Genomic DNA, 140,096 nt, shown 5'->3' with positions numbered 1-140,096 from the left:
GGATCAAGCCCCGCATCGCATCGGGCTCTCTGCTCAGCGGGGAGCCTGTTTTCCTTCCTCTCCCTCTGCCTGCCTCTCTGCCTACTTGTGATATCTGTCTATCAAATAAATAAATAAAATCTTTTAAAAAATAATAGTAATAATAATAATAATAATAAACTGAGGCACTCGGGTGGCTCTTGTAAAACACAGTACCTCAGTCTTCCCCATCACAAAAGAGCACACACAAGCAGGCCCCAAACCACTCTCCTTGGAAAGGCCTGCTTGCAAGGTCGACCTGTGGCTGGTTCTGGGGACTTGACATCGGGGACAGCTCCACCAGCCCCTCAAGGGGTTGAGGGGCTCTTGGCTCATTCTGTCACGTACCTCCCTCCAGATACCTTCAATTAAGTCCATGTGATTCTTTTTGTGATTGGCCTGGAGAAATTAAAAAAAAAAAAAAATGCTGAATAATCCTTTCTAGGATGGCAGGCAGACCGATAGCAGGTAGTGTCCTAGGGCCAGGGACCGAGGGACGGCAGCTGTTCCCGCCACACCGGACCCTCAGAGGAAGGCAGCCCTTGGAGGGTGGGCAAGAGGCACCTCCTGGTTTAAGGGACTAAAATGAGAACCTGGGCCGCCGGGAATAGGAGAAGGAGGACCAGGAATGCGGCGAGAAAACGGCCGGATGCGGTGCCCGTCTCACTGGGAACAGAAAACCCTGCACTTGTTCTAAACCCAAACCTAGAAGATCATGGTAGATTCTAGATTATCTGTCTTAACTCCTTCCTTCCTTTATAGGAGCTGAGGCCAGACAGCGGCCAGGCCTTGCTCAGGGCCCTCTGAAGAACCCCGGGGCTTGTATCAGATGTTCTAAAACCTCCCCAAGGATCCCAGGCTTCTGGGGAAAAAGGCTTTTGTTTTTTCTTGATCAAAACGCAGGAGTTTGAACCCACTGACATTTCAGCAGGGAAGAAAGACCCATAATGATTTCACCAGGAACCACCGAGAAGAGCCGCCAGGACGCCTGGTCCGGGGATCACAGGTCGCCCCGTGCCCCCCCCCCCCCCCCGCCGGCCCCGGCACCCCCAGGAGGGCCAGGGCTGTGAGAGTACCTTGAAGCGATGGAGTGTGTTTCTCTGCCTCTTGCGGAAGCCAGCCCTGGTGCTGGCGGAGCTGAAGGCCACCCTGATGCAGGTGGGGCGGCCGGACCTCAGACCGGCCATGGCTTGGGGGCCAGCTATGATGGACTTTTCACTGCACTGGAAAACATCTCACTTGACATTACTTGTCCTCACGAGGACAAAGCCCAGGTCACTGGTGGCTGGGGTGGGGGAGGGGCAGCCTCCCCAAGGGCAGGCACCCAGCAGGAGGGCGCCCCCCCCCCCCCGCCCCCGGGAGCTATCTGGCAGTTTGTCCAAGTCAGATCTACCTGCCCCAGAGGTGAACTGTACTGGGTTCCACCTTGCCAAGACAAATCTAGGGGTGTCTTCAAAAAATTTTGTCGTTAACCCTCTGGGGCCAGCTGGTGGTGGCGATGTCTAGCCCGTGAGCATTCCGTCCGTGTGGGGAAAGCCCTGGGCCCCCAGAAGCTCGATCCACCCGAGCTTAGTGGAAAGGTCAGATTCATTGACCCTGAAAATTCCAGAATGGAACCCACCACCCAGCTCAAATGTCTTCTCCCTTTATTTTAACAGATGAAGCATGTGAACCCAGGTTGGGGACTGACTGACTCACTCACCCAAGTGGACAGAAACCATTCCCCCACCAACCCAGAAGTGTGAGGTTGTTAAAAACAATTAAAAAGGAAAAAAACAACAACAACACAGGGGCTCCTGGGTGGCTCAGTGAGTTAAGCCTCTGCCTTTGGCTCAAGTCATGATCCCAGGTCCAAGGATGAGCCGCGCATGGGGCTCTCTGCTCAGCGGGGAGCCTGCTTCCCCCCCACCCCGCCGCCTGCCTCTCTGCCTACTTGTGATCTTTCTCTCTCTCTGTCAAATAAATAAAACCTTTAAAAATATATATATATGCACCCAAAGGAAAGAGAGAGAGAGAGAGACACCAACCACTCTTAAAAAAACAAAAGAAAAACGTACCCAGAGCACGAGACTGTGAAGCGACGTTGGATTTTCATGTCACTTGCTTCCCTCAGGAATCCTCGTGGGAAGGCACGTGCCAGGCCCTGGGGGAAGCGTCGGTCACAGCGCTGCCCACCTCCCCACCCTGCACCGTTCTGCTTTCCCAAACTAGGCTCCACAGAACACCAGCTCCGGGCAAAGGCAGAGAAACAGGAAAGGCTATAAACCATAGCCCAAAGCACAATACACATTAGCATTTTATTTTTTTTTTTTTTTTTTTTAAAGATTTTATTTATTTATTTGACAGACAGAGATCACAAGTAGGCAGAGAGGCAGGCAGAGAGAGAGGAGGAAGCAGGCTCCCTGCTGAGCAGAGAGCCCGATGCGGGGCTCGATCTCAGGACCCTGAGATCATGACCTGAGCCGAAGGCAGAGGCCTTAACCCTCTGAGCCACCCAGGCGCCCCCACATTAGCATTTTAAAGGCTGGGAAGGCTCCCTACAGTGGGGGGGGGGGGGAAGAGAATAAAATAAATTAGTCCAGTCAGCCCCTCACCCCCAGGCTTTCCCAACTTTCGATGACCTTGACAGTCTCGAGGCCCACGGGGATTGGTCTGCCAGTTTTCTTAGGAGCACAGGAGGGTGGTGGATTTGGGGAGCGCGTCCACACAGATGCCCTTCCCATCTCGAGGGGATCACCGTGCAAGATCACAGGTGACCGGGCGCCTGGGTGGCTCAGTGGGTTGGGCCGCTGCCTTCGGCTCAGGTCATGATCTCAGGGTGCTGGGATCGAGTCCCGCATCGGGCTCTCTGCTCAGCAAGGAGCCTGCTTCCCTCTCTCTCTCTTCACCTGCCTCTCTGTCTACTTGTGATTTCTCTCTGTCAAATAAATAAATAAAAAATCTTTAAAAAAAAAAAAAAAATCACAGGTGACCTTCTCCCCGCCAGGCTACCCCGCTCATCCTCGGGAAGTCGTCTCGCAAGGCGGCCCACGGTCAAGGACGGGGGTTCGCTCTGCGGCCGGACTGGGGCGCTTGGAAACCCTCAGCGTGGGGAGCATGGTCTCCCTGCTCGCTGATGTAGCCGGTCCTTCGGCCGCGACAGGTGGGCTCAGTCGTGTCATACTTGAGTTATAATAAATACTACGGGACTGGGAGGGCTCCTGGCTGACGTGAGACTCTCCATCTCGGGGCTGTGAGTTCAAGCCCCACGCTGGGTGTACAGAGTAGTTTAAAAAATAAGATATTAATAAATAAACCCATTACTTTGTTCCACTTTTGCCTGGAACTTGTTCGGCTGACTCCTTTGTCCCCATGACATGTCCAAACCAACTTAGTTTTGATCTCCCAAGGAATACATCCCGCGAGTTTGTTAGGCCAAGTTCAGATAAAAGTCCCCCCAAAGTGAAATTACAACAAGGAGAGGAATCTGAACCCCATATTCTCCTCACTTCCCTGCTGGACGTAGGGGCCAGGGTCATGGCCGGGGGGAGGGCCAACCTCAGATTTTCTAGAGCAGCTGGTTGGCACCAGGTTAAAAGATTATTTTCTTTTAAGTTAGTTATTTGACAGAGAGAGAGAGAGCATGACACTCAAGCACACAAGCAGGGGAAGGGGCAGAGGGAGACAGAGAAGCAGGCTCCCCGCTGAGCAAGGAGCCAGAGGCGGGGCTCGATCCCAGGACCCTGGGATCATGAGCTGAGCTGAAGGCAGACGCTTAATGACTGAGCCACCCAGACACCCCCATACTGCCCTTTCTCACGCAGGTGCACAGTACCTCACCCGCTGCATCTCCCCCTACTCCCGCCCCTGGGTCCTCCTGCTCTATTCTCTGGGTTCCACAGCCCCTTTTGACAGACTTACTCCATCGCCTGCATTTTTGGCTTCTCTGCCCACAGCTGTGTCCCTGTGTCCCCAAAGCCCGGCCCAGCACCGAGCACGAAGCTGATGCTCAGCAGATATTTCCGGGGTGCACACGTCCGTGCATATCCCACAGACCCCGCACCCCCAGATGCGCCCCTGCCTTCACAGCCTCCAGCACAGCATGCATTCTGCCAAAAGCCAGATTCCTTGCACACCCTGCCAGGGGGCGAAGGGTCCATGCAGCAATCTGATGTTTGTTACAAGCTGAACTTCTGACCAACTTCCCTAACAAAGGGCTAACGTTTTCCCTTTGTAAACAGAATGTTTGGGCACCTTCAGGAAATGCTGAATAAATAGAAAAAAAAATTTTTTATCATGAAGTGAAATGCGTGCCAGCAAGGAAGGAAGAGGAAAGGATGATGGGCCGGTTCCTTCCCCCGCAACCCAGAGCCCCAGAGACCGGGTGACTCCTCTCCTCTCGGGGAGGCGGGACAAGGAGCCGCCCAAGCCCTCACCTTAGTTTCCAGCTCCCTGGGACCCGCCCCAGTCCCCGGTCCTTCCATCCCTGGTCCTTCCAGCCCTGGAACGGCGCCCAGGAGGAGTGGCCCTGGGAGGGGCTGGGGGACAAGTCAGCTCCCCAGCTGAAGGCTCCCACCTGGAAGCCGGGGGCATCTAGGAGTGCGGAGCGGCAAACGGAAGGTGGCGGGCGGTGAAGTCCAGAAAGCTTCCAAGACGGGGGCCGTGGGGGGAGACGCTATTCTGCAGGGAGGAAGGAACAGAGCACAAGCACAATGATTTTGTTTTTTTTAAGATTTTATTTATTTATTTGACAGAGATCACAAGTAGGCAGGGAGGCAGGCAGAGAGAGAGGAGGAAGCAGGCTCCCCGCTGAGCAGAGAGCCGGATGCGGGGCTCCATCCCAGGACCCTGAGATCATGACCTGAGCCAAAGGCAGAGACTTAACCCACTGAGACACCCAGGTGCCCTGGCACAGTGATCTTTTAACAGAGGATCTTAGCAAGTCTGTGTTCAAGATCTAGAAAAAAATAAAAAATATGGTGACCTGCTTCTCCGGCCCCCACCCCCACCCTCAACCCGAAGGTCAGAATTCAGAACAGGTTTGCCCTAAGTTAACCACTAACTGACCTTGGTACTTAAGTCAATTTTGCATTTCTGCTTTAAAGGAAACATGTGTTTAAAAAGTTCTCTCTTGGGGCGCCTGGGTGGCCCAGTCGTTAAGCATCTGCCTTCAGCCCAGGTCATGATCCCAGGGTCCTGGGATGGAGCCCCGTGTCGGGCTCCCTGCTCAGCGGGGCGTCTGCTTCTCCCTCTCCCTCTGCTCTTCTGTGTGTCCTCTCTCAAATAAAATCCTTTAAAAAAGTTCCCCCAAAAAGATATTTTAAAAGTTCTTTAACATTCATCAACCTCAACTGTTCTAGTTCAAGAACAGACCCCCTCTCCTTGCAATAAGATTTGCTCTGAAAGAGTTCTCAAACTTCTCTTCCCCAAAAGCGGATTTTAAGAGGATTGGCTTTATTGAGGGCAGGTTAACCAAAGCAATGTGGGCTGGCATCTCACAGGGTGCTTTTTTATTTTTTTTTTTTATTTATTTGACAGAGAGAGAGAGACACAGCAAGAGTGGGGGGAACACAAGCAGCCGGAATGGGAGAGGGAGAAGCAGGCTTCCCGCTGAGCAGGAAGCCTGATGCAGAGCTTGATCCCAGGACCCTGAGATCATGACCTGAGCCGAAGGCAGACACAGACACATAGTGACTGACCCCCCAGGCGCCCCTCACAGGATGCTCTTACCTTTATTTTTCTACCCGCTTGAAAGAAACTAAGATCTGGTCCAGACTCCACATGTCTGAGCTCCTTTCCTGGCCCAGGAGCCCGGGAGAGCAGGAAACCCTGGAGGGTCAGGGTCGAACCACCCACGGCCCCAACGCGCACACACACTGGGTCCTTCAGACGCATTCCTTTTCGGGACAACTTCAAGTCATTCCCGAGTCCCTGGGCCAGGGTCGGTGCCCAGGAAATATCCCTAAACGTGTAATAGTGTAAAGTGAAGTCAGAGACTGAACATGATCCCCGTTCCTACCCACACACAGAACAGCGCACGGCTCCAAGCACACCGGCCCCACCTTCACCTGATGAGGCTCTTGGCAGGCTGGGGGGTAAGAGGGTCTGTACTTCAATGTACAAACCAGAGGTGTTTCTCTTTCTTTTTTTTTTTTTTAACCGATTTTATTCATTTTAGAGAAAGAGTGTGTGAGCAAGGGAAGCAGTGGGAGAGGGAAGGAGGAAGAATCGTGAGCAGGCTCCCCGCTCTGAGTGTGAAGCCCAACGGAGGACAGGGTCCATCCACAGCAGGACCCATGCCGAAACCAAGAGTCAGACGCTCAACCCGCTGAGCCACCCAGGCGCCCCCACCAGTGTTGACTATTAAGGTGGACACCTTCATTCCATACTTGATATTATTTTGACTACTTTTTTAGTGTAATTATGCTGAGATACAATAAAAAGGAAAGATAGTGGCTTTTTTCATTTTGCAATCTCTTGTCCCTTATGCCACCTGGAAAGAAGTCATAACTTACAAATCCAGGGACACCCGGCTGGCCCAGTCAGTAAAGAATGCGACTCTTGATGTCCGGGGTCGTGAGTCTGAACCCCACGTTGGGCAAAGAGATTACTTAAAACAAAACTCAAGGACTCTTGAAGACAATGTTGACCAAGCTCTAAAGGGAAAACAATTTAGATGAAGCCAGTTCTCATCTTACCTTGGATCCGTGAGTCAGCCTTTCCAAAGCCCCTGTGCTTGCATCAGAATCCATCAGATCACAAAGTTCTACAACCAAAATAAGAACAGCCATTCACACAGAAGGAATTCACAGAGAAGCCAGAGCACAGGACCTCTGGGATTTCTTATTTCTTATTTTAAATCAGTTTGCTCTAAAGGAAATGACAGGTTAAAATAATATTTTGGAGAAATACTGTGTAGCTTTGCAGACAGGACCCCAGGGTAATTCCCAGGTGTCCTACAATTTTCCCGTGGGTTTGCCGGGAGGGAGGGGAAGGTATCCACACTTCTCAAGCACAAGATGTTTACTGTCTGAGGGCAAAGCAACGGGTCAACCCAGGGCCAGGCTCCCACCCAGACCCTGGACTGGACCCTGGGCAGAGCTGGCGCAGCCCCACCTCCCCACGACCCCATCCAGGTCACGGGAGGGAGGCCGGGGCGCCCCTTCTTAGGCGCTTGCACTTCCCGCCTGGGGGAAACGGAGGACCCCCCCCCCCAGGCCTCCCCTCACATCAGGGACTCACTGCCCTGCAGGTCTGACTCCCGAAGATGGGACGTTCCTCCATAACGGGAAGCAAAGGGCGGTCTCCAAGGTAAGGGGTCCAGACCCAGGGGGCGGGACACCACCCCCGCCCGACGAGGAAGACCCGCCTCACTTCCACGGGGCAAGGGCCCCCCACGCAGGATCTAGCCCCGGTGCCGGCCCCTTCCCGCCCGAGGAAGCCCAGCCGCGCCCCACCCCTGCCCTGCGGCTTCGGCGGCGCCGGCCCGGCCAGGTGCTGCGGGGAGAGGGGCCGCGGGTGGCGGCGGCTTGGATGGCCGCGCGCACCTGCCCGACGCACCTGCGCCCACCTGCCCGGGACCCGGACTGGGGCTGGGGCTGGGCCGGGATAGCAGCCCCCGAAGTGGGAAGGAACTGGCTCCTCGGGGCGACTCCGGTAGGGCGTGCTGTCACTCAGGTCGGGGACACCGGGAAGGGGCTCGGGCGGGTGGGCCCGGATGGCGCTTCGCGGGCGCAGCCGAGGCCGGGCGCGCAGGGCACCGCCGGCCGCTGCAGACTCACCTTCTGAATAGCATGTCCATGTTGTCCCCGGAGTGATCGTCGCCGAGCCCCGAAGGGGGTCTGCGGGCCGGACCTGTGTGACGTCACGGCCATCTCCGCGGCGACCCGCGAGCCGCCCCTCCCGCCTGACCCAGGCCCGCAGGCGCCCGCGCCCCTGCGCCCCGCGGCTCGGATCCGCCCTCCCGCGCTGGCTCGCGGCCGGGGACGCCCGTCTAAGCACATGATTTTGTCACAAAACCTTGAGTGACTCTCCTGTGCCCCGGGATGACGTCCGAACCTTTTAACGCGCCCACCCGGCCACCCCCTCCGGCTGTACCTGAGACCACTCCCACCTCTCCTTCCAGATTCCGGATGAAGCCCAGCCCCTCGCTTCCCAACCACCCACAGCTGGGACCTCTCTGGGGAAATTCTCTCTTCACCCTGCCCCACCCCTGGCTTAAGCTTTGGAGCGGAGTTTGGCACCTCCTCCAGGAAGCCTTCCTGGATGTCCTCTGCATTCCCATAGCAGGCCAGATCAGCCTGTGCCGAAGTTTCCTGCGGATTTCTACGGACTCACAAGACTCGTGGATGAGCGTACCGGTTCGGAACCCAAGGCCCCTCCCCCCTCCAACTCACCCCTACACAACTACCATATGACCCCCCACCATGCCCAGCACAGTAGCTGCTCAAAAATGTATTTTGAGGGACACCTGGGTGGCTCAGTCCCTTAAGCATCTGCCTTCAGCTCAGGTCATGATCCCAGGGTCCTGACATTGAGTTGAGTCCCACATGGGGCTCCATGCTCAGTGGGGAGTCTGCTTCTTCCTCTACCCTCTCCCAGTGCCTGCTCTCTCTCAAATAAAATCTTTAAAAAATAAAGATGTATGGTGTACCTGGGGGGCTCAGTGGGTTAAAGCCTCTGCCTTTGGCTCAGATCATAATCCCAGGGCCCTGGGATCCAGCCCCACATCAGGCTCCCTGCCGAGCAGAGAGCCTGATTTCTCCTTTCTCTCTGCCTGCCTCTCAGCCTACTTGTGATCTCTGTCAAATAAATAAATAAATCTTAAAAAAAAAAAAAAGACGCGAAAAAAAAATAAGGATGTATGTGTGTGTGTGTATATATATCTATACATATGTGTATGTGTATAAATATATATATACACACACACACATACACAATAATTATTACTTTGCCATAAAAATGAATGAGATCTGGCCATTTATGATAATATGGATGGACCCTGATGGCAGTATGTTAAGTGAAATAAGTCAGACAGAAAAACACAACTACCATATGACTTCACTTATATGTGGAATCTAAAAACAAAACAAAACAAATGAAAACAAAAAAATAGATCCCTAAAGGGGCGCTTGGGTGGCTCAGTGGGTTAATCCTCTGCCTTCAGGTCAGGTCATGATCTCAGGGTCCTGGGATCGAGCCCCGCATCGGGCTCTCTGCTCATCGGGGAGCCTGCTTCCTCCTCTCTCTCTGCCTGGCTCTCTGCCTACTTGTGATCTCTCTTTGTCAAATAAATAAAGTATTTTTAGAAAGAAAAAAAAATAGGGGCGCCTGGGTGGCTCAGTGGGTTGAAGCCTCTACCTTCAGCTCAGGTCATGATCCCAGGGTTCTGGGATCAAGCCCTGCATCGGGCTCTCTGCTCAACAGGGAGCCTGCTTCCTCCTCTCTCTCTGCCTGCTTCTCTGCCTACTTGTGATCTCTGTCTGTCAAATAAATAAATAAAATCTTTTTAAAAAAAGAAGAAAGAAAAAAGAAAAAAAATAGATCCATAAATACAGAAAACAAACCGGTGTTTGCCAGAGAGAAGAGGTGGGGGATGGGCAAAACAGGTGGAGGAGGGTGGGAGACATAGGCTCCCTATTATGGGATGAATAGGTCAAGGGGACGAAAAGTACCACATAGGGAACATAGTGGTATTGTAATAGCGTTGCAAGGTGACAGATGGGAGCTACACTTGTGGTGCGCACAGTGTGAAATGTAGAATCATCAAATCACTATATGGTACAGCTGAAACTAATATAACATTGTGCATCCACTACACTTCAATAAAACGCATACACACAATACTGAGTCTTCCAATCCATGAACATAGGATGTCTTTTCATTTATTAGGTCTTTAATTTCTTTCAACAGTCTTAAGTTCTCAATGTGCAAGTCTTGTGTCTCTTAAATTTATTGCTAAGTATTTTCTTATTTTTGAAGCTATTGTAAGTAGAGCTGTGTCTTAAATTTATTTTTGGATTGTTCATTGTTAGTGTGTAGAAATACAATAGAATTTTGGGGTGACTGGGTGGCTCAGTGAGTTAAGCACCTGCCTTCAGCTGAGGTTATAGTCCCACGGTCCTGGGGTTAAGCCACACGTCAGGCTCCCTGCTCAGCGAGGAGCCTGCTTCTTTCTCTCCCTGCCACCCCTCACCCTACTCTTTCTATCTCTCTCTCAAATAAATAAATAAAATCTCTTTAAAAGCACAATAGATTTTTGTAGATTGATGTATACTAAAACCTTGCTGAACTGGTTCTTCTAATAAGGGTGTGTGTGTGCATCTATTCTCATTAGTGTTTTCTATATACAAGATTATGCCATCTGCAAATAGAGATAATTTGTACTCCTTCCTGTCCAATCAGGATGCCTTTTATTTATTTACCTTGACCAAGTACTCTGGCTCAAATCTCCAGTACAGTGTTGAACAGAAGTGGTGGGAGTGAGCATCTGGTCTTGTTTTTAATTTTTGCATTTAACTGTAGTACCAAGTACCTTGATTATGTGTGAGTTACAAAGGTAAGTTAAAGATTAAAGACACCTGAGTGGCTCAGTTAGTTAAGCATCCAACTCTTGATTTCAGCTCAGATCATGATCTCAGAGTCATGACTGACCCACCAAGGCCCTTCATAAATAAATAAATTAAAAAAAAAAAAAAGATTCCCAGGAGCCCAGGTGGTTCAGTGGGTTAAGCCTCTCCCTTCGGCTCAGGTCATGATCTCAGGGTCCTGGGATGGAGCCCCCAATTGGGATCCCTGCGCAGCTGAGAGCCTGCTTCTCCCTCTCCCTCTGCCACTCCCCCTGCTTGTGATCTCTCGCGTGCTCTCTCTCTCTCTGTGTCAAATAAATAGATAAAATCTTAAAGAAAAAAAAAAGATTCTTTCTCTCCCTCTGCCCCACCCTCCCTGCTTGCACACACTTTCTCTTTAAAAAAAAAAAGAAAAAAGAAAGAAAGAAAATATGAATTACAGATTAAATGGTGGGGGGCGGGGCTTGTGGCCATGACCAGTTGACAGGACAATGAGAGGCACATGAGGTTCCATATTCTTCTATCTACTTTGTACCTTTGAAAGTCATGTAATAGAAAATGAGAGGGACGCCTGGGTGGCTCAGTTGGTTAAGCAGCTGCCTTCGGCTCAGGTCATGATCCCAGCATCCTGGGATCGAGTCCCACATCGGGCTCCTTGCTCAGCGGGGAGCCTGCTTCTCCCTCTGCCTCTGCTGCCATTCCGTCTGCCTGTGCTCGCTCTCTCCCTCTCTCTCTCTCTGACAAATAAATAAAATCTTAAAAATAAATAAATAAATAAAATTAAAAAAAAAAAAAAGAAAAGAAAATGAGAAAAAGTAAAATAAGGAATACATCGAGCCAGAAAGAAAGAACTAAGGAAATAAAGACAGTAGTAAGGGAAATAGAAGGCCCCCTGAGGAACTGGAGCCCCAGCAGGAATGCTGGAACATTTCTGCTGCTACCATCCAGTTCAAAATACTTTCCTCACCTGGGCCCTACCCCTGCCTGGTCACTCTGCCCCACGGTGCCAGCAGGCCAATAGGCTAAGACTTATCCCTTAGGTCTCTTTTAACCTAGAGCTGTTTTGTTTTAATGGCACTGATTTGTGGAAGAGGCCAGGCCAAATATCCTGCAGAATGTTCTGAATTTGTTGGGCCTCTTCCTCCAAGTGTTGTTTAGCTTGTCCCTCTATCCCCCACCCCTGTATTTCCTATTAACTAGATTTACCAGGACAGTCTCCTGTTATTGGCCACTTAGACTATATTCAAATTTTCCATACTACAGTCTTGCAAAGAACATTCTTGTATGTTTCTCCCATTTTTTTTCTTTCGACAGAGTGCGTGCGCAAGAGAGCGTGTGCGTGCCCCAGACTGGGGGAGTGGGGTGGAGGAGGGACTCTCAGAATCTTAATAAGATTTTTTTTTTTAAGATTTTATTTATTTGACAGAGAGATTACAAATAGGCAGAGAGGCAGGCAGAGAGAGAGAGGAGGAAGCAGACTTCCTATGGAGAAGAGAGAGCCTGATGTGGGGCTCGATCCCAGGACCCTGGGATCGTGACCCGAGTCGAAGACAGAGGCTTTAACCCACTGAGCCACCCAGGCGCCCCAGACTCTCAGAATCTCAAGCAGGCTCCATGCCCCAGCGTGGAGCCCTTATACAGGGCTCAATCCCACAACCCTGAGATCATGACCTGAGCCCAAACCGAGTTGGACACTTAACCGACTGAGGTCCCCCAGGGGCCGAAGGGGACATTCTTCATCAGACTCATCAGACTGCTCTCTGCAGGGACTGTACAGGTTCACACTCCCACCCGGGGCACACGAGAGTCAAGTACCCACTTGTCAGACTCTGGCCAAAATGTGGTCATGTCAGACTTAAATTTCTGCCATCCTGATGGATATAAAACGTCCCTCCTTGTGCTTGGTTCTCTTCTTTGTGATCACCAGGCATCGTCTCACCGTCTGCTGAACTTTCAGGCTAAGGGAGGACACTGAGCCAGAAGAATCCACAGGACCCACAGGACTTGCCCAACAGTGTGATTTTCTATACCCACAGCAAAGGCAACTCATATACTATGTATTTTATTGGTTTCATCGATTCAACTATTTTTACTAAATTTTTTGAAAGATTTTTATTAATTTGACACAGAGAGAGAGAGAGAAAGAACACAAGGAGGGGGAGCAGCAGGCAGAGGGAGAGGGAGAAGCAGGCTTCCTGCCGAGCAGGGAGCCCGACACGGAGCTTGATTCCAGGACCGTGGGATCATGACCTGAGCCGAAGGCAGACCCTTAACTGACTGAGCCACCCAGAGCCCCCTCAACTATTTTTTTTTTAAAAGATTTTATTTATTTATTTGACAGAGAGAGATCACAAGTAGGCAGAGAGGCAGGCAGAGAGAGAGAGAGGGAAGCAGGCTCCCTGCTGAGCAGAGAGCCCGATGTGGGACTCGATCCCAGGACCCCGAGATCATGACCTGAGCCGAAGGCAGCGGCTTAACCCACTGAGCCACCCAGGCGCCCCCCCCCTCAACTATTTTTAAAAGCAGACAGCTGAGATGCATGTACAGTTTGCTTCCAATCATGAATGACCCCCGGAGCCACACCACAGGCCCCTGGACAGGACCCTCTGCGTCGCCGCATTCCCTAACACCCCATTACTACTCCAGGGGAAGGAGGAGGAAGGGACAGGTGGGGCTAGGTAGGGAGAGAGAGACACGGGACCATGAGATGAGGCTCCCAGAAATCCCAAAAATGTAGAGGTGTGGGGAAACCAGAGATAAGGGACAAAGTGGACCACCCTGCCCTAGGCGTGGGGGGCTGGATCATGGGGGGTGTGTTTTTATGTGACCACAAAGAATAACCAGACCCCAAGAAGGCAGTAAGCCTTGGAAGGTGTTACCAGTAGAGGCATCAAAGGATTTAAGTTCCCTGCTTAGCTTTTTATGAAAGACTGACCCTAAAGGCCCTCGTTGACAACTCGGTCAAGACCCCTCTCGCTCCTGAGAGCTTTTTCTGTATCCCTGTTTAATAAACTATCGCTTTACTCAAAAAGAAAAAAAGCAGACAGCCAAGAGGCACCTGGCTGGCTCCGTCCGTGGCGCGTACAACTCTTGACCTTGGGGTTGGAAGTTCGAGCCCACACTGCGTGCAGAGATTACTTGAAAAAAAGTGAAACGGGGGGCACCTGGGTGGCTCAGTGGGTTAAGCCTCTGCATTCGGCTGAGGCCATGATCTTAGGGTCCTGGGATCCAGCCCCACATCGAGCTCTGCTCAGCAGGGAGCCTGCTTCCCACCTCCCCTCTGCCTGCCTCTCTGCCTACTTGTGACCTCTCTCTGTCAAATAAGTAAATATATAAATCTTAAAAATAAATAAATAAATAAATAGAAAGGGGCACCTGAGGGGCCCAGTCAATTAAGCACCTGACTCATGATCTCAGTGTTGTGAGTTCAAGCCCCACACTAAATTACTTAAGTCTACCGAAAAAAAAAAAAGAAAAAAACTTAAAAAAAAAGATGGGTAGATGATTTATCCTTTTTTTTTTTTTTTAAATTCTGATTTTGAGGGTGTCTGGGTAGCTCAGCTGAGTAACTGCCTTCAGCTCGGGTCATGATCCTGGAGTCTCAAGTCTTGCATCGGGCTCCCTGCTCAGCTCAGGGCGGGGGAGGGGGTGTGCCGTCAGCTCCTCCTGCCGTCCCCTGCTCCCTCCCCGGCTCACTCTCTCTCAAATAAATAAATAAAATCTTTTTTAAAAATAAGAATAGGGGTGCCTGGGTGGCTCAGTGGGTTAAGGCCTTGGCCTTCAGCTCAGGTCGTGATCTCCGGGTCCTGGGGTGGAGCCCCGCATCAGGCTCTGTGCTCAGCAGGGGGCCTGCTTCTCTGCCTATTTGTGATCTCTCTGTCAAATAAACAAAATCTTAAGAAAAAATAAGAATAAATAAAAAATAAATTGATTTTTTTAAAAGATTTTGTTTATTTGACACAGAGAGAGAGATCACAAGTAGGCAGAGAGAGAGAGAGGAAGGGAAGCAGGCTCCCCGCTGAGCAGAGAGCCCGATGCGGGGCTCGATCCTAGGACCCTGAGATCATCATGACCTGAGCCGAAGGCAGAGGCTTTAACCCACTGAGCCACCCAAGTACCCCTTGCTAATTTTTTTAAATCTGGAATTTAAAAAAAGGAAGAGTGTTGCTTTGGGGACTACGTGTGAAGTGCTAGGACGCCCCTGGTCAAGCAGAGAGAGGCCTTGAAGACCCTCCCTCAAAAGCTAACTCGAGGCCAGCAGACAGATGCGCTTGGCCGACCATATGCTCAGCTGCTGCGGCTCTGCCACGACGGCCTGGAATCTTCGCTGGGAGTCGGATGTGCTATTAATACATGGTGACTCACTAAAAGCTCGGCTTCCTGGAACGTTCTCCCCAGGGAGGAGGAGCCCTGTTCCTGCCTATAGAAGAATCCTCTGAAATCCCACTTTCAAAGGTTCCAGTAGATCATGAAGGCTAAGCAAAGAGAAGGAGAGCTTCCGAAATTATACAAAATTATGTAAATGCTGGTGCATCTGCCAGTAATTCAATCCCCAAACAGCGGCAGGTGCGTGGGGCCGGCGCGGGCGCGCGGGCGCGCACCTGCCGGGAGTTAACGGTTGGGGCAATGGGGCCCGAGGCGGGGGAGAGCGGGGGAGGAGCCGGGACGGTGCCCCCGGGCGCCTGTGGAGGCTGGACAGTGGGATTGGCCTGGTGCAGTGGGGCATGAAGACCATTTGGGGGCAAGTTATTGCTTCATACAGACGGGGTCCCTGCTGGGGACATGGAAAAGTTTACCCAGTAGGTGCTGGGGATGGTCGGGTAAGATTTTGATGTAGGTAACGCCACTGAGCTCGGCACTTAAAATGGTCAGTTGTTTGTGACATACATTTTACCACAATTGAAAAACCAGACGAGGGGCACCTGGGTGGCTCTGTGCAGTGGGTGTGTGCCTGCAGCTCGAGTCATGATCCCAGGGTCCTCACGGGAAGCTGCTTCTCCCTCTGCCGTGCCCCTGCTTGTGCTCTCTCTCCCTCCCTCTCTCTGACAGATAAATAAATAAAATCTTTTTTTTTTAAAGATTATTTATTTATTTATTTATTTGGCAGAAAGAGACACAGTGAGAGAGGGAACACAAGCAGGGGGAGTGGGAGAGCTCGAAGCAAGCTTCCCACCGAGCGGGAAGCCTGATACTCGGATTGATCCCAGAACCCTGGGATCATGACTGAGCCCCCCAGGTGCCCAATAAATAAAATCTGTTTTTTAAAAGATTTTATTTATTTATTTGACAGACAGAGATCACAAGTAGGCAGAGAGGCAGGCAGAGAGAGGGGGAAGCAGGCTCCCCGCTGAGCAGAGAGCTCGATGTGGGGCTCGATCCCAGGACCCTGAGATCATGACCTGAGCCAAGGCAGAGACTTTAAACCACTGAGCCATCCAGGCGCCCCCCAATAAATAAAATCTTAAAATAAATACATGGCACCTTGGTGGCTCAGTGGGTTAAAGCCTCTCTGCCTTTGGCTCTGGTCATGATCTCAGGGTCTTGGGATCAAGCCTTGCATCGGGCTCTCTGCTCAGCGGGGAGCCTGCTTCCCCCTCTCTACCTGCCTCTCTGTCTGCTTGCGATCTTTCTCTCTGTCAAATAAATAAATAAATAAATAATCTTTTAAAGAAGTAAATAAATACATAAAAATAAAAAATAAGCTTTATGGGGGTGCCTGAGTGGCTCAGTCGTTCCGCCTCTGACTTTTGGTTTTGGCTCAGGTCCTGATCTCAGGGTCTTGGGATCAAGCCCCGCGTTGGGCTCTGTGTTCAGTGGGGAGCCTACTTCTCTGCCTCTCTCTCCCTCTGACACTCCAACCACATGCACTCATACTCTTTCTCTAAAATAAATAAAATCTTAAAAACAAAAATAACAGCTTTATTGAAATATGGTTCATATACTATACAAATCATTCATTTAAAGTGTACAGATCAATGATTTTTTAAATTGTTCTTGGTTTTCTAAATTTTTTTAAAGATTTATTTGAGAGAGAGCGAGAGAGCAGTGCAATACCATCACCACAATCAATTCTAGAACACTGTGACTACCTCGAAAAGAAACTCTGCACTCATTAGCAGTCACTCCTTAATGCCGCCCTGCAGCCCCTGGGAACCAGGCCTCTTCCTCTGTCTCCATGAATTTGCCTGCTCTGGGAACTTCATATAAATGGGATCATACTGGGGCATCTGGGTGTCTCATTCGGTTAAGCATTTGCCTTCAGCTCAGGTCATGATCTCAGGGTCCTGGGATCGAGTCGTGCATCAGGTTCCTTGCTCCCTGGGGAGCCTGCTTCTCCCTTTCTGTCTGCCTGCTGCTCCCGCTGCTTGTGCTCTCTCTCTGTCAAATAAATAAATACAATCTTTTTAAAAAAAAATGGAATCATACAGTCCACTGGTGGCGTTTCGTGACCGGGTTCTTTCACTTGCGTGCTGCCGCGTTCATCCCCATGAACAAGTGTGGCACGAGTCAGTACTTCTTACGCACCTCTCAGTGACAAGAGGATAGTATTTGGAAGAAGAGCCCATTGTATGCACCGCTACATTTGGTTTATCTGCACCTCTGTCGATGGACATGTGGTTTGCTCCCACCTTTTGGCTTTTGTGAATAATGCTATGAAAATGTGTGCATTTTTTAAAAGATCTTATTTATCTGATAGAGATCACAAGTAGAGAGGAGAGGAAGCAGGCTCCCCGCTGAGCAGAGAGCCCAATTCGGGGCTCAATCCCAAAACCCCGAGATCATGACCCTAGTCTAAGGCAGAGGCTTAACCCACTGAGCCACCCAGGCGCCCCTGTGTGTGTATTTTTGAAAGCGTTTTCATCGGTCCTAGACAGACGCCTAGCAGTGGAGTTGTTGCACCCAATGGAAAGTCTCTGTTTCATTTTTGGAGGAACTGCAAGACTGTTTTCTAGAACAGTTCCACTCCACACTCCCAGCAGCCGGGTAGGAAGTCCCAATTCCTCCACGTCCTCACCAATACTTCTTAGTCTCTCTCCTTCTACTTCTGTTTGTGTTTAGAATATTCCAGAATAACACTTAGGAAAAAAAAAAAAGAGAGAGAGAGAGAGAGAAGAAATGTAGAAATTAGACTGGCCAAACCAAAATGTTTTGGCCAGTCTTGGTTTACCTGTCACATGCCAGACGCTGTCCTATGTATTTGGGATAGACAAAACAGAGAAACGTCTGATATTTGAACTCAGGACTGGCCGGATCAGTTCTTCCTCACCCGCCATCTTGGGAGGTAGAGCCCAGCCTGGAATTCCCACCCCTGCCCTTGGTCCCCAGCCTGGGAGGGACAGGGGGGATGACTGAGGGGAAGGTGTCGTGCTCTCACCCTCCATCAGGCCTCCCTCAGCCCTGGAGGCCCCGGGTGCCGCCCTCTACAGGCGGGACAGGGTGGGCGAGCGTGGAGGAAGGGGCCACCTGGCACCAAGATGAGACAAAACCAAGATGGTGGAACCGCCTTAGCAGTTCCTGGTGGGACAGACACGCCTCAGGAAGTGGGCACAGGCCCCGCTATCTTGATGAGGCTGCCTATGGGCTGCCGCCTCCAGAGTCTCCGTCTGATCCGGGTCTGCGTCCAGGTCACACGGTCACCCACGGTCACCCCCCAGCTCTCTCGTCACTCAGCCTGTGTGCAGGTCCCTTCCTCAGGCCATGTCCAGGCTTTCAAGCCTGGTGAGCCACCTGCTGCCTCGTCCCCTTTCCTCTTTGTTGCGATCAGGCCAGCTTTCTGTCAGCAGTCAGCCCCTTCCAGAAGCTTCCCCAGACTCTGCCTGTCCTTGCTGCGCTTGTACCTCAGCCGGAGCCCTTGTGGCCTCCACATGAGCTGCCGTGGCTCGGTCGGCCTTCTGCAAGGCCGTTTCATCCGCGGGGCCCGCGGGCCCGGCCTGGCCTAGCGCTCGGTGGCTGTTGGCGGATGTATATGCCTGAGAGGAATCACTAGAGACCGAGAAGGCTGTCGGACCAGGAGGCAGGAGTGGGGGACCTTTCCGGAGGACAGGAGGCTCAGGCTGGGCCTCGGTGGCAGCTCAGAACGGTGTGTGGTAAAAGCGAGCCTGCGTGAGGGAGGCTCGGAGGACAGGTGGGGAAGGTCCCCAGAAACGGCATGTCCTTGCAAGGGAAAGCTGTGTCACAGCACCTGCTCGACGCCGGGCACGGGGAAGCCCGCTACCTAGCGAGGCCAGGAAGCTCTTCCTGGCGTCACCATTTCTCATTTACAATCGAGGTCAGAGGTGTGGAGTCCAGTGACTTGCTTCAGGTCACTTTGAACGCCGAGAGACTGCTTTCCCTAGTTTTTCTTTTTTTAGTTGACAGGCAGAGTCACAAGTAGGCAGAGAGAGAGGGGGAAGCAGGTTCCCCGCTGAGCAGAGAGCCCGATGCGGGGCTCGATCCCAGGACCCTGGGATCATGACCTGAACCAAAGGCAGGGGCCTTAGCCCAATGAGCCACCCAGGTGCCCCTTCCCTCATTTTTTAAAGCTTATTTTCTTTCGTAATTTCTCTATCCAACATGAGGTTTCAACTCCTGATTCTGAGAGCCAGTCACTTGCTCTTCCTACGGAGCCAGCCAAGCGCCCCTCATGCTTGTTTTCATTTGCTATTTAAGTAAAACCATTAAAACCCACCCATTCTGGCGTGCCTGGGTGCTCAGGTCGTGGTCCCCGACCATGGGAGCCTGCTTCTCCCTCCACCTCTGCCCCTCCCCCACTTGTGTGTGCTCCCTAATATTTAAGAAACTTTCGGGGCGTCTGGGTGGCTCAGTGGGTTAAAGCCTCTGCCTTTGGCGCAGGTCATGGTCCCATGGTCCTGGGATCGAGCCCCGCATCGGGCTCTCTGCTCGGCGGGGAGCCTGCTTCCTCCTCTCTCTCTCTGCCTGTTTGTGATCTCTCTGTCAAATGAATAAATAAAATCTTTAAAAAAAAAAAAAAAAGAAAAAGAAACTTTCCAAGATTTTTTATTTGTAGGAGAGAGCACAAGCAGGGGGAGCAGCAAGCAGAGGGAGAAGCAGGCCTCCTGCTGAGCAAATGTGGGGCTCCGAGGACCCTGAGATTTGAGAGGGAGCGAGCTTGGGTGGCAGGCAGAAAAGGGGACAATCTCAGGCAGACTTCCCTGATCCCAACGCGGGGAGACGGGGGCAGTCACAACCCTGCCCCAAGATCATGACCTAAACCCAATCAAGATTCGGCCCTTCAACAACAGAACCACCCAGGTGCCCCTGAACTGATTTTTGAAGACTTAACAACCGTTTTTTGTTTTTAAGATTTTATTTGACCACCAGAGATCACAAGTAGGCAGAGAGGGGGAAGCAGGTTCCCCGCCAAGCAGAGAGCCCGATGTGGGGCTCCATCCCAGCAGCCCAGGATCATGATTGGAGCCGAAAGCAAAGGCCCCAACCGACTGAGCCACCCAGGCGCCCTGAAGATTTAACAACCGTTTGATGTTAAGCTAAATTCAGTTGGTTTTTGCAGGTTGATCTTAGGACCTCCTTCATGTCTTGCCTCCAACTCGAACCTGTGACCTGCCCTCCTCCACAGGATGGGACTATTCTGGAAGGTGTTAAGCAACCCTGGGTTTTGAGGCCCCCCGTGTACTTTTGGAGCTCCTCACCCAGCGCGCTGAGCATCCATCTTCTTGGTGGTCCCGGCTCCAAAAGGGGTCAGTGGGGGATGCTTCCAGATACACAGCCTGCCTCAAGCGCTCAGCAACTCTCGGAGAAATCACGGAGGTCCTCTGCAGATCCTCTCGCGTGTCCAACAACCTCCAGTGTTCACCGGACCCAGGAAACAGAAGGAACACCCCCACCCCCGACATTCCTTTTAGTGCAAAAACCTCACACTTCTTCCCAGCTGGTCCCCTCTTTCCCGGAGCAGCAGAACACCAGAGAGCCGGTTTGGGAGGTAAATTTGGAACCAGCACAAGACAGCCGTTGCGGAGAGGATTTTGAAGATCAGATGGGCTTACCACTCACCAGGGACTCAGTGGTTCTAGGGAGCCAGGGGCCCACCCTGCCCCAGGACACACAACTTGGGGGTTCTGTCCTGGCCCAGCGACCTAGGCTGGTCATGATCATGGTTTGTATGTGATCTTAGCCTCCAAATCCTGCATGGACCCGCTACCACCCGTTTTCAAACCCAATTTTAGGATTGGCCATTGCTGCCCCAGCTCCCAGAGGGGAAGCCTCTGGCTCGGCTGGTTGGTGGAGACAGGAGCTCCCCTTCTCCCCGTGGCGCTCACAGGGGTCAGCAACCGCTCGCCGCCAAGTGTCTTGCCTGAGGCTCAATAAAGAGCCGGACTAAGAGGCTTTCGGGTGGGGGGTGGGGCGGCCTAAGCAGATTTGAAGAACTCATACCTGGAAGGCTGAGGTATTAAGGAGCTATATTTAGGACAAAAAGGTTTTACAAATACAGAAAAGCAGTTTGGACATGAAAATCCTGCGCAAGGAACGGTGTGTGAGGGAATGGGACCCAGCACAGGGGAGACGCCGTGTTGCGTCACGCTCCCATTCTCTGCCACGCACTCTAGAATGTGCCCCCCCACCCCCAGGGCCCCCACATCAGTGTGCACGGGCAGGGCGGTTGAGGACCTCAGGCCCCCACGGGAACCACGTCCCTCTTAGTCTCCTCATAAGCAACACGTGTTTTATCTCAGGTTCTTCCATCTGGGGTGCCTGATCCCCTACAACTCCCATGATGTCCCCCCCGGCAAGACACACACTTTCACAGAACTTTAACTTGTATTTGTTACAACCTTTTATTGTAGAATGTGACGAGCACTACATTTCCACTCACGGAACTTGTGGAGTTACTCCTCCAACAGCTTTACAACACGCCTAAGTAGGCTGAGAATGTCGCTACTCTAAACAACGCTCCTCTTTGGAAAACAAGCCCTATACACAGTTACTCCCTTCAGCTTGGTTTAACTACTAGTTTCTAGAGGCCTGGTACATGCATCTGGTAACTACAGGGGACAGAAGATTTAAAAAGTAGATCCTAGAGGGTGAGAGCTGTTTTAACCAACACTTCTCTTTAAAACATCAAGGTATAACTCGGAACACTTCAGTGACAGACAAATTTGGTCTTACTAAGGAATCCGCTTGTAGCTAAACACTTTAGACCACAGTTAACGTTAGGTTACGCACACCTCACAACAAAGGTCACCTTGTCCAGTTACAACGAGCCGGCGTGGCACTAGGGAAGAAAAACTAGCTGGGCTTTAGCTCCTACACGTCACAGTATCACACTCGAACAGAAAGAAATCTTATCTTCCCCTTAAGTAGTTATTATCATGCCATACAGATTCTTAAAATGTTAACAAAAATAAAGAAAAACATCCTTGAAAATATATTATCAGAGGGAATGAAGATAAAGTATCGAATACATGTACAAGTCATTCTCGCGGCACCTAGTCAACCTCCTCCATGCGCGACGTGTCGTCGTCACCTTCCAGGGGGGGCATCTCCTCACTCACGGCCGCACTGCTGTCGTCAGCGGTGGGGTCATCTTCATCAATACCTGTTGGGAAAGAAACCCCTCCTGCTGTTAGGTTTCTCGAAGCCAGCTGATCACCAGCCGATCACCAGTCCACTACGCTGGTCTGTACCCACTGTAAAGGCTGAACCGTTAGTTGGTGCTGAAAGCGCTTTCATTTTTCAGACCTTCTGATCAGAAGGTCTGTTCTCTGGGTTGTTTTTTAAAATTTTTATTTATTTATTTGACAGAGATCACAAGTAGGCAGAGAGGCAGGGAGGGGGAAGCAGGCTCTCTGCTCAGGAGAGAGCCCAATGCAGGGCTTGATCCCAGGACCCTGGGATCATGACCTGAGCTGAAGGCAGAGGCTTTAACCCACTGAGTCACCCAGGCGCCCCTCTGTTCTTTGAAAGAGGAGCCATTACGGTGACCACCCCTAACATGAATGGGGCTGAAGGGCCCGCCCGGCCCACGGCTCGCGGGGAGCTTACCGAGACCGAGCTTGATCATCCTGTAGATCCTGTTGGCATGCGTCTGCGGGTCTTCCAGACTGAAGCCGGAGGACAGGAGCGCCGTCTCGTAGAGCAGGATGACCAGGTCTTTCACAGACTTGTCGTTCTTGTCGGCCTCGGCCTTCTGCCGTAAGGTCTCGATGATGGAGTGGTCGGGGTTGATCTCCAGGTGCTTCTTCGCGGCCATGTAGCCCATGGTGGAGTTATCTCTCAAGGCCTGGGCCTTCATGATCCTCTCCATGTTTGCCGTCCAGCCGTACGTGCTTGTCACGATGCAGCACGGGGAGGTCACCAGCCGGTTTGACACGACCACCTACAAGCAGAGCATGAAGAAATTAGTGAATGCACGTACAAGACGCCACTATGGCTAATTTTTCGGTAGCACCACCAGCTGCATGGGTACATGGAACCCAAGGACTCCAAGGACTGAGTAGTCACGAGTCAGAAACACCGCCGGCCAATTCAACTATTCAGAGCTTTCTTCCAGCACACTCTAACTCTCCCCGGGTCTTCAGCCACCTTAAGAGTGTTCTCTATGTAGGAAATGCTAATTTTCTATTCGGGAAGTTCAGAAAACACAGGGGGAGAAAGGGCCTGCGGAGGACAAACCTGGCCAACCCCTCTGGGCCCTCTAGAAAGCAGCCCATGACCAGGAGACCGCGGCAGCCCGGGGCTCTGCTCTCACAAACCTTTTCTACTTTTTTCTCTAAGATGTCCTTCATGATCTTGCACAGGTTTTCAAACTTTGTCTTTTTCTCTTCCTGTTTCTTTTTCTCTTCTTCATCTTCTGGAAGTTCCAAGCCCTCTTTGGTCACAGACACCAACGTCTTCCCCTCAAACTCCTTGAGCTGCTGGACGCAGTACTCGTCAATGGGCTCGATCATGTAGATCACTTCCAGGCCATGCTTCCGAAGACGCTCCACGAAGGCCGAGTTCGCTACCTGGTCCTTGGTCTCACCTGAAGGGTGGGAGAAGTTACAGACCTTTAACAGGCAAGGACTTCATCTTGCTTTTACCTTTTGCTAAATCTAGTCAGATCTAACCACAGATACCGCCCAGCCCACGTGGCCTTGCCTGGCTTCGTCCCTGGGCGCAGACCTGCAGAGCCCGGTGCCCGCGCACCCTCCGACCTTACCTGTGATGTAATAGATGTGTTTCTGGTTCTCCTTCATTCTGGTGCAATAGTCCTTGAGAGACACCATCTCGTCACCGGAGGCGGACGTGTAATAGCGCAACAGCTCTGAGAGCTTCTTCCGATTCTGAGAGTCCTCGTGGATGCCAAGCTGAAAGAGAACGTAAACTCTGAACTTTCTCTGCATTTAAAGAAAGTCAAAAAATTTGACAAACTATGACCCCTACTACTGAGGATCCAATGTGTTCACCCCAACCTTGATGTTTTTGGAGAACTGTTCGTAAAACTTCTTGTAGTTCTCTTTGTCTTCGGCCAGTTCGGTGAAGAGTTCTAAGCACTTTTTGACCAAGTTCTTTCTGATAACCTTTAAAATTTTGCTTTGCTGCAGCATCTCACGGGAAATATTTAGAGGAAGATCCTCAGAGTCCACCACACCTCTGATGAAATCTGAAAAAATACAAACAAATGCACTCAAAGTCATTCCCAAAGACGCGGATAATCACAATCCACAAACAGGTAAACCCAAAGATCATCTCCTGCCCCACATGGGTTCTTTTTTAAAAAAATATTTTATTTGACAGAGAGAGAGAGATATCACAAGTATGCAGAGAGGCAGGCAGAAAGAAAAAGAGGAGCCTGAACCAAGGGCTTGATCCGAGGACTCTGGGATCATGACCTGAGCCGAAGGCAGAGGCTCAACCCACTGAGCCACCCAGGTCCGCCCCCCCCCACCCTCAACATGCATTCTTGAATCCACTGTGCAGAGCCGCCGAGGCACTGGCTGGGCTCGAGCCTCCCACTGCCCACACTTACTCAGATACTCTGGGATGAGCTCCTCACAGTTATCCATGATGAAGACTCTGCGAACATACAACTTGATGTTGTTCTTTTTCTTTCTGTTCTCGAATAGGTCAAAGGGAGCACGTCTTGGCACAAAGAGAAGAGCTCGGAACTCCAACTGTCCTTCCACTGAAAAATGCTGTTTAAGCAAGCACACAGCGAACCATCATCAAGGGACAACACAGGTAGGAGCCACTGAAGACGCGCTCCGCGGGGGCGAGTAGGAGGGCTGGGACAGAGGCCTGCGCCGCAACCCACACCCCTACCACAAGACAAGCTGCAGGGACTCGGGGCACTCACCTTCACTGCCAGGTGATCTTCCCAGTCATTGGTCAAACTCTTGTAGAATTCTCCATACTCTTCGTTGGTGATATCGTCGGGGTTTCGGGTCCAAATGGGCTTGGTCTTGTTCAGTTCTTCCTGGTCGATGTACTTCTCCTTGATCTTCTTCTTCTTCTTCTTGTCCCCGTCCTTCTTCTCCTCCTCCTCCTCGTCCGAGCCGACGTCTTCTATCTCGGGTTTGTCATCTGACTCCTTCTCTTCCTTTTCTTTTTCCTCCTCTTTCTCTTCCTTTTCTTCAGCCTCATCATCGCTCACCTCTTTATCACGTTCCTTCTCCACCTTCAAAATGAGATGCAAGACCACGTCACCTCTGCATTCTGGAACTAAAGAACACCCTGCACTGAACACAGTTAACACCCAAATGTAAGACTCAAAGAAAGAAACGTTTATCAGCCAAAACACTCTGGTCGGCATCTCACGTTATCTACCTAAGTAACCAGCCTGGGTACGTGGACAGGGAGACGGAACTTCACAAAGTCCCGCCAGTGCAAGTTTGGCTCATTCCCTCATCAACAGACCCAAACACTAGGAACTTCCGGTCACCAGCTCCGGGTGGCGAAACTCACGAACAGCGTGATGGGGTAGCCGATGAACTGGGAGTGCTTCTTCACGATCTCCTTTATCCTCCTCTCCTCCAGGTACTCCGTCTGGTCTTCCTTCAGGTGCAGGATAACCTTCGTTCCCCGACCCATAGGTTCGCCTGCGCAGAGAGAGAAAATTCTATTTCAATCTGAATGGGCAAATTAAGCAATTGGGAAAACAGAAAACCCTCAATTGTTCTCCACGCCACCCCCAACGGTTTTGAGCAACTTAACCGCCTGAGGTTTACTCCTACTATGCAAGGAGAACCCTGGGCAGTTAACCGCCTGCCCAGGGTCAGAACTCAAGGACCCCACTCCTCTATCACGTGCTTCCCGGGCCTCCACAGCATCTTCCGGGCCCCCAGCCTACAGCACCAGGCCCTCCCCAACGACGCAAGGGCCAGGTCGGCAGCCCACCGGATGCCCACCTGTGTCGGTGCGGACCGTGAATGAGCCCCCCGCGGAGGACTCCCAGGCGTACTGCTCGTCGTCGTTGTGCTTGGTGATCACCGTCACCTTCTCGGCCACCAAGTAGGCCGAATAGAACCCCACCCCGAACTGGCCAATCATAGAAATATCTGCGCCCGCCTGCAGCGCTTCCATGAACGCTTTGGTCCCCGACTTGGCGATGGTGCCCAGGTTGTTGATCAGGTCGGCCTTGGTCATGCCGATGCCGGTATCCACGATGGTGAGGGTCCGGTCCTGCTTGTTCGGGATGAGGTTAATGTGCAGCTCCTTCCCCGAGTCGAGCTTGCTGGGGTCGGTCAGGCTCTCGTACCGGATTTTGTCCAGAGCCTGTGGACAGAGCCGGGGCCGGTGAGGGCCGAGCGCCCGGGGAGGGGGTGCCCGCCCGCCCAGCCGGCCCGGCGCGCCGCGCACTCACGTCGGACGAGTTGGAGATCAGCTCCCGCAAGAAGATCTCCTTGTTCGAGTAGAAGGTGTTGATGATCAGCGACATCAACTGCGCGATCTCCGCCTGGAAGGCGAACGTCTCCACCTCCTCCTCCTCCATCGGCTGGTCTTGGGTCTGGGTTTCCTCAGGCATCTGCAGGGCCGCGGAGCCGGTTACGGGCCGCCCCCGCGCCCCGCGCCCCGCGCCCGCTCCTCCGGGAGGCCCGCGCCCGCCGGCCGAGCCGGGGCCGCCGACAAAGGATGACCTCATTTCCAGCTGCGACAGCGAGGGCCGTGCGCACGCCGCCGCCGCCACCGGGCGCCACACGCCCTCGGGGACCCCGCCCGGAGCCGGAGCCCCCTGCCCCCTTCTCCCCTCCGCCCGAGACCCCGGAGCCCAAGCCCGGCGGCCGGGGAACCCCCACCGACCCGGGCGCACCCCCTTACCCGCGAGTGGGGGGTCGGGGGCGCAGCAGGCCCGAGGCCTCTGCCTGCGAGAGCAGAGCCGCGCCGCCCCACAGGCCCGGGGCCTCCGGGGGGCCCGCCCCGAGCCCGCCGCCCTGGACCCCCGCCGCCCCCCCAGGCCCCCCCAAGCGCCCCCTCACCTTGGCTAAAGGACCGCACGGGCTCCGAGAGGACGCAGCACCAGGACGCAGGAGCAACTGGCGCGCCGCCCCCGCGCTTCCCTTATATAGACGCGGGCCCGCCCGGCGCGCGGCGCCTTTTCCAGAAGCCTCCCGAACCTTCCGGAAGAACCCTCCCCAACCGCCGCCGCGGCCACGCGCTTGCGCCTGCGCCGTGGCCGCGGCCCCGCCCCTCTCCCGGGCGCGCGCGGGCCCGCCCCGAGCGCCCCACCCCCAACGGCCGCCGCGCGCGTCCCCGCACCGGTCTCAGTGCGCCGGCGCGGCCCGGAACTCTCGCGAAGGTCTCGCGCCTTCCGGAGCCACCACCCCCAGCGCGGCAGGCGCCGGCGCCCCACCCCCACCCGGTGCCTGCAGCGCCCGCAGGGTCCCCTCCGGCCGGCGCGAGCGCGTGCGCTCCTGCTCGGCCAAGTCCGCCGCAGTAGCGTAGTAGCTCCTACGGCCTCCCGGGCTGTATGGGCTTCGGCCCGCGGCCGTGGGGTGCCGCCGCAGCGCTGGGGTCGGCCCCCGGTACTGGCCCGGACTCGGTGTCGGCAGGGATCAGGGGTTCCAGGAAGGGAGAGGGCGCGTCTCTACGCCCGGGCCAGTGATCAGAGGCTCTGGGCTGCGACTGGGGGTTCAGGGCCCTGGAATTCGGGCAACAGGTGCGGTGAGGGGCGACCCGCGCATGCGCAGGCAGACCCGAGCCCTGGTTTGTCTTGACCAGAGAGAGCCCCTAGCCACGTGGGGGTTTTGGTAATGGGGTCTTGGGATATGGCTGAGGTTTGGTGGGGTGAGGGTTCCATCCCACACCCAAGAAAGACTCCTCAGACATCTTTGATGCAAAATGGTGGTTTGTTAAAAAGAGCTTTGGTGTTGGGGGAGGTAAGGCAAAGGGAGGTTTTCAGAGCACGTTGACATGCTAAAGACGGCCTACAGAGCACCAGAGGCTTTGCTACCGTCAAGTGGTTTTTCCTTCTAGCAAGGCATTAACCTGAAGATAATTGGGAGCTTCCTGGAGGGACATTACACTCTGCCCGCTTCAAGGGTCTGTCAATGGGCTGCGTTGTACCTACACATCTTTCTGGAAGCTAGGTTATTAACAGAAATGCCTTGTTCTGGGGCGCCTGGGTGGCTCAGGGGGTTGAGTCTCTGCCTTCAGCTCAAGTCATGATCTCGGGGTCTGGGATCGAGCCCTGCATCTGCTTGGCTATCTGCTTGGAGGGGAGTCGGCTTCCCCTACTGGGCCTGCCTCTCTGCCTACCTGTGATCTCTCTGTCAAATAAAATCTTTAAAAAAAAGAAAAATGCTTTGTTCTTAGAGCTTGCTGAGACATCTGTAAGCTGAGGGAGACTCAGATCTTGCAGGATTATGATCTCTGGAAGTTGACTATTCTTTCTGTCTTTAGCTTTAGGGCAGCCACAGCGTGCCTGAGGAATGTGAGGGATATCCCATGGGTGGGGGCAGCTGGGGGGTATCAGCTTTTGCTTTGTCCTCAGCTTGCCTTCTTTTCTGTCATCATTGGATAAGGGAGCCTCAGGGGCCTGGTTGCACTCCAGGGGTTCAGTTCTGAGGGTGGAACTAGGAGCGCCAGGACTGGGTCATCCATGCCTCTCCGCATTGCCAGCCAATTTCCAAACATTCATGCCCTGCTCAGGGGCTGGTTCTTTCCTTAGGCTGCGCTTGCACAAGGGGAGGTGTTGAAACGGACCCTTACAAAGGCCTGAATCCTCCAAACCCAAGCTTCATCCTTTGGGGAATTTCTACCTGCTGTGCATGTGCATATGGTTTAGGGGAATTTATGCTTCGTTACATGTAACACCCAGGGCTCATCACAAGTGCCCTCCTTAATGCCCATCACCTCTACCTGCCCTTGGTTTGCCTTAAACCGTGTCCTTCACAGTAGCCTGCGATTCCAGGATTAACTAATGTGTGCTCGCCCAGGACACCCACCAGGATTTTGTAAAGCCCATCTTCTTTATTGCCTAGTTTACCTCATTTGAGGTGTCCATGGGAAGTATCTAGTTCACCCTTTGAGGGGTTAACTCGCTCCAAAAACCAATTTCTAGGTGGGAACTCCAAAAGTATTTTGAACAATGGCCTATGAGAGTCCGGAGAAGCTTGGAGGGAAGGGGCCCTTAGCCACCGCCCAGGTCAGCCACGAGGTCTGAGGACCCCCCAGCTGGACCCCCTCAGGTCACTGTGAACCTAGCCCTGCCCCAGGCTCCTTTGTCATTAGCTCCTCCCAACACACCAGGCCCCCCCCCCAACAATCTGGAAGCTCCTTATGGTGTAAACAAACCTGTCTGAACCCCTCCTCCACCCTCGTCTCTGGGGAAGCCCCCCTTTTCCAGGAAGAGGGTTTTCACACTGGGGCTTGGGTCCCATTTAGGCCTGTGTGAAATTAACTCGGGGCTTCTTAACTGGCTTGAAAAATAGGAAAAATAGAGTGGAAACTTCCAGCCACACGGTCAGGGGAAGTGGGCGTTGTGCCTTTGCCCGGCGCCTCCTAAAATGTAATTTTGACCCCAGCTGTACCTGGGAATTCTCCCCGGGTTTTCCCTGCAGCCTGGGCTGGGGGAGGGGCTTGGGGGAAGGGGACGAGGTTGGGAGGAGCGGAGTGGAGGGAAGGAGGAGCGGCCACCGGCTGCCCCCCCCCCCCCCTGTCCCACGGTGCCGGCTCCCAGTCCCATGGTGCGCTGTGAGATCTGGTCCACGTGCGCCCCATGGCGGCCCTCCTGCTCTCCTGACCTGGAGACCTGACCACTTCTTCCTTTCTACCCAACTCCTGTCAGGACCCTGGAAGTTTAGGATGTCTTGCAGGTGGGCCGTTCAAAGCCCCAGCGGAGATCTGCTCTGCAGAACTTGCCCCACCGCCCCTCCTGGAATCCCCGCTTCCCAGCTGGTCTGGACATTAACAACCCTCCCTCCCGCCACAGTCTCCTGGCCTTCAGGTCTCTCCTACCTGCCTTAGTTACTAAATACCAGAACTTTCTCGTCCTGCTCCCCTCTGACCTCTGGAGAACGTTCCCCACCAACCACCGAGGCCTGTGTCCCGTCACCAGCGTGCCGGGTCTCTCCCACCTGCCGGCGGCTCCTCTGTCTCAGCAGACTTGCCCCTCTCAGGCCTTCCTGTGGAGCTCCTGGAGAGATACCTCCGTGTATCTGTGTGTATCTTGTGCTTTGTGCCCAGAAAAGCCAGGGCCAGGACTCTCCTAGCGCCACACCTGGACACTGAGCTCACGGCCCCACCTCCTGGTCTCCTCCCAGGACTCCGTACTCAGCGGACTAGAGCACCGCCTTCTAGAAACCCCAAGCATCCCCACAGGGGACCTGGCGTGACCTTGCCATTTCTGCCTCCTAAATGCCTCTTGAAGCCATCTTCTTCTTGCCACCTCATGCTCCTCTTCCTGCCCAGGTCCCTCATCCCTGTCACCAGCCCCAGTGGCTCACCTAGACCTCTGTAGCCCCAACTGCACCTGTCTTCACCCTGTGGCCAGGGTGGGCTCTGTTAACACGGATCAGACCCTGGCAGTGCCCTCTTCACACATGCCCCAAACACTCTGGACACCCCAGCATTCCTAGAACAAAAACGACTGCCTTAACCAGGCTTACGGGCCCTGCAGGATACCCCACCTTCCTACTTGTCTCTGCTCCCACCAGCTGTCACCTTTATAAACCTCCCTCTGTGAACGGCCCCCACACCGTTTGGCCGGGACACGAATCCCGGTTTTTTTCTTGTAATTCATGTCCCCGGGTGGACCTTCAGCTCCCGCTTTTCCCTAGGGAACCTTCCCACCTCAACCTGCCTTCCTCCCAGGCCCCGTCCCCTGGTATAAATCAGTTCTCAGAATGTGGGACCCCCAGCACGGCGTGTGCTCACCCACTCCAGCAAGCCCCCAACCCTGGCTCTTCCGTGCCCTCCCACCTCCTTTCTCACCCAACCTCCTCCTCCTCCCTGCACTGTGTCTCTGTTACATACCCAAGTCCTGCAGATTAGCTCCCTAATATTTGTTGGGCTGGTCCCCTTTGGTGTCCCTCCATCCAGCTGGAAGGCCAGGCCAGACTCTGTATCCGGGTGCCCAGGTTCAAAGCTCAGATCTGCTCCTGCCTACCCTTGTGGCCTGAGCAAGTCACTTACTCTGTGCCCGTGGTTGTCACAGGCGCATGGGAAGTCTACTTCTCTTGCAGAGTTACGAGGCTGAAACGAGCCAAGTCTGCTTCTGGAGATGGTCAGGACAGGCCTGGCATGCAGTGACTGCACCTGTGTATGAAAGTAAACAAAGAAGTCTTGATTTCTTCTTTGACCTGTGGATGATTTATAAATGGGTAACCTTCCAAATACCTGGAGGTTTTCCAGAAATCTTTTCATGACTGATTTCGTTATTTTTTTTAAAGATTTTTATTTATTTATTTGACAGACAGAGATTACAAGTAGGCAGAGAGGCAGGCAGAGAGAGAGGGAGAAACAAGGTCCCCGCTGAGCAGAGAGCCCGATGTGGGACTTGATTCCAGGACTCTGGGATCGTGACCTGAGCCGAAGGCAGCGGCTTAACCCACTGAGCCACCAAGGCACCCCTGATTTCGTTATTTTTATTGTGAGAGAGAGAGCGCAAGCGGGGGGGGGCAGCAGAGGGAGAGGGAGAAGCAGGCTCCCTGCTGACAACAAGGGGCTCGACCTCAGGCCCCTGGGATCATGACCTGAGCTGACTGAAGTCAGATGATTAACTGAGCCCCCCAGGCGCCCCTTGCTACTGATTTCTACTGTTTCATTCCATTGTGGTCCAAGAACATATTCTGCATGATCTGACTCCTTGCATGTTTAATCAAGACTCCTTATGGCCCAGATTACGGTGTATATGGACAAGTACTGTGTATACAGAATCATGATGCTGAAGGAAAGGTACCAGTCATTGATATAATTTTAGAAAACACAAGCTAACCTTGAGTGAGGGAAAGTGAATCTGTGAAGGCCTGGGGGGCCTGGCCGGTAGGCGCTGGGGAGGGGGACAGAGGGGCGACAAGGAAGCTGTGGGCAAGGCGCCTGCTCACTGCCGTGTTTGTCGTCACAGCTTCGCAGGTGTACGTGTGTGTCAAAACATGTCACCTGTACTTTAAACACGTGCGGTTTGTTGCATGTCAATTACACCTCATATAGCTGTTTTTTAAGAAGATGTTTGGCAAAGAGCTAGGAGAAATGGTCAGAATCGAGGTGTAACTATATAGGGAAATTCAGTACTTCGTATTTTGGAAAGAGACACCTGGAAGAGGCTGGTCTGGACCGTGAGCCCCGTCCCTGCTGCGTAGGGGCTGTGTGACTCCAAGCAGACAGCTCAACCTCTCTGTGCTTCGGTCTCATCTCTGCGATAGTAAGGTTGCGGGTGCAGGCTGTGAGCTAACTCCAGGGAAGCCGGGGGCACCTGGCGTGCGGACGAATGTGCAGTCCTCTTAATGGAGAGTGGGGAGAAGGGTGACCTGCGCTGGCAGTCACCAGGTCACCGTGACGCTGTCCTGCACTTGTACTCACGGTTTGGGCTCACTGCTGGAGCAGGAAGGGGAGGGCTGAGAGGACCGTCCCAGAGAAAGGAAGGGCCAGACTCTGAGAGTGAGGGGAGGTGGAGAGACGGGACCAGCATTTTGGTGGAGTGGTCCAGTGCCTTGGGCACTTGTTGTTGGCCCTGAAGCGGACTTCCACACAGCAAACCAGTTTCTCACCGACCAACTATAAAACTGGGGGCACTTTGGTACCAAACGTCTTCTCCTGGCCAGTTTTAACCCATCCTTTGAGGCCCAGCTGGGCAGCCATTGCTGGAAGGCCCAAATGGGGTTGATAACTTCCTTGTTAACTTGTGCACGCTGTCACCAGAAGGAGGCACCACCGACTTTCCCCTGCCCTGCTCTGCCATTGTTGCCAGCAGAGCGTGGCCACTTTGACGGGGAAATGGTGTCCAGTCGTTGGCTGAGCCCCACTCCTTTCCTGCCTGCTTACCGAACCCCGTGTCCAGGCCCTGGGATGCAGTGGGAGCCAAGTTAGGCCACCGCACGCATGGTGGAGACATGAGGCCAACCCCTACAGATACGTGGCTTTGTAAACTGATGGGTGCTGGGAGGGTCCTGTGAATGGAGGAGAGTGAGTGGTGTTGGCGGCTGGGAGGGGGAGGGGAAGGCATCTGCAAATGTGAGATCCAGAAGGAACACGAGGACTTGTATGGAATGGGGAGGAAATGGAGGCCAGAAGAGCCCTCCCGTGGGGTGGGTGGGATGGGGGACACAGCCTGCGGAGGGCAGGTGGCCGCTGAAGCCGAAGCAAGAGGTCGGTGCCAGGTCGTGCAGGGCACTCTGCCAGGGGACTCGAAATGGGGCCCGAGTAGCATAGGAGGCATGGGAGGCTGTCCCCGGGCGCATCCCCGCCCCACTGTTCAGACGCTGCTCCGCTCGGACCACCCCGTGCACAGAGCTCAGCCCCAGGGGGAGTGGAGTCGGCCTGCACCCGCAGAGCTGGTGGCCGCAGACTTGCCTTGCAGGCGACCAGGGTGAGCTCACCGTCAGGTGAGGCGAAGGAGCCTGCGGGGTCCTGCATGGGAGATCCTGCGTGGGGGACACTGTGGTCACCTTGGGGGAATGTAGGGCCCAGGCCAGAGCAGCAGGTGACCTGTTCAGTGTCACCATGTGGCGCTGAACTGTCTGTGGGGCATCCAGGTGGAGGGGCCCCCAGCAACAGACCCCCGCAGTGTGATTGAGGATGTGGTGGGGGGTTGGGGGGGAAGGAAGGAGCCAGATCCTCTCGGCAGGCACAGGGCTGCCCCCGGAAGCAGTCCCGGTCCGGCGAAGAGCTGGGAACCTGGAGGGACAGGAGGCTGCGCCGAGGCGGGGGTGCAGGGACGCCCCCTCCCTGTCCCACCTGGGCTCCCAGTCTCCCTCGCGCAGAGGCCCCCGGCTGCCTCTCCCGGCCTGCTCCGAGTCTGGCGGGGACAGGTGCGCACTGAGCACCCCTCCAGGCCAGGTGCACAGAGCAGGACAGTCTCAGGTAACACCTTCGGGGCTTACGTTCTGTGGGGGAGGGGCAAATGACAGGGGCAAAATAAGCGTGCAGGTGACACGTGGGCCGGTCCGGACCGGCTCTTCAGGCCCCGAAGAACAGCAGCCCTGGGCGTGGGCTTGAGCTTCTTCCTGGAAGCACCGGCACTTTCCCCTGATTCACCTTCAAACCTTGAGTCATCTTTGACTCATCCCTCGGCCCCCACATTGTGAGTGCTGCCAAGTCGGGTGGATTTTTCCTTTTAAATGTCCTTTCTCTCCATCCTCCGGGTTCCACTCGGCCCAGCCTCTCAGCTCCCCGTGCCGGGCCCCCTTCAGCTGGTTCTTGCTGGATTTACCTGTCCTGAGTTCATTCCTGTTGCTCTGTGCCCACCTCCCGGGGCAGGAACGCCGGCGCCCCCGGGGCACCAAGCCAGCGGCACCCGCTCAGGCATTCAAGACCTGGGGCTCGGCTGCCCAGCTCGCGCCGCCCGCGGCCCCCCGTCCCCGCCACATCCTCCCCATCTCCCTACCTGCCCCCGGTGCTCTGGGCCTGGAACGCTAGCGGCAGAGCACCCCCCGCCGTCCACCCCAGGCGCCCCAGCCTGTCTGGAGGGGGCGGCACCGCTGTCAGCCCTGACCAGGGGCCTGGCGTGGAAGCTATAGCAGAGAAGCAGGTGCAGAGGGAGGGAGAGCGGGGAGGGGTGACAGTGGGAGGCGGGGGTGGGGGTGGCGAGAAGACACTGCCGGGATGTGTTCTGGATCTGCTCCAGCCTCCCTCCTCCATTCCTTCAGCTTCCACAGGCAGCGGGAATGATGCCCTTCGATGAAACATCGCCCTCCGTGAGACAACCTCACGCCGCGCTGGCATTCCTTCACTGATTGTGGCGGTGCGAGGGCTTTATGGGCTGGGCCTGGTCTCCCTTCCCAGATCCTTCCCTGTCCACTCTCCGCTGTTCCCCAGAGGTGCCTGGAGCTTCAGAGAAGTTCCTCCAGCAGGACCCTCCTCCAGGCGACAGGTGTGTCTGCAAAGCTCAGCTGAGAAGTCCCCACAGCCCCCGCAGGCCAAATTCGCCGTACAAGCCTCCTCCCCTTCCCTTGGGGTTGAATTAAAATTACACTTTGTCTTTCCCTCCTCCTCTCTGCTCACCCCTCCAGCCCCGCTTCTTCCCAGGATCCCCGCCTCTTGGCTCCAGTCCGGGCAGGCGGCTCTCCGGGAAGGGACTGGCTGCCAGCACCTGCGTGACGGCACCAGGTTAGAGCCCTTGGCCCGAAGGCAGTGACTAACCTTTGGCGCCATCTACTGGCGAACGGATGGGTTGTTTGGGGTCTCTACTAGGAAATGGTTTTTTTTTTTTTTTAAGATTTTATTTTATTTATTTGTCAGAGACAGAGGGAGAGAGAGCGAGTGAGCACAGGCAGACAGAGAGGCAGGCAGAGGCAGAGGGAGAAGCAGGCTCCCTGCCGAGCAAGGAGCCTGATGTGGGACTCGATCCCAGAACCCTGGGATCATGACCTGAGCTGAAGGCAGCGGCTTAACCAACTGAGCCACCCAGGCGTCCCGGAAATGGTTTTGATGTTCCGGAATTTCGTGTTTATTTTTCATGCACGGGAGAATTAGGAGAGAATGATGTGAGATCCAGACTAGGTCACCTTCATTAACGTCTCACCCTGAACGGTTCATGGCAAAGCTTCTAGCCTTTTGGCGAGTAGGGAGGAAATGGTCTAGAAGAAAACGGGAGGCAATTTTTTTTTTTTTAAAGATTTTATTTATTTGACAGAGAGAAATCACAAGTAGGCAGAGAGGCAGGCAGAGAGAGAGAGAGGAGGAAGCAGGCTCCCCGCAGAGCAGAGAGACCGATGCGGGGCTCGATCCCAGGACCCTGAGATCATGACCTGAGCTGAAGGCAGAGGCTTTAACCCACTGAGCCACCCAGGCGCCCCCCGAGGCAATTTTTTGAAATAAAAAAAAATGGTGTGCTTGTCACTGCTAAAACCTCACACATGAAGAAAGGCAGGAAGGTTAAAAAAGCCACTAACATGCCAACATGTTACAAATGTGCTAACATGGAGAGTTAGTGTGCCCAGCCTCCCCGCTTCTCTCCTCAACCTCCTTCGGTCTCTCCTGGGCCATCAGGGTGGTGCAGCGGGCCCCGCCCTCCCTGCTCCCTTCTGAGTCCAGCTGTCACAGGGGCTGTCACAAGGACAAAGCCCTTTAGTCTGACCCCCACCCAGAGGCAGCCTCTTGTTCAGCCAGTACAAGCAGAGGCCCCGCTGAGCCGGAGGGGCTACTGATTCGGATACCCCAGCTACCGTGGGGTTGGGCCCCCAACCGAAAATGGAAGTGGGGAAACGAGCAGGCGTGTGTCCCAGGCCGACAGTTCCTCTCTGTCTGCACAGAGGCGGGGGCAGCCGCCGGTTGGTTAGGATTCTGCCCATGTGGCCAGTTACCCAGGCGGTGAGCACTTTGGTCCGGCCGCCTTGCCACGAAAGGGTTGTCATTTTCAGGTCCTGAGCTGCGTTCGCCAGGCTTTCTGGAAGCTGGTCCTGCTGCTTCTCCCCTCACCTCCAAACCCTGCAATGAAGTGTCCTCCTGGCCCCCCAGCATCCTGCTCTTTCACACCTTGGCCCATGTCCTTCCCTTGTACCTGCCTAGAAAAACCCACTCCTCATTTAAGGGCCCCCAGAGAGAGGACGTGTCTGCTTCTTTGTCCCTCTTTTCTGCTGATTTGGGGCAAGGATCTTCCTCTTGAAGCCTGTTTCCTCATCGGGAAAAATGGGGGTAGGAAAGGGGCAGCTGGATCACGTTCCACTTGTCTTAGGACGGTTCTAAGGTCTTTCACAGGAGGACCAATCAACTAGGGTCCAAATGCATCATTTTTTAAAAAAGATTTGTTTATTTATTTGACAGAGATCACAGGTAGGCAGAGAGGCAGGCAGAGAGAGAGGGGGAAGCAGGCTCCCCGCTGAGCAGAGAGCCCAATGCTGGGCTCAATCCCAGGACCCTGAGATCACGACCTGAGCCAAAGGCGGAGGTTTTAACCCACGGAGCCACCCAGGCACCCCTGGGTGGGTTTGAATTTAAATAAATGGCTATCACATGTATTCTGTAATGTCTTTTCTTCTCAACACCATGTTTGTGGAAACAGACTCCTCCTGACTTGTACAACTGTACCTCATTCTTTTTTCCTGCTGCATAATATTCCACTACACGGCTGTACTGGGCTGTCTGTTCTGTGGGTGAGCATCTGGATTGTCTCCTGACCTTGCTACCAGAACTGGTGCTGCTATGGACATTCTGGTCGTGTTTCCTGGTTAGACTGAGCATGAAACTCACCTGTTGCAGATACAGCCAAATTGCCTTCAAACTGTTCGCAACACTCCTGGCAGGAAATGAGTCTCCCTCGGTCCACACTGCCAGAGCACCTAGTCCACCGTGTTAGCGTTTGTGCCAGTCTGGGGGGTGTCAGATGGCATCTCACTGTTATTTTAATGAGCATTTCCTTGATTATCTGACTCCCGAGACCCCAGGATCATGACCTGAGCCTAAGGTAGTCATTTCACTGACTGAGCGCCACCCCCCCGACACCCCTGGATTTCATTTTTTTTGATGGCCAAGTAGTATCCCAAAAGGGGGATTCTTAAATAGTTATTTCATTTATAGATGTTTAAATATAAAAATTAGAAGCGTTATTTTTTCATGTCTTTGCAGGCACAGGTCTGAAACCTGCTCCTTTTTCAGGCTACGTATGGGGCCTTGGGTAGAATAACTTCGGGGTGCCTCAATTTCCTCACCTGTGAACTTCCTCTCTAGAGACACTGACCTCTTTCAAAGACCTGTAGACGCTGACACCGCTGGGCCCTCACCCACAAATCACAAGATCTTTCTAGTTGGTAGTTTAGTACCTCCCTCTCTCATTCTAATCCCGAGGGTGCTGTGACTACATGGGCTACTAAGGGAGGGTCAGCTACCATGGGTCCATCTGCGTCCTGCAACCCAACGCTTGGTTCACTCTCTGTCCTGCTGCTTTCCTGTCTTGTTCCTTCGTTCTGTGTGACACACACGTACCGTCTTTACTGCCATCTGTGAGGGGCTCCGGGAGAAGCAGGGATCCAGATGACGAATGTCTCACCCACTATGTCTAACCAGAGGCAGAAAGGATGACCCCAGGCACCATAGGTGACAGTCCCTCCATGACTCCACTCCTTCCGTGGTTCATTTTTTTTTTTTTTAAGATTTTGTTTATTTATTTGGCAGGCAGAGATCACAAGTAGGCAGAGAGACAGATGGAGAGACAGGGGGAAGCAGGCTCCCTGCTGAGCAGAGAGCCCGATGCGGGACTCGATCCCAGGACCCTGAGATCATGACCTGAGCCCAAGGCAGAGGCTCAACCCACTGAGCCACCCAGGAGCCCTGTGGTTCATTTCTGACCTCAGGGTCAAGTCCAGGGTCTTCAGCACAGCCTTTCTGGGGCCTTTCCTCTATTTCCCTGCTCAGCCCCCGACACCCCCACTCTCCCGAGACACCCCTGCACCGCCTCCTCCCACCCGGGTTCTTTCTCAGTGAGCAGGTGCTGAAGCTGTGTCTCTGGAACCACGTCCGCGGGGAGCCACGGGACTGGTACTGTCTTTCTTTTTCCTCCCATGGCGCTTTTTCATGCAGGCATGGTAGCCCTGTATCGCGGTTATTTGTCATGTGCACACCAGTCAGGGACCTGGGCCCCTCCTGGGCATTGCTCAGGGCCTGTCGTGGGCTCCAGGAGGTGCGAGGAGAGAAAATCGGACGGCGGATGAATGAGAAAGATAAAGACATTGTTTTCCCTTTCTGTGGCCCTGCCAGGTGGGCTGGGTGACGGGTTGACTTCGGTAGAAATGTTCGGAGTCGCCCTGTGGAGCCGTGGTCCATCATCCATCAGCAGCAGACGACACCAATGGTCGCTGACGTCGTAGAACTCTCTCGTCCTCTAGTGGAAGCCCCAGGATGCAGTGGCGCGGAGCACAGGGACCCAGAGGCGCTGGTGGCAGCGAGATGAGCACTGGCCAGGACACCGGCGTCTGATGCCCGGGACCGTCGGGGCTTTCTTTGGGCGCCAGAGCAGGAGAGCCCCGATGACAAGACGCGAGAGAGCCGCGGGGTCACCTGCTGGTAAAGGTGAGGCAGGTCTCCGTGACGGGTGCCAGGGTCCCCCGGTGTAAGACACGTGTGTGACCCAAACCAGCCGGAAGCTTGCCTTGGGATCGTGGCCATCAAGTCACCTGGGGGGTAAGCTGGCAACAGAGCAAGTGACAGTGGCTGGAGGGAGGGACGCCGTCAGCATCTGGCAGAAAAATGTCTAACACGCGTCCCGGGCACCTGCTGTGTGCCAGGCCCCGTTGGGGGCGCAGGATGAGCGCAGACCTGACCGAGCAGGGCACACCCTGGCTTCCTTCGACTTTCCCGGGAACCATCTAGCAGGTTCAAACACATTATGTTCTCTTCCCACTTGGGAATCTGAACACCGGTCTGAAAGGAGCTGGGTGACTTCGAGGAGGCTGTTGGGCTCATCGGCATCCCCGGGGTTACCCTGGCACTTCAGCCGGGGGTCGGGCACTCTCTCTCGATCTGGGCTAGGAGGCCCTCAGCCGGAAGCGGGGCTCATTGCGTGTGTCCCAGGCCCCCATCCCACCTCCGTGCTGACGACAGAGGCTAGCTGCCCTGAAGGGTGTAAGGTTCTGGTTAGCTCTGGGCAATCCCCCTTGAAGTCCCTTAGGAAGGCACCTCATTGGGCCAGCGAGGCTGCCTCTTTGCAGCCACATGCGAGATTTTCCTCCAGCCTGGGATGGGTGTTGGAGCCTCTCTGAGCATCAGGTTGGTGGGGGGCAGCTTGATTTTAGGGGCCAAAGGCTGTTTGCTCTGGGAATCCCACAAGGCCACGTCTGATGGTGCCCAGGGCGTATGCACACACGGTAGGTGCAATTCCTGAACTAAACAGCTGTGTGGGGGCACCTGAGTGGCTCTGTCCTTAAGCATCCGCTTTAGGCTCAGGTCATGCTCCCAGGGCCCTGGGATCAAGCCCTTCATCGGGCTCCCTGCTCAGCGGGAAGTCTGCTTTCCTTCTCCCACTCCCCGTGCTCGTGTTCCTGCTCTCACTGTCTCTGTCAAATAAATAAAATATTTAAAGCAAAACAAAACAAAACAGCTGTGTGCATGTGTCGACTTCAGTGAACCAAGTGCTTCAATGACTTCATCCTTTGAGATCACAGCATTTCAGTGTTTTTTGTTTGTTTGTTTGTTTTTGTTTTTTTAGGATTTTATTTACACATTTGACAGAGAGAGAGAGCACTCGAGCAGGGGCAGCAGCAGAGAGAGAGGGAGAAGCAGACTCCCTGCTGAGAAGGGAGCCCGATGCAGGACCTGATCCCTCCAGAGCTGTGCTGAAGGCAGATGTTTCACCGACTGAGCCACCCAAGCACCCCAAGCACCCCGTGGCAGGGGACTTTGAGTTGTTCAAGGGCGACCCCGCTTTGGTTTCAGGAGTGGCACCACTATAAGGAACCTCTTTGATGCCTCTCATTAAGATGGAAGTTGTTCTTGTGACCAAACCAATATAATAAGGTGGGGCTTTCCCAAAAGGAATGCAAACCCCTCTGGATCAGGAAATGGAGGTTGAGCTTGGGACCAGGAGGAAGGGAGGGCCTCTGCCCTGGGGAGAGGGTGAGGGCTGGCTCATGGACACACCCCAGGACACGGAACTGTTTGTTGGGGCCCCGGACAGTGTGTGGGGTGTGAACCGTGGCCGGGTGCAGGGGTGCCTCGGCCACAGCCTGAGGAATCGCTGCTCACAGGGGCCTGTGAGGACAGAGTGATGCTTCGGCAGCCTTGAACTGTCCCCGTCTGCAGGACGCAGTGTCGCTTCTGCGATAGCTTCAGGGAGCCCGGACTGTCGAGTCTCTGCGGGGGGAGGTAGCGGACCGGGGCGCCGGCCGCATTGGGGCTCACTCTCATAACCAAGGTTATGCTGAAGCCACCAGGGAGAGTCGGAGATGAGAGCCGGTCCACGAGAAGCTTTCAAGATGCAGGCAGGGAAGCCACGCTCCTGCCCGCGTCTCCCTTGGCTCGGCGCCGTGAGGCCACAAGTCCATTGCGTTGACGCTGCTGGGAGCTGGGGTCCTGGTTTGGGCAAGCCGAGGAGCTTCCAACGGCCGCCCGTGTTCCCAGGAGTTTGCTGTTGGGTGGGCCTGGGGAGGGTCTCAAAAACATAGTGAATTTCCTTTCTCTGGAAGAGCTCAGAGCGCCTTACAGATTGAAGAGAAGTAACCTTATCTGCGGGCGGGCGAGGCAGGACTCCTGGGTTGCAGAAGAAAGGAATCTGATTCCTGCTATTTACATCCGGGGACAGACACTCCTGGTTGTCTGGTTGTTTCCAACAGCCTCTCCCCGAACTTGCTTCCCCAACCTCTTGGTGGTCAAGGGGCCACATGACCTGGTCCTGGCAACAGGACAGAGGAAGCCTCTGCTGGGGAGGGGGTGGGGTACATGGTCTGGTACTTTTTCTTCTATTAACTTGCCTCAAACCATTTTTTTTAAAAAAGATTTTATGTATTTATTTGACAGAAATCACAAGTAGATGGAGAGGCAGGCAGAGAGAGAGAGAGGGAAGCGGGCTCCCCGCTGAGCAGAGAGCCCGATGCGGGACTCGATCCCAGGACCCTGAGATCATGACCTGAGCGGAAGGCAGCGGCCCAACCCACTGAGCCACCCAGGCGCCCCAAACAATTTTTAGAACTTAGTGGACAAATACAGATAATGAAAAGTTTAAACAATAGATTTTTTAAAATTATAAATATTCCTAGTTTCTTTTAGTCTGGATAAAAATAAGTATTTCAAACATTCCAAGATAATTTACGGGGTAAATGAAAGAATGGAGAATGGGGGACGCCTGGGTGGCTCCGTCGGTTAAGCGTCGGTTAAGCGTTCGATTCTTGATTTCGGCTCAGGTCCTGATCTCATGCTGTGAGATGGAGCCCCTGCGGTTCCTTCTAGCAGGCAGGAGATTTCGTGCATCCTTCATCTGACTCAAAGATCTACAAGATGCACCTCCTGTCCTGGGGAGACAGACACGAGAACAGGTCACCTGATGTAAGTGCCATGACAAAAATAGGCTCAGGGTGTTATGGGAGCTCAGGAAGGGCCAGAAGGCTTCCTGATGACCGTGACGCTGGCGCTGAGTGGTCAGGGCAGACGCGGGCACGCCAGAGCAGGGGACTGCCCGTGCGGAGGTATAAAGGTCAGAAGCAGTGGGGCCGGAGCACGCTGTGCGGGGAGGCAGGGCCCGCCTAGAAGGCCTGGGACTGCACGTGCAGAGCTCGGTCTCCAGCCTACAGGAGGCAGCGGGGAGCAGGGAAAGGCCACGAGGAAATCTGTGTTCTAGGTGGTCGTGGAAGCTGGTGGAACTGGGATTTGAGGATCACAAACCTGGGCACGGGCTGACAAGGAGAAAGCTGCTGTGACGGTGGGGGGAGGGGCACTCCTGTGAACCCGGAGCCCCCAGGAGGCATTGAGACCAGCCCATCTGGCTTTTCCAGTCATTGTCCAGAACCGGACCTCCCGATGGGTGGTTCCTGACCTCGGAAAGCCTCCGTCCACACAGCCACTGATTGCTTCTTTTTGGCTATTTTCATAGAATGGATATCAAAATTCATTTTGATCAAAGTCCTTCATTAGCTTTTGACTTCCAGTGAGCAGAAAAGAGTCATCATTTAATCAAGAACCCTTTGTTCTGTGGGCTAATATCAAGAAGGAGCTTCTTTAAAAAGAAATCCTGATTATACAATCATGAATAATCATGACGGAGATAAAAGAGGGAACAGTGGAGTCCAGTGTGCCAGCACGAGCTCCCGGTTGAGCTAATTTTTTGAGAGGATGGACAAAATGTCGAGGGAGGAAAGCATCACCAGAGATGAATTCTGGAACATGACATAATCCTGAAAAATACTGTCAGGAAGACAGTGCTGCAGTTGGCCGGAAATCCTAAGGAAACCCAAACGTGCCTTTACAGGGCCTTTCTGAGCGAGAACGAGGGGGTGGACCACGGTAGTGAGTATGGCCCTGAGAAGTGACCTACACCCCGTCACAGACGGAAGAGCTGCCACCGCACACTGATGTCGGCAACACGCAGGCTCCTGATCAGCTCGGCCCCCGTAAGGGCCTGGGCATGGGGAGCGGGAGGCGAGGAGGGCGTCTGGGGGGCTCCGTTGCATATGCCTCTGCCTTTGGCTCAGGTCACGATCCCAGGGTCAGAGGATCCAGTCCTGTGTTGGGCGCCCTGCTCAGCAGGGAGTCTGCTTCTCCCTCTGATCCTTTCCCCTCTCCTGCTCTCTCTCAAATAAATAAATAAAATCTTAAAAAAAAATACAACTAGAAGGGATTTTTAACCTTTTGGAGGTATTCATGTCCTGCGGCTGCAGAAACGAATGACCACAGCCTGGGGGCCGGGGAGGCTTAAAGCAAAGGCGTTTCTTCTCTTACGGTCCTGGAGGCCAGAGTGAGGCATCGAGTGTGGCGGGACAGCGATCCTCGCACAGGCTGCGCGGGAGGGTCCTTTCTGGCCTGTCCCGCTTCGGCTCGCTCCAAGTGTCCTCGGGACCGCCCACTCCCACTCCAGTCTCTGCCTCCTTCCTCACACGGCCACCTCCGCTGTGTGTGTCTCTTTAAGGACACTTGTCATTGGATTGAGGGCCCACCTGGCTAATCCAGGATGATCTCATCTCAAGAGCCTTCATCACCTCTGCAAAGAGACCCTTTTCCCCAATCAGGTGACACTCAAGGGTCTCAGGGCTTCGGATGTGGACGTATCTCTCCTGGCTACGATTCCGCCCACTACGGGATCATAAACCACTCTCAGAATCTGAAGAGAGCCAAGGAACCGCGAATCCCATCACTGCGGGAAGCTGAGGACAAGTGTCCTGTATAAGCTCTGTATGGCGGGAGCGCTCCAAGGAGAAGGGCAGTGAGGAAAGCAAGCTAGGGAGGGGGCGGGGCAAAGACAGAGCGAGAGGCGGCCTCAGCTGGGTTCCAGCTTCTGCCTGATCTCTGGGAGCTGCCTTGGACTCTGAATTGCACTAGAGCTTTCCCACCTGGAGGCAAGGGGTGCCCTTGGTACCCCAAGTCAGTCGATTTCCCCTGGTGGAAGGCAGGTACGGTCTCTCTGGCCAGGAGTTCCGCCTAGGCCAAGGAGGATTCATCAAAGCAGTTGGTAGGAGCGCTCGCTGCAGCCCCTGAGGGCGGGTTAAAGGGATCTGGCCCAGGACCCACATCCACTGTGCTCTCTAGAAAAATCAGACAGACAGAGAAACACACACACACACTCTCAATCTCCAGGACTCCACAGACCCTCTAGAGCCCAGGACTCCAGGTTAAGGACCTGGGACCACTGCTGACCTAACACTTCCGGCCTCTCATCCCCCGAGCGCCTTTCCTCCTCTCCCAGAGGAAACCTGGGTGATGTCTGGGAGGCGGACGGAGCACCCTCAAGTCAATCCCCTTCGGACTGCTCTCCTGAGAGCAGGCATCCCACCCTAAGGAGGGGCCACCTCAGGGGGAGTGAGATGAATTCAAAGGAAGGTCCCTTGGGCCAGAGCTGCACAGCCCTCCTTTCTAATCAGCTTTTCAGTAATAAAGCTAATAGCTTCATCTCCACCTGTCCAACTCCTACCTCTCTCAAAGCAGTTCTGAGTCCAGGCAGGGAAATGAGAGGATATTTACAAACCCCTTACAACCCCAAGTCTTGTCATCAAAGGCAGGGGCGCTCGAAATGCGATCTGTGGGCTGGCTGCCAGTTCTCAAACTGCTACCGGACAAATGCCCCAGGACGTGATCGACGCTCTGCCTCTTCCCTGGAAAAGCTTGCTACCAGAACAGTCTGCTGACCTTGGCGGCATGCGCCATGCTGTATAGGACTTCTGGTCTGGTGCAAACTCGCCTCCTGGCAGACCAGTCCCTTGAGCAGCACTGACAGAGGCCATGGTCGACGACCCCGGCCTGTGGAGTCCAGAGAGGCTGGGACAGGTGGGCCTGACCTGAAGGGCTCTCATCTGAAACACGGAGGGTGGGCTAATGGGCAGAAGTAAAAAAGAGGCAACATCTGACTCAAAATAATGCAGTGGTGACACAAACGATTATGGGTGACTGCTCAGAGCCGTGGGTCTTGGAGGTCTCATCAGGGCAACAGGCAGGCCCCAGGGCTGTACGGAAGGACCCAAAAGTACTTGTGGGGAAGAACAACAGAGCGGAGATCAGGGGAGATGGTCAAAGGGGAAGTCCAGGGGGCAAGATGGGAGTGGAGTTGGGTTGGTGTGTTTAGGAGGACAGCGACCATCATGGGGGGGTCCAAGTGGAGCTGGAACCACCATGGAGGGTCCCTCACTAGCCTGGGCCCCTTGGCAGGTCCTAGCAATGTGCTCATGTTTCTATACATTTTGAAGAATTAAGCTATTTTGCCACAAATGGCTAAGACCGCGGTCTCCTTCTGCTCCATTTCCGCTGTCCGACGGCTACGCTTAGTGTGGGTGTAGTGGGCGGTCGTGGATGTGGATCGGGGCTTCTCTGTGCCGTCGAGGGTGTGGGGCCATGTGAATGGGCCCCAGGGCGCCTGGCGACAGAAGTGCATGAGAAGCTGGGGGGAGTCGAGGTTTGAAACGCACGAAGCCAGAGGCCGCCGGTGGGAAATGCTCCCAGTTACCAGGGGTGTGAGATGGAAGGGAGGATTCGATTCTAACCGACGCCTGGTCAGGACAGAAGAGCCCTTCTGTGAGGAGTATGCTCCGTAACGCAGGGAACACAACTATAAACACACCACACATTTTCTTTCTGCTGGGAATTACATGAAATAGATTTGATCAGAATTCCTGTGTCCTAGGCAAGAGCCAGTAGCGACACTGCAAAGAGCCAAGTACATCTGCGGGCAAAGTCATGTGTTTTCTACATCCTACGTCTGCTGGAATGCACAGCTGTGTGTCCGATGCATCTTACCCCGACGTAGTCTGGCACACGAAACTGCCTCAGAAACAAATGTTCTGGGACGGAGCTCCCACATGTCTTCACTAGTAAGTCAACTTGTGTATGGGAAGAAGGATTTGATTACAGTAACACAGTGCACTGCGACACAGTGGCCGAGACACATGTGAATTTAGATGTCTTAATTTCAGATACATTTTGTATATTCTTTCTGAATGACTGATCACACCAAAATTCAAATACGACAGGAAGGTCACCTAGAGGAAGCAAAATACATAAAGTGAAAAAAAGATGAATAGGGGCGCCTGGGTGGCTCAGTCAGTAGAGTGGCTGCCTTTGGCTCCAGTCGTGATCCTAGGGTCCTGGGATCGAGTCCCGCATCAGGCTCCCTGCTCAGTGGGGAGCCTGCTTCCTCCTCTCTCTCTGCCTGCCTCTCTAATTGTGGTCTCTTTCAAATAAATAAATAAAATCTTTTTTAAAAAATCTAACAATCATACTTTTGAATTTCTTTTTTAAGATTTTATTTGTTTGACAGAGAGAGATCACAAGTAGGCAGAGAGGCAGGCAGAGAGAGAGAGAAAGAGAGAGGAGGAAGCAGGCTCCCCGCTAAGCAGAGAGCCCGATGCAGGACTTGATCCCAGGACCCCGGATCATGACCTGAGCCAAGGCAGCGGCTTAGCCCACTGCGCCACCCGGGCGCCCCTACTTCTGATTTTCCAAAAGCTTCTCTTTACACCTGGGTTTTCCACCTGAGCAACCACGTGAGGTGAGTGCTGTGTTGTCATTTATGGAGATACAAAGGATTGGACAGGCAGCTGCTTGGAGTAAAACCAGGAGTCCTGTACTGTTTCCCACCTGAAGGAACTGGTAGCATGATTGAGTTTGGGTCATTTATATACTTCTAAGTTGTCAACTAGCATACTAGCTTCTATGCCTTTCCTTATCTTTTATACATGTACTCTCTCAAAGCACTATGTGGGCGACATGGAGATATCCTGCTCAGATCCCCTTCTAGAAAGGACCAGCTGCCCAGATGCCAAGGAGTGGGCTTAGCTGACAGGCTCCATCTCAGCTTTCAAACCAACGTCATGCTCTTTTGGGGGCACCTCCCAGCCACTGACTGGCAAGCCATGGTAGCTAAGGGCCCTATCTTTGCTGGGCAGTCCCTAGTCAATGACGGAGCCAGACCGCAGTGCAAGGATCCAGCCACTTCCCTCTGACCCAGGACCTCTCCATCAAGGAATCCGCTCTCGCGCTCCCTCCTGGGCTGGCTGAGACTCTGCCAGGTCTGCCCTGCTGGCTGAAGGCGCCCTCTTTCCTTCACAAGTATTACTCTTCTGGAAGCCTTTTGTACTCCTAACTCCATCTCAGCCACTGCTGCTTCTTGGAGAACCCAACCTGTGGCACTATTACAGACCAAAATACGATCTCATTTTACAGCTCCATGCCATGTATTAGTAAGATCACAGGAAAGATTAACTTGGAACATGTAGCTGTCAGATACAGACCCAGTACTGCTGGGTAACAAACCACCACGGAAGCTTAGAAGTATACAACAAGCGTTTCTTTCTTTTTTTTTTTTTTTTAAGATTTTATTTATTATTTGACAGAGAGAAATCACAAGTAGACAAAGAGGCAGGCAGAGAGAGAGAGGGAAGCAGGCTCCCTGCTGAGCAGAGAGCCCGATGCGGGACTCGATCCCAGGACCCTGAGATCATGACCTGAGCCGAAGGCAGCAGTTTAACCCACTGAACCACCCAGGCACCCCACAAGCGTTTATTTCTTGCACATGCATGGGAGAGTTAGCTGGGGCCGCTCTGCTTCAGGCCGCAGGGCTCTGGGACAGCTCTGTGGCACTGTCGCATTCTGGGACCTGGGCTGAAGTTATCAGAGGGAATCTCTTATCGTGGCAGACTGCTGGAGCGTGAGAGCACACACACCCAAATGCCCTTCCACACGCGTGTTTCAAGCCTCGGCTCATATGCTGTTCACTAGCAGTGACTAAAGCAAGTTGCATGGCCAAATGTGACATGAAGGAGTAAAGAATGACGTGACCCCCTGAGGCCATGGCAAGGGGTTTGCACGTATACTGCTATTATGGGGACTGATAGTTTGCCTACTGCCAATAAGGGTTCATCGAGCTGGTGTAAGACTCGACGTAACCATGCTTAGTCAGCTCATACTTCCGGTTCTGGAATACTGTTAATGCTTCTTTACAGGGCTTTCTCTGGGCTTGGGCACACGTAGATGTAGAGATAACTGGATAACTTTAAGATTCCTGGGGGCCTCCTGCAGATTATTCAGACTAAAAGGTTTTCTGGATATGCAAAGGCAAACTCTAATGCTCCTCTCTTAGCAATGTCATATGCTGAACGTGCTTCCTGGTCCGGTGGATCTGATGAACACTGTAGGTGGGAGGGAGACCGAATCTGCTTTGCCGTTAAATACCTGTTTTAGGATATATACATTCAAACCACTTTATTGAGGTCTGTTTGACATACAGACTGCTGTGCTTAGTTCTGGCGGGGAGGGGAAGAGAGAAGAGAATCCCGAGCAGGCTCTCGGCGTTGAGCCCCACACAGGGCCCAGTCCCACAGCCCCGACATCATGACCTGAGCTGAAATCAAGAGTCGGACGCTTAACCGACTGAAACACCCAAGTGCCCTCAAGAAATATATAGTTGAAAACTGAAATTGTTCTCAACAGCGTATAATGGAAAATAGCAGTCCCTGCCCCACGGCTGCCCTTTCCTCTACCCCGCGACACACAGGCAGCAGTTTCCGTGTCATAGGCCTCCACAGCTATTTTTTTAAATGACCAATAGATACCACTGACTCCCTGTTATGGCAGATGAAGATTTAGCTCTTTGATCACCAACACCCCGGAGTCTGCTTCCCATTCTCTCACCGTTATGATAAACTTCAGCTAAATCAATAACCAGTGTTTACATCATCAAGGGGATGTAACAGTTGCTCAATGACGACTCAGGAAGTGTACCATCACGGGCCCCCCATTTTAAAAAAATAACTTCCAGTTATTCTGTTATTCTTGGTTCTGCTTTGTGTTTACATTTGCACTGCTTTTGTTTCATAAAAATTCTCCTTAAAGTCTCCAACAGATCCTTCAATTACCTGTCAATGAAATATTTTTCAGAACTCTTACATGCAGTGGCTCGCCTGCTAAGTTTCTGGAATCCTTCCCACAGCCTTGCTCCCTTCCACTCCAACTTAGGCCTGTTGTGTATCCTGGTGATTCCTTTCACTGCTTTCCTCGATTAGAATCCTAAGTCCTGTGTCTTCCTCTTTCTGGGCTTAGCCCCGGTTTTGCAGAAGCACATTCTCCGGGGTACATGGCAAATGCCAGCAAGGATGCTGGCAGATGTGTCGGCTCGTGTAGCTGATCCAGAGGGTCATCCGGCAGTTTCAATCAACTGAGTACATGTAAGTGCTCTGACCTAGCAGTCTTGCTCCAGGGCACATATCAAAGGCAAATGCTCACATGAGCCCATAAGAGGACACGTGTGAGGACAGTCACCTTAATGTTGTTTCTGTGTTCGTGTGCATAAAGACTTCTGATTTCTGTAGATTGCTGTATGCCTTATCACTTCATTGAGTTCTCTTTCTCTCTGTTTTTTTTTAAGATTTTATTTATTTATTTGACAGAGAGCGATCATAGTAGGCAGAGAGGCAGGCAGAGAGAGAGAGGGAAGCAGGCTCGCCGCTGAGCAGAGAGCCCAATACGGGGCTCGATCCCAGGACCCTGAGATCATGACCTGAGCTGAAGGCAGAGGCTTAACCCACTGAGCTACCCAGGTGCCCTCTCATAAATAAATCTTAAAAAATGAAAGATAGTGATTTAGAAAACGAAGTGGTTTTTTTTTTTTTTTTTTTTTTTTTTTTTTTTTACATCTAGACTGATGTGAACGGTCTAGGCTGGTGAGGCAGCTCCTGCTCTAAGCGGTCCAGGGAAACGGATTCCTTACATCTTTGTTTTCTGATGCTAAAATGTTTTACTGTCTGTGTGGCTGAAACTGTGTTACCGGCACTTCTAGGTGCCAGCTAGCAGCAAAGGAGAAGGAAATGATGAGAAAGGCGCCCTCAGGTTTTAGACCCAGACTCAGAAGAAGCACCACTTCTACTCAGGCTCCAACGGCAAGACTTTTGTCACACGGCCATCCACATGCTGCTCGATTACAACTTTGTTACCGGGGGAGATGGGGAGAATGGGTTTTGGTAGACAAAATCCATTATTCAATTCCATTGATTCCCTCTGTGGTTTTACCTCCTTCATGTGTCCCTCAACAGTATCTTTAAGTAAATGCAACAAGAACGAAATGGCAGGCACATATCTACTTGTGTAGGGAAAAGGCAACATAACCACTACTGGACTGAAGGCTTCCAGGAAAATATAACTAAATAGAGGTTCTCCACCATAGTCTGGCTTCCGCTTCCCTGACTGCTTACAGGACCCCTTCTGGGTAAGAGTAGGGGACAACGGTGCAGGAGGGTTCACAGAGCAGGCCCAAGTGCTCTTCGTACTTAGAAAGGTCTGCTTGCTTCCAAGGTTGGTCCTTGGCTGATTATCTGGGAACCTGGATTTCAGGAGGGTTCCCACCATTCCCTAAATGGTAAGTGTGGCCCTTTGTGCACAGACTGTGCAGCAAACACTATAGTTTATGCGGAACCCTTGTCTTCCTTCTGGGACTGTGTCAGTCTGGCATGTGCCTGTATGACCAGCCTCCAATAAAAACCCTGGGAGCTGCGTCTGTAGTGGATTAGCCCAAATTCGTTGCTGGTGGAAGTAAGCATGTCCTCCATTGTGACTGCAGCCGACGGACCCCTGGCTCACACCTCATTTCCTCTGGACTTTGCCCATGGCCATTTTCCGTTGCTGATTCTGTGTCCATTCACTGTAATAAAGCAAAACCTTGACCATGTGCTGAGTTCCGAGTCCTCCTAGTGAATCACTGAACCTGGGAGCAGTCTGGGGGAACCCTCACAGCAAGGTTATGAAACATGGTTAATACAGGGGTCACCACAGGTGGAACATTTGGCTGGACTAGAGCATGGGTCAGATTCGGCGGTCTCTCAGGAACAGTGCCAAGATGAGGGGGATTTGCTGTACTCTCTGCTTCCTGGTTCGCCTTACCCTACCTCCTGCACTCGGGACAGGTCAGAGCAGAGTATCTCTATGGTGTAAAATGAAGATTCCCAGTTAATGCTGGTGGCAGGGAACTCATTAGTACGAGGTCTAGGCAAACCAGGTACAGATGAGAACCTGGGCCAGGACAACCAGGGCGCTCTGTCCCCAGACAAAATGGCATGACAACGGAAGTGGGCGTTGGCACCTGCTGCAGTCTGACCTAGGCACCTTTTACATCTGATGCACAACTGTTATCACCACCTCCCCGGTGGCTTCCTAGGTCTTTCCCTCTTATTTCCTGTACTGCTTGCTTTCCAGTGGTTACTCTCTTGTTTTGGTGGAACAGATCCTCTCTTTATGGGCAGTAAATTGTTTGGGACCTTACATGTCCAAAAATGTCTTCATTCTAACTCCACACTTGATTGCTGGGTTTAGTTACAGGCAGTGAATTTTTTTTTTTAAGATTTTATTTATTTATTTGGCACAAATAAATATCACATAAAACAATCCATTTTTAAAAGATTTTATTTATTTGGCACATAAATAAAGATCACAAGTAGGCAGAGAGAAGGGGAAGCAGGCTCCCTGCCAAGCAGAAAGCCCGATGTGGGGCTCAATCCCAGGACCCCGGGACCACGACCTGAGCCGAAGGCAGAGGCTTTAACCCACTGAGCCACCCAGGCACCCCACATTCCGTGAATTTTTATGAAGAATCCAATACGAGCCAGGCAGTGCTGTAAGCACGTGGGACACATCAGTGAACAACACAGACGAGGCACAGAGGCAGAGTCCAAGAGTTTACATTTCAGATTGCGTTCTGGCTTTTGGTGGTTACTAAGAAGTCTAAAGCCAGTCTGATTTCTGATCCTTTTTGTGTGACATTTTCTCTGCCAGCTTCTTCTCTTTATTCCAAGTGTTCAAAAAGTTCATAGTGTTGTGCCTCGTATGCATGTTTTCATCCATTTTGCTTGGATGGGCTCATTCGCTCTGCAGACGTATGTGCTTCAGTTCTGGACATTTTCCTGAACATTCTGTAGACGATTTCCTCCTCCGGTGTTTCGGTGCTGGACCTCTCTCTCAGGGTGGCACTTTCTTATCTCTAGTTCCCCTAAGATTCATCTTGTTGCTCTTCCTGGGAGATTTTCTCAATTTTTGTTTCCAAGCCTTCTAGTGTTTTTATTCCTGCTATCCACATTTTTATATCCAAGAGATCTTTTCTTACAAAAATGACATCCTGTTTGTTTCACAGAGGCAATGTGAACTCACCTGAGAATACCTGTATATTTAACAATTGTCATCCCCCTGCATAGCCTGTTTTCTCCAACAGTTTTCTCCCCGTTCACTAGTTTTCATCTCTAAAACTCATGATTAGAGGTTTTTTGCAGATGTATGGATAATCCTTGGTGCCTGGTTATGATGAAGAGCCAGGAACTAGGGGCACCTGGGTGGCTCAGTTGGTTAGCGGCATCTGCCCAAAGCTCAGGTCATGGTCCTGGGTCCTGGGATGGAGCCCCACATCAGGCTCCTGGCTCGGTGGGGGAGTCTGCTTCCCCCCCTCTGCCTCTGCTCCTGTGTGCTCTCGCTCCCTCTTTCTCAAATAAATATATAAAATTTTGATTAAAAATAAAAAAGAGCCAGGGACTAAAAAGCGCTTTGGAAGATCTGAGCACACGGTTTTAGGATTTTAGACTTTGGGATTCACTTCAGATAATCTGTACGGGACATTTGTTAGGGAAACTCTTATGCTTCTATCTTGGGAACTGCCAGATTCTCCAGAAAACAATCTTTTAAAATCTCTGCATGGAGAATAAAGGTTTGGTTTTGCCAGCTTAGCAGGGAGAGAAGGACAAGGATCCCAGCACTCAGTAATCACAAGCTCTCTTAATCCCATCTTCAAATATACTGCGTGGGACCTTGATTGGGCTTAGTATCCCCTATACTGAAAGTCTTTTTTGCCCTTTTCACTTAGATTTTTGCTAGGATGAGGAATCGGGATTAGTGAGGATATACGTAGCATAAACATCAAGAAGTAGGATTGCTGGACTGAAGTTATTTTTATTTTATTTTATTCTATTCTTTTTTTTTTTTTTTTAAAGATTTCATTTATTTACTTGACAGAGAGAGGCACAGGGAGAGAGGGAACACAAGCAGGGGGAGTGGGAGAGGGAGAAGCAGGCTCCCCACTGAGCAGGGAGCCTGACGCAGGGCTCGATCCCAGGACGCTGGGATCATGACCTGAGCCAAAGGCAGATGCTTAATGACTGAGCTACCCAGGCACCCCAGCGCTTTCATTTTCTATGCAAAAGTGATTCAGAGAATTTCCATACAGGTGTGAGATGGTCAGCCAAGCAGCGAGCCTCCAGTGTGGTTTCGACATGCTGCCATGGGAGCAGGGCCAGGGCCCCCCACCCCACAGGCTGTCCCCTAGGCTTTCTGCTTCTCGTGATAGGACGTGGTCAAAGGGACAGTAGACAGTGCGAAGGAGGCAACCTCGCCCCCACTGTGCCTGCCCTTCCCTAACTGCCCAGTTATCGAGGTTTTGGGTCTTGCTTGAGCTCCACCGTGTCTGAGATTGGGGCTGTGGGGAGAAGGAGAAGAAAACTGCCTTCTTGAAACTTACATTTCCTTTTTTATTTTTTGTTATTTTTTAAAAATTTATTTATTTTGAGAGAGAAAGCAGGAGGGGCAGAAGGAGAGAATCTTTCTTTTAAAGATTTTATTTATTTGACAGAGGCATCAAGGGAGAGAACACCGCACAGGGAGTGGGAGAGGAAGAAGCAGGCTTCCTGCTGAGCAGGGAGCCCAATGTGCAGGGCTCCATCCCAGGCCCCTGGATCATGACCTGAGCCGAAGGCAGACGCCCCAGGAAGAGGGAATCTTAAGTGGGCTCCACACTCAATGTGGAGTCCCATGCGGGGCTCCACCTCACGACCCCGAGATCATGACCTGAGCCAAAATCAAGAGTCAGATGCTTAACTGACTGGGCCACCCAGGTGCCCATTGTTATTGTTTTGTCTTAAGAGGGAAAGGTCCCCGCAAGGCCCTTTGGCGGAGGCAGGGGGGAGAGACTGACCGAAATGCTAGCACAGTAGTAGGGGCTTCAGGAGCTACAAGTATTGAAAGGGGGAAACACCCTTCAGGGCAGCCAAATTTCTTCTATGGCTTCTCCATCTTTTGTCTTGTTGAGAAAGACCCACATTCGGAGATTATTAAAGATTCCTCTTGGGACATCTGGGTGGCTCAGTTGGTTGGGCGTCTGTCTTCAGCTCAGGTCATGATCCTGGGGTCCTGGGATCAACTCCCCGCTGAGCAGGGAGCCTACTTCTCTCTCTGCCTGCTGCTCCCCTTGCTTGGGTGTTCTGACAAATAAATAAATAAAATCTTAAAAAAAAAAAAAGCCAAAAGCACTTGACAAGGATGATAGGGCACAAACACCATTAAGAAAAAAAAAAAAGTCTACTCTTAGTGCCTTTTTTTTTTTTTTTTTTGCATTTTAATTTTTCCTTCATTTGGATTTTCCCCCCAGATGGCTACCCAGCTGTCCTAATCTTATTTATTGAACATTCATCTTTTACTTATTTTAAATAACATTTAAAAAATTACATATGAAATTCTTGTGTATTTGGAGTTTTGGAATTCTTGTTCTGTTGACCTGTTTATTCGTGTGCCTATGCTCCACTATTGCAATTACTATAGGTTTATACGTTTTTTGTTTTTTTTTTTTTTTTTACAATTACTATAGTTTTGTTTTATCTTTTAATATACGATAGAGCTGATTCCCCATTTATTCTCTTTACAGTTTCCAGGGCTCTTTTTGTTTTTCACTTTTTCCACTTGAACTTTGAAATCTTGTCTAATTTCCAAACATGGGCTGGAATTTAATGGAATCACATTAAATTTACGGGTTAATTTAGGAGGAATACATTTATGATGTTGAGTCTTTCAAGAACATAGTGTGCCTTGCCACCGGTGTAGCTGTCATTCTGAGTCCTTGTGCAGCATGGTGAAGTTTTTACCTTAAAGATCTTACAGTTCTGGGGTGTGTGGCTGGCTCAGTCGGTAGACCATGAGACTCTCAATCTCAGGGTCATGAGTTTGAGCCCCAGGATGGGTGGGTGTAGAGATTACTTAAAAAAATAAAATCTTAAAAAAAAAAAGGGGGGGGGCACTTGGGTGGCTCAGTGGGTTAAGCATGTGTGTTGGTTTCAGCTGAGGTCATAATCTCAGGGTTCTGAGATGGAGCCCTGTGCCAGGCTCTTCTGGAGATTCTCTGCCTCTTCTCCCTCTCCCCTGCCTCACCCAACTCGTGCAGTCTCTCTCTCTCAAATATATATATATATATATATATATATATATATATATATATATATATATTTAAATCCAAAAAACCTTAAAAAAAATCTTACATTTCTTACTAAGTATATTCCTTGGTGTTTTATCTTCTAAGTGGAGCCTTCCATATACCTCCTACCTAGCTGAGGCTTGTCCATATAAAATATATGGATTTCTGGGGACGCCTGGGTGGCTCAGTGGGTTAAGCCTTTGCCTTCAGCTCAGGTCATGATCTCAGGGTTGTGGGATCGAGTCCCATATCGGGCTCTCTGCTTGGTCAGGAGCCTGTTTCCCCTCTCTCTCTGCCTGCTTGTGATCTCTCTCTCTCTATGTCAAATAAATAAAATCTTAAAAAAATATATATATATGGATTTCTGTACAGTAAGCTTATACCTAAGTACCTTGCTGAATTGTCTTATCGTTGTAAGTTTCTTCATTTTGCTGCATATTTCCAAGCAAACGTATCATTTGCAAATAATTTTGCCCTTCCCCCCCACATTCACTTGTTTTTAGAGATCCTCTGTACCGACAGCATTTGTATTAGATTCTTAGGTCTATTGTATCTAAGTGCCACGAACTCAGTGCCTGTAAACAATGGACATTTATTGTCTCACAGTTCAGAGAGCTAGAAGTCTCAGATGGAGTTACCAGGGCCATGCTCTTGTTGGGGAGACCCCTTCGGTCTCTTCCAAGCTTCTGGTGGCGTCTGGCAAGCCTGGGGCCCCTTGGCTTGCAGCTGCAGCACCTCAGACACTGCCTCTGGGTCACAGGGTGCTCCTTGTTCATGAGTCTTGTGTGTCTGTTTCCTTTTTTTTTTTTTTTTAAAGATTTTGTTTATTTATTTGACAGACAGAGATCACAAGTAGGCAGAGAGGCAGGCAGAGAGGGGGAAGCAGGCCCCACGGTGAGCAGAGAGCCCGATGCGGGGCTCCATCCCAGGACCCTGAGGCCATGACCCGAGCTGAAGACAGAGGCCAAACCCACTGAGCCACCCAGGCGCCCCTGTTTCCTCCTTGTTAGGGCATCAGTCGTATTAGGTCAGGGCCTGCCTCAATGACATCATCTTAATTGAAGTACATTTGTAAAACCATATTTCCAAGCAAGATTGTATTTACAGGAACTGGGGATTAGAATATTAACATATCCGTAGGGGGACACAGTCCATCCGTAACAGCACTGAACAGTTCTCTTCTTTATTCACTGTGAAGATGAATTTGTAGTAGGAGTCCATGGAATTATTTTTTGGGTTTGAACAAGTATCTATCAAACCCTAACAGTCTGTATGTAAAATTTGGTAGGTGTACGCATTTGGATTGAAGAACAGGGTTCACAGCTTTCATGGGGCTTCTCAAGGGGTCTGTGAACCCCTAAAACTTAAAGAATTATTTATGTAGACCAAAAATATATGATTACATTAAAAGCCCACTCAAAAAATTTATAGGCCTATTAGCTTTGTTACAATATGGATAATTATGGATGTCCTCTACATTTAGTGACTTGATTACATGTATTTTATGTGGTGTATTACTGCTGAAAAAGAGCTTTTATGTACATTTTGTCTTTTGAGCTCTTTCATAGTATATATATATATATATAGTATTCTAATTTTAGGCACAAGAAAATAGATTCAGAGAGGTTACACTCTAAAATTAAAAAGTGAGGGGTGGGGGCACCTGGGTGGCTCAGTGGGTTAAGCTGTTGCCTTCGGCTCAGGTCATGATCTCAGGGTCCTCGGATCGAGTCCCGCATCGGGCTCTCTGCTCACCAGGGAGCCTGCTTCTCTCTCTCCCTCTGCCTGCCTCTCTGCCTACTTGTGATCTGTCTCTGTCAAATAAATAAATAAAATCTTAAAAAAAAAATTGAGGGGTGCCTGGATGGCTCAGTGGGTTAAAGCCTCTGCCTTCGGCTCAGGTCATGATCTCGGGGTCCTGGAATGGAGCCCCACATCGGGCTCTCTGTTCAGCAGGGGGCCTGCTTCCCCACCCCCTCTGCCTGCCCCTCTGCCTACTTGTGATCTCTATCTGTCAAATAAATAAATAAAATCTTAAAAAAAAAAAAGTGAGTATGAAGTCAGTTCTCAAACTCAGGTCTTAACAAAACCCTACAGATACCAGTCGTCCCTCCTTACCCATGGGAGAAACATTTTTTTAAAAAAGATTTTTATTTGGGGCGCCTGGGTGGCTCAGTGGGTTAAGCCGCTGCCTTTGGCTCAGGTCATGATCCCAGGGTCCTGGGATTGAGTCCCGCATCGGGCTCTCTGCTCAGCAGGGAGCCTGCTTCCCTCTCTCTCTCTGCCTGCCTCTCCATCTACTTGTGATTTCTCTCTGTCAAATAAATAAATAAAAATCTTTAAAAAAAAGATTTTTATTTATTTATTCGACAGACAGAAATCACAAGTAGGCAGAGAGGTAGGCAGAGAGAGAGGAGGAAGCAGGCTGATCAGAGAGCCTGATGCGGGGCTCAATCCCAGGACTCTGGGATCATGACCTGAACCAAAGGCAGAGGTCCAACCCACTGAGCCACCCAGGCGCCCTGAGATACATTCTTTTTCTTTTTTAATATTTTATTTCTCTGAGAGAGCGAGCGAGCGAGCGAGCGAGAGAACAAGCAGAGGAGGGAGAGGGACAAGCAAACTCCACACTGAGTGCGGAGCCCACCATGGGACTCGATCCTGGGACCCTGAGATCATGACCTGAGCTGAAATCAAGAGCCACCCAGGTGCCCTGGTGGGAGATATACTCTAACACCCCTTAAGATACATATCTAAGACACATTCTAACTGGATGCTTGAAACTGTGGAGAGTACTCAATCCTGTGTGCATGCTTCTTCCTGTACATACATCTGTGTGATAAGGCTTAATTATTACCAGTCAGGCACAATAAGAGATTAACAACAATATATCACGACAGAGCAATGATAATGAAATACTGTAATAAAGTCTAAGTGAGTGTGGCCTCTTTCTCAGAAGTTCTTGTACCCAAACCTTCCTCTTTTTGGGTGAGAAGTGAGATGATAAAATTCCCTTATGACGAGATGAAGTGCGGTGAATAAGGTGGGCATCGTGGTGGGGCCCGAGTCTACTACTGACCTGACAAGAGCCAGGAGGGGGACATCTGCTTCTGGACCACTGTTAGCCACGTGTAACTGAAGCCGCGGAAAGCAGAACCATGGGTCAGGGGGTACTACTGTCTGTATACGTTTTAACCTTTCGGAAGTGAAATCATATTAAACTTACTCATCCGCAAATTGTTTTTTTACCGAATGTATTTTGGACAGCTTACAACGTCAGTCCATGTGGGTTTATGCATTTATTTTTAACAACTGCAAATGTATGGGACTTCTATAATTTATCTCTTTATCAATGGGCCTTTAGGTGATTTCCAATTTTTCACTATTATGAACAATGCTTCAGTGAAAATTCTTGTATACATTTGTGAGGTTAAAATGCTAAGAACTGGGAGTTGTTGACTCAAATCATGTCAACTACATTTTTTTAAAAAAGATTTTATTTTTATTTATTTGAAAGAGAGAGAGAGAGAGAGAGATCACAAGTATGCAGAGAGGTAGGCATAGAGAAAGAGAGGAGAAAGCAGGCTCCCCGCTGAGCAGAGAGCCCGATGCGGGCCTCCATTCCAGGACCCTGAGATCATGACCTGAGCCGAAGGCAGAGGCTTAACCCACTGAGCCACTCAGGCGCCCTACAGTACGTATTTTGACAGTCATTCACAAACTGCCCTCCAAATACTAGCAATTTACATTCCTACCAATGCCTCCTAATTTTTGTACAAACACAAAACTCTATGGCAATACTATTATCACAATTATAGATTGGTAATTGATATTTTCCAATGTGATAGTAAAAATTTGTTTTAGTTTGCATATCTTTCATAAGAACAGCTGAGCATCTTGGAGTGGGGAAGTTCTTCTAGGCATGATAGGAAACTTAAAAGTCTGATAAACATAACTTTTGTGAATTGCTTGCTTATGTCCTTTGTCTATCTTTTCCTACTGGGTAATGTTTCCCTTCTAATGACTTAAAGAAGCATTTTTTTTTTTTTAAAGATTTTATTTATTTATTTGACAGAGAGAAATCACAAGTAGGCAGAGAGGCAGGCAGAGAGAGAGAGAGGAGGAGGAAGTAGGCTCCCTGCTGAGCAGAGAGCCCAATGCGGGACTCGATCCCAGGACCCTGAGATCATGACCTGAGCCAAAGGCAGCGGCTTAACCACTGAGCCACCCAGGCGCCCCAAAGAAGCATTTTTAAGTTTAGGGATTCTATGCACTTGCCATATGTGTTACAAATATTTTTTCCAAGTTTGCTGTCTTTTTGAGTGGGGAGAGTTTGAGATACAGAATAAAAATATCCTATGGCTTATTTGTTTAGAGCTATGTTTAGAAAAGTCTTCCCTTCAGATCACTAATATATTTATTCAAGTAGTTTTTCAATTCTTATGGTTAACTTTTCTATTTAAATCTTTGATCCATCTGGAGTTTATTTTGGAATGAGAAGTAGGAACCCGTATTTATTTTATTATAAATGGATAGTTGGTTGTTCCAATACCTTTTATTAAATTAACCCTGCCATCGTAACCGTATGTCCATTTTTATTGTGTTCTAATTCTGTACTCTATTATAGTGCATTGATGTTTTAGTTAATGAGGTTTATTTTATTTTATTTATTTATTTGACAGAGGTCACAAGTAGGCAGAGAGGCAGGCAGAGAGAGTGGAGGAAGCAGGCTCCCCGCCGAGCAGAGAGCCCGATGTGGTGCTCGATCCCAGGACCCTGGAATCAGGACCTAAGCCGAAGGTAGAGGCTTTAACCCACTGAGCCATCCAGGCGCCCCAGTTAATGAGGTTTTATAATACATACTAATATTTGGGAGGCAAACATTTCTTCATTTCAGAATTCTCTATGATTCTCAAATATTTTATTCTGCCAAATGAAATTTAGGATAATTTTGACAAGTTCTAAAGAAAATTCTGTTTAGACTTGGATTACATTCAATTCATACATTAATTCAGAAAGAACTGGCATTATCTCACAACTATATGGTCAAATCTTCAACAAAGCAAGAAGGAATATCCAGTGGGAAAAAGACAAGTCTCTTTAATAAATGGTGTTGGGAAAACTGGACAGCAATATGCAGAAGAATGAAACTGGACCAATTTCTCTCTTTTTTTAAAAAAGATTTTATTTATTTATTTGATAGACAGAGATGACAAGTAGGCAGAGAGGCAGGCAGAGTGAGGAAGGAAAGCAGGCTCCCCGCTGAGCAGAGAGCCCGATGTGGGTGGGGCTTGATCCCAGAACCCTGAGATCATGACCTGAGCCAAAGGCAGAGGCTTTAACCCACTGAGCCACCCAGGCACCCCTGGACCAATTTCTTACACCATCCACAAAAATAAATTCAAAATGAGTTAAAGATCTAAGTGTGACACAGGAATCCACCAAAATCCTAGAGGACACAGGCAGCAACCTCTGTGACCTCAGCCGCAGCAACATCTTCCTAGACACATCTCCAAAGGCAGGGAAAACAAGAGCAAAAATGAACTACTGGGACTTCATCAAAATAAAAAGCTTCTTTCTGCACAGCAAAGGAAACAATCAACCAAACAAAAAACCAGCCTACAGAATGGGAGAAGATATATGCAAATGATACATCTGATAAAGGGTTGTGATCCAAAATCTATAAAGAACTTATCCAACTCATCACCCAAAAAACAAATAATCTAGTTAAGAAATGGGTAGAAGACATGAATAGATACTTTTCCAAAGATGACATACAGAAGGCTAACAGACACATGAAAAGATGCTTAACATCATTCATCATCAGAGAAGTACAAATCAAATGCACAATGAGATACCATCTCACACCTGTCAGAATGGCTAAAATTAACAACACAGGAACAACAGGTGTTGATGAGCATGTGGACAAAGGGGAACCCTCCTATACTGCTGGTGGTTATGCAAGCTGGTGCAGCCACTCTGGAAAGCAGTATGGAGGTTCCTCAAAATGTTGAAAACAGGACTACCCTACAACCCAGGAATTGCACTGCTAGGTATTTACCCAAAGGATACAAACATGCTGATTTGAAGAGATACATGTACCCTGATGTTTACAGCAGCCATGACCACAATAGTTAAAATATGGAAAGAGCCCAGATGTCCACTGACTTGATGAATGGATAAAAGAGACGTGGTCCATGTATCTACAATGGAAGATTATTCAGTCACAATAAGGAACGAAATCTTGCCATTTACAAAAACATGGTGGAGCTAGAGAGTACGATGCTGAGTGAAACAAGTCAGAGAAAAACAAATACCGTATGATTCCACTCACATGTGGAATTTAAGAAACAAAACAGATGAACATAGAGGAAGGAAAGAGAAAAAGAGAAAGGGAAGCAAACCGTAAGTGACTCTTTTTTAAAAAAAGATTTTATTTTACTTATTTGACAGAGAGAGCGAGCAAGAAAGAGCACACAAGCAGGCAAAGTGGCAGGCAGAGGGAGAGAGAGAAGCAGGCTCCCCACCAAGAAAGGAGCCCAATGTGGGACTCAATCCCACGACCTGAGCCCAAGGCAGCCGCCCAACTGACTGAGCCACCCAGGTGTCTCCATAAGCAGCTCTTAATGGCAGAGAACAAACGGGGTCGCTAGGGGGAGGCTGGTGGGGGATGGGTGTTAGGGAGGGCACTTACTGTGATGAGCACCTGGTGTTTTATGTAGTTGATGAATCACCAAATTCTATTCCTGAAACCAATATTATACTATGTTAACTAACTAGAATTTATATAAAAGCTTGAAACAAAGACTGGCATTTTCATAGTGTTGTGTCTTCTTACCCTAAAACAAGGTATTTCATTTAATTATTTGTTGTTTGGGGGAGGGGGCGCCTGGGTGGCTCAGTGGGTTGAGGCCTCTGCCTTCGGCTCAGGTCGTGATGGGATCGAGCCCCGCATCAGGCTCTCTGCTCAGCAGGGAGCCTGCTTTCTCTTCCTCTCTCTCTCCTGCCTCTGCCTGCCTGTGATCTCTGTCAAATAAAATAAATAAAATCTTTAAAAAACATAATAATTTTTTAAAAAAGTTTTTATTTATTATTTATTTGACAGACAGAGATCATAAGTAGGCAGAGAGGCAGGCACAGAGAGAGGAGGAAGCAGGCTCCCTGCTGAGCAGAGAGCCCAATGTAGGGCTCAATCCTGGGATCGAGCCCCATGACCCTGGGATCATGACCTGAGTCGAAAGCAGAGGCTTTAACCCACTGAGCCACCCAGGCGCCCTATTTTAGTTTTGTTTTTTTTTTTAAAGATTTTATTTATTTGACAGAGATCACAAGTAGGCAGAGAGAGAGAGAGAGGAGGAAGCAGGCTCCCTGCTAAGCAGAGAGCCCGATGCAGGGGCTCCATCCCAGGACCCTGGGATCATGACCTGAGCCGAAGGCAGAGGCTTTAACCCACTGAGCCATCCAGATACCCCTATTGTGGTTTCTTTATAGAGTTTTATAGTATTCTTCAAGTAATTTTTGAAAACTTTCTAAGTATATTCAGAGACATTGTACAGTTCAGTGCCAGGGGTACCACCTACACTGCGGTCAATGACATTAAAGGCCCCCACTTTCCTGTGTGACTGGTATAAGCAACTATGAATTTATTCCTCTTTTTGTTATTGTGAGTGACAGGAGTGGTATTTCCTTTTGTTTTATTTAAACTAATTACTATTTTCACATGAAAAAGTTGGGAGTACTGATTTTATAACCTGCTGCCTTATTACAGTGTCTTGTTAAGACTTTTTCAGCTGATCTCCTTAGGTGGCCCAACATACAGTCCTACATAAATTATGGTAACTTCATTTTAAACGTTTTCCTACTGTACTGGCTAGTACTTCTAGCACAGTATTAAATAATGGAATCTTGAGTAGAATTCATGCTATGTCTTTCGACCTTAAGTCCAATGCTCTTTTTTGGGTACATATTCAATCCACAGAACAGTCCTGAGCACCATTTACCTTTTATAATCTTTTCTTATCCCAACAGGCAGATCGAGAGCTGCAATAAATATCCAGCTAATAAATCTTATGTGAGGTTCTCCAGCAAATTCAATATTTTATCTTACTAAACATTGAAAGGGGACCCTAAAGAAAGAGTATTCTCCAAGGATATGTTTTGGGGTTTTTTTTTGGGAGGGGAGGGCTGCGCGAGGAAAGTGGATGGAGCCGGGGCTAAGGCAGTGACTGAAGAACGGGCATGCCAAACAGGTACTTACTTGAAAGTCAAATGCATAAAATAAACAAGGGGCTGAACTCCGCTCTACTACCAAAAAAGGCTAGAAGCAGAACTGTTTGGAAACACAGTGATCTGACCCTAAAGCAGAGTTCAGCCTCGGGGTAAGGCTGCGAGTACGAACAAGCATGTCTGCAGGTAAGGGAGCTGTAGTCAAGCGTCGCTGAGACTCTAGAGGGAGGAGATGGCCGCGTGACCAACGTCATAACGAAGCTGAGTATTCACACGAAGTGCTCCAAGCTAGAAAACGTTTCTTAAAGGAGGTGGGTCGTTCACTTGGCAAATAGACAGAGTATCTACTAAATGCCAGCCCCCAACCTGGAAGTAAAAGGATGAACAAAGGGTGCCTGGGTGGCTCAGTGGGTTAAGCCGCTGCCTTCGGCTCAGGTCATGATCTCAGGGTCCTGGGATCGAGTCCCGCATCGGGCTCTCTGCTCAGCAGGGAGTCTGCTTCCCTCTCTCTCTCTCTCTCTGCCTACTTGTGATCTCTCTCTGTCAAATAAGTAAATAAAATTAAAAGAAAAAAAAAAGGATGAACAAAAAAGAAGGGACCCCCGTTCTCAGCCTACAGCCCACTGGCAGAGGTGACTGCTCCTCAGGTAAATCGACACATAAATGTGAAGATGATCCGTGCATGTTAGCAGAAGTCTGAGGGAGGCGGCAGCAGTCTAGCCCCTGTGACCAACAAACGCGAGAGGGACTCCAGCCTGTGCAAAGGCGTCAAGGCCCAGGTGGGACGCGTCTGAGGAGCTACGGGGACTACAGCTCAGTAAGCGAGCATGCAGGAAGAGCAGCGCTGGGAAGAGAGAGGGAAAAAACCCACAAAGATACCAGCAGGAAGGAAAAGGAGAAAAACCTATTCAGTCCGTGTTGAACATTTACTATGCGCTTCACTATCTACGAGGGGATTCTTTTAATTCCAAAGAATAAAGAGACAGGCTTCTCCTCTCAAGTAAACTTCACCTAACTGGGTTCCTAATAGGAAAACATTCTCCTTTTAAGATCATCTTTCAGAAGGGCGCCTGGGTGGCTCAGTGGGTTAAGCCTCTACCTTTGGCTCAGGTGGTAGTCTCAGGGTCCTGGGATCAAGCCCCACGTCGGGCTCTCTGCTCTGTGGGGAGCCTGCTTCCCTCTCTTTCTGCCTGCCTCTCCCCTTGTGATCTCTGTCAAATAAATAAATATTTTATTTAACAGACAGAGATCACAAGCAGGCAGAGAGAGAGGGGGAAGCAGGCTCTCCGCTGAGCAGAGAGCCCGGTTCGGGGCTCGATCCCAAGACCCTGAGATCACGACCCGAGCCAAAGACAGAAGCTTTAACCCACTGAGCCACCCAGGCGCCCCTAAATAAAATATTTTAAAAAAAATGATCATCTTTCAGAGAATACTCCCTACCCCATCCTAGGCTAGATCTTTTTAATACCATAAATTGTGTTTTTACTTTCCCAAACAGTAACTCTTAAAATGGAATTTCAAGTTAACAAACACATCTTCCTTTCTGTCACAGGCTCCCCACTGCTACTTCTCTGAAGCCTGTGGCTAAAAATCACTCAGTTTTCCTGGTCACTTCCCAAGAGTCCCAAAATGTCCACGAAAGCTCTCCAGGGAGTGACTGAGAAGTGTGTCTAACCATGTATAAGCAGCAGCATGTTAATGTTTTCTTTACACACAAATCACAGCTCTTTTTGTTCAATCCCCTTTCCCCTCTTTCCTATTTAAAGGTTTTAGGATAGAAGAAGTCAGAAACTGTAATTGAGGTTATGAAGCTTGAATGCCCTTGCTCTAATCTCTAAAGAGATAAAATCCACAATCTTTATTGGGCTGCCTGGAAAGGCTGTCACTGAGCCTCTCACTGGAGGAGCAGAACAATGAAAAACAAAGCTCTACAAGTCGAGCCACAGGAAGTGATGTCCTAATTTGGGTGCAGTTCTAAGAATACTCTTAGTAATAATTCAACTGGTTCTGTGCCTGTGAGGGACAAAATATCACAGCCTTGTGACAAAGGATTCCTTCATTTTCTTCCTGTATTTGTTACTATGGTATGGAACTCACATTTCTGTCTGATCTCCAGAGTTGAAGACGAAAGAGCACACGCACAGCTGTATCTGTAGGACGCGACAGGAGACAGCTGTGGCTCTTTCAAGGCTGGCGTAATAGGTAGAGATGTTTTGTTTTTACTTAGAGCAGTTCTGTTGACAACCACCAGCACCACTGCCACACCCTCAGACCGACCTCCCCTCCCCTGTCCCTCTGCCCCTACTGCTCCTGCTCAGGACAACAGCTGACGCTGCGTGGAAGGAGGTGGTGGTAGCACGAGAGCTTGGCTCGGGAGATCAGGTAAGACACGGCGGGAGCATATGTTATCCAAGAGGAACTTACTCTAAGAACATGGTGGAGAAATTAGTTTTGAAAAGAAGAAACACCCCTTCCTTCGATCCTAGAAGAGTAAGAAGAATCAGATAGAGATAAAAATATAGTTAAGAGGGGGCCTGGGTGACTCAGTCGATTAAGCCTCTGCTTTTGGCTCAGGGCATATTCTCAGGGTTCTGGGACTGAGCCCCGAATCAGGCTCCCTGCTCAGCAGGGGCGCGTGCTTCTCCCTCTGCCTCTCCCTACTGTTCATGCTCTCACTCACTCACCCTCTCAAATATTTAAAATCTTTAAAAATGCGGGTGTAACTTAGGAATTGAGGGAGGTTCATGCCCTAAGGCAGAGACTCCTGAACTTCCTAGGTTCTCAGACCCATACAGTTCTGCTTATTAGATGTCCAGACAATCTAACAAGTACTTATTCCTAATAATTTAGTAGCTATTTGAAAAATAAACTGGACACTCTACAGTTTATTTCGATTTCATTTAACAGCGCACACAATTCACCCATTTCAAGTGCATAATCAGTGGTTTTGAGTGTATTAGGAATGGTGCAACTATCCCATCAATTTAGAGTATTTTCACCAGCCAAAAAAAAACCCCCGTACCCATTAACAGTCACTCCTCCTCCTCCTTCCCCCTCTCTCCTCTAGGCAACCATTAACTCATTTTCTGTCCCAAAAGATCTGCCTGCTCTTGGCATTTCATGTAAATGGAATCATGGGATGCGCGTCCGCCTTCTTCCACTTGGCGTTGGTTTTCAAGGGTCAGCACCTTACGGAACGCACTGGTATTTTCTTCCTTCTTACGGCTGGATAATATTCAATTGTGGATATGCTACATGTTGTTTACCCAGTCATCAGTTGACGGACATTTGGTTTGTTTCTATTTTTTGGCTATGATGACTAATGCTTCAGCGAATACTCCTGTGTTAGTTTTTGCGTGGAACTGTTTCCATTTCTCTTGGATATATGCCTAAAGAGTGGAATTGCTGGGTCATGTGCTAACTTCGAACTTCTGAGGAATGCCAGATTAATTTCCAAGGTGCCTGCACTGTTTTTACATTCCTACCAGAAGTATGGGAGGCGTGTATTTCTCACATGCTCACTACTTACTATTATGTGTCTTTTTGATCATAACCATCCTGGGGAGGGCGAAGTGGGATCCAACTGTGGTTTTTATGTGCAATTCTCTGATGACAGTGATATTGAGCATCTTTTCCTGTGCTTATGGGCCATCCGTAGATCTCCAGAGAGCTGTCTACTCAGATCCTTTACCCATTTTTAAAAAATTAGGTCACTTGCTTTTGAATTGTACGAGTTCTACATATTCTATATACTTATCAGGTATATAGATCTTATCAGATATGATTTGCAAATATTTTCTCCCATGGATTGTTTTTTCTAGTTTTGAGTTCAACAAAAAACTTCGAATTAAAAGAAAAATACATACTTGCTTCACCTGAATTGCTATTCTTCCCCTTTTAGTAATGTATAATTTAAAAACAAGTGATTATTTTACTCCAAGCGGTTTCTCTTTGGAGACCTGAACGCCAATTTTATTTCTGCTAATACCTAGGTCTAAGGTAGTAACTTGGACAAGTCAGTTCATGACTCTCTTAGTTTTCATGCTTATAAGAAGGGAATAATGGCACCTACTTTACAAGGTTGTGTATGAAAACGAGAGCATGTATAAGCACTAAGCATAATGCCCACATCATAGGCTCCCACAAAACATGCTGACTGGCGGACGTCCAAAGATCTTTAAAAAGCACTTATACTTAAAAAAAAAAAAAAAAAAGAAAAAAAAAGCATTGCCATTTCTAGATATGTGTAAAATATTAAGTATTGTATTCACTTTATAATGGTTATTGAAGAAAGAGTAAGATGCTCTGTGCAAGATCACTTTGCATCTGAAAACACATCATGATTTAGTAATCCTGACTGTGGGTCAGTTTTACCATTCTGCAAATCTGAGACAGAAAGCAGGCGTGCTATATTAAGGATACTATGTTATGTGATGTTTTCCAAATTTGTTTTCAAGTCCCATAATGGTCTTATAAGGAAGTACCAAGTCATAATGTAATAATAGAATACACTCGACCAACAAGAAAAATCAGAGAGATTGATTACCGTACATGAGTTAGTAAAGGTTTTTTTTTTTTTTAAAGATTTTATTTATTTATTTATTTGACAGAGAGAAATCACAAAAATCACAGAGAGGCAGGCAGAGAGAGAGAGGGAAGCAGGCTCCCTGCTGAGCAGAGAGCCCGATGCAGGACTCGATCCCAGGACCCTGAGATCATGACCTGAGCCAGAGGCAGAGGCTTAACCCACTGAGCCACCCAGGCGCCCCCAGTAAAGGTTTTTAAATGTGGTTCCTAAAGACATCTGTGTATGCCTTTTATTTATTTATTTTAGATTTTATTTGTCAGAGAGAGAGAGAGAGAGAGAGACAGAAAAAGAGTGTACAAGCAGGGGGAGCTGCAGGCAGAGGGAGAAGCAGGCTCCCCACCAAACAAGGAGCCGGATGTGGGTCTTGATCCCAGGGCCCTGGGATCATGACCTGAGCAGAAGGCAGATGCTTAACCGACTTGAGCCATGCAGGCACCCCTGTGTATGCCTATTTCCTATTTTTTAATCTTATTTATTTTATTTTTTAAGGTGGGGGAGGGGTAAGAGAGAAACAGAGCGAGGGAATCTTAAACAGGCTTCAAGCTCATCACACAACCAGAGGGCTCAACTTCACGACCCTGAAATCATAATCTGAGCGAAAATGAAGAGTCGGACACTTAACCGACTGAGCCACCCAGGGGCCCCACCTATTTCTTTTAATAAAGTCACTGTGGGAGCAACGCCAACATGTATATGTGCATTTTCTCTCTCTCTCTCTCTCAAATAAACCAACCTTTTTTTTTTTCCTCTGAAGATTTTATTTATTTGAGAGAGAGAGCGAGCGCCCAAACTGGGGTGGGAGTAGGGAGGGGCAGAGGGAGAAGCAGACTCCCCTGCTGAGCAGGGAGCCTGACTCAGGTCTGGGTCCCAGGACTATGAGATCATGACCTGAGCCAAAGTCAGCCATTCAACAGACTGAGCCATCCCAGTGCCCTGGTCTTATTATTTCCTGAATCTGCTAGGTATGCTGCTGCTTTGGGAGTTCTGCATGGCTTGCCCCAGATCTTTTCACCTCCTCCCCCTCTTTCAAGTCTTTGCTGAACTGTCACTCTCTCAATGAGCCTTATCTTGACCACCTTATCACAAACTACTCAAACTACCCGCAGCACTCCCAAGCCCCCTTGCTCACTCAACTACTTTTTGCTTGCACAATCACTATACAATTTACTAACTTGTGTTTATTATTTGTCTGGTCTTCTCCTTGCAAGAAAACTCTGAGGGATTTTTGTTTACTGATGCATCCCAAAGGCTAGGCCAGAGTGGCACATTTGGACATCAAATAAATATTTGAGGACACAAACAATTTTAAAAAGGTCCCTCATATCCTTGAATGTGCTGACAGTCTGGTTGGAAGTCAGCATAAATACACTAAGAGATAAGTATCAATATAAGATAATTGGCGTGAGCTGACAAATACCAACAGAAGATATTGTTTTAGGATATTACACATGACAAAGGAACGCTCAGGAAAGTGCTTCCAGAAGTTTAGAGAGCTAATTTAAAAATCTGTGATGGGGAGTGCCCGGATGGCTCTGCTGGCTGGCCGTCTGACTCGTGAAAATCTGAGGAAAGCTACACACTCCAGGGATATGACGAACATGTACACAGAAGTTTATTACTACTAGGAGTTCAAACATTCCCCGGAGCTAGCCACGAATGCTCAATAGAGAATCCCTGGTTTCAAGTATGGTTTTCAAGCTTGGAAAGGCTTGGTGAAGGGGAGACTGAGCTAGTTCTTAAGCACAGGGTATGAAGACAGAAAGGAAAGGAAGGGCTTTCTAAGCAAGAGAAGGAGCCAAAGGTGCCGGCAGAACAGTCTGACTCTCATGGGGGATTTCTGGAATATGTAAGAATAGGCTGTGAATTCCTTGGTGTGACCTAAACAATATGGTTACTGCAAGTCACGGAAAGTCTTTGGGTAAGAGAATGCAATGTCTAAGGCACTGTTGTTGTTTTTAAGATTTTATTTGACAGAGAGAGAGAGAGAGAAAGAGACAGACAGTGAGAGCACAAGTTGGGGGGAGCAGCAGGCTTCCCAATACAGGGTTTGATTCCAGGACCCTGGGATCATGACCTGAGCGGAAGGCAGATGCTTAACTGACTGAGCCACTCAGGCACCCCTCTAAGGCACTGTTTTAAGAAAATAAATTTGGTAGTACTTTACAGGAGGAAAGTTGAGAGAAAAACTAAGATCAAGGAAGTCATTCATGAAGCTCCCATATAATGACTCAAGTCTGAGACTGGAAAGGAACTGACCAAGTTTACAGATGACTGTGAGGCACCAATCCATTCAGAAATGCCTGGCTTGGGGTGTCTGGGTGGCTCAGTTGGTTAAGTGTCTGCCTTCGGCTCACGTCATGATCCCAGGGTCCTGGAAGAGAGCCCCACATCGGGCTCCCTGCTCTACGGGAAGCCTGCTTCTCTCTCTGCTGCCGCTGTTCCCTCTGCTTGTGCTATGTCGAATAAATAAATAAAATCTTTATTTTATTTATTTTTTTAAAAAGATTTATTTATTTATTTATTTGACAGAGAGCGATCACAAGTAGACAGAGAGGCAGGCAGAGAGAGAGAGAGGAAGGGAAGCAGACTCCCCGCCGAGCAGAAAGCCCGATGCCGGACTCGACCCCAGGACCCTGAGATCATGACCTGAGCCGAAGGCAGCGGCTTAACCCACTGAGCCACCCAGGCGCCCCAATAAATAAAATCTTTAAGAAGAAGAAAGAAAAGAAATGCCTGGCTTGACAGTGACAATTAGAAACGAACTGTATTTAGGTCAGGCCCTGTTATATAAATTTCAGTGTTCTTTATTGAATACTTGAGTGTGTTGGGGGGGCACTACAAGAGAAAAACCAAGAATAGGGATTATTCAAAGGCTCTGAATGGGACAAAGGGGACAGTCTATTATTTTTGTAATAATAAAACATGCTGAATTTAGACAGAATAAAATATTTTTCCCCCTAAAGATTTTATTTATTTGACAGAGACAGATCACAAGTAGGCAGAGAGGCAGGCAGAGAGACGGGGAAGCAGGCTCCCTGCTGAGGGGAGTCTGATGCGGGGCTCGATCCCAGGACCCTGAGATCATGACCTGAGCCAGAGGCAGAGACTTAACCCACTGAGCCACCCAGGTGCCCGGACAGAGTAAAATCTTAATAGAAAGCCTGAGGTATACGGTCTTATTGCTAATTGAGGTTAATTGTGGTTAATTGAAGGCTAATGCAATTTTCCGTCTTAATTTTTGCTTGCTGACCTTTTTTCTTTTCTCCAGAAAAGAAATTCCCTGCTTTATTCCCCCTTGATGACCAGGGAACCCAGGTGGATTGCTTTGAGAGGATTCGGGATGTCACTATCCCTCAAGGCGATCACATACATATTTTCGATGTAAAATAACACAGAGGAAAGCGGGATACACCCGCGGTGACCACATTTAAGACTTCCGGTATCAATCTGACTTCCGGAGAAGAGCAGGGAACGGCCAGACCACTACAACCCCACATCCCAGCTGCGTCGGGGTCCGGGACGTAGGACCCCGCTCTCGCGGAGAGGATGACGGCGTCAGGCGCATTATGACGTCACGGGCAGCACCTGCTCGCCGTGTGATGCGGGCCGTGGTGCGGGCCGGGGCGCGGGCTCCGCGGCGGGAGAGCTCACCTCCGTCTCCGAGTTCTGCGACCCTCGGCCATGACTTGACTGGAGAACAGCTCATTCTCGCTGTAACAAATGCTGTGCCCCCCGCTCCGCCCGAATCTCCCAGAAACGCGCCTGTTCCAGCCGGGGACCCAGGGCTCCCGCACGCCGGCCCCTCCATTCCCAGGGCCCGCAGCGCGCGCACGCCGCTCCGCCTGGGGCCCTCGCAGGGGCCACCGCGGCCCCTCTCGTCCTGGTCAGGCTGCCGAGCACGCCCGTGACACCTGCTTCGACGGGGCCTGTGGTTCCGAAAGCCACTGCCCGGCCCGACGCTCCCCCTTTCCTCGAAACACCCGGGAAGGCAAACTGAAGAAACCCGCTTCGCGCCACGTCGGCCCGGGCCCTCCCCCGACCCGCACCCGGGGAGCTGTGTCCGCACGCGCCGCGCGCTCGGCCCGGCCGCGCGAAGCGGGAACCGAGGCTGCTCGGTGCCTGCTCGGAAGCGGGCCCCGGGAGGCGCTGAGGGGCTCCCCGGCCGTCGTGCGGGCGGCACAGGCAGGCCTGCGTGAGGGGCCGCGCCCAGCCTCGGGGCGCCCCGCATTTTCCGAAGGCAGAACGCCGGAGCTCCGGCGCTCGGCACCCACGTGCGCACCCCGCATGGGGGGGCGGCCCTCTCCCTCCGCTCCTCGGGGTCCCGGGTCCCCTCAGGGCGCGACCGAGGCAACTGAGGAGGCCGCTCGAGTTCTCCTCTGCGCTCCCCACCGCAGACCTACGGCCGCTTCGGCTTACCGGCTCGGTCCCGCGGGTGGCGGGGACGCGACACAGCTAACCTGACCCCCGGCCGGAGGTTGCCTCACCTGCACGGTCCCAGGGCCGCCCAGAGGCCGCGCCCGGGGGAGGGGCCTGAGGACGCCCAGTCGCCCGGAGCGCTCCAGGTGAGCACGCCTGCGCAGTCGCGCCGTAAACAAGCCCGCCCCTGCCCCTCCGCCGGCCTCCGCGGGGCTGGCTCTCGAGTGGGAGGAGCCAGGAGGAAGAGGAGGGGGAGTGGGGGGGGAGAGCGACAGCCTGCGACGGCGCCTGCGCGGTGGGCGTGATCCGGGCACTTAGGGCAGGATGAACGCTGCTTTCCAAGATGGCGACGGAGGGAGGAGGGAAGGAGATGAACGAGATTAAGACCCAATTCACCACTCGGGAAGGTCTGTACAAGCTGCTGCCGCACTCGGAGTACAGCCGGCCCAACCGGGTGCCCTTCAACTCGCAGGGATCCAACCCCGTCCGCGTCTCCTTCGTAAACCTCAACGACCAGTCTGGCAACGGCGACCGCCTCTGCTTCAATGTGGGCCGGGAGCTCTACTTCTATATCTACAAGGGGGTCCGCAAGGTACCGACCCGGGCGTCACCGGGGCCCGCCAGCGGCGCGGGCAGAGGTCGGGAGCAGGGCGGTGACAGTGGGGGCCAGGGTGACCGATAGGGGTGGCGGTCGCTCTTACTTTTGAGTGGGCCGGTAACTCCACTGGGGTGCTCCCGAGGAAGGGGGTTCACGAGTAAGGAGGGTCGTGTTGCGAAGGGGTGGGGGCTGTGGAGAGGGACCGCGGGGTGCGGGGTTCCGTCTGGGAGGCCCCCGAAGGGGCCGGCTGCCTTCGCTCTGGCCGGGTCCGTCAGGCTCTGACACCGCCAGGGAGCGGGCCTGCGAGTCCCCGGAAGAGGTGGGGTGGCCGTCTCGTCGGCTCAGACTGCCTCGCCTCCCGAGAGAGTTGGGAGTCTCGCTCCAGCTTAGAGAACAGGGGCGCGGGGCGGCTTGGGAAGGTCTGGAAGGCGGAATGCGGGCTGGTAGCGAAGGACTTGAGACTAGGTCAGAAAGGACCAGCCCGGAACCAAGGGCTGCCCCACCGCACTGACACTTCCTCGGAGCCACTCTCTCTGGTGTTAACACTTTCCCCAGAAGCGTCAGGAGGACCGCTGGCACTTTCCCCGCCGGGGAGCCTTCTCCCGAGAGATCGGTCGTAGAAGAGGCTCCTCTTGGTCCTTACAGTAGGAGAAAGACTGAGGACGCCAGTTGGGAGGTCGGAAGGGTGTTTTCAGGGAACTAAGCTGCTGCTAGGGGTTCTGTGTGAGCGTGCCCAGATCATTCTTGTCCAACGAGTCAGACTGTGTCCCAAACAGGGAGGCATGAGCCTTAAAAGCTACTTTACAAGAATCTTTTTTTTTTCTTGGCGGGCAACTTAATATTAATTCTGTGAAGCATGTAATCATCCTTTAAAAATATCTCTTCAAAAGAAGCAACTTATTAGAGCTTTTCCTTTATTGGCTATGTAGCTGTGTTCTCACTCAGAACGGCCTGGTTTTGAGGTCTGTGGTCTTTGACTTGACTTTTGGAGGAGTGAGCAAATTGATGCCTCCCACAGCACGTGGGCCCGGAAAAAGGTGGTGACAGTTTGTAAGTGTTTGGCTAGTGTGAAAGCAGATTGTCCACACTCAGAGTGAAAGTTCTCTAGGAGGTCATATATCCAGAACCAGTAAGTTTTTGTTTGGTTTCAAGAGCTGGGGACAGGACAGTGGTATCCAGAAGTAGCAAGCTGTCTCATTTGTCCCAGGTGCATCTTTTTGGTTAGTGTTTGTGAGAAGCGCTTTACTGTGTTTGAGGTATGCTGTTACTACTGAAAGTAAATCCCTTGATCTTGTTTTTTCTCTTGTGGAATTGGGAAGGTGTGAAGTAGTTAGTAGCCTAGGAGCTGAAGTTTTAGTCCTGCTCCCAACTTTTTCGCTGACTTGTTGGGTGACCTTGGATGAGTTCTTTAACTCCTATCTGCTTCTCTTTAAAGGGAGAACATTGCAGTACTCACATTGTAGTTTATAATATACTAACTGTAGTGAACTTTAAAGCTTGAAACCCTCGGTGTGTGTAAAATATAGTTAAAATAAGCATTAAGAGTGTCAGACGGGAAGCTACTATCTTGCCATTGATCCTGAAAAGAAAAATTTTTCTCTGGAAATAAGTTTAGAATTTTAAGTTACTAAAATTTATATAAAATTTTAAACGTGCTCAACAGCTTAATTTACTAGCAATTACTAGTCTCGACATTACCTTTTTTTAAAAAAAAAGTTTTCTTTGACAGTGTATAACTTCTGAAGCATTCTCTAGTGTCAACCCCTATCTGGGTCTTGTGGCCTTGGTTTGCATCATCAAACAGGTCTCTTGCTTGGAAGTATCAGAGTTGTGTTCTCTTAGCTGGGATGCTATTTGATGAAAGTGAAAAGTAGGAGAGCTTTTCAAGACCACACTCCAAAATTATTTTAAACAAGACAAATCTTAAACATGTAGATTTGGCTTTAGGTACATAAGTTATTGAGCTACATAATTTATTTTTTGTTAAATTTCGTTTTCACACGGCAACATCTTACAGCATTGAGTTGTGGACATTTTAGTTCTCTTTTAGCCATTGTAATAAAAAAAAAATTGTTTTCCTTGAATGACTTTGCATGTATTTATTTTTATTCCTGAGTAGAAGTGATAGTTTTTGAGACTGTCTTTTCTGATTTTGAAATTGAGCAGGTAATTTTCCTTACTCAAAAAACCAAAATTTACTTTTGGGGGTTAGGAGTTGTAACTGATCTTGACAGTTGGTCATTTTGACTTGTTTTTACTCATTTTTTTTATTGGGGCATACAAAGTTTTACATCAATCATGTGGATCATTCAAAAGGTCTAATTTGAATGCATACATTCAAATTTGGATGCGTACATTCAGCTTACTAATTTGGATGCATACATTGAACTTAAATCTGCCTGGAAAATAAGTGGAAAATAGGTCCTTGAGAAACTTAAATCATGGACTGTGTGCTGCCATTCCTGAAAGGAAGCATGGAGTCATGGGGGAATGGGGTGGATGAGGAGGTGGTCTCAAATCGGAGGCAAGCAGTGTACTCCTGGCCCTTTAAAGAGACGTGCAGGTCAGTTTCTAGAGCGAGAGGGGACCTTTGAGTTTTGCAGTCTCACCCTCTTGGAGAAAACCGTGGTTAGAGAAGGAGTGCAAACCTGTGTTACAGTTTTGTTTTTTTTTTTTCTTTCTTCTTATGGTCAGGAAAATGAAGCACAGCTGAGTCTAAAGAACTGTCATAGCAAGCAGGGACCGATCAAGCTTTTTGATCGCATGGATGCCATATCCTCCAACCATTTCAAGATCCGCCCCAGCATTTTGTCATATAGTATCTCGTCGAATCTTGATAGCAATCCTGTGAAGTACAAGAAAGCATCTTCTTTTCACAGTTGAAGTTCGGAATGGAGTTTCTTGTGTAAGGAAATGTAGTTTTGTGAATTTATTTTGCTTAACTGAAGATAATATGAGCGTTGATTTAGCACTGATGCTAATCTTTTCAGCAAAGATTTTAGTGACTACAGTGATGAAAATGATACCAAGTGGGGTATCTACAGTAGAGTAAGACCCTATCCTTCTCTCCAAAGAAATATCAGTTCCTACCCTTTAAACGGCAGAGGGAGAGGGAGAAGCAGGCTTCCCACTGGGCAGGGAGCTGTATCTGAGGCTGGATCCCACGAGTCTGGGATCATGACCTAAGCCGAAGGCAGATGCTTAATGACAGAAGCACCCAGGCGCCCCTGGCCTTTAAACCTTTTTATTTTTTATTTATTTTATTTAATTTTTTAAAGATTTTATTTATTTATTTATTTGACAGAGACACCGTGAGAGAAGGAACACAAGCAGGGGGAGTGAGAGAGGGAGAAGCAGGCCTCCCGATGAGCAGGGAGCCTGATGTAGGGGTGGATCCCAGGACCCTGAGATCATGACCTGAACTGAAGGCAGACGCTTAAAGACTGAGCCACCCAGACACCCCTAAACACTTTTTTTTAAATAAAGATTTTATTTATTTATTTGACAGAGAGAAATCACAAGTAGATGGAGAGGCAGGCAGAGAGAGAGAGAGGGAAGCAGGCTCCCTGCTGAGCAGAGAGCCCGATGCAGGACTCGATCCCAGGACCCTGAGATCATGACCAGAGCCGAAGGCAGCGGCTTAACCCACTGAGCCATCCAGGCGCTCAACACTTTTTTTTTTTTAAAGATTTTACTTACTTATTTGACAGATACAGTGAGAGAGGGAACACAGCAGAGGGAGTGGGAGAGGGAGATGCAGGCTTCCCACGGAGCAGGGAGCCTGATGCGGGACTCGATCCCAGGACTCTGGAATCATGGCCTAAGTCGAAGGCAGACACCCAACGACTGAGCCACCCAGGTCTCCCCACAACCTTTTTATTTTTTATTTTTTTAAGATTTTATTTATTTATTTGACAGGCAGAGATCATGAGTAGGCAGAGAGAGAGGGGGAAGCAGGCTCCCTGCTGAGCAGAGAGCCTGATGAGGGGCTGGATCCCAGAACCCTGGGATCATGACCTGAGCCAAAGGCAGAGGCTTTAACCCACTGAGCCACCCAAGCGCCCCAACCCCAAACTTTTTTAAAGAGTACTTAGCTTTCTTTTTTTTTTTTTAAGATTTTTTTTTTTTTTTTTTTAATTTATCAGAGAGAGAGGGGGGAGAGAGCAAGCACAGGCAGACAGAATGGCAGGCAGAGGCAGAGGGAGAAGCAGGCTTCCCGCCGAGCAAGGAGCCCGATGTGGGACTCGATCCCAGGACGCTGGGATCATGACCTGAGCCGAAGGCAGCTGCTTAACCAACTGAGCCACCCAGGCGTCCCTTTTTTTTTTTTTTTTTTTTTTAAAGAGGTTGTTTTACCCAAAGGTAGCTGGGTTTATTGGACCAACCTTTCATTTTATGACATCTGTTTCTACATAAATGTGAATGGCCACCATTTAGATCGCAGCTTAAACATCACTTCCATAGCTTATCATGCTCTGAATTCCCAGGCTAGATCAGTTTTCCTTGTTACATGTTCTCATAGCATCCTGAACTTTGCCTTTCTAGCACTTTTCTGAATTTGTAATTCTCTGGGCGATAATCTCTCTCTTCTTTCTTTCTTTCTTTTTTTTTTTTTAAGATTTTATTTATTTATTTGACAGAGATCACTAGCAGGCAGAGGCAGGCAGAGAGAGAGGAGAAAGTGGCTCCCCACAGAGCAGAGAGCCTGATGTGTGGCTCAATCCCAGGACCCTGGGATCATGATGTGAGCTGGAGGCAGAGGCTTAACCCACTGAGCCACCCAGGTGCCGCAATCTCTCTTTTCTATAAACAAAGCTCCTTTAGAAGAGAAACCATATGGTTTCTGCTTTCATGGTTTTCCTAGTGCCCAGCACAGTGTCTGGCATAAGGTAGGCCCTTAGTATTTATTTGTTGGGTGAATGACTGAGTACAGCACTGGTGTCCATCTATGCCATACTTAGAGTTAATTAATTAACTAACTAATTAATTAAAGTAGGTTCCATGCTGGCATGGAACCCAACAGAGGGCTTGAACTCACGACCCGGAGATCAAGACCTGAGCTGAGATTAAGACTGGATGTTTAAACAGTTGAGCTAGGGGCGCCTGGGTGGCTCGGTGGGTTAAGCCGCTGCCTTCGGCTCGGGTCATGATCTCAGGGTCCTGGGATCGAGTCCCGCGTCGGGCTCTCTGCTCAGCGGGGGGCCTGCTTCCCTTCCTCTCTGTGATCTCTTCCCTTCCTCTCTCCTACTGTGATCTCTCTCTGTCAAATTAAAAAAATAAATAAATAAATAAACAGTTGAGCTATCCAGGCGTCCCATAAGTTGTACTTCTAAAAAGATCTTTACAAGCTAAAGAGCCTGTTCAATTTTGGGCTTCCAAATAATGCGTATTTTTAGTGGCTCACATCTTTGTAAAGACATTTTAAAATTATTGTTAGGAGGTAACAAATTTAGCTTTCTTTCTTTCTTTTTTTTAAAGATTTTATTTATTTATTTGAGGGAGAATGAGTGAGAGAGAGCATGAGAGAGAAGGTCAAAGGGAAAAGCGGATTCCCCAAGGAGCTGGGAGCCGGATGCGGGACTGGATCCTGGATCATGGCCTTAGCCAAACGCAGTTGCTCAACCAACTGAGCCACCCAGGTGCCCCCAAATTTAGCTTTCTTACAACTGGGAAATTGTATAGCAAGAGACCATGAAGTAATGGAAAGTAACCAAATGATACAGATTACTTTTGATCTGTTTCTGTCAAACCACGTTACCTCCCAAATCTATGTAGTAACAGACAACTTTTTTTTTTTTTTTAAGATTTTATTTATTTATTTGATAGAGGGAGACACAGTGAGAGAGAGAATACAAGCGGGGGAGAAGCAGACTTCCCACAGGGAAGCCCGATGTGGGGCTTGATCCCAGGACCCTGAGACCATGACCTGAGCCAAAGGCAGAGGCTTAACCCACTGAGCCACCCAGGCGCCCCAGTAACAGACAACTTTTAGAAAAATTATACTAAGAACTACTTAATATTTAAATCAAACAGACTTTTATTCCGCTCCTATCTTAAGATTCTGGGACAAAAATGTGTTTCCCAGAGACGTTATTGAAGCAATTCCTACCTTAGAGGGGAGAGGAGTAGAATTAGATGGCTTCCAAGGCCTTTTCAATTCTTAAGGTTGTAGGAATCTGTGGTCAGTAGTTTTGTAATGAAAATAAACATCTTTCTATTGGGAAGATGTCTTCACATCTTGGATTCATTGCCTCCTCACTGAATGGGAATTGAGGAGTGGGGTGTGTTGTGAAAGCCAAGTGGAACATGTTGTGATACTAGGTCTTTACGCTAGAAAAGGCTTTGTATTCTTCGTGTTGCCATGAAACTGGGGCCAGAGAAGAGTCCTACAATGACAGCGCAGATATTTTCAGAGCCGGAGTCATCCAGGAGTGCAGTGGGTTGACTTGGGAGACAATGAGCATTCTGTGTGGGACATGATCTGTCTCTCTCTCAGAGACTGCAGGACCACCTGTTGGTGACTGAGGAATTCATGTTTTGTGTGGGAGGGTGAGCTAGAAGCCCTCCAAAGGTTTTTCCCGTCGGCTGGTTTTAGATTCTGGCCTGCTCTGGAGAAGGTCATGTTCATACCCTTCACTCCGTTTGTAATGATCACATCTCTCTGCTTTCCATTTCCGGTTTAGAAGGAGGCGTGGAAGATTAGAACTTTTTATATCAAATTTACTTTGAGAAATTTTGTACTTAATTTAGTAGGACACATGTGGAGTTGAATGGAAAGCTGTAGTTTTTTTCTCATTAAGGGCTGCTTAGTGTTTTCTGAAATACTGATAATTATTTTATTATTGGACTGTCACATTTTTTTTTTCAAGTTTTATTATTTTTATTTCTTTATTTGACGGACAGAGATCACAGGCAGGCAGAGAGAGAGAGAGGAGGAAGCAGGCTCCCCGCTGAGCACAGAGCCCAATCCGGGGCTCGATCCCAGGACCCTGGGATCATGACCCTAGCAGAAGGCAGAGGCTTAACCCACTGAGCCACCCAGGCGACCCGGACTATCACATTTTATATACTAAAGGGAAAGCATCTTCATTTATCACTTAGAGCAGTCTAGAGAAGCTTTCATATGACTTTCATGTGATACTTTGGTTCTCTTGACCTTGAAGAGGATGATGATGATGAGATTTTGCAGGATAGAATGGGTGGATATGAGTAATGGTAAGAAGCTCTCAGAATATGTCTGTGAAATCCAGAAGATAGGAAATATCAGGGCATGCTTACCAGATGCAAGGTGCTTTTTCAGATGCTGGGTCTCTGCCCTCAAGAAACTTGTCTTTTGTGTTTGTTATCATTGAGTTAATTTAGTGACTTCATTTATTTAAGTACTTATTGTGCTTTGGTAGAAGATTTGAGCAAGAATCAAAACAGTGTGGATTTTATCACTGACTAGTTTGGCTATATGCCTAAAGAACCTTGTTTTAAAAATAAATTTGAAGATTTTTGTAGTCTGGTGTTTCATGTCTTAGAGAACAATTTTATTTACATTTCAATGAGGTTAGTTTGTGTGGAAATACGAAATGTCCTGTTTGGTTATTTAGGAGTAAACATCAAAAATAGAAATAACTAATTGGTGGACATCCTTAATCTTCATTTTCAGGACATTTTAAATTATCTGGGAATATCAGCAATAAGTTACCTTATTCTCCTAACATTTGGCATATATTATTTATAATAGAATACAAGGTATGTCTTGTTTTAAAAAAAAATAATCCTCGGGGCGCCTGGGTGGCTCAGTTGGTTAAAGCCTCTGCCTTGGGCTCAGGTCATGATCTCAGGGTTCTGGATCAAGCCCCACATGGGGCTCTCTGCTCAGTAGGGTGCCTGCTCCATGCCCCCACCCCGCCTGCCTCTCTGCCTACTCGTGATCTCTGTCTGTCAAATAAATAAATAAAATCTTAAAAAAAAAAAAAATCCTCTGGGGCACCTGGGTGGCTCAGTCAGGTGAGCGTCTCTGCCTTCAGCTCAGGCCTCTCAGGGACCTGGGATCCAGTCCCAAGTCAGGCTCCTTGCTCAGCAGGGAGTCTGCCTCTTCTTTTGCCCCTGCCCCAGCTCGTGCGCGCGTGCGTGCTCTCTCTCTCTCTCTCTCTCAAATAAATAAAATTTAAAAAAAAAATCCTCATTCATCAAATGTTTATTGCAGAGCTGTTGTTTATAAGGTCCTGCTGTCTACTGTGGGTGATTTGAAGGTGAAGTGAGGTACCGCCGCCTGTAAAGGGCTTGTATTTCTGTGCCGATAATTGTAATGTGAAGTAGAAAGCGTGTGCTGTGCACGTGGTGTGCGCAGTGCCAGTAGCGAGTGGAGTTAAGGAGTAAAGGTGAGGTGGAGAAGTAGTTCTCTGCCCGGAAGGAGAAGGCTATTGGTTTGGATTTCACACAGATGATTTGTCCTGAAAGGTTGTATACAGATCACATTTTTTATAAATTTCAAAACTCAAATCTTTGCATTTCTAATTTCAGAAATGGTTTATCTTTGTTTCTGATTGAGGTTGAGGTGGTGATTACTCTTATTTTGTAGCATTTTTCTCAACTTCACAACTTCTCTGCCAGTTGGTAATTTGTAAATTGAGCCATGTTTTGGATTCTTGATTCTATTTTGTGATATGGATTTTTTAAAAAGTAGGGTATATTGTACTAAAAAATTCCAAATCAATCCTTGCTACACTTTTTTCTTTTAATTTTTTTTAAGATTTTATTTATTTATTTGACAGACAGAGATCACAAGTAGGCAGAGAGATGGGCAGAGAGGGAGGGAGAAGCAGGCTCCCCACTGAACAGAGAGCCCCAGGACCCTGGAATCATGACCTGAGCCGAAGGCAGAGGCTTAACCCACTGAGCCACCCGGATGCCCCTTTGCTATACTTTTAACTAATTTTGTAGCACTAGGAAAATGTAGACTTTATAAGAAAGAAGAATCACTCATGAGGAGCAAATTTATAAAGTTTTTACATTTTAAAAGCAAGAATAGGAATACTTTAGCATATCCTCAAGTAACCACATTACAGTTGATTCCGTTGGTCGGTTCCCATCCAGCCTCACTCTGGACTGCACTTGTCCTGCTACAGCAGAACGGGTACATGGGCTCATTCTCTTTACGTACTTTGATCTTCATTTCAGAGGCTCTATCCTGTCTTAATGTCTTATTTAATAAATATTTGAGTAGTTTTGTGTGAAAAGCAGTATACTAGACTATGGGAAATCAGAGATGTACGAGACATGATCCCTGACCTTGAGAGGATTATCATCCAACAAGGGAGAATAAGATACTCACTCATTCAATCTATCAAGATGTATTGAGTGGCTGGTTTGTACTGTTGAGACAATCTCTGCCATCAAGGAGTTTGCAGTCCAGTGGTTAATAAATGACTTGTTCAGCTGACATTTATTGGACGTGTGGACCCAAAGACAACTAAGACAGAGTCCCTGGCCTAAAGTACCTATAATCTGATGGCGAGAAGGACAAGTAAGTAGTGGCAAACGTGCAGATGGTGTCTGTTATTTTAGGCAGTATTTACTTATTAGTGCATTTTAAAAAAAAGATTATTTATTTGACAGAAAGAGACAGCTAGAGAGGGGACACAGGTGGAGTGGGAGAGGGAGAAGCAGGCCTTCTACGGAGCAGGGAGCTTGACATGGGGCTCTATCCCAGGACTCTGGGATCTTGACTTGAGCCAAGGACAGACGCCCAGTGAGTAAGCCACCTAGGCACCCGTTATTAGTGCTTCTCAATCTGAATGGAGTTTAGGGAATGTATCAGCCTAGATGGGAAAAAAACTCTTAACTGAATTTCAGTGTGTCCTTCTAATTATGGATCTAGGCAACACATCACAGTACTATACTAACAGACTTGTGACTTTACCACCAGTGTAAGTCACAGGTGTTTGCATATCATATTGTGATTGTTGCGGATATGTCAGATGTCACTTAGACACATCACTGCTTCCAAATTACATTAGTTAGTGGATTTGCACGAAGATCGTTATTCAGTGGGAAATAAACTTTAAAGATCCTAAATTTGGGGGTTCCTGGGTGGCTCAGTTGTTAAGGGTTTGCCTTTGGCTCACATCATGATCCTGGGATCCTGGGATGGAGCCCCACATCCGGCTTTCTGCTTAGTGGGGAGTCTGCTTCTCCCTCTCCTGCTCCTCCCCCTGCTTGTGCTCTCTCTCTCTCAAATAAATAAATAAAATATTAAAAAAAAATGTTGGGGGCACCTGGGTGGCTCAGTGGGTTAAAGCCTCTGCCTTCAGCTCAGGTCGTGATCTCAGGGTCCTGGGATAGAGCCTTACATCGGGCTCTGCTCAGCAGGGAACCTGGTTCTTCCTCTCTCTCTGTCTGCCTCTCTGCCTACTTGTGATCTCTGTCTGTCAAATAAATAAATAAAATCTTCAAAAAAAATGTTGACTATATCCTAACTTCCGAAACTCTTAGTGTGGTTTTTAAAATGTTTGTATTTTCTTTATGTATTTTCTTTCTTAATGTATTAAGATTAATGTATTTTCTTTCTTTTGGTACTACTTGTGAGGTAATGTGCTATGTTAGTATATAGTTGTCCTGCAGGACCCCTCCTAGCATGTTCTCCTCTTCCAGGTTGTATCAGCACCATCTCTGTTGGACCCTCATTCCTGCCTTCATTTCTCAGTGATTTTGGCTCCTGCGGTACTGCCCCTCTCTCTAGGATACTCCTGTCTTAAATGCTGTGCTTAGTCCTTAGAACCCCTTGCACTCACTCTCAGTTCTAACCCTGGCTCAATCGAATCCTACAGCAAAAGGCAAGAAGTCCTTCTGGGCCCTCACCCACTTGATACCTAGCCTTTGCCTCTGGCAGCTACTGCCCCAGTTTCTCAGCTGCTTAGAGCAAAGCTCCTCTAGGTGTCCCAAGTTTTCCGGACCCTCAAAGTGTGGCACACAGACTAGTGCCACCAGTGTCGCCCCCTGAGAATTTGTGGAAAGTACAGAATTAGGCCTCATTCCAGGTTTACTGACCCAAACTCTGTCTGGGTGCTCGCGGAAGTTGGAGAGGCGTGGTCCTTGCTGGCTTTCTTAGGTTCTTCACTGCCTCTTCGGACTTGGTCCAGCAAAATCATTGTACCTTCCTGCCATCTATTTTAAGCACATAATTCAATGATTTTTAGCAAACTTACCAAGTTGCACAACTGTTACCATAATTCAGTTTTAGAACATGAGGGATTGTTTTTAAATTTCATTTTGTGTAAGTTTCAGTTATGCTATGTGAATAAAATCTAGAGATCTGCTGTACGCCATTAACTTTAGTTAATAACATGGTCCTTTGTGCTTCAGGATGTTAAGACGGTAGACCTCATGTTGTGTTCTCTCAACAGAAATAAAAATGAAGGGACATAAGGAAACTTTGGGAGGTGTTGGGTGTGTCTGTTACCTTGGTTATGGTGATGGTATCATGGGTGTTTGCTTTAGGTCCAAACTTATCAAACATACACATTTAATATGTGCAATTCCTTGTAGATCTATTAGTCCTCAGTAAATCTGTTAGGAAATACATTTGATGTTGTGTTTTGATTATATAAAACATCTATGTGGTTCCAACATCAAGATGATAAAACAAGGTTCTGTTCAGAGAGGTTTAGCTTGTCCTCCCTGCAAAGTTCCCTCCCTCTCCTTATAATCATTTCATTTTTTTTTTTAATTTTATTTATTTATTTGAAAGACAGAGATCACAAGTAGGCAGAGAGGCAGGCAGAGAGAGAGAGAGAGGGAAGCAGGCTTCCTGCGGAGCAGGGAGCCCGATGCGGGGCTCGATCCCAGGACCCTGAGATCATGACCCGAGCCAAAGGCAGCAGCCCAAACCACTGAGCCACCCAGGCGCCCCATTTCATTTGTTTTTGACTCATCCTTCTGTTGCTGTAAGAGTGAGATGACATTTGAACAGAAAAGTTGAGTGAGCATACTGTGTATGATATTTTTCATCTTGTTTTTTTCTGCTTAATGATATATTTTTTTTTTTAAAGATTTTTATTTATTTATTTGTCAGAGAGAGAGTGAGTGAGAGCGAGCACAGGCAGACAGAGTGGAAGGAAGAGTCAGAGGGAGAAGCAGGCTCCCTGCAGAGCAAGGAGCCCGATGTGGGACTCGATCCCAGGACGCTGGGATCATGACCTGAGCCGAAAGCAGCTGCTTTAACCAACTGAGCCACCCAGGCGCCCCATTTCATTTGTTTTTGACTCATCCTTCTGTTGCTGTAAGAGTGAGATGACATTTGAACAGAAAAGTTGAGTGAGCATACTGTGTATGATATTTTTCATCTTGTTTTTTTCTGCTTAATGATATATTTTGCTTTTTAAAGATTTTTATTTATTTATTTGTCAGAGAGAGAGTGAGTGAGAGCGAGCACAGGCAGACAGAGTGGAAGGAAGAGTCAGAGGGAGAAGCAGGCTCCCTGCAGAGCAAGGAGCCCGATGTGGGACTCGATCCCAGGACGCTGGGATCATGACCTGAGCCGAAAGCAGCTGCTTTAACCAACTGAGCCACCCAGGCGTCCCTGCTTAATGATATATTTTGGAGATCTTACCATATTAGTAAATTGAGAGTTTCCTCACTTTTTTTCTTATAATGGCTTTCTACTTCATGCTGTGGATATGTATCACATTTATTTAACCAAATGATTCTTTTTTTTTTTTTTTTTAAGATTTTATTTATTTATGTGACAGAGAGAAGCAGTGAGAGAGGGACCACAAACAGGGGGAGTGGGAGAGGGAGAAGCAAGCTTCCCACTGAGCAGGAAGCCGGATGTGGGGCTGGATCCCAGGACCTTGGGATCATCACTTGAGCTGAAGGCAGATGCTTAATCACTGAGCTACCCAGGTGCCCTTAACCAGATGATTTTTTTTTTTTTAAAGATTTTATTTATTTATTTGACAGAGAGAAATCACAAGTAGATGGAGAGGCAGGCAGAGAGAGAGAGAGAGGGAAGCAGGCTTCCCGCCGAGCAGAGAGCCCGATGCGGGACTCGATCCCAGGACCCTGAGATCATGACCTGAGCCGAAGGCAGCGGCTTAACCCACTGAGCCACCCAGGCGCCCATGATGATTTATTTTTTTAACTGACAGAGATCACAAGCAGGCAGAGAAGCAGGCAGAGAGAGAGGAGGAAGCAGGCTCCCTGCTGAGCAAAGAGCCAGATGCAGGGCTTGATCTCAGGACCCTGTGATCATGACCTGAGCTGAAGGCAGAGGCTTTAACCCACTGAGCCACCCAGGTGCCCATGTATGTATGTATGTATGTATGTATATATATATATATTTTTGTTGTTGTTGTTGTTGTTGTTGTTGTTAAGATTTTATTTGTTTGAGCATGAGAGAGAGCGAATGCCTGTGCAAGCCAGAGGACCTGTAGGCAGTGGGATAAGCAGGCTTCCCACCAAGTAGGGAGCGCAGTACAGGACTCTGTTCCAGGACCCCGGATCATGACCTGAGTCAAAGGCAGACGCTTAACCTACTGAGCCACCCAGGCATCCTTGGCATATATATTTTTGATAGATATCATCAAATTGTCCCCCAGAGGGAGGGGTTGTACTATTCTTACTCACACATGAGAGTACCTGTTTCAGCACAGCTTCCCCAACAGGGCGTGTTGTCAAACTTGAGTTTGATCTGATAGGTGAGAAATTAGTGTTAATTTTGTTTGTTTTTCCCTTGTGAAGAGAACATCTTTGAGCATTTTTCATATAGAAAGATGTAAGAATAGAATTATTTCTTTTTCTATGAACTGTTTCATATCCTTAGCCCATTTTTTGTGTTGGATTGTTGGATATCTTTGATTTTTTAAAAAAGGAGCTCTTTATGTTTTGGGGAGATTAGTTCTTTGCGATATGAATAAAAGATTTTTTTTTTCATTTGTCATCTGTCTTGTGACTTTGCTTAGGGGTGTGTGTATGTGTGTGTAATTTTCAGTATTTTTTGTAGTTAAATTTATAAATTTTTATGGATAAATTAGAGCCATGACTTTATTATTTAGGTGTTAACTAGTTGTCATTATCCAAGAGTTAAAGAAGAGGGAAAGATTTACATTTTTAATATTTGAGAATTAGGCTTAACAAAGACTTTCTAGAAGCAAGAGGTGAACATTAAAATGTGCTGTAAAAGGAGCTGGTGGATGGTGATTGACTAGTGGTTTTACGATTTAGCGTACTTCAGATATATTATAATCTTAGGGATGTTTTGTTTTGCAAGTAACAGGAAACCCAACTCAAACTAGTTAAAACTTTAAAGGGGATGCATTGGCTTCTTGAATGTTCCAGAGGCAAAGTGGGCTTCAGGCATGGTTTGATTGTGGCATCCCCTCAGTTTTGCTGATACTTGTTTGGTTCTGCTTTCCACTGAATGTCAGCCTGGCCTAAGTGGCAAAATGGTGGAGGAGGTCTAGATTCACATTTCTGTAACACATGGTCCAGAATAAGAGCCCGTATCCAGGATGCAAATGAACAGCACTTCTAGACATTTTCTCAGAAGAATAAGAAAGATTGTTTGAAGAAAGATTGTTGAAGCCCTCAGCAAACCTTTCTTTTTTTTTTTTTTTAAAGATTTTATTTATTTATTTGAAAGACGGAGATCACAAGTAGGCAGAGAGGCAGGCAGAGAGAGAGAGAGAGGGAAGCAGGCTTCCTGCGGAGCAGGGAGCCCGATGCGGGGCTCGATCCCAGGACCCTGAGATCATGACCCGAGCCAAAGGCAGCAGCCCAAACCACTGAGCCACCCAGGCGCCCCAGCAAACCTTTCTTTGACCTGTTGCCCCAAATTGGATTAGCAGCCCATTCCTGTGGCTTTTAGCAAGGGGAAATATATACTGATTGACCTTTAGCAAGGACATTGGATTATCTAATACCCTGATTGCCCTGGAGCCTACTCTGGAGCTGCCTTGTGAGTAGATAGCAAACATAGCAGACGGGAGAATAGATCTATATCAAGAGATGCAAACTACACAGAAGGTCTTGCGCTGGCTAAGGTATGAGGAATCCAGATGTAACAGTTCCCCCCCTTTTTTTTCTTTAAAAAAAAAAAAAAAAAGATTTTATTTATTTACCTGACCAAGACAGCGAGAGAGGGAACCAAGAGCAGGGAGAGAAGGAGAGGGAAAAGCAGGCTTCCTGATGAGCAGGGAGCCTGATGTGGGGCTCATTCCCAGGACCCCAGGGTCGTGACCTTGAGCTGATGCTTAAGGACTGAGCTACCCAGGTGCCCTACAGTTTTTACCTTGAACTCACGGGAAGATCACACGGTGTAGCTGGAGGAGCACTTGGCTGCGTTGTGCTCCTGCATGGGTTAGAGACCCTCTTTCCTTTGATGTTGCTGTTTGACTACTGTTCACTTTTTCACACAATTTGGAATTTTTTGTTTGGATCTTTCTGTCTCCCCCACTAGACTGAAATCTTGGGGGCAGAAACCATCTTATTCGTCCATATCCATCACAGTGCCTGTACATAATAAGCACATTGTGTCGATTTTAAATGAATGAATTGGTTGAGATTATAGTGCTCTGGATTTACTTGAGTAAATTAGATGATCTTTCAAAATCCCTGTCACAAGGCAGATATGGTCGTTCTTATTACCAAAGCTCACAGAGGCAGGGTTGCCAACCTCTTTTGCTTTCTTTGAGAGACTGTTAGAAATTAGTCACAGCCTTGAATCTTATGCTGTTCTTCTGGGCTAATCCAGGAGGAGGCAGTGGCTTGGTGTCTTCATCATCTTGGTTTGGAAGCTACATCTTCCTTGTCCTGTGTCCTGGACAAAATTGCTCACACTGTCCCTTCAAGTCCCTTTTACTTCTTCCTACTTAATTATGGGAACGACACAACTCCTGACATTGCACTTTCCTTTCGTCTGGATTTTGGAATAGGTGTGCATGTGGCTAGCAAGACTGAGGGTAGTGTCAGCTAAGCTCATTAAAGGGTGGTGGGAGCTATGCTCACGGCTTTCTTCTACAGAGCCGCAGTGTGCGTTTCCCTGATTGCTCAGAAAGTGGGGTGCAGGTGGAGCTGGAAGGGGAGAGTCCCAACTGCTGTGCTCCAGGTGAGTGCGCTGACTAGATGTAGGTCCGTTGGCCCCTCCCCCTGGGGTTCCTTTGGAGCTTCTGCCCTTTTAGACTCATCTGCTTTTCTATGCGGGACTCGATCCCAGGACCCTGAGTTCATGACCCAAGCCGAAGGCAGCGGCTTAACCCACTGAGCCACCCAGGCGCCCCTGCTTTTCTCTCTCAATTATGGCTGACTTATGACCCCCTCTGGTCATTGAAGCCTTCAGTACCTGCCTCACAGCCTTCCTTCCCACTCCAGTCCTGCTGTCACCGTGGGTGGTTTTATGTCTGCCGCAGGACCCTGGAGGCACCTGAGCTCCTTGGTGTCTTGGCTTCCATGTCCACCCCCAGTGACCTCCACCCCTGGCACTGAGTCCCAGAGTGACGCTCTGGGTCTTAGCAGCTGCTGAATCGGCTTCAGCTCCAAAATGGAGAATTCAGATAGAAAAGTTTGTCCTTCTGCTCCAATGTGACCTTGGCTCCGACCCTTCTAATTTCTCCAGGATACTGGGTACTCAGCTTCCTGCTGCCCAATCTACAGACACCTTGCAGTCTGTGGTTTCCTTGCCCGCTGTTCAGCAGCCCTGACACGGCTGATCATTGTCTCTTTGAGGTGACTCTTTGATCCGGACTTTCGGCCTTTCTGGGCCGCCCTCTCTGTTTAGCGCTCGCTCCTCTTTGCCAGTTCCTCCTGCCCCACCTCATCTGGAAGCCGGCTCTGTTCCCTTTTCCTTTCTCACTCCTGTTGTAAGTCACTCTGTTTTCTAAGACTGTTTATGCCTTTCACCCTCCCCCCCCATCCCCGTCCCCCAAGGACAAGGTCTTTACCGCAGTAAATTAATCCAGCGGATAGTCCCTGAAAAGCGTGAGGCCAGTTGGGAGGGCAGTTGAAACATACAGTGCAGGTGCTCCAGAAAGCTCCATCTCTGTCACTGTCAGCCTCAGAACTCACTTCCTGACGGTGACTTTTGCCAGCGCCTGTTGCCTTTTTCCTGCTCCTGTTGCCTTTTGCTGTCCAGAGCATGTGTCTGTGATGGTGGCCGTGGGCATCGTCAGGCTGGCGCTGGGCTCCCCCGCTCTCAGGCTGGCGCTGGGCTCCCCCGCTCTGCAGAGCTGTGGCCTGCTCGGGGCTTCTCGGCAGCTGCTGGGCTCCGTCACCCGCTGGGCTTCACCTTCTCATTCTTACTTTAAATGTTTCTTGAACAGACTTGCAAGAGTTCGTCAGTTAAAATGTTGTTTCAAAGAATCAGCTACTGTTGGTTTTCTGCTTAATGTCTGTTGTAATCTTTGTTTCCGTTCTGGGTTTTTTTTTTTAGGTTTACTGTTTTTCTAGCTCTCTGAATTGACAACACAAGTTTTCAGGTCCCCCCGCTTTTTAAAGATTTTATTTATTTATTTGACAGAGACACAGCGAGAGAGGGAACACACGTAGGGGGAGAGGAAGAGGGAGAAGCAGTCTTCCCGCTGAGCAGGGACACCACCGCCCCCCCCCCCCCGCCCCGTGCAATGTGGGGCTCGATCCCAGGACCCCGGGATCATGACCTAAGCCAGAAGCAGACACTTGATGGACTAAATCACCCAGGTGCCCCCCTTCTTTTTTTTTTTTTTTTTTTAAATGGTGTGTCCAAAGCTGTAGAATTTCTTCTAAGGATTACTTTAGCAATCTTCTGCATGTTAGATATGTGGTAATACCAAGATCTAAATATTTTGTTATTTCCACTTTTATTCCCTTTTTACACTTGAATTTCTAACTAGGTATTTTTTTCATTTGTAGTATTTAATTTTGTTATTGATCAACTTATTTTCATTGTATGTTCAGAGAATATGTTTTTTGATATTAGCTATTTGAAATGCGATAAAGACCTTTCTTTGTGATCCAGTTAACATCTTCCGTGTGTTTTAATTTTTAATTTTTAATTTTTTCTTCCGTGTGTTTTTAGAAGAATATATTCTCAGGGTGCCTGGCGGCTTGGTCAGTTAAACGTCTGACTCTTAGTTTTGTCTCAGGGTCATGGGGCTGAGCTGCATCAGGCTCCCTGCTCAGTGGGGAGTCTTCTTGAAGATTCTCTCCTTCTGCCCCTCCCTCGAATCCTGCACATGTATGCGCATGTGCTCTTTTTCTTTCTCTTAAAAAAAAAAAAAAAAGTTTTTTTGGGCACCTGGGTGGCTCAGTGGGTTAAAGGCTCCTGGGATTGGGTCCCACATCGGGCTCTCTGCTCAGCGGGGAGCCTGCTTCCCGTCCCCTCTCTCTGCCTGCCTCTCTGCCTACCTGTGATCTGTGTCTGTCAAATAAATAAATAAAATTAAAAAAGGTTTTTAATAAAAAAGTGTGTGTGGGGTTTTTTTTAAAAAAGATTTTATTTGACAGAGAGAGAGAAAGATCACAAGTAGGTAGAGAGAGAGGGGGAAACAGGCTCCTCGCTAAGCAGAGAGCCCAATGCGGAGCTCCATCCCAGGACCCTGGGATCATGACCTGAGCTGAAGGCAGAGGCTTAACCCATTGAGCCACCCAGGAGCCCCCAAGAGTGTGTTTTGTTTTGTTTTTTAAACACTGTATATTTTCTTTGAGGCTCGCGATGACATATCTGTGTGTGTGTGTGTGTTTGGGGTTTTAATGCTGTTCACGTTGTCCATCTGCGTTATCAGTTTCTGATAGGTGTGACAAGTATCTTGCTGTCATTCGGAACCTGGCAAGTGTCTATCACTTATTGCTCTGTGTTAAATTCAGAATTGTGTATCTTTGTAGATTGTTTTTTGTGTTGGCATATAAACTCTTGATCATGTCTAATTTCCTCAAAATTCTGTTTTGAGGATGGGAAATCAGTTTATTTTTGCTAGTATTTGCATGGAATGTCTTTCTATTCCTTCTTTTCTTTTCTTTTCTGTTTTTTTTTTTTAAGATTTTATTTATTTATTTGGCAGACAGAGGTTACAAGTAGGCAGAGAGGCAGGCAGAGAGAGAGGAGGAAGCAGGCTCCTTGCTGAGCAGAGAGCCCCATATGGGCTCGATCCCAGGACCCTGAGATCATGATCCAAGCCAAAGGCAGAGGCTTTAACCCACTGAGCCACCCAGGTGCCTGTCTATTCTTTTCTTTCTTTCTTTTTTTTTTTTTAAGATTTTATTCATTTATTTGACAGAGATCACAAGCAGCAGAGAGGCAGGCAGAGAGAGAGGAGGAAGCAGGCTCCCCGCCGAGCAGAGAGCCCGATTTGGGGCTCAATCCCAGGACCCTGAGACCATGACTTGAGCTGAAGGCAGAGGCTTAACCCACTGAGCCACCCAGGCGCCCTGCTATTCCTTATTTTCAACTTACATGTGTAGTTTTTGTTTTCAGGGTGTCTTTTTGGTTCTTTTAAGTGATTTCTTTTTATTTATTCTATTTATTTTATTGTGACACTTCCTTTCACTCCGTCTCTCCCTTACCTACTTTCCCTCTGTCAGGGATCTCGGTTGATTTTTTTTTTTTTTTTTAAGTTTATTTTTTTTTAGTAATCTCTACAATCCAACTTGGGGCTCGAACTCATGACCCCAGAGATCAAGAGTCCCATTCTCTTCTGGCTGAGCCAGTGGGGTCCCCCAGGAATCCCAGTTGGTTTTATCTCTGAAGTAGATCTTCACTGCCCTCACGGGATCCCCTGGTAACTGGCAGGTCTCTGACTGGCCCTCTGCTGTGCCCTGTAACTTGTGGTCTTTAAAAAGTGAATCTGATGGTCCCCCGGCCTCCACTCTTTCAGCGGTCTGAGTTGCTTTCAACGTGGAGAGCGAAGCGGCTGCCGCGGCCTGGCACCCAGCCCTGCGCGACCTGGCCGGGCTTACCTTCCCTCGCCGCTTTCCCGCGCTGTGTCTGTCTGCCCTGCCGCCTTCATCGCACGCCTCTGACCAGACTCCGCTCAGGAGGGCCGATTTTACCCGGTTCATTGCTGAGCTCCCCGTGTCTGGCTGCTGGTTTGGGTGCCCTTACGGTTACTGTGAATACGCGAATGAATGGATAATACGGAAATGGCTTGTCGTTTATCGATAGTGGGAAGATTAGTATGGTGAGCATGTCATCTTGTGGTGGTTGGTATTTGGTTAAATATTTTTATTTATTTTATTTTATTTTTTTTAAATTTATTTGACAGAGAGAAATTATAAGTACACTGAGAGGCAGGCAGAGAGAAAGAAGGAAGCAGGCTCCCTGCTGAGCAGAGAGCCCGATGCGGGACTCGATCCCAGGACCCTGAGATCATGACCTGAGCTGAAGGCAGCGGCTTAACCCACTGAGCCACCCAGGCGCCCCAGGTTAAATATTTTTAAATGAATCAGTTGCTGATCTTTCTCCTGTTTTGTGAGAGAACGCATCTGCAGTAACAAGCTCCTGCGCGTGCCCTGTCCCTCCCCGACTCTTTCCTCTTTCCCTCTTCTCCCACGTGTGCCTTACCTTATGCTGGCAGCCAGTGGAGGCGTGGAAGACCATCGACGTCTGTTCAGTCTTAAAAGTTTTCTTAGGGACATCTGGGTGGCATAGTTGGTTAAGTGGCTGGCTCTTGATTTCAGCTCAGGTTGGGATCTCAGGGTTGTGAGGGCAAGCCCTGCATCAAGCTCCAGGTCGTCGCTGTTGTGGTCACCACCACCTGCTGGGCTCCTTACTCAGTGGGGGTCTGCTCCAGCACACTCTGCCTCCCCTGGCTCACGTGTGTGTGTGTGTGTGTGTGTGTGTGTGTGCGCGCGCGCGTGCACGCCCGCGTGCTCTCTCGGAAATGGATAAATCTTAAAAAAAAAAAAAAGTTTTCACAGAGGGGCACCTGGGCTGGCTTGGTCAGTAGAGCATGTGACTCTTGATCTTGGGGTTTGTGAGTTCAAACCTCATGTTGGCTAAGGAGATTACTTATATAAATTTTATTTTATTTTATTTTTTTATTTGATAGAGAGGGATCATAAGTAGGCAGAGAGACAGAGAGAGAGAGAGGAAGACGCAGGCTCCTTGCCAAGCAGAGAGCCTGATGCGGGACTCGATCCCAGAATCCTGAGATCATGACCCGAGCCGAAGGCAGAGGCTTAACGTACTGAACCACCCAGGTGCCCTACTTAAATAAAATTTTAAAAATACATTAAAAAATAACGCAACTTTTCTTTTATTACTAATAAGTTTGCCATGTAGGAATTTGTCTCATTGGTGGCATTGAAAAGGAAAGTTTTTTCCCTCTACAGTTCAAAGTAGAGTATGTTTATGGTAGAATATTTAGAAAATTTAGAGAAGGAAAAAATCTCCTATTTGGCAGCTGTTAATATTTTGTTATTTTTTCTGCCAGCAATTTTTTGGTGCTCTGTTACATATTTTAAGCTTAATTTAGGTCTCTGCAGGGTAGATGCTCATTAAGTATTTAGAGAATGAACCCAGGTATGGATTCTTTTTCAACTTTAAAATCTCCTGTAGCTTCCTGATTTGTAATGCAGATAAGCGTTGCTTTTTGTTGATGGTGTTTATAACCTATTTTACAGTATTTGAACTGTGTATGGAGGTGTGACTTTTTTTTTAAATGAACCTGTGAGGTCACTGTAGAAAGTTGCTTGGGCTAAATTGGAGTCACCAGTAACTTTTTTCCCCCCAGTGTACTTCCACACCTTCAGTAAAGGCTTTTGGCTCTGTCTTAAAATATATCCGAATCATCACTTCCCACTCCCACTAGTTCCTCCCCAGTGTAAGGAAGCATCGTTCCTCACTTGGGTTACTGCTAGAGTGGTTTCCAAGCGGACTCCCTGCTTCTGTCTTTTCCTCTTACAGTCTCTTCTGGTGGCAGCCAGCATGCTGTTTAAAACAAGATAGGTCAGATCATGTTTTTCCATGCTTTCTCATGTCACTTAGAACAAGATCTCAATTTATTATTCGGCTATGGTGCCTGCCTTCTCCCAGCCCCCCGGTGTGATTTGCCGCCACACTCTCCCTTACTCCCTCCATTCTGTTTGGTGAAGAGGAGCCCAGTGACCCTCACGACCCTCACTGGTACTTTCCTTTGACTAGAATCCTTTCCCTGGCCGGCCGCAGAGCCCACTCCCTCAGTTCTTCACATCTCTGCCCAAAGACGACCCTGTCAAAGAAGCTTTCTGTTAGTGTACTCAGAAATGCACAAAGTCACCCTTCTGCCCTCCGTCTCTGACTCCCTTTCCTGACTGGATCATTCTTCCCAGTCCGTACCACTCTCTGATACTCGTTTAATTACTTGTTTACTCACCATCTGCCGCCTGAAACCAAAAGAGGAGGGATGTACTATCTTCATTACTGAAACCCAGTACCTGAAACAGTGCTTGGCACATTTGGTAGAACTCAGTACATTTTGACTGAGTTGATAGTGAAAGAAATTTGTTATTTCAAGTCACTCAGTTTGAAAAATCTTTATTTAGGATGTAGGTGTTATAACTTCTCATAGGCGTATTTATTATTATTTTTTTTTATTATTTTATTTTTAAAGTAGGCTCCTTGCCCATTTTGGGGCTTGAACTCACAACCCTGAAATCAAGAATCACATGTTCTACCCACCGAACCAGCCAGGTGCCCCCCAAGCATATTTTATTTTATTTTGAGGGGGGAGAGGTTTCCTTTTTTAATTTAAATTTGATTAATTAACATATAGTATATTATTAGTTTCAGAGGCATGTTTTATTTTTAGAATAAGTAATATATTTGCATGGTTCAGAATTCAAAGGGCCTGCAGTGAAGTCTCTTTTCGCCTCTTCCCTTAGCCACCCTCTTCCCCTCCTTAGAAGTAACCAGTGTGAAGTTCTTGTGTACATTTCCAGAGCTGGCCTATGGTTCTGTATAAAAAATCAGAGATATATTCCTCTCTCCTTTAAAAAAAAAAATGCAGATTTTAGCACCTGCACGGTTTCTGCACCTTGTTTTGGTTTGAAGATTATTTTTTGTCAGTGTGTAAAGAGCATCTTTATTTTGTTAATAACTGCACAATGCCCCATTGTAAGAACGTACAATACTTCCCCCTTGGACGGACATTGAAGTTGTTTTCAGTCTTTAGCTATTACAACCTGTACTGCTTTAAATGACCTTGTACATAACATCGTTTTGCTGTGTTGCTGGTACATCTGGGGAGTAAATTTCTGAGTGGAATTGCTGGGTCAAAGGACATGTACATTTGTAATTTTGATAGACATAATCACATTGCTTCCACATGTTGCGCGGATTAATACTTCTGGCACAACATACTATTATTTGATCTTTATCAATCCGACGGATGAGAAAGTATAACACTGAGTTTTATGTTTCTTGTACTGGGAATTAACCATCATCTCATATACTTGAGACATTTGTATTTTTTTCTGCTTGCCTAACTTATATCTTTTTTTTTTTTTAATTTTATTTATTTAGGGGCGCCTGGGTGGCTCAGTGAGTTAAAGCCTCTGCCTTCGGCTCAGGTCGTGATCCCAGGGTCCTGGGATCGAGCCCCGCGTTGGGCTCTCTGCTTAGTGGGGAGCCTGCTTCCTCCTCTCTCTCTCTCTGTCTGCCTCTCTGCCTACTTGTGATCTCTGTCAAATAAATAAAATCTTAAAAAAAAAAAAAAGATTTTATTTGACAGAGCGGGGAGGAAAGAGAGAGAGAGAGACTGCACACATGAGCAGGGTCAGAGGAAGGGTGAGAAGCAGGCCTCCCGCTGAGCAAGGAGCCCAATGTGGGACTCTCTCCCAGGACCCTGGGATCCCGACCGGAGCCAAAGGCAGCCGCATAACAGTGTAACGGACTGAGCCACCCAGGCACCCCTAACTTGTATCTTTTTTAATTGAAGTATAGTTTACGTATGGTGCTACAATAGTTTCAGGTGTATGCATTTTCTTTTCTGTGAGTTGTCCATGACCTGTATCCATTTTTCAACTAGGATTTTGGTCCTTTTATGTAAATTAGCCCATAGTTAGTGATTGGAGTGGAAGCCTTTGGTTCCATTTGTCAGTTGTGTTCTGATTTTGCTCATGGTGGTTTTTCTTAGGTAGAATTATTTTTGTTTTCATAGACAAATGTATTAGTCTGTTCTCTTACGACTATGGGTTTGAGTCACGGTTAACCCCCCTAATTTTATTTTATCTTACGGCTATGGGTTTGGGTCACAGTTCACCCCCCCTAATTTTATTTTTAGAGATCCTCTGAGGTTTCTTTGTTGACATTTGATGTCTCTTTGATATTGCCGAAATTTATTCTGGTGTAAGATATGGAATGGGGTTCCAACCACCTTTTTTTGTTTGTTTCTTTCTTTCCTGGAACAATCTTAGGATTTCCTGATCTCTTCTGTTCTTTATGGAAAATAATCTGTCGGCAGTTTTCTGCTGAACTTTGAGTGATATAGACCAGTGGGCCATGATGCCCTGTATTTCTTTTGTGTATTTTTCCATTATAAGTCATGGCTATCTGTACCTTAACACTGTTGGCCTAAAAGTAGTGACTGGGATATAGGCTATTCAGCCAGCATTGTTTTTGTAGACTTTTCAGCTGGTAAATAGAAATTGATCAGATAGTAATAATATATGCAGTGATAATTAACGTGCACCGTGCTTAGGGAGCTCATTTAATAACTTTGCAGTATAAGATTTTCTCTCTCATTGAGTGAATCATGTTTGAGTTCTCTTTGCTCCCTTGCAGAATGCCTGGTGACAACAGAGAAATAAATAGTGGGCTCCGGTGGGCTTGATTCTTGCATCTGTTTCTTATACCTAGTAGACCCCTTCTGTGGGCCACCTTCTTGTGAAGTGAGAGTTCTGAAGGGCTCAGTGCCCGTGAGAAAGCGCGCTCTGGGGTCACCGGCTCTGCAGTCGGTGATGGGCCTGCCGTTCCGTTCTCTTCTTCCCAGTTCCACGTCATCCAGCCTGGCCCCGCCTGCTATCTCGTGTCCCTGCTTGCAGGTGCCGTTTTCACGTGGTTACCTTTGCCAAGAGTTGTGACGGCTCACTTGACCCAAACCACTGACTCCAAGCAGAGCCTAGTAAGAAAGTTAGCCCACGAATGCCTTCTTCAGAATCTGGCCGGTCAGGGTGCCTGGGTGGCTCAGTGGGTTAAAGCCTCTGCCTTTGGCTTGGGTCATGATCCCAGGGTCCTGGGGTGGAGCCCCGCATCCGGGGAGCCTGCTTCCTCCTCTCTCTCTGCCTGCCTCTCTGCCTACTTGTGATCTCTCTGTCAAATAAATAAATAAAATCTTTAAAAAAAAAAAAAAGAATCTGGCTGGTCTTGGAGTGCCTGGGTGGTACCGTTGGTTAAGTGTCCGGCTCTTGGTTTAGCTCGGGTCATGACCTCAGGGTCCTGAGAGGAGCCGTGTGTCGCGCTCCGCGCTCAATGCAGAGGCTGCCTGTGATTCTCTCTCTTTCTCCCCCTCCCTCTTGTGCTCTCAGTGTCTCTCAAATATATAAGTCTTAAAAAAAAAAAAAAATCTGTCAGCTCTTGTATTCAGTTTCTTCCACACAGATACTCACTGGCCAAGCTGACACCTTGTCCCTGCACACTTCTTGTGTGTCTTTCTCTGGCTTGATTTTCTTTCAAGGACCATTTCCTACCTTTTTGTTTGACTCTACCATGGCCTAGGCATGTCTCACAGGCACCAAAACCGCCAGGCTCCTCTGCCTTCTGTCTGCATGGTGAGCAGTGGTTCTCTTACCCGAGGCCTGCCACCGGGTCCTGCCACTGCAGCTCCTCTTCTCTGCTTGGGGGGATGCAGACTGGGTGGGGGGGCACCGACTCAGGAGTGCTGGGGTTGGCCCCGGAGTCGCTCCGCCGTGCTGCAGTTTGAGAGCCACTGCTTTATGGGATCTGCTTCAAGGCTCTCCTTGCAGCGAACACCCGGAGCGCGCGCTGCCTGCTGTGTAGGGTACAGTCACAGTCACTGAGTACTGTGTCGTCACGGCTGCCGTCTATTGAGCACCTACTCTGTGGGGCATGTAACCAGGTGCTTTCGCACATGTCTCACCCTCACTTGCTTTGTCAAATAGGTGGTGGTGTTTCCCACTGAGAAGAGAGGGGAGGCTCTGAGGAGGGAGGGCCCTGCCGAGACTCCGCAGCTGGGGAGTGCGCAGGGGAGCTGTCCGGCTCCCAGCACACACGCCTTTCATGGAAATCCTCTCAGAGTACCTGTGACTGTGTGCTGGTTATCTGGTCGCAGAACGAATGATTGTAATACCCATATTTCTGGATTTCCCTCATTGTATTCTTTTTTTTTAAAGATTTTTTTTTTTTTTTAAAGATTTTATTTAACAGAGAGAGATCACAGGGAGGCAGGGAGGCAGGCAGAGAGAGAGAGGGTTAAAGCCTCTGCCTTCAGCTCAGGTCATGATCTCAGGGTCCTGGGATCAAGCGGTGTGGCATCTCATCGGGCTCTCCGCTTAGCAGGGAGCCTGCTTCCTTCTCTCTCTCTGCCTGCCTCTGCCTACTTGTGATCTCTGTCTGTCAAATAAATAAATAAATAAATCTTTAAAATAAGATAAAATGCCTCTGAGGAATCCCACGCTTTTTTCCATGTTAACTTGTTGTACCCTGGTTTGAATGCATTTAGCAAGTGTAAATTGATGTTATTTAACTTAAGGATGATAATAGCTGACAATAGTGTGTGCTTACCTAAGTAGCTTGTGGCGGGCCCTCTAACGGCTTAATCCTGTCACTCCTAGTGCTCAGACACGGGGAGAACTACTGCATTGTCCTTTCTTTCCTATTTTGTGGAAGCAGTAGTGTGGAAAGGCAAGTTACTCGTCCAAGCTCACCCGGCTGGGACCGTCTACGACCCAGGGCTCCGTAGTCTGTGCTCTGCACGCCCCTCGAAGTGTAAAGTAGGTTTTCAACCAGACTTTCTCTGCAGTGTTTTACTTTACACTTCTGATATGCTATCCTACTCAACGTTTTTGCCAAAAACCAGCAACCTAACCTTGGGTTAGGACCTGTGTGGAGGATGGGCTGGGCGTGTGAGTTCATGCAGAGAAATAATTCTGGTCCTTTTAAAATGTTAAATAACTGAGCTCCTTTCCCGGGGTCTCAGGGAGAAGTGTGTCCCCGCAGTGTGGCCGGGGCCTGGCCGCTGCTGGGCTTGAATACCAGGTCCCCGGGGCCGGGCGCGGCTCCTCTCTGTGCTTTGCGGTGCTCCTCCTCCTCCTGCGTCCTTGAGTGTGCGGTGGATTCTCGCTGCCCGACCTTTGGGTAGGTGCCTTGAGGTCCGAGGACTTCTGAGAATGGTGTAGTTCTGGGACCTGCTGTAGATAGTCCGACATTGGGAAGTGTTACGGTGTTGTGGGTCTCTTCAGCTTTAAACACAGATTTAGGCAGTGTAGTCAGTGTGGAGCAGAGGCAGACATCTTTCCCTTCCACCCTGGAGACCGGACCAGCTGGTGTTTGGAGGCTCAGCCTTTGTCAGGATCTCACGCATCATCAAGTTGAGCCGCTGGCGGGCATTTCTTAGCTTCCAGCATCTGGGCAGCCTCGCTTCAAAGTGCTGCCCCTTCCTGCCATCCTTTTTGTATTGGCATGCATCTCTGCTAGCCAGCACTTTGTGAGTGGGCATTTGGCTCTGCCGCAGAGGGCAGACTTTCCGGAAAGCAGTCAGGAGGTTTGGAACGAGCTGTGGGAGTGGGTTTTGGCCTGGGCTTTCAGGACACAGCCAGCCTGAAAACTCTGAATTAATCAAGGAGCGAGCTACTCCCTTCTCAGCCAAGAAAAGGCTTACAGCCGTTCGAACTTACCTGTGAACTTTGTGCCAGCTAAATCAGCGTCGCTGGGTTTATGCTAAGCTGAATGAGTTTTGCAGAGTCTTTGCATTTCTAATAAATACTAGATTTTCGGGTTCTGACAGCTACTTACAGGCATGAATGCCACAGGTAGAAGCATGGGAGACAGAGTGAGGGCTTTGGGCTAGGTTAGGTTACTCTGTGCTTTCCCGAGTTTCCTGGGGAATAGGACCAGAGCTCCAAGTTTAGCTCCTGTGTGAATTGGTTGTATGATTTTAGGCACCTTGCATCTTTGGTCTTAAGTTGCAGCATCTTGAGAGCAAATGTGGCTTTTTAAAAAGCTCCACTTTTAGCTCTGTTTGTCTTCCAATTCCAAGGGAATGAGACTTGGGTTATCTACCTTGTATGAGACGGTTGTACGTAGGGATGTTAGAAAATTATTCACACTAGGAAATACTGCTTCTTCAATCCATTTCTTCGTGGATAGCTTTATATTTAACTTTTTAAGCTGCTAGTTGTACATTTTTAATAATGTACTTGATTACGTGAGGTAATGAATGATAAGTGGAGTGAAGCAGAAGTGCAGTCCTTGCCAAGTGTTAACTTTTGGGTTAGGGTCGATTTCAGCCCTGGGTTAGGAGCTTCTTAATCAGTTCAAGTTGGTTGGCCTGCTAACCTACATTTAAAATACAGCACTGTCCTCATTGACACTATGAATACAATACTGTCCCTATTGAGCCTAACAGTTTTAATTCAGGCCTCAGAGATTTTAACTTTTAAATGCTAAAATATTTTACAATGTTAAATATTAAATATTTTCCTTTTAAATGCTAAAAACATTTTAAAATGCTAAATATTTTGAATTCAGAAAAACAGATTTCACCGTGTTACTTTTTTAGCTCTTTCTTTGGGATTGAGGATAATTTAGGGTTGAGTTTTCCTGGAATCTCTAGAAGAGCATGGGATTGATGGTGAATTGTGAATTCTCAAGTTCAGTTCTTGTGAGAAAAAGATGGTGATTCAATTTGGAAATCTACATTAGAAGAAAAATTAGGTGATAAACTTGGAAGATACTGGATTTTGCAAAGAGGACTGGGACAAATTATCTTTATTTGCCACTGTAGCAAATTAGGAACACACAGTGAGCCCTTGTAATGCTGTAGTGCTATTTGAAGAGTGGAACAACAGAACCAGCCATGGCCTGCTTATTTGTCCTCTGAATGGTTGGCTCCTTTAAAGAATTTTCCTGTCCTTTCTCATCTCATTGAGTGACATCACTGGTGCCACAGAAACATTAATAACAGACTCCAGCGGTCCTAATTGGCGTGAAACTCATGATTTGGCTAGTTCAAATATATCCTGGTGATATATCATCCTGTTCATGCATTTACTTAATGTAGCAGTAAGATTTCTTTTATGGTGAATTTTACTGTTTATAAGGCACAGATTTTTCTGTAACCTTATGCTAGGCCATGATATGCTTTTTAAGCTACTTAGAATAATTTCAAAACAGTTTTAGTGGTTTTTTGGCCTGTGTTTTTTTTTTTTTTCTTTTGAAGAAATTACACAAATAGGGGCGCCTGGGTGGCTCAGTGGGTTAAAGCCTCTGCCTTCAGCTCAGGTCGTGATCTCGGGGTCCTGGGATCGAGCCCCGCATCGGGCTCTCTGCTCTGAGGGGAGCCTGATTCCTCCTCTCTCTCTGCCTTGTGATCTCTGCCTGTCAAATAAATAAAATCTTTAAAAAAAAAAAAAAAGAAAGAAATTAAGGTAGGCCAAAAAATGATCACCTAAATACTGCCCCCAACTCTTTAATAACCACATTTAGTAGTTTGATGAATGTCTTTTCAAATTATTTTCTTTGCAAATATATACACCTAATTAAATGTATATTCTAAAAGGAATCATACTTTTTAATTATGGAAAATTTCCAGCTTACAGAAGAGTTGAGAGGATGGCGTCATGGAATTCTGCACACCTGTCTCCCAGCCTTGCTGCTTACCAGCATGTGGCCAGTCTCCTGCGGTCGATTCTGTCACCCTGACTGCATTATTTTTAAGGCAGATGCCAAACAGTGTATCGTGTCTATTTTTTCTATAATACATGGACTCTTCTGAGAAATAAAAACCACATTTTCACACATAAAATACTTACATTTGAACATTGTTCTTTGACAGATTCATAACTATTCTTTATAGTTTCTTGATTCATAGGATATTTTTATTACTTATTTTTAACATTTTAATTTAAAATCATTATAGATTTATGGGAAGTTTCAAAATGCACATGGAGGTCTCATGTACCCTTTACCCGGTTTCTGGGTGGTACTGTTGTGCGTGACCATAGTACAGTGTTAGAGCTGGTACGTTGACCTTGGCTGTCCACAGAGCTCGTTCGAATTTTAGCAGTTTCAGATGTACTGTGTGTTCTGTACCGTTTGTCTGTACAGTCTGCAGTATGTAGATTCAAGTAATCACGACCACAAATAAATGTTGTGTAGTTGGCTCATTCACATATATTTCCAAACAAGGACCACACACTGCTTTTAGTGTACATGCCTCTTAAGTCTCTCTTTTGTAAAAATTACTTTGCTGTGATTTCACACTTACAGAAAAGTGACAAGCGTAGTACAAAGAACTACTTTTATACCTGTCATCCAGACTAATTATTGCACATTTGCCCATTTGTTTTACTATTTTGTATGCTCCCTTCCCCACCCCATGTGTGTGCGTGTGTGCGCGCGTGTATAATATGTATCATTTGAGACTAGTTTGTAGATAGCATGCCCATTTATGCATATAAAATTCAATTCCTGTTTCCTGAGAAGAATTTTCACTTCCGCAGCCACAGTACATTTATCAAAATCAGAAATACAGCATGGATGCATCCCACTCACCTAATCAACAGTCACCAGTCACCCTAGTGCTGTCCTTTATAAGCCATTTTCCCTGGTTTGGGTCCTGTCCAAGTTCACGCATGGCAAGCTCTTCAGTCTTGTTCCGTGTAGAACTGTTCCTTGGCCTTTTCTTTGTTTTCATTATCGAGACATATTTCAGACTTCAGACCAGTTATTTTGTAGAATACCTTTCAAGTTGCGTTTGTCTGATTTTTTTTTTCATGATGGATTCATGGTCTGCCTTTTGGCGGAATACACGCAATTGATGTGTCCATCCCAGGGCAGCACGTCAAGAGGCGCTCAATGCTGATTTGCCCCATTATTAGTGGGCAAATTCATGTTAACCTTGATTAAAGTTGTATTTACTAAATTACTCTGTTGTAAGGTTCCATTTTTCTCTTCGTAATTGAGATGTAATACGTGAGGGAGCACTTTGAGACAGTGTAAGTAGCCTGTTGCTTAAGAAATCTTCAGTTTTAGCATTCATTGATGACTTTGGCTGAATCAGTTATTACTGTGTTATTGTGATGGTTGTAAATGGTGATTTTAAAACTCCATTACTCTTTCTTCCTACACTTACTAGGTGTTACTATACTGTAAAGAAGAGCTCCTTTTTCTCCATTTCTTGATATCAGTATGAGCTCAGATTCTTTATTCCGAGAAAATTCTGTAATATTATTTTGATGTTTATTCTTTATTCACCCAAGTAATCTCGCAGCATGGGGCTTGAACTTACAGCCCCGAGGTCAAGAGTTGCGTGCCCTACTGACTCAGCCAGCCAGGCGCTCCTCATTTTAGTATTATATCATCCCATCTTTGCCTTATGGTAGCCCCTCTGCTTTGCCCCTTGAGTCTTTGATAGCTTTCTTGCTCAGAGGTACAAAAAGATGTTCCAAATGTGTCTTGTTCACTTTTTGCTCCACACATGGTATCAAGTTCCAGGAGCCTTGGTGACTTTCAAGTGGCAAATATCATTTGAGGCGTAGTCTAGATGTTAGGAGTTCCTATTGCTGTTTGGTCATTGCTCCTATACCTTCTTACTGGACACTTAAACACAGGAATTCATATTGGTCTTTTCTAATCAAATTGAAGATGAACAATTTTACATTTATTCCTTTTTTTGTTTTTTTTTTCATTTATTCCTCATGTGCAGAATCTCAGCTTCTAATGACTTTCATACTTCGCTTTTTTGCTTTCTTCTACAATATTCTACAGTATTCAAAACAATACACTAATATTACTAACAATATGATTACAGTGTGAATATGATTTTAAGGTTTCTTTGCAATTCTTTGTCTTCAGAATCCTGTTTCTTGTTGTTTCATTTTTCCACTTAATATGGCATGTAACATCCTTCTTTGCTAGTTAGTATCTTCATTTTAGATGGCTACATGATGTATTTACCTGTTTCCTTTTTGGAGCACACAAGATGTTAATAATGTTTCATTATAAACCAAGTTCAGTTGGCTGCCTTTGTACATGTGCTTGCTCATTAAAATTTCTTTTTAAGAATAGCATACAGACAGAAATGTGTTTAAGTGTAAAGCTCTATTAATTGTTGACAAAGTAGAATCAACCCCAGATTAAGGAAAGCATTCCTGGCTCCCAGAACTTCCCCATGGCCCTTTACCCACACTCTTCAAGGGTATCCACACTCCTCACTTCTGACATCACAGATAGTTTTCCTTATTTTTGAACTCGATAAAAATAGAATTATTTAGCATATGCTTCTTTTATATTTGTCTTCTTTCAAGATTATTTTTCAAGGTTTGTCCATATTTGTCTCAGTGCAAATATGTCAGGAGTGGCGTTGCATGGAGAGGCCGCTGAGTTCCGTAGCTCGCTTCCTGTTCCTGATCATTTGTGTTGGGCCACTTTGGGGCTGTGAGAGATTACAACTTGAAAAGTAAGTTCTAAGGAGGCGTTCCTGGGAGCTGAATTGGTGGTTAAAGGAAGGAAGGCTTACTGTGCGTTGCGGGATTGCCTTGCGCAAGGCGGAACGGGCTTGTCCTCCTGCGCTTGAGAGGTGAGGCTTGCTGCTCCACATTCCCGTGTGGCCAGTTTTACTGGTCCCCATTTTTAAACTGGCCACTGTTGCGTTCCTGGGCTTATAGCAGCTCCTGGTACATTTCAGGTGCCCAGAAAAGCTTTTTTTCTTTTGTCTTTTTAAACATCTGGTTGGGGGGAAAAAAAAAACCATCCTGGGTCGATGGCTCAGTGGATTAAGCCTCTGACTTCTGCTCAGGTCATGATTTCGGAGGTCTTGGGATCGAGTCCCGTATTGGGCTCTGCTCGGCAGGGAGCCTGCTTCCCCCTCTCTCTCTGCCTGCCTCTCTGTCTACTTGTGATCTCTGTCTGTCAAATAAATAAATAAATCTTTTTTTAAAGATTTATCTCTGTTTGTCAAATAAATAAATAAATCTTTTAAAAAAGATTTTATTTATTTATTTAACAGAGATCACAAGTAGGCAGAGAGGCAGCCAGAGAGAGGGGGGCGGGGAGGAAGCAGGCTCCCTGCCGAGCAGAGAACCCTATGTGGGGCTCGATCCCAGGACCCTGGGACCACGACCTGAGCCGAAGGCAGAGGCTTTAACCCACTGAGCCACCCAGACGCCCCAATAAATAAAATCTTTAAAAAAAAAATCCAAAATGTTTGAGTGGCTGTTACTGAGGCGGCCTATAAAAGTTATTCCCTTAAAATTTGGGAGTAGTTGGGGAAGATGAGGTGCACAGGACAAGTGACCAACGGCTCCAGGGCCAAGTGAGTGGCTCCAGCGATGCTGGAACGGTGCGGAACGGTGCGGAGGAAGAGGGCAGAGCAGAGGGCAGAGCGTCTCCTGGGGTCGTATTCAGAACAGGTCAGCTCTCTGTTGCTCTTGTCCTGCTGAGGCTGCTTTCTGCGGCTGAGCTCTGGTTGGATAAGAGATGAACTCTTTGAATTACAGAGACCAGCCAAATAGAATATTTTGGCCATGGGGTTTATCTCCCTTCTTTGCATAAGCTAACTTTCCTGTTCTCTCATTCTTTCTTGCTTTCTGTGTGAAAACACAGCGATGTACTTGTTCCAGAGCGCTGTCATTTGGTAAAGAATTAACTGCTACACATCAGTGCCGTTTAAGAAAATTCCTTATCTTACAAGGATGCCCAGGTGGCTCGGTCATTGAGCATCCAGCTCTTGCTTTCGGCTCCTGATCTTACAGTCATGAGATCGACCCTGCATTGGGCTCCCCGCTCAGTGTGGTGTCTGCTCCCGATTCTTTTTCCCTCTGCCTCTCCCTGCTTCCGACCACATGCATGTGCTCTCTCGCAAATAAAATAGAGAATTTTTTAAAAAGAAATTACTAAAAGGTTTCATGTGTCACGGATTCAGTAGTTCACTGTGCAGCCTGGTTTGAGTGCTTGGGAAGACAGCAGCTCGATGTGGTTTAAAGCACAGTTCTAAGCTCAGTGAGACCTTGGGCAGGTCGCCAGCACTCCCTGGGCCTCAGGGACACGATTGCTGGGAAGTCACAGGGACTCTACCCATGAGGGGACCTAGGGTATTTCCTGTTGAGAATGGGAGCTGTTCTGCAGCCTGAATCGGAACATCTAAAACCGTCTCTGTGCTGTGCCGGCAGCAGAAGCTCACGGATCCGTCCCCGCGTCGGGAGACAGTGGTCTGCGGTTCTGCAGCGTGGAGGACTTGCTGCCTCGGCGCCGTCCTAGCTCACCAGTGTCAAAACATTCGTAGGTCCTAGAATTCTTCCTCAAGCCCCTTTAAGGGCGAACTTAAAAAAATTATTTTCTAAGAGTTCACAGTAAGCATTTTTTGCAGAAATAGAAACATCTTGCCTTTTCTTCCATGTGAGATATTAGTATGCCATTAGGAATAGGAATGCATATTTAGTCATAGTTAACAGAGGGTTTAATAAAAAATAGGTCATTTGAATATGTCAGCATTTTGATGTGATGAGATCTGGTCTTAGAATGTGTGCAAACTGAATTTATCTAATGTTTATTCATGGCTTCTCCTTAATGAGGAAATCAGTGCTCTGTTCGCCTGCAGGATGCATCGCCACAGCCCTCCGTAGTATTTCATGGGGCGGGGAGCGGCCTCGCCTGAACTTGGGGTTCCACTTAACAACGTGAAGAGTTGGTGAGGAGGTGGCAGCAGCTTATTAAGTTTGGCTTTTAAAAACGATCGGAGGGAAGAGGAATCCGTTTCCATAGCGAACAGTTTCTAAGTGACAGACTGTCGGGGGAGAAATGACTCGTGATCGCGGTAGAAGCCTGTTGGAGCAGGTCCGTACTGACCGTGCTGGGCCGGTCAGCTCAGCCCCCTTCCCCCACCTCGGCACCCCGTCCCCTAGCACACCACCCCCCCACCCCCCGGCAAGGCTCCAGAGAGCTCAGCTGCCCCGGCTCCCGCGGAGAACAGTAAGCAGTTCCACAGGATGTTGCTGGGAAAGTTCCCGAACATATCTTATGCCTTCTGTCACTGGGCACCTCTTCCCATTCTGGAATGACCTGCAGGGGGGCCCCTCGCCTTCTATACCTCATTTGCCCGTGTTCTGTGTTCTGATGATGTCTGGCTCCGTGTCCTTCGCTGCTGCCTCCCTGCATGGAGTCCCGGCTGCTGCCACACACACGGGAGGAGCTCAGAGCTGGTGTGGTGGGTGCTCGCTCCGGGGCCAGAGCCCCGCGAGTGACATTCCGTGATTTGTGTTCAGTGCCGGGACAGGGTCTGGCAGGCCAGTGCTAGGGCAGGCGTGTGCGAGGTGTCTGAGGAGGAGGAGTGGAAGCTACGGAAGGGAAGGCGCCATCTGGTTCTGGAAAATTATATTGAAAGGAAACCATGCCCTACACTTGGCTTCTGCTATTGTCCTTCTCCAGGACATTTAGGGTAGAAAGAATTCTCTCTCTTTTCCTTATTTATGTTTCTTCGAAGGTGTTCATGAGTGATGAGAATTGTCAAAGCCTGTCTGTGATAAGCAGCAAATCCTTAAGTATGCACAGGGAGAAATCCCAGTTTCAAAGGGGAGAACTAACTTTCCTGAAGTGCCTTTGAAGTGCCAGGCATTAATCTTGGGACTCTAACCTGTTATTCCATTTTATTTTTATTTTTTTAAAGATTTTATTTATTTGACAAAGAGGTCACAAGTAGGCATTGAGGCAGGCGGAGAGAGAGGGGGAAGCAGGCTCCCTGCTGAGCAGAGAGCCCGATGCGGGGCTCGATCCCAGGACCCTGAGATCATGACCTGAGCCGAAGGCAGCGGCTTACCTCACTGAGCCCCCCAGGTGCCCTAGCCTGTTACTCCCTTTTAATAAAGCAGGCCTGCGAGGTAAATGCATGGAGAAGATAGGACTGGAGTCGGGGGCACACAGGGCAGGACTGGGGTACTTGTTCCCTCAGCAAGCGTAGGCAGCTGGAGTCACACAGTAATGGGATTTCAGCTCTGGGTGCTACCGCGGATGTCACCTGGTCAGCTTCCTGTCACGGCAGCGTGGCGCGCTGGGAGGCGCGCAGGGGCTGGCCTCGAGACCACTGGCTCCACCACTTGCTTCCTTGCTTCCTTTTGACCGCTGAGTCCGTCTTCGTATTTATAAAATGCGAGCAGCAGACGTCCTCAGGCCTCGAGTTCGCAGTGAGGCCAGAAGAACCAAGGCGCGAAGGTGCTTCGTGAGTTGTAGGGTGACTTCGGGGACTGGCCGCAGGTGGTTTCCTTTCACAGGTGGCACCCAGGAAGGCATTGGTGGTTCGTCAGGATTTTGGTCGGTGGAAGGATCGAATGTTTGCTTTCATGTGTGCGGGCTGTGGGACGTCCCCGCCACTTCCAGAGTTGTTTCATGTCTGCGCCAGTATCAATGAGGGCATTTCTGCGCCAGGCCCTCCGTTAGGTGGGATCGAGCGGTGGAGAAGGCAGAAGGGTTTCTGCCCTGTTTGAAACACTGAAACTCTGCAATTGATTGATGTTTTTTTCCTACTGGGATAAGAGATTCCAAACTTGACTGATTCCTTACTACATATATACATGTACATATATATATATATATATATATATATATTTATTTATTTATTTTTAAAGATTTTATTTATTTAATTTTTTGACAGAGATCACAAGCGGGCAGAGAGGCAGGCAGAGAGAGGGGGAAGCAGGCTCCTTGCAGAGCAGAGAGCCCGGTGCAGGGCTCAATCCCAGGACCCTGAGATCATGACCTGAGCCAAAGGCAGAGGCTTTAACCCACTGAGCCAGCCAGGTGCCCCCCTGACATATATTTTTAAATCAGTGTTAGACTGTTTAAATACCATTCGTGCCATTTGCGCAGATACTTTGGGTGTCGCTGAAGAAGCCACGAGAGAGACGGCTTGTGCGGGTGCGCTGCGCAGTCAGCCCGTTTCCTTGCTGCTTGAGGGCAGGTGGCTTGGCCTGGAGAGTCGGCGTCTGTGCCGGGCCTGCCCGCGGACGGGCCTGAGCGCTGAGCTGCCCGCCTGCGTGTGTGGTGCGGGCGTGCGATGTTTGGCAGTCGCTGTGCGGTATTTCTGTCCCCGGAGCCGGGTTATTTTCCCCGTGGTGGTGAGCGCTGTGATTGAATAGCACATTGGCCTTCGTGCCGAGGGAACGTGTCTCAGCTCTGAGCGGCCCGTCTCGTTCTCGGTCGTGCCCGGGGCTCGGAAGGCTTCGGCTTCCCCTCCGGACCGCCCGCGAGTTGTGGTCCAGACCCGGACTGTGGACTCGGCCCCTGCACGCACCGGAGACCCAAGCCCTGACTAGGTGGAAAGTCTCCGCCCGGGAAACCGGGACGGTCTCTGTACCGGGGCTTGTCTCGCGTCCCCGGTCTCAAGGTCGGACTTTAGATGTCCCCCTTCTTGCCCAGGGCATGGTCCTTCGCGCCCTGGAGGTGCTCGCCTGCGCATTTTTGGCTCCTGGTTTGGTCGTCTGAGATGTGGGCAAGAGGAATGCTAACGGAAGGCGTGCTGCCCGCTCTCTAGTGGCCCGCGGGTCCTGTCGCCGGGACCCTTGATGTCGCTGGCACCACTCCAGCTGCTTTTGACGGATTCATTCAGGCAGTGACTCAGCGGCCTCCTGATTTCTCGGTTGTTTTTAAAAGGAGCTGGACTGTCACGACATGTGGAATACAGTTGGCGCTGCAGCTAGTAAGTGTGGCACTCGGTGACCGTCAGGTGAGAGCAGGAAGGCGTGACCTCTGCTGCTGTGAGCCGAGCTGCTGTGGAGACGGCGCCCGGGGAAGGTATTCCAAGTGGAGGAAGGCGTGTGAGGAAAGGGAAGAGGGTGTGAGGCGCCCAGGCTGTGTGTGGACAAGCGCCTCTGGAGGAAACGTGTGAAGGGGAGGGGATGAGGAGGTCCGCGCTGGGGAGCCCCGTGGGTGCGAGCTGAGGGGTTCAGCCAGTATTAGGGCCGAGCCCTGGAGGTTTTAAGTGGGACGGTGACCTAAGGCTTCGTGAAGATGAATGTGGCATCGGGTTTGGGATGAGTTGAACGTGCGTAGAAATGGAACGCATTTTTCTGGCAAGTTCTGTGGAACTGGTTTTTGAAGTGATTTTTGGACGGGGAGGGAGAATATAAAATGTAGGAAAATAAAGCCCAGCTTTATTACTGACACTGCCCCCCCCCCCCCCGGTACATCATCATCTCACATGCTTTTTTTCAAAAGAGGTCTTTCTGAGAGAGTTTCCATGTCGCACCACGTGCTTCTGGCCGCTCGGGGGTCTCGGGTGGCAGGTTCCGTGGAGGGCGCCCGGCACGGGCCCACAGGGCTCCTCTGAGGTCCGCTAAAGGCTGTGCCAGTGAGGAGGCCCGCCGAGCCTGTGGGGGCTTTCCTTTCGCTGGGCTTCCCCAGCGCGCCAGGCGGGGGCTGGGGGAAGGTGAGGCTGGAATCAGGGGCTGCTTTCACTGACCTTTGAGTGCAAGAAAGGGAAACGTGAAATTGTTTGTACTTGTTGATCAAGGATTTTGATAACCAGCTTGTGTCTGTGGTAGGAATTTTTTTTTAAAGATTTTTATTTATTTATTTGACAGACAGATCACAAGTAGGCAGAGAGGCAGGCGGAGAGAGAGGAGGAAGCAGGCTCCCCGCGGAGCAGAGAGCCCGATGCGGGGCTCGATCCCAGGACCCTGAGATCATGACCTGAGCTGAAGGCAGAGGCTTAATCCACTGAGCCACCAAAGCGCCCCAAGTATGGTAGGAATTTTTAAACCATAATTTAAAATTTTTCTCCTGAGAACGAGACACTGATAGATTATTTGTAATCAGTAACTCCTTATGCAGAAGCGAATGAGCATAATATACAACTTAATCTCACCCGAAAAAATTGGAATACTTGCAGTTTCATTTGTTCAACAGACAATACTTGTGATGGACGGGGCACTCTACTGGGGCCGAATAGCCGGATGTGATCTAATTCTTAACATTGGTAAGATTTTTAAAAAATACGTTCTGCTGTAAATTCCTGCTTAAGAATTCAGTTAACTGGCAATAATTAGGGTGCAGATGCATTAAAAAAATCCCAAGTGTCTGTAACCCATCTATGCAGAATTCACCAGAAAGCTGAAACATAAACGCTGATTTGGTGGGGTAATACAGGGGTAACTATTTAATAAATAAGTTCTGCTCCTTAAAGGAGTTTTTATTGTAATTTTTTATTGTCATTGTAATTTTCTTATAATTGATGATAACAGACATAAAACAGTCCTGTAATCATGTAAGTGATTAAATACTAAATTTTGTGGAACGAATTAAGGACTCGAGAACTGAGATAAAGGAGCCAACCCAAAGAACGGTGGCTGGGAAAAGGCTTGTTGGAGGTGGGGCCTGAGCCACTGGGTAAAATTGCCCCAGCCCAGCCAAGAGAGGGAGCCCGAGAGGGGGGTTGTGTGCCTGCAGCCCACTCAGGACTGCGGCGTGGAGGGCAAGCAGACGCCGCGGTGGCAGGAGCTGGCCCTGGAGGCCGGAATCCTTTCCCGGCTCTGGCTTCTCCTCGGAGGGTGGCTGGCAGGTGGATCCGTGCCCCTTGCGGGGGGCTGTGAGGTGAGAGTTGGGCATGTGAAGCTGCTTGGGCGCAGCAAGAGTTCCACAGGCCGACGTCAGGCCCCGCTGTGACACAGTCAGGAGGCTCCTGAAACATTTGACCGGAGAGATGGGATGTGACAGGGGCAGTCACCAGGTTGTCGCCCTTCGAGTGCATCTGCACACCCTGTGCTTTGTGGGTCCGTTCTCAGTGGGCCTCCCCACTGCCTGGCAGGAGCGCTGGGAGCGTTGTTCTCTGAGAGGAGAGGAGCATCTTGCCCGGGCCACCCGGCTACCCACAGGAAAGGCAGGGTTTGGACCGAGGCCTGCCAGGCTCCGGAGGCTGGGTTCTTTCTCCTCCTCGCTGGGGAGCCCACGAAGAAGAGGCATGGCTGGCTCAGGCGGTCCTAACTGCTACTAAAAGGTGTGTGAGCTCAGTGTCCATGTTGGCACCGCTCCACCCCAAAAGAAGGGAGGAAGAGGAGGAAGAAGAACTAGGGCAGCAACACATCCCTGGGAAAAGAGACTGAACTTGGTGATTGGCTGCAGAAGACAGAGGACAGGATGGGGCGGAGATGACTCCCTTGCTGGGAAGGAAGGAGGGAGCTGGCAACCTGGCTTTCTCGCCCTGTCTCGGGCTCCAGAGAGCTCGGGCACCAGCAGCGGAGTCCACGGGTTTCTCAGTTGTGGGCACGCCTCTAGCGGTCACCTTGGGCTTCACAGTAATTCCTGCTTGCTGTTGGTCGGGGCTGTGTGGCTTGGCAGCACTTGTGCCGCTATAGGGGGATTGGTGCCCCTGGGGGCTGGGGCTGGGGAATGACCTTAGATAAGAGATACTCTGAGGGGCGCCTGGGTGGCTCAGTGGTTAAGCCGCTGCCTTCGGCTCAGGTCATGATCTCAGGGTCCTGGGATCGAGTCCCGCATCGGGCTCTCTGCTCAGCGGGGAGCCTGCTTCCTCCTCTCTCTCTCTGCCTGCCTCTCTGCCTACTTGTGATTTCTCTCTGTCAAATAAATAAATAAAATCTTAAAAAAAAAAAAAAAAAAAAAAAAAAAAAAAAGAGATACTCTGAGTGTTTCCTGGGCCTTGGTTTACTCTGGTGCCTCCCGGGACACTGCTTCTCACCAGTGTTGAATGACCGGTTAAAATTTCCAGTCTGGGGGTGCCTGGATGGCTCAGTCAGTTAGGCGTCTGCCTTTGGCTCATGTCATGGTGCCTGGGTCCTGGGATCGAGTGCATCAGGGATGGAACATTCTTTGCTCAGCGGGGAGCCTGCTTCTCCCACAGCTGCTCCTGCTCTTGCGCACTTGCTCCCGTGCTCTCTGACAAATAAATAAATAAAATCTTAAAAAAAAAAAATGTCCAGTCTGTCTGGGCTGATACTTTTCTAAAATTGAAAAAAATATATTAATGGGAAATGAAACTGAAAAAGACATGTAGAATACAAATTCAAGTTTCTATTATTAGAGTCAATGCAAAGTTGTCCGTCTGATTGCCCTCAGTTTCCGAGTGCCACTTCTCCGTCTCTGTATGGACTCTTGCTGCCGACCAGCAGGCTGGCGTGGTCTGGTACAGTTTGAGAGCCCTGGTCTGGGAAGGAAGTTGTTAAGCAGATTAGTAAACAGGGTGTTTGGAGAATATTTACACGATTTAAGAGTAAAAGTAGTCTTTCAGTTGGCATTAAAATACATGTGGTCTATTTCCAGATGACATCTTTTCCTATTAGGAGGCCAGGAGGTACATAACCACCCCGAGAGCCGAGCTAGTGTCGTTGCTCTAAGGGCTCTGTGAGTTAGCTCTGCCCTAGAAGCAGTACCGGTACAGCAGGCGCTTTTACTTCCTCCCGTGTTTCTGAGAACAACTGGATGCCCTTTGCTCATTTAATTTGTATTAGCATGTTTTCTCTGTAATTTTTGGCTTGCCTTTGAATAGATTTTTATAGTTTTATGCATAATTTTAGATATGTTTCTCAAGGGGGGAGTTCCCTAAGCAAACTTAAAAAAAAGTTCTCAAAGAGTTTTATATGCTATACAGAGATCATGTAATAATGTAATTGTTCGTATTATAGATTGGTGTTTTGTCTCTAGTTGCCAGCATCTTTTACTGTCTATTTTGAGCTCTTCCGACATTCGCTGATAACCTTCTTGGCTCTGAAATAATTTGCTGAGGTCCCTTAGCCTGGCTTCTTTTTTCCTGCCTCTAGGGCCCAGCCCGGAGCAGCTTCTGTCAGTGGGCCTGTCCCTGGGGGCGGGTCGAGGGGCCGAGGTGGCTTGCTTTGGCTCCGCAGCTCCCTCACACCTCTGCTGGCCACAGCCTTCAGCCTGCCTCAGCACTTAACTCCCTTCCCCGCTGGTCCCTTTTTGCCTTGCTGCAAAGTCAGGACTTCCCTGTGTTTTGTATCGTATTTATATTATACTTTTCAAGCCTCTTTCACACACATGCTCTCTTATTTCATCCTCCAGACAATCCCATGAGGTTGGTGGGACAGAGATACTCATCTCCGTTTTAACTGAGGTGAGGCTGGGGGTGTCCGCGTGGCACGCATCCCCATTCCTCTGCCCCGGGTTCCGAGTGCGAGTCCCACTCGGGTCCAGACTTCCAAATGTTTGGGTTTGGAGTTTGCTTAAAGATTCCTAGAATTTTGATGTCCCCCTTTCCACTCAGTATTTATGTTTGTCATGTGGAAAGTGAAACAATCCTCAGCACAATATCACGGACCTCTTTGAAAGAAAGAACTCTTCAGAACCTGCCTCGGGTTGGTCAGCAGAGAACAGTAGCCGCGGCTCCAGTGGTCGTGTCGCGGGACGCGCACAGCAGCCTGGTTGTCTGCACCTGTGACTTTCCGCTAGGGCTGGAGGGCGGCGTCCTTAATTTCCGCGACAGCCCGGCACATTAGATTGCATGGAACATTCCTCATGAAGAAGAAGAAAGTCTCGCTCTAGGGATTTATGGGGAGGCATACTGAAACATCACTGTTTGGCCCAAGTTGGAAGTCATTTGCTTCTGACTTTGGGGTGTGTGCGTGTGTGTCCTTCCCTTCCCCTTTATGGTCAAACAGACCTGGGCTATACATCCAGTCGCTTACGTAGGTAGGTATGGTGACCTTGGCTGAGTTATTTCACCTCCCTAAACTTGTTCTCTACTTTGAAGGGTCGTTGTAGGGTTTAAAGGTGATGCACGCCGTGCACTGAGTGTGGGCTCCGTAAGTGAAAGGTACCTCAAACGTGGGTGCAGAAGAGGGACTGGGCCCCAGTAAGAAGGCACCTGCTTATAATTGGCTGCAGCGGTGGTTCTCAAATCTGAGTGGGCATCGGAATCACCTGGAAGGCTTGCTAGGCCCACCCCTATAGTTTCGGATTCTTTTGATCAGGGGTGGGGCTTGAGAATTTGCATTTCTGAGTTTCCAGGTGATGCTGCTGCCGCCACCGCTGGTGTGGGGACCACACTTTGAGAACCCCTGGGCTACAGGTAACTCACCAATGAGCATTTAGATGCTGTGGATCAATATGCAAGCCGAGTTTTTACGTGGTTAGAGGTACTCTGTCAGAAATTGCTTGGAATTGAATGTATTTTGCAAATACTGAATTTAGTATCTCAAGGGCTTTTCCTCCTAAAGTCCAGGAGTTTTTGTTTAAGATAAGAACAAGTCGTGGAGGTAACAGTTATGAGCATATTACAGGTAGTCTAACAATATCAAATTGGCTGATGTATATGCAACTGCTTTTACAAGATGCTGAAAACTGGAAAAATTTTTTAAAAATACCTTTGTTTTTAAGATTGAACATCATAATGGAGTATAAAATAGAGTAACTATTAGATTTCTCATCTCAATGTGCTGTTTACCGTATGTATTTTTCTCTTTCTCCTCCAGGCTGCTGACTTGAGTAAACCAATAGATAAAAGGATTTACAAAGGAACACAGCCTACTTGTCATGACTTCAACCACCTAACAGCCACAGCAGAAAGTGTCTCTCTCCTAGTGGGCTTTTCCGCAGGCCAAGTCCAGCTTATAGATCCAATCAAAAAAGAAACTAGCAAACTATTTAATGAGGAAGTAAGTAGCACCCTGTCTTAGCTGTTAAGAATCCCTTTAAGAATTTATACGTTCTTGCCAAGGGCAGTGGGCCTTATTTTACACGTCAAGCTAAGCCCATTTTTCATTCTCTAACTGTCCTACCTAGTATTACCCGGTTAAATGTGGTGAACTAACTTGACTTACGCCTGTTCTTCCTCGGGGTACCTGTTCTGGGCATTTTTTATGGAGCATGCTTAGGTGTCTGTAGCGGCTGCTTTAAAACTCTTTTATAATGGAGATGGGTGAAATTGTCACTTGATAATTATAATTTAAATAAGATACAGAATTCTGGACCTTGTTCACAACACCAGAAAATTTCATGCAGATCAGAGAACTTGATAATAATTCCGTAGGCCATCTAAGTGGTAGTTTGGGCTTTTGTGTCTGTATTTGACAGGCGTTTGGCTAAGGGATAGCTTTCTTTCTCTTGGAAATATTTGCTGTAAAATCACCTTTGACATATTTGAAATCCTGGCATTTAAAATTGGATCACATGATACAGTTTCTGCTAGTGACCTAGCATGTGCTGGTTTCCTGGCACCTCCAGTTCTGTTCTGGAAGGCGCCTGAGCTACGTGAGCCATGTGTGTTCAGAAACACATCAGAACTGTTCAGCGTGGCTGTTGAAGTCGCCACATGGATCATGTGGTAAAGCTGTCATGGGGGCTTGTCGGCCCCAGACTTGCCGCAGCGTATGCGACATCCTCCCTCTGTCTCAGTGCGACTTGCCCAGCAAACGGAAACGATGTGGTGGGGTTGCTGACTTAGAAGCCCTGGGTCCCGGTGTCATCGGTGACCACGGCCCTGATGTGACAAGGGTCAGGTCATGTGGGATCCCTCTCTCAGGAAGGGCAAGTGTTTTTGTGCTCTTGCCTGGTTTTGATGTCATGGACTTGGAACAGAAGAGCATTATATGTTCTGGTTCATCAGAAGCAGTTTTGTTTAGGTGAGAATATTCAAGTGGACAGATTGTAGTTAAAATTGGGATTCTTCAACAGCGTTGCGGCCCGTGCCATCTCCACCGCGGGTCCCTGTCCATGGTGCTTCTGTCTGGCAATTGCCGGTGGGATTTGGTGAGATCTCTTGAGCCGCGCCGTCTCCTCTTCTGCTTGCAGCAGGTTTGACCAGAAACAGAACTTGCCATGTGGGTTGACAAAACTCGAGAAGAAAAGAATTGATCCCAGTTTCTTTTAAAAATAAGTCTGAAGCAGAAAACTTGTTTTATTTACCTAAGTCTTTTACTAATAACGTGTGGGGAAGTGATTTCCCAGTAGCCGAATGACTTTTTTTCCTCCTCGTGGGAGCTATGGGGGAGCAACCAGGCATCTCTGCACTGTCACCGGAAGCTGAATTTGGAGTCATTATGGGTTTTGTTTGTATCGGTAGGGGGCATGTCATCGAGGGGGAAGGGCTGTCTGTACAACATCGGGAGGCTGCTCCGGCTGACGATGGCACAGGATGCCACTTGGAGAACAAGAGGGGCTTGTTCTCCCCTGTGATGTCACAGGGGAGTCTCAGGGCCCTGAGAGCACTCGGACATGTCAGCCAGATCCGCGCCTTACTCTGGACAGCAGCGGGCATCGCAGGCCAGGAAGCAGCCTGTCACTGATTTCAGTGCCAGTTGTCTCGTGCTCATCTTCCGCTTTATTTGAAAATAAAACTGTGTAGGGTGAATGCCAGTTCGGCACTCAACACTTGAGGCTGAAGTCCTTTGCCTTTCATAGTGAGGAGAGCTCTTGGCTCTGCGGGTGGCATTTACATCAGGTTTTGGTCAGGGTGTCAGAGCAGGCGTTGCGGTGGTCTGGATCTGAGAGTGCCGGGAGCGGCGCTCGGAGCCGGTATCACTCACGCGGGCTTCGCCGTGGCACGAGAGTTAGGGGCTTCGGCCGGTTCTAGATCTGCCCCAGGGTGACTGGGCAGGCAGCTGTTGCTGTCTTACAGATGAGGACCTAGAGAAGGTGAGTGAATTGTCCAGGCAGGTAGTAAGTTGATGACAGAGATGGGCCCCTGGTCACAGCCTGTGAGGCCCACTGCCTGGTGGCTGGGCCCTGTGATCCCAGGAGCTCCCAGCGCAGTGCCGTGGATGGAGGGGGTTCCGGGCCACGTTATCAGAGTGCTGGGACAAAGTGCCTGGGGATATGTGTTCACTGTATTCTTCAGCGTGTATCCAATATCGTAAATCTGAGATTTTCAGAAGGTGACACTTGATCTGCATCTTGAAAGGTGCACAGGAGTTGGGGAAATGGGAGAGAGGCTCTCAGAGCCGGAGATGTGGCATATGGAGGGGTGTTGGGTGGCCAGGCGCGACCAAGTCAGTGTGCAGGCCTCAAAGACACCGGGGTCAGAGCGGACGGGGCGTCGGAACCAGACTGTGAACGCCCTGACATACTGAGAAATTTGGATCTGATGCTGGAGGCTGTAAGGGTAGTTCTGGGCTTTTAATCAAGGGAACGAGTGTGTCAGGCGTGTCCTTTAGAACGCTCGTTGGCACTTGTGGAACGTGGATTGGAATGAAGAGAGAGTGGCAGAGGTAGCAAGGCCAGCGAGGAGGCGCGTACCTGTTGGGGAGAGCGGGTGGACGAGAGCAGTGGCCCTGTTCATCCTGGGGACAGACCTCGGTCCACCTACCTTGTGCCCACTCGGGCTGCTTCTGTCGCGACCCCTCGAGAGAGGGGCAGACGTGTCAGCAGTAGCTCCCCTCACACGCGCTTAGGGCAAATGCTGACACGTGCTGCAGGAGGAGGCCGAGGCCTGGGGAGGCAGGGAGAGGGACGGGGGTGGCGGAGGACCTCTCTTGACGGAGGTGCTGTGCTCTAGGCGGGGCTTCCCACGAGTAAGAGGCCGGCCAGGTCCAGCCTGAGAAGGAGTGTTTCCCAGAAGGGAGAGCAGGTGAAGGCCGGGACTAGGAAGGAAGGGGCGATGGGGGGTCAGGAGAGTGCAGGGAGGGCCGAGTCCGCGGGGCCGGTGGTGCAGGGGCGGCCGTGAGACCGAGCACTGCGCCCCTGAGCGGGGAGGGGGCAGGAGCACGAGGCGGTCAAGGTTGGTGTTTTTGCAAATTCCTGTGGCTGCTGCTTGGAGATGGATAGGTTTCCGGCTGTCACGTACCCGTTGGGGAAGACTGGGAAAGGGGCAGGTGTAGAGTGGACGGGAAGCTCGGAGTTCCAGTCTGCACTTGACAAGCTTCAGAGGCCGACGAATGTTAGATACGGGGACCCTGGAGCCCAGGGGTAAAAGTTCGGGAGTTGGCTGTGTAACTAGTCCTCCCATCCCAGAGATGAGACGTAAGGTCTGTTGCACTGACTGTGCTCCAGGCCTCTGCATGGCTCATCACGGGGCCTTCAGAGAGCCACTTTCAACTTTGCATTTATTTCCTGCCACTTAGAGACTCAGCCCCGTGGCTCAGAACGCCCAGCCTTGAGCCTGAGCACCTCCCTGCTCTTCCCCCCACCCCTCCTCACCTGGAAAGGGGGGCAGTATGTCACCCACCCGGAAGAGAGGTGAGGAGACGTGTTGAGCCTTGGGTTGGGACAGTGAGCCCTTGGGGGCTGCTCAGCAGAGTTTGCTACGGGGGAGGCAGCCTGCCCCGGGGGCGGGGCGGGGGACAGCAGCGGGGAAGGGCTTCTTGGAGGGCGGAGGCAGTAAGTTTCCAGGACAACCCAGGGAGAGAATGAGCGTGTGCAGAGCAGAGGACGGGGAACACCTTATCACGTGGGTCACACGTGTGTCTTCTTCCGAGTGCTTCTCTCACGGTGTCCGTTGCACACAGGTGTACACGTGCACACACGCCCCGGTACCGATTCTTCCACCGTTGCGGTCCCGCTCCGGGCTCCTGGCCCTCGAAGAGATAACCGGTGTTTGCATGGGGGGATGGATGGATGGATGGAATTAGTCTAGAAATCCACGTGATGTTGAAGATAGATGAAAATTTCTATCTGGGTGTCAAGTATATCTTTAAAAGTGATTTTTTCCCCCTCTCCATTAACTAAAAATTAAAAAAAATTTTTTTAAATGATTGTTTATAGATGTGCAAAGAAGATGGGAAAAGTCCCAGTGTTCACTCCTAATTTTACCGTCTTTGTAGTTTTTATGTTTTTAATGAGGTGAGCCTGGTGGATTCACACACTCCGTCAGAGATCCCTCCTCCCCGCTGGCCGGGGGACTTCGAGGGGAGCCGTGCTCCCTTCAGGCCCTGCTGCCGGGTGTCCCTGTCACGCCCCAGGGCTTGGCTGTTGAACCGGCTCAGTCCAGTAGGACCTTTCCAGCCTCCCCGGGGGAGTGACGCCCGTGGGTCCCCCGGTCTCTGCTCCCTCCAGTCTGTCTCAGTGGGTCCTCGGTGTGTGTGTAGCATCCTGTGTGTGCCCGTGGAGTGGCCCTTCATTCGGCAAGCTCCCCGGAAAGGAGCCTCCCCAGCCGGTCAGCATTCAGCCTCACGTGAAGGACCCCAAAGGCTGTGGAGCTCGCTCGTTGCTGCTGGTGGTTATGATGCACTGACGGGGGGAATTATAAAGGGATAGTTTCTAGATGATGAGGAACTCAGTCTTGTTTTTGTAGAAATTCTCATTATTTCAGGGTTGTATCCAGAGAATATTAACTTTGGAGGATCTTCAAGTGTGTTTTGATTGTTGGGGAAGATAGATCTAAGACGCACTCATGGTCGGAGCTTCTTCCGCTACTGACACCTCTGCCTTGACTTTGTTTCCCGTCCCGGGCTGGGAGGCCAGGGCCGTCACCTGGGTGTGTGCGCATCTCCTGCTCTCCGAGGGGCCCACGGGAGCCAAGGCCGCCCTCGGCCAGCCCGAAGCTGCATCTTCTTGCTCCTTCCCGGCACCCAGTGCCCCCAGGAGCGGGGAGAGCCAGGCCCAGCTCTGCAGTCTTCTGTCCAGTTCTGGGACAAAAGAGTGGTCATGGGCATTTTGTTAGTTTTGTTTTATTGTTGCTTTTTTTAATCAAAGGAAGGAAAGGAGCTCATAATGCTCTATTCCTTAGAGTTTTAGCCTTGATAAGACGGCATTTGATCCTCCTTTCTATGGCTTTGAAATAGTCTTTCCTCACACTTCCTGAGGGAAGCCGCTCTCTTTAAATGTGTTTACAGAAGCAGAGCCCTTAGTCCTGCGTTTTGCTTGTGGCTACATTATGGCTCCCCACCCTCCGGCGGCTGTGGTTTTTGATTTGTTTGCTTCAGTATTTTTGTTATAGATTGATATCTGCATTATAAAATGTATACCCACTGCCCTGGAAATAAATTTTTTCTGCTTGTCGCGATGTTAGTAGTAGAAAAGAATAAAAAGACAAAGGGCACCTGGGTAGCTCAGTCGGTTAAGGGTCCCACTCTTGGTTTTAGCTCAGCTCATGATGTCAGGGTTGTGAGATCGAGCCCCGCGTTGGGCTCTGTGCTCAGTGTGGAGTCTGCCTGAGATTCTCTCTCCCTGTCACTCTGCCCTTCTCCCCCCAAAAATAAAAAATAAAAAGACAACTTAGTGCTTTAGAAAATTTTGTCCTAGCAGTGACACTTTAACACGATTATAGATTTATTTTTGTTCTTGCTTTCTTTATTAGTTGATTATAGCTGAATCTTGCCTCTTAATGCCGTCGGTGACGGTAGTTTTAGTGTTTGATTTGTCCTGGAGCTGTATCAGCAAAGGGAAGGTTTCTTTGGAGTCAGGGCGGGGATCGTGCGGGGCCGCAGGTGAGGACTGGCGGGGGGCTGGTGAGGAGTGTGGGTGTGGAGCCGCTCTGTGACATGCAGAGACGGCGAACCCCCCTCCAGGTTTGGGGTCTGGTTTTCACAAAGATGATTATAGAAATTGGCTCCAAGCATTTTGGAATTTGACTCTAATGGAAGCCCAGTGGCCAAGCCAGGGGACCTCCTAGAGCCCGTCTTAACTGCTGAACCACCTGGCCACCTCCCTACCGTCTTCCCCCTCCCCGAGCTCCTGCCCCGCTCCACCCCCTGCTGGTTTTCTGGAAGTGGGTTCACACCCCCCTCTGCTCCTTGCTCTCCTCCACCTGTCAGTGTCCCCGGCTTCTCTGCATCCAGGGAGCCGGGGAGGCTCCTCCCGGAACCCCTCCCCGGAACCCCACCGCCCCCCTCATTGGTCCCTCAGACTCACGCCCTGTGCTCTTCTAAGGAGGCCTCCCTGCTCCTGCTCTGCCTTCCTCAGCCCTGCTGGGGTCACTGCCCCCTCTGACTTTCACTTCAGTGGTTAGACCGAGTCAACCTCAAAGAGTCCATCACAGGACACGGAGGGTCGTTGCCCTGCTGCAGAGCTCCTGGTCTGTGGTGGTCACTCAGCCTCAGCTCTTCCTTGCCTCGTGGGACTTTGGGGTCATGTCCTTGGATGTTCCTTCTGCCCCCCTGATTTTTGTCCTGCTTCCTCTGAGTGGAGCGTCCCCCGTCCTCTTCGTCCACACTGCGCCTTCCTCGGGGATCTTAGGAGGTCACAGATCTGGCTCCCCCTGTTCTCAGCCCACTCCATGAGGACACTTGGGCATCTCCCCAGCATAATCCCACCCCCAGCCTTCCTGTGTGTGGCGGGCGCCTGAGCTCCAGGCCCAGGAGACTCGACAGGCCCCTTCCCCACCCTTCCCCCACTCACCGAAGCCTAAGCCATTGTGAACAGCCCGTCTTGCCATGCACCCAGGGTCACTTTTTGTCCACAGCCATGTCACAGCCTCCTAACTGGTTCCTCCCCGCCTGCCCCCCGCCTCCCATCTTCCATTCTGTACCTTCTGCACATTCCTCTTTCTTTGGCCGCTTCCCCTTTCAGAACTTTGCTCCCCGACCGCGGCCACGCCGCCAGTGGAAAGACAGTGTGAGCCACATGTGCAGCCTTACATTTCCTAATAGTACATTAAATAAGCAAAAAGTGGGTGAAATTAAGATTTTGTTTTCTCTATGTACCAAGGTGTTATCTCAACATATATGTAATATGAAACAATGAAGGGGATTGTTGCTGTAGTTTCTCACACCTTCAGAATCCAGTGTGTATCTTACACACGGCACATCTCACTTCAGGCACAAATCAAGCGCTCAGAGCTGTGGGAATGGTGGCCCAGGGTTTCAGGGTCACGGCCCAGAGCTGCTTAGCCTGAGACTTGGCTGTCCTGAGCCCCAGCTCCCCATCCCGGACCTCATTCCCTGCCGCCGCTTGGGTGCTCCAGCCCAGCAGGTGCTGTGTGTCCCCGCATCCGCCCGGACAGCTCTGTCCTGGGCTACTGCCCGCGCCCCGCACAGTCATTTCCCTGCACCCCCTTCCCTCAGAGGCCACGCTTCCACCGAGGCGGTTTTGTCCCGGTGCCCGGCTCGCAGACCCACCCATACTGGAGAAGTCCGGCTGAGCGGGGGCGTCCCGTTGCTTAACGTGGGGCCTTGAGATTCTCCACCTTTTTTACGAGGTATTTTCAGCAACAGAAATACACCTTTACAGTATAGATACTGGGCTTATGTTTACTGAAAACAGTGTCCAGGTGTTTGTTTCTTAATTAGAAAGAAGGGAGTGAAATGCTTTCTTTCCTCTTCTTTTTTTGTTAAATCCAAACCAGATGATAACCAGAGCTGTTTAAATTCAGTGACTGTCAGCTAGCTGGCCCTAGAGTGGTGCCTCCTGCTCTGGCCTGGGGTCTGAGGCGGGCTCGTCCCGTTCCTGGGAACCAGGGTGAGTGGCCCCGGCCTTGGCTGGCGTCCGTCAGGCCGTGCGTGGCGCAGGGTGGCAGCCCCGCCTCTCCCTGTCCGCCCCGCCTGCTCTGGCTCCCTTCTTCCTCTGGGTTTGCTCCTGCCTCAGCGCCTCGTGGCTGTGGGTCCCTCCGTGAGGTGCTCTTCCGCACGTGCCCTTGGCCTGCCGCCCAGCTGGCCTGGGCCGCCCAGCGAGGAGCCCGGCTAGGCTCTCCCGTCTGAGACCGAAGGCGCTCCGGCCTCCGCCCCGTCAGCACGGGGCCTTCTCCCCCTGGTCTGGTTTTCTCCGCAGCTCTTGTCACCCTCGGATCTTACAGATTTCACCGTCTTCTCCTCCCACTTGGCCGCGAATGCCCGTCTGTCCTAATCAGTGCTGCAGCAGCGCCCGGCTCGGATGCGTCTGAGAAGGGACGCGGGGAGGACGCCTGAGCGAGCGGAGGGCGAGCCGGGAGCGCGTGGGGCCGCAGGCGGGCGTCCTGGCCTTTCCGAGCCTCCGTTTCCTGGGGGCGACACGCTCCTCAGATCTGCCTTCCTGGGGGAAGCGGGTGCTCTTACCCTGATGCGAGTATCGTGTTCTCCCCCCGTGGGAGGCAGTCTGGTCTGTCTGTCCGATGAAAGTGGAGCTGCCTTTTGCCCCTGCTGTGTGACTGGGAATCCGTCCCGCGGCGTACTCGGACCCACGAGAACTGCCGTGTGTGCCCCGGAAATGGCACATTTCAAGACAAATGACTGTGTTTGCCTCCGTGCGAGTGAATGCTGTGCCGCGTTAGAGAGGAACAGGGACGCGGTCTTGAGACGCGTGCGGAAGCCGTTCCGATGCGGGACGGACAGAGCGAGCGGCCGGGCGCGGGCACGTCGTCTGTAGCGTGAAGCATGGAGGGTGGACGGATTTGTCCCCATGTTTGCCTTGTCCGGAGGCGAGACGTTCTGGTGAGCGAAACCGGAAGCTTCATGCTGGTGACTCTGGGGACAGGTGAACTGGAATGGAGAAAAGGGATGTGAGTGAGAACAGCTGGCCTGCTCGGGACAGCAGCTGGCCTTGTGGGGTCCTCTCGAGGTTGAAGAACCCATGGGCAGGGCCACTTGCCCGGGGCCCGGGATGCAGAGTCAGGCCTCCGATGGGAGGTCAGCCCTGCTGTCCCCGTGTGTGTGCCGCGTGCCCCAGCCCCGTGGGAGCCCCGGGGAGCGCCCCTCGAGGCGGATGCTTTGGGCACTCCCGAGCGCGTGACCTGCCGGGGGCCCCGGCCCTGGCCTGCTGGCGTCTGTGGCTGCCTGCTCTGCTGCCCCGGATTCCCAGGTGCTCCGGGCTCAGGACGGGGAGGCTTGGGCGTTTGGCCATAAGTTACATGCATGTATCTATTTCGGGTCGTCTCCATGCACCTGTTCAATAGGGAAGGCAGTGTCTACGTCTGTGTTGTCCCAGTGGTATTTGTTGGAACGACAGTGTTGTCGTTCTTTGTCTTCCCGCCTCCCACTTTTGGAACAATACCCTGTTTACCTGACGGGATCACAGTTTTGGAGTCTAATGGAAGTATTTTTGTTGCATCTTTTTCAGCCAAAAATAAAATTTTCTCTTAAGCATTGCGCTGGAAGTTTCGATGTCCGTCCTTAAAAATTTCCACACAGGATAGCGTGGCTGTGGTGTTCTGTTGGCAAGACCACAGTCAGTCCGGCTGCGGACACGGGTGAGGGGCAGGAACCGAGAGCCATGGTGTTGGCTGCCAGCGCGCGGTAGCTCTGGGGCCGCTTGACCAGGCCACCCCCGACACGGGACAGCCACGGTGGCCTGGGTCCGGCGGGGACAGCACGGTCTGACGTGGGGGCAGCCCCCACAGGAGGAGAGCCCTGTTCTGACCTCTTAAGGAAGAAGCAGTGAAGGCCTCGGAAACCCTGCCGGAGTAGGTGCTGGGTTTTAGGTTGTTGGCATTGGCGTAGGTAGGAGGGCAAGGAGGCAGGGGATGAGGACATGGGCGGTGCCCCCGTGGGGCAGTTGGCTGTGTCACCTGCAGCCCTGGTGTACCATAGGGGGCCGGCGTCTCTTCTCGTCTGTGCCAGGGGCCCTGCGTGCCGCACGGGGTGTCCCTTCTTCTCCCTGCCGGGGCCTGCTATTCGGCACCTTGCGCAGTCCATCTTTGAAAAAAAAATGAGTGATTTTATGTTCTTTGCTTTTCTGTGAAGACACAGCACGCTCAGCACAGCTGTGCAAAGCCAGGGGGTTTGGGAGTGGTGCAGGCGGGGAGGTTTACCTCGGTGCCCCAAGGCTCAGGCCCCAGGGTCCCAGCCAGGAGGGGCAGTGGTTGTGTTTAACTGACCCTGAGGCACCCAGTTCCCAGGCAGCTGGCGGTGGAGAGGGTTTGGCAGGAGGCGTTTCCAGAAACTTGGGAGTGTTGGGAACTTCTGGTCGGCTTCTGGGGATGTGCTTTGGGACCCGGCAGCCTGGAGCGGGCACCCCGGGGGGAGCCGCTGTGCCAGGGAGCCCCACAGCAAGGTCTGCGAGTGGGGACGCACGCGTGTTGTGCCTTTGGGTGCTTTTTACTTTGGCCTTTTGCTGTTTTGGTTTTAAAGACAAGACTCCGGTGCCTGTGAGAGGAACAGAAATGAGCGTGGCGTGGCAGTGATTAGGTCCATCCTCCTGAGTTTACCGTCTTTTTATTTTGTTGAACACCACGAAGAAGCTTCGGAGGAACTGCTTTTCAGGCTGCATGCAGGACAGCGAGTCTGAGCCGGGAAGTTTGAGGGAAGCCGGCGGGTGCGCTCCTGCCAGGGGCTGCGCGCTGGCACCTGCCCCCACCCCCGGAGCAGCCAGAGCAGCCGGAGCAGGGGGCAGGCGTAGGTGGCACGGGACTTAGGTGCTGATGAAACGCAGAGAGGCCTCGGAGGGAGGGCGATGGGGTAGGTGCCAGGAAGCACAGACTCCGATGCTCCAGGCGTGAGAGAGGGAGGCGGCCCGGGGCCGGCCTCTCATCGGTGTGGCCCAGCGCCTGGTGCGGTGCCGGGCACGGGGTCGGCTCTCAGCCTGTGTGGTGAATGACCGACTCCCTCCGCGAAAGCCAGTGGCCTCTCACCCAAGTGCAGTTCTAGAAAGTAGTTCTACAGGGGCCCCAGTGCTCTTCGCTGGCTTAGCTGACCGCGGGATAGTGTGCAGTGCCTGGATGGACCCTTCCCTCCTCACCGAGAAGCACATGAGTTTCTTGCTGGAAACGTAGACCTTTAAAGCTTCTCCATTGTGATAACTTGTTCTCCTTTGTCTTCACAGAGACTAATAGACAAGTCACGCGTAACCTGTGTCAAATGGGTTCCCGGTTCGGAAAGCCTTTTCCTAGTAGCCCACGCGAGTGGGAGCATGTACTTGTATAACGTGGAGCACACTTGTGGCACCACAGCCCCCCACTACCAGCTCCTGAAGCAGGGCGAGAGCTTCGCCGTGCACACTTGCAAGAGCAAATCCACGAGGAACCCTCTCCTTAAGTGGACCGTGGGCGAGGGGGCCCTCAACGAGTTTGCTTTCTCCCCAGATGGCAAGTTCTTGGCCTGCGTGAGCCAGGACGGGTTTCTGCGGGTGTTCAACTTTGACTCGGTGGAGTTGCACGGCACAATGCGGAGCTACTTCGGAGGCCTGCTGTGCGTGTGCTGGAGCCCGGACGGCAAGTACATCGTGACGGGCGGCGAGGACGACCTGGTGACCGTCTGGGCCTTCGGAGACTGCCGGGTGATCGCCCGAGGCCACGGGCACAAATCCTGGGTCAGTGTTGTGGCGTTCGATCCCTACACCACGAGTGTGGAAGAGAGCGACCCCATGGAGTTCAGCGGCAGCGACGAGGACTTCCAGGACCTCCTCCATTTCGGCCGCGACCGGGCCAACAGTACGCAGTCGCGGCTGTCCAAACGGAACTCTGCCGAGAGCCGCCCCGTCAGCGTGACGTACCGGTTCGGCTCGGTGGGCCAGGACACGCAGCTCTGCCTCTGGGACCTCACGGAAGACATCCTTTTCCCTCACCAGCCCCTCTCGAGAGCAAGGACACACACCAATGTCATGAACGCCACAAGCCCTCCTGCCGGCAGCACGGGGAACAGCATCACGACGCCCGGCAGCTCTGCGCCCCCGCCCCTGCCCCGCTCCAACAGCCTCCCCCACTCCACCGTCTCCAGCGCCGGCAGCAAGAGCAGCGTGGCCGACGGCACCATCGCTTCCGGGGTCAGCAAATTCGCGACGCTCTCCCTGCACGACCGGAAGGACAGGCACCACGAGAAAGACCACAAGCGAAACCACAGCATGGGACACATTTCTAGCAAGAGCAGCGACAAACTGAACCTGGTTACTAAAACCAAAACGGACCCAGCTAAAACCCTGGGGACGCCCCTGTGTCCTCGGATGGAAGATGTCCCCTTGTTAGAGCCGCTCATCTGTAAAAAGATAGCGCATGAAAGACTGACTGTGTTAATTTTTCTTGAAGACTGTCTAGTCACTGCTTGTCAGGAGGGATTTATTTGCACATGGGGAAGGCCTGGTAAAGTGGTAAGTTTTAATCCTTAATGCTGCACCAGATCTAGAACTCGAATAGGTAGAGATTTTTTCCTTGCGGGAGGGTGGGGTGTACAATGAATGTGATGGCACTTCCTACTCTCGATGTAAATCTCAATGCGCCAGAGCCATAATTTTGGATACTGCATGCCATGTAATTCTGAATCATTTGATAATTCAACTTAGAACGTTTAAAAAAAATATAATCAAACTAATTGCCAGCCAAGTCAGTCACCCTCCTGGGAGTATATAGAGTCCCAAGGTTAGCGCTCCTGTATTAGACTATTTCGACTTTAGGAAAATCATGACAGTGTGGGGAAACAATGACTTTAAAATGCTAAAATTAAAACTTCTGCTTTAACTGGAATATTTTTGCTTAACTACTCAATTAGAATGTTGTACACCTGATCAGAGTGTGTGTTCAGTACGGACGGCCATTAATTGTCATTTCTAGTCCAGTTTTTATCTTAATCATAAAATGTTTAGGAATCTATGAAATTTAACTTTAGGAACAAAGCATTCAGCAGGGTTGATTGATATTATTTTTACATTGTTCTGGCAATCCACAGAAAGAGAAGAGCCTTAATTTTTAAAACCCATTTTAGTCATTTTATGACAATTAAAATTGTTTAATAAACATCTTTTTTCAAAGAAGCAGTTTCTAGCACTTTGATTGAGGTTCGGTGCACTGACGAAAATCCCCTCGGCCCCGGAGCCTGGCCAGCTCCCAGGAGCCACGGGCTGAGGACGGGCGCCAGCAGCAGGTGTCGGGGGGGTGCCTCTTGCCACGTGAGCCAAGACCTTGGCCATTGGACGCGCTTTGCTTATGTTTTTTTCCAACAAGGGAAAGGAGGTTTTGGTTCCTTCTACAATTTTCTGTGGGTTTTTTGTTGTTGCTGATGTTGTTTTTGGTCAAAAAGGCCCAACTATAGGCCTGGCACAGACTCTCTGGTCTTATTTTGTAAAGACTGACAGACACTGCCCCCCACCCCAGGTTCCAAGTGCTTCCCGAGGGGACCCCGCCCAGGGTTGGAGGCACAGGGGGCCAGTTCCCCCCTTGCATTACTGGGTGGCTGTCATGATCCCGCCCACTCGGGCTCCGTCCTCACTGGCTTCCGGCTGGGCCGCCTCCCCCCGGCACTGGTGCGCGGCCGCCTGAGCCCCCTCTGGCTGGACGCCGAGCCACGTCCACGGGGGCCGGCGGCTGCGCGGGGAGTTTCAGAGTCCAGTTTCACAGGGAAGGAGCTGGTTCTTTGGCCTACGTATCATATGTCAAGATGGTGATTATCTTATTTGTTAACTTACTTTGGTTATTCTGGTTTGTTTTCTGTTCTGCACACCTTTGTTGTTAAACGTAGAGACGCTGATCATTCACATCCGTTTGAGTAGTGGATGCGATTCAGCAAAGAGGACACGTGCTCTGGGCTTGGAGCCGGAGCTCTGTGTGCTGGAACACGGCCCGCAGCCCCCTGGGAGGCCGGACCCTACTTCCCTGGGCCTGCTTAGCGCCCTGCAAACCTCAGCTCACTTTCCACCCGCCCCTTCCACGGGAGGGCCTTCTGTTCCGATCGTGGGGTTCCGAGATCGCGGTGTTCCGAAGCGCACCGGCCTTCCAGGTGCACCCCGCCCCCCATTTATGCATGACGTCATGGGTGTATGTTCATGGTCTGTTTACTCTTAAGTTGTTGTGGTCCTTTGTTCCTAAATGTTAACCAGCAGCAAAGACAGCCGTGCTTGTGGACTGTTCAACTTTGGAGGCTAAACTGGGACGTCGGTTGGAGAGAATCAGAACCAGGCACCCCAGGTGCAATTTTATGTACCGACTTAGGTTTAGAAATTTCAGTTCAAATGCTTCTGAGGCCTTGAGTATGCAGTTTCAGAGTTCAGGACTGAGTGGCCCAGGCAGAGTGGCCCGTCCCAGGTAAGTAGTGTTTACGGGGAAGCTTCTTGGGACTGTTGGACTCTGAGCACAGCTCCCTGCGTTGCCGGCAGGGCAGCCGCGGTGCACCCTGGGGCCGCGGGCTTTCTGGCCGCTTTCACCCTCTGGCGCCCTCTGCTGCCCACTGCGACATGGGCGCTTGGGGCGGGGGGGGGGGGGGGGGGGAGGCAAGAGGAGATTATTGTTCCCTCCCAGGCAAGCTCTGAAATGGAAGCCCGTGGGGTCACCCCCCCCCCCCGCTCCCACCCCGGTTTTTGAAACCGTGGTCATGTCACAGTTTGGGGTTTGGGGCTTGGTCAGTGTTGTTCTTCTCGTTCCCGCTGGTGATCGTATCCTGAACGTCTGTCTGTCCTGCTCTGGGGCCCGTTGCTGGGGGTGAGGTGCTGCCGGGGGCCGCATGGCCCTCTGGCACCTCTGACAGCCGCCCCCTTTCTTCGCCAGCCACGGAGCCGCTGTCAGGAGGACAGAACGCAGGGTGTCCTCCGACACCAAGCTGAGAGCAGCCTGGAGCTGCCCACAGCTTGAGGAGCAGGGGGCACTGGAGAGGCAGGCAGGGCCACCCCGGGACTGGCTTCCGACGGGGGCGTGTGCTGCCCCCCCGGGAGATGGGGGTTCCTGGTGTCAGGTACAGAAGGCCCAGGGCCGGGTGGCTTCCATGGTGACTTGAGCACACCTGGGGAGCGCTTTTCTAGTTTTCTAGTTTCCTCACCGAACCTTGAGCTTCATGGAAACTGTTCAGTGTTCTTGCTTCAACATTATCTGGGCAAGAACAGCTTCACTCGCCTCACCCCGGGATGAGCTCGCTGCTGGCAAGAGAGGCTGCTCCTCGGCCGCCACGGCCGTCTGCCTGCGCCCACCCACGGAAGGCACAGCCCAGGGGGCTCTCGACCCCTGCTCCCCCCGGCCTGCATGCAGGGACCCCAGCACTGCTCTGAGATTCTTCTCTTCCTTGGAGGCCAGGGGACTGAAGTCCCTGAGAGGGCCGGACAAGGAAGCCTTTGGAAAACTCTGCCTTCTTTTTCTTCTTTTTTTTTTTGTAAGATTTTATTTATTTATTAGGCGGCGATCACAAGCAGACAGAGAGGAGGGGAAGCAGGCTCCCCGCTGAGCAGAGAGCCCAACGCAGGGCTCGATCCCAGAACCTTGGGACCATGACCTGAGCTGAAGGCAGAGGCTTTAACCCACTGAGCCACCCAGGCGCCCCAAACCTGCCTTCTTTTAAGAGCAAATGTATAAGAGGGAGTAGATAGACTCTTGACAAATAATCGATACCTTTGGGTTCTAAGTTCACTTAAATAGTGGTAAAGAATCTTAATTTTGTCTTTTGTGCTGATTGAACCTTCTAGAGCATTTTGGAAGTGTTCTGTGAGCCATTGCCTTGGGACTGAGGATAGATACCCAGGACAGGACAGGGGAGGGGAGGAAACAGGAGTAAGCTATCACCAGCGTTACTGCCCGAGCCGCTCCGCAGCCACTAGCAAGAGAACGTCAGGAAACTGGACCGTCTTACGGACACGTGCATACGTCCCAGTGGGACTCAGGTGTTCTGCTCCGCTGTTGCCTAACACCCCAGTCCTGGCTGGCGAGTTGCCCCAGTTCCCCAACTTGCCCCACTTCCTGTGGTGCATCTTGAATTTCAAAGGCCCCGTCACGTGTTGAGTTGGCTCGGAAATGGGGGAAGCTGCTTTGTCAGAGTCGGACCTGCATCCGGGGCTTCCTCACCTCCGGCCTTGGCGGGGAAGTGCTTGGTTTTTTGTTGGGGAAGGTCCAAGTTGAGGGGAAAGGCCGCAGGGCCAGGGAGGGCTGGAGAAGGAATCCTTTGGGAAACCCTGATGCGTTTGTGTGCCTGACGGTGCGAGAAAGACCTAGACGCAGAGTCCCCATGTCTTTTCCGGGAGGGAGACACGGAGCACAGTGTCCCTTCTGCACCCGAGGGCTCGGCAGAGGCCACCCAGCTGATGGCCCCGATGAACTTCCTGGTGCTGCTGGGCGTGTGCGCACTGTGGGACTTCCCTTCCTCAGCGGGGCCCCTGCACGGGGGCTGTGGGCCTGATGAGTGACCGGGCGTGTCAGCCACCCCAGGAACACCGCAGGGACCGGGCGCCGAAGGCCGTCCTCGTCCGCATGCCTGTCATGGTGGGCTGCCGGGGACTGTCGTCTGTTGGGGTCGTCAAGGGGCTCAGCTCCATGACCCCAGGCATGGCCCCTGAGTGTGGACAGCAATCCGGAGAGTGGAGTCCGGGGCTCGTATTGAAAGCACTTGTGTTCAGAGCCCAAGTTCAAAGCTGTGTGAGAATGCCCCCCGCCCCCCAGAGTGGAGGGCAGAGTCCGCCCCCCGCCCCCGGTATTAACTCTGAGTCGTTGCTGCTCCTCTTCTGTGACTTGGTGTCCTCACACTGCTGCCACCCAGTCTGAGTGTAAAAGGAAGAATTTCCTGCAGTTTTTACTTCTGTACGCCTGAGTTTATTAAAGACTGCTATGTTAGGTGACCTTGTATAAAATGGTACGATTATTTACCTTTAATGAAAGTCAAAGGTAAAATAATGTATTTCCTTTTTTACATTTTCATCTAATTTCTTGATGAATAAATTCGATAAAGAGCCTTCCTAACATGAAATGTTGATAAATTAAGTTACGATATTCGTTAAAATGTTACAGTAGTTACTGAAGCTTTAAGATCAGTACTGTTAATTTATCATTTTAAGAAAATCATGTTTCTGTTTCCCTGTCTTGGTTTTTGGCTCTTCTCGTCGCTGTCACAGCTCGAGACTCGCGCGTGGATCTGGGCGGGAGGGCTGCAGCCCTGTGTGCGCCGACAGGCACTACATGAGCGGGGCGGGCGTGCAAGGGCACAGTTTGCGGCCGGCCATTTCCCAGCAGGGCTTCACACAGTCTCCATGAGCCAAAAAAGAAAACTTCTAAATGCTGTAAAATGACGGGCTTTGTCAGTGTTTGTGGAGCACGGAGCCGTGCATTTGTGCCTCCCGCTGCCGGCTCGGAGTTCCTTGTAATGAGAGGCGCGGTTTGTGGGATCAGAGGCCCTGACCGGGGCGGGTGGCCCTCGTCTCCCTGACTCCTGGCCGGGCAGGGGCAGCTGGTAGCCCCGTGGCTGCGCCTGGCGGAGGCCCTGTGAACCGCAGGGCCGACCCTCGGAAGGCGCCCTGGCTACCAGCTGGCCCCGGGACCCTGCACACCCAGCGGCCACCCAGCCGGCAGGCTTCCGAGGGAGCCCTTTCCCGGGGCAGGCGGGCGGCCGAGAGGGCCCTTGCCCTCCTCCTGGTCTTGAACGGCGCGCGGGGCGAGCTGGCAGCTTGGTCAGTGCGGGGAGGGCCCGCGGTCTGGTCCCTGCAGAAAGGGCCGGTGAGGGAGGCCCATGGAGGGTGCCAAGAGTTGGCCACTCACACTGTCCTGCTCTGAAGGGTCCCTTCCCTCTCCGCAGCGCCCCGACGTCCGCGACCCTGAACGCCTCAAGGCCAGGAGCCCGGCCTAGATCTGCAAGTCCCCCGGCCGTGAGGGGCAGACGAGGGGCCGAGCCCCTGGGCCGTGCTCCCACCTGACGCGAGACAGCGGAGCCTGGGGCTCGGGGCTGCCAGGGCCTCAGGAAGCTCCTCCAGGGGGTCGACCCCAGCATCCTCCCGACGGGGCCGGCCTCCCGAGCCGCTGCCACCAGGCTGCCGGTCGGAGGAGACGGCCTCGGCCTCCGCCCTCACACGGGCCGCCTCGGAGCGGGAGCCCTAGGGTTTTCCCGAGTGCGGAGTGGATTTTAAACCCGTACCTGTTAGGTCAACAGCAAGTTTAAAAAGATACACACGACACTTCATCTTTTCAAAATAGTTTGTGCCTTGCGAAAAGACTCTAGGCCCGTCTTCCGCGGGCGCCTGCCTGTCGAAACTCCTGAATCTGGACCAGGGGGTCCCAAGAGGGTCGGAGCCCCCGGAGGCACTCAGCCCATCCCCCCTCTAGTGTCGGTGGCCTCCAGACCAGCCTCTCGTGTTGGGTGGGCCCCTCTGGAGAGGCTTTAGGGACACTCAAGAGGGTCCCCTCCCCCAGCCACCGGACGTGGGGCCCAAGGGTAAGAGTGCGGGCCTGGTCTGCAGGCCCCTTCTCAGAGTGGCCCTCACACGCTTGTGCCCGAGAGCACCTTTTTCCCGGACGTCCGACAAGAGCGTCACTTTCCCCCTGCCTTGGAGGCCAGGTTGAGGGGCCTCTGGGGAAATGTGTCACCTTTGGTGTAACCTGTCACTGGGCAGCTGGAGGCTGCCACAGGCACACGGTCCGCTGCCAGAGCGTGCAGGGGCTCTGGGGCGGGGTGGGGGCCGAGGCCCTGCTTGGCCCACTTCCCATGCCTGGCTCGGGGGCTCCGGGGCCCTGGGGCCTCGGCCCCGCCGGGCATGTGGTCTGGGTCCTGTGAGCGGCGAGGCCCTGGCGGCAGGGGGAGCGCATCCACGGCCGGAAGCTGCTGGCGGAAGGCAGCCTGGTGACATCCCGCCGACTCCGGGCCATCTCCAAGGGGACATCGCTTTACAAATGATATTTGCCTTTTAGTCTCTGTGTGACCAAGAGCTGGAGTATCTCATCCCTTACTTTTCAGTGAGGTCTCTAGCGGGGATAAAACGGCCACTCTAGTGAGAGCAGCAGATCAAATACCAGGTTCAGGAGTCCTCCCTCGACCTCGAGGCCACCCGGGGGCCCGGAGGATGGGCGCTCACGCAGCGAGTCGCCGCCGCCCGCTGTCCGCTGTCCGGTGGGTCAGCGCCATGCAGGCCAGCCGGGCCCGAGTCTCCTTCCTCCCACCAAAGTCACCAGGGAGGACGCCCACAGCAAGCCCTCCTCCGGAGCAGGCGGCCTGGGCCGCAGCTGGGCCCCGCACGTCCGGGGGCTTCCTCGCGATGGTCTTTGATGGGGGCCTGTGTTGCCCGTCTTTCTCTCTGTCCCCGGGTAACCTTTCAACGAAAGCACAGCTGATAGAAGCAAGATGACCTTGACACTGGGTTTTTGGTTGAACGGCAGGATTTCTCCGGGCCTCCACGGTCCATCCCAGTGGAGCTGGTTCCATCTCCAGGAAGGGAACAAACAGGTGGGGTTGACATCCCGCTGGCCATGCCAGGCCCGATGGGGACCGTGTCTGCTGGCTCCGGACAGCCTCTGGATGGCCGCCCTCCCCTAACGCTGACCTGCAAAGGCCTCAGGCTGCTTGTGTCCAACGATCCCTTGTGCCCTCCTTCTAGGAATGTCCAGACCCTCAGCTGCACCCTGGGGTTGTGTGCCCTCAGCAGGGCATGTCTGCTTGGTGCCCACCATTCTGTCCCTGTCCCTTTGTTCTGGCAGAGGCTCACCCCACAGAGCTCTCAGGATCCTCCCTCCATGCCAGGCTGGCGTCCTGGGCCGTGTCCCAGTGCGGTGACCGAGGGGCAGCACCAGGGTGTGGATCCCAGGTCCATACTGGTGTACAGTGTCCATAAGAAATTGTCCCCCACAGGGGACATCGGAAGGGCTAACCCCGTGATCACGACCCTTCAGTTCCCTGGGCAGGGGAGCATCTGGCAATTGAGGTTTGTGGGCAGAAACCCGGGGAAGGCGGGGTTGAGATGGCTGCTTGTTCAGGTGACCTTGGTGATCCCTTTTGAACCTGGGCCTCATGCGGACAGTAGGACAGCAGGGGGTGGTGGTTGTGGGGGGCGGAGAGGCTTCAGCCGACAGAAACTGGAGAGTGAGTCTGTGTAGGAGCGTGGAACTCCCCCCAGATCCCCGAGGATGGGGTGGCATCTTGGGGTGCCCCTGCTGATGCTGTGGCCGTCGCACTCCAGATCGGAGAGGGTCGAAGGCAGGGCTGGGTGGCGCGGGCCACCTGCAGCCTTGTGGCACAGGACTGGGGCGCCCCAAACCCAGATGTGCTCCACAGCGTTCCCAAGGCTTCCTACGAGGAAATGACATAAAATACTCCCTTAATAATTTGTACATTCATTACCTGTTGAAGCGGTAATATGCGCTATATTGGGTTAGATGTCTTAGAACTAATTTCACCTTTTCTCTTGTTAACTGTGCTCCTAGAATTTTAAAAAATTTCACATGTGGCTTTCCTTGTCCTCGAGTTGGACAAGGCTGGTCTGGGGGGTGGGACTAGGGGCTGCTTTTCTCTGTGTGTCCCGAGTCTTTAAATAGCCGTGGGCGTCTCGGGCCATTGTCCTCTGGAGCGCTGCGCAGGGCTGGGGGTCTGTCCCCAGGCTGGGTCACCACTCCCCCTTTAGCGGGAGGAGCAGAGTCCTCCTCTCGTTTGGGGAGAAAAGAGTCCTCTTCATGTTGTAGACTTGGCACTGTTCCTGGACGTCCCACAGCTCCTGGGAGCCGCTGGCTGGCATCGGAGCCCCCGACACCTCTCGGAGGCAGAGCGTTCTTGGGATAAAGGCTTCTTCCCTCTGGACCGTCCCCGGAGGTCGAGTCCGACCTTGCCGGCCTCCCTGCGGCTCCCTAGGGGCCGTGAGGAGGGACGGGTCCACGGCTCCCCTCCCTTGGCTACTGCTCCCCCTACCCCGGGGAGGCGGGGGGGCCGGGGTGAGGTGAGGTCCGCAGCCTCCAGCGGTGTAGCTGCTTGGAGGTCGTGCGTGGGAATCACAGGGGCACCTCACTGTTAAGTCAGCCCAAGATGCTCCTACTCGGGGGCAGCTCCTGGACCCGAGGGAAAGATCTGTGGATTCGGAGCAGGGGCCCCGGGGGGGGGACCCACCCTTGGCTTCCTGTCTGTGTCTAGATGAGCAGCCAGTCAGTTGTGACAAACGAGATGGAAGGCATCCCGGTGGGACAGTTTCCGGGCCCCTGCCCCCCTCCCCGCCCCCAGGGATGGGCAGAGTCGAAGGGCAGAGTCGCAGCCCCCCTCGCCTTCCGTGTCCACACAGGTCCAGGGTGTGCCAACGCAGCTGCCTTTCGTCCAAGTTCAAGGCTTGTCCCGTGTCAACAGCGAACAACGGAAGCACTTCTTAGGACAGCTTATTTGTGTTCAGAGAACTGAAAACCCGGCTTCGGGGTCATGCGCTCGTAACCTTCCATTTCTTACTGAACGAGCATGAGCTGCGCGGAGGCTCTGTCCCAGGGAGCGTGGAACACGGAGATGCTCCTTGCTGTGTTGAGAGTTGGGGGGATCTCCGCTCAGGCCCCCATCTCTCAGTGGGGGTGACCTCCTGCACCCTGTCCCCAAACCCAACAGCCCAGGGCGAGACTCTCCTTTATCCTCGTGCTGAGCCCCATAAGCCGGTGCTGAAGGCCGGGGACACCACCGTCACCCCAACCAGAGCAAGTGAGACCACCCCCGCCCCCGGCAGGAAGACACCTTTAGAAAGCTCTATGCCCCACCTGTGGCGGCCTGCCTGCTGTGGGGACAAGTCGTGAGGTCAAAGGGCATCGCTGAGGTCCCCAGGAGCCCAGGCCCCGAGAGGTCGCCCGCTGCTCCCCAGGCCAGCTCTGCCCAGCGTTGGGACGCCCAGCCTGGGGCCAGCTTCAGTGACTGGGAAGGTCACACGGTGACACGGATAGGAAGAAGTAGATGAGAAACGGAGGGTTTGTTCACACACTGGCTGGCAGTCCGACAAATCTGTGGTCGTGGGAGCCTCTGGCGAAGGAGGAGTGTGGCTTCCTTGGCTGCCCGTGTTTTGCTGGATTAATGTAAACTGCTTTGTTTGCAGGGTTTACTGTCATCCCCAACCAGGCCGGCTCTCCGGGTGGAACCGTAGTGTAGCGGCACCCCCGCTCCAGAACCCTCGCCCCGACGGGGCCTCATGGGAGCGACGGACGGACCGAGACGCAAGCACGGACACTCACGGAGGCGGCTGTCACCCGGAGTCACGTGCGAGGACCCGCGGGGCCCGCTCGGAAGGGCGCTCTCTGCCATTCACCCAAAGAAGCTGTTCCCATTTTAAAAAGGTTCTATTGGGACTGCAGTAAAAAAAATAAAGGGGACTTTCTTACGTTTTACTCCACTGTAATTAAAATCTCATATAGAGATCTCTATAAAACTATACATATATACATAGTGTAAGATACAATAATTCTTGGACGAGAAGTCCCCTTAAATTCAATGGTTATAAATAGTATTTCACTCTGGTTTTGCACGGATGTTTCCATACGTAGGTGATCAGAGACAAGCTGGAACGCATTCCCGGAGAAGGCCGTTGCTTTCTGACTTAAATCTGTCATTCAGGAAGATGGATGCTGCAATCGTAGATTTTTACGAATTTTTGCACTTAAAATAGTTTAATGCTTTTAGGGAATTACTTTAAATACGGGTCTCACGGACTCACAGCCCTGCAGGGTGTGAAGATGCTCTTTTTAATCTTAACAGTGACTTAGCACCGGGGTCCTCTCGCAGTCCGCTCCGTACTCTGAGTGTAAATGCCGCGACTCCGCTGCTGGGGACACGGTTGCTTCACCGGTCATTTCTGTCATTTATGAGTGATCTTTCTAATTCACACAAAAAATTAATATTAAAAGTTTCTTGAATATACTGTTTATCTTCTGTTAAGTTGGCTCAATTTTTAATGTAACTTTCTGTTCGATTCAAGTTTGGTATGAAATGGTTCGTCCTCTTGCACCGCGCTCCTGGAGGCCCCCACGAGGAGGACGAGGACTGGCTACAGGAGCGCGGCTCATCTGGAGAGTTCTGTGGCTCTTCCGCCGCCGTGAGGAGTGGGGGGCGGCTGCTGTGCAGGTGAGCCAGCGAACCCCTTTCTCCTCCCAGTCCTTGGGCGCGGTCTGTCGTCGCCGGAAGCCCATGGGCACACGACGTCATCGCGGCCTCTGGCGAGTCCAGGGTGTGCGGACCGTCGGGGACGGGTGTCAGGTTGAGACTGGCTCCGGAGCAGCTCTGGGCGCGGGTCCTGCCCACACCCACCCACCAGCGGACGCCCCG

General features: G+C 50.3%; 3 protein-coding genes and 3 long non-coding RNA genes across 24 annotated transcripts in view; 3 read left to right on the top strand and 3 right to left on the bottom strand.

The window, feature by feature from the left end:
* Positions 1-8,130, bottom strand: part of LOC309868054 (uncharacterized protein) — a 12,236-nt gene extending 4,106 nt beyond the window's left edge. For 2 of the 5 annotated variants that reach the window (XM_082737544.1, XM_082737543.1), the window contains exons 1-6: positions 7,779-8,130; positions 6,696-6,763; positions 4,574-4,677; positions 2,076-2,161; positions 1,095-1,241; positions 367-417 (exon numbers count right to left, since the gene is read on the bottom strand). In XM_082737544.1, the coding sequence (XP_082593670.1) occupies positions 367-417; positions 1,095-1,205 (162 nt within the window). In that variant the 5' untranslated portion in view covers positions 1,206-1,241; positions 2,076-2,161; positions 4,574-4,677; positions 6,696-6,763; positions 7,779-8,130. Of the gene's footprint in view, positions 1-366; positions 418-1,094; positions 1,242-2,075; positions 2,162-4,573; positions 4,678-5,727; positions 5,960-6,695; positions 6,764-7,557; positions 7,650-7,778 lie in introns of those variants that run through there. The other 3 variants (XM_082737545.1, XM_082737546.1, XM_082737547.1) reach the window with 3 other exon arrangements.
* LOC309868062 lies at positions 7,565-8,636 on the top strand. The gene is made up of 2 exons (XR_014313485.1): positions 7,565-7,653; positions 8,123-8,636. It is a non-coding gene; the product is annotated as an uncharacterized lncRNA (long non-coding RNA).
* A 12,703-nt stretch (positions 8,637-21,339) lies between these two features.
* HSP90AA1 (heat shock protein 90 alpha family class A member 1) lies at positions 21,340-27,184 on the bottom strand. Its single transcript, XM_082737431.1, has 11 exons — positions 26,978-27,184; positions 26,365-26,526; positions 25,910-26,276; positions 25,467-25,600; positions 24,859-25,179; positions 24,532-24,697; positions 23,975-24,165; positions 23,722-23,869; positions 23,276-23,544; positions 22,566-22,899; positions 21,340-22,119 (listed from the first exon to the last, which is right to left on the bottom strand). The coding sequence occupies exons 2-11, from the start codon at positions 26,524-26,526 to the stop codon at positions 22,010-22,012; spliced, it is 2,202 nt and encodes a 733-aa protein (XP_082593557.1). The 5' UTR covers positions 26,978-27,184; the 3' UTR covers positions 21,340-22,009.
* Positions 27,185-32,367: 5,183 nt separating this feature from the next.
* LOC309868065 lies at positions 32,368-35,353 on the top strand. Its single transcript, XR_014313489.1, has 3 exons — positions 32,368-34,686; positions 34,805-35,028; positions 35,168-35,353. It is a non-coding gene; the product is annotated as an uncharacterized lncRNA (long non-coding RNA).
* A 30,689-nt stretch (positions 35,354-66,042) lies between these two features.
* On the top strand, positions 66,043-139,696 carry WDR20 (WD repeat domain 20). Of its 15 annotated transcripts, XR_014313471.1 has the most exons (5): positions 72,974-73,310; positions 116,398-116,458; positions 116,862-117,044; positions 127,993-129,252; positions 138,874-139,696. XR_014313471.1 is itself a non-coding variant. In XM_082737471.1 (4 exons), the coding sequence occupies exons 2-4, from the start codon at positions 73,062-73,064 to the stop codon at positions 129,268-129,270; spliced, it is 1,710 nt and encodes a 569-aa protein (XP_082593597.1). In that variant the 5' UTR covers positions 66,043-66,096; positions 71,571-73,061; the 3' UTR covers positions 129,271-129,912. The 15 variants fall into 15 exon arrangements, 12 of the variants coding, with proteins under 12 accessions (XP_082593597.1, XP_082593603.1, XP_082593593.1 ...); XM_082737471.1 differs by lacking the exons at positions 116,398-116,458; positions 138,874-139,696 and adding an exon at positions 66,043-66,096 and having other exon boundaries at positions 71,571-73,310; positions 127,993-129,912; XR_014313472.1 differs by lacking the exons at positions 116,398-116,458; positions 138,874-139,696 and adding an exon at positions 76,011-76,221 and having other exon boundaries at positions 72,965-73,310; positions 127,993-129,912.
* On the bottom strand, positions 87,404-89,585 carry LOC309868070. Its single transcript, XR_014313493.1, has 2 exons — positions 88,118-89,585; positions 87,404-87,902 (listed from the first exon to the last, which is right to left on the bottom strand). It is a non-coding gene; the product is annotated as an uncharacterized lncRNA (long non-coding RNA).
* Positions 139,697-140,096: the final 400 nt, after the last annotated feature.

The sequence above is a fragment of the Mustela nivalis genome (genome assembly GCF_964662115.1).
Source record: "Mustela nivalis genome assembly, chromosome: 6".
NCBI lineage: Eukaryota > Metazoa > Chordata > Mammalia > Carnivora > Mustelidae > Mustela > Mustela nivalis.
The sequence above is the reverse complement of the archived record's forward strand: the minus strand, read 5'-3'. Positions and strand labels throughout refer to the sequence as shown.

What these genes read in the sequence shown, in the direction of transcription:
- WDR20 (XM_082737466.1), top strand. Translation starts at nt 73,062, where the DNA reads ATGGCGACGGAGGGAGGAGGGAAGGAGATGAACGAGATTAAGACCCAA. An exon ending in TCTACAAGGGGGTCCGCAAG is followed by an intron (nt 73,311 to 116,861) that starts GTACCGACCCGG and finishes TTTCTCCTCCAG; the next exon opens with GCTGCTGACTTGAGTAAACC. An exon ending in GGGGAAGGCCTGGTAAAGTG is followed by an intron (nt 129,253 to 134,636) that starts GTAAGTTTTAAT and finishes CCCTCTCCGCAG; the next exon opens with CGCCCCGACGTCCGCGACCC.
- HSP90AA1 (XM_082737431.1), bottom strand. Translation starts at nt 26,526, where the DNA reads ATGCCTGAGGAAACCCAGACCCAAGACCAGCCGATGGAGGAGGAGGAG. An exon ending in TGATCTCCAACTCGTCCGAC is followed by an intron (nt 26,277 to 26,364) that starts GTGAGTGCGCGG and finishes CTCTGTCCACAG; the next exon opens with GCTCTGGACAAAATCCGGTA. An exon ending in GCTCATCCCAGAGTATCTGA is followed by an intron (nt 24,166 to 24,531) that starts GTAAGTGTGGGC and finishes GTATTTTTTCAG; the next exon opens with ATTTCATCAGAGGTGTGGTG.